The sequence below is a fragment of the Ictidomys tridecemlineatus genome, chromosome 13, assembly GCF_052094955.1.
Source record: "Ictidomys tridecemlineatus isolate mIctTri1 chromosome 13, mIctTri1.hap1, whole genome shotgun sequence".
Taxonomy (NCBI): domain Eukaryota; kingdom Metazoa; phylum Chordata; class Mammalia; order Rodentia; family Sciuridae; genus Ictidomys; species Ictidomys tridecemlineatus.
Genome location: NC_135489.1, coordinates 35835074 through 35950305, shown reverse-complemented (window position 1 = coordinate 35950305; position 115232 = coordinate 35835074). Strand labels below are relative to the sequence as shown.

General features: G+C 38.2%; 3 protein-coding genes and 2 long non-coding RNA genes across 10 annotated transcripts; 3 read left to right on the top strand and 2 right to left on the bottom strand.

Moving 5' to 3' along the window:
- Positions 1 to 31999: 31999 nt before the first annotated feature.
- Positions 32000 to 59021, bottom strand: LOC144369819 (uncharacterized). The gene is made up of 2 exons (XR_013429606.1): positions 58058 to 59021; positions 32000 to 32416 (listed from the first exon to the last, which is right to left on the bottom strand). It is a non-coding gene; the product is annotated as an uncharacterized LOC144369819 (long non-coding RNA).
- Positions 58052 to 66055, top strand: LOC101970246 (zinc finger protein 397). Its single transcript, XM_021726541.3, has 5 exons — positions 58052 to 58405; positions 58912 to 58970; positions 60072 to 60566; positions 60765 to 60906; positions 62471 to 66055. Exons 1-5 carry the CDS (start codon positions 58333 to 58335, stop codon positions 63517 to 63519), a joined length of 1818 nt encoding a protein of 605 aa, XP_021582216.3. The 5' UTR covers positions 58052 to 58332; the 3' UTR covers positions 63520 to 66055.
- A 1596-nt stretch (positions 66056 to 67651) lies between these two features.
- On the bottom strand, positions 67652 to 82825 carry Zscan30 (zinc finger and SCAN domain containing 30). 4 transcript variants are annotated; one of them, XM_040273835.2, is made up of 4 exons: positions 82625 to 82825; positions 76270 to 76780; positions 75868 to 76006; positions 67652 to 70619 (listed from the first exon to the last, which is right to left on the bottom strand). In XM_040273835.2, exons 2-4 carry the CDS (start codon positions 76675 to 76677, stop codon positions 69691 to 69693), a joined length of 1476 nt encoding a protein of 491 aa, XP_040129769.1. In that variant the 5' UTR covers positions 76678 to 76780; positions 82625 to 82825; the 3' UTR covers positions 67652 to 69690. The 4 variants fall into 4 exon arrangements, with proteins under 4 accessions (XP_040129769.1, XP_021582210.1, XP_021582211.1 ...); XM_021726535.3 differs by having other exon boundaries at positions 82556 to 82631; XM_021726536.3 differs by lacking the exon at positions 82625 to 82825 and adding an exon at positions 82556 to 82620 and having other exon boundaries at positions 76270 to 76710.
- On the top strand, positions 82671 to 84671 carry LOC144369818 (uncharacterized). Of its 2 annotated transcripts, XR_013429605.1 has the most exons (3): positions 82671 to 82794; positions 83571 to 84293; positions 84410 to 84671. It is a non-coding gene; the product is annotated as an uncharacterized LOC144369818 (long non-coding RNA). The 2 variants fall into 2 exon arrangements; XR_013429604.1 differs by having other exon boundaries at positions 82671 to 84293.
- An 11028-nt stretch (positions 84672 to 95699) lies between these two features.
- On the top strand, positions 95700 to 97184 carry LOC120885906 (uncharacterized). 2 transcript variants are annotated; one of them, XM_078030185.1, is made up of 2 exons: positions 95700 to 96697; positions 96783 to 97184. In XM_078030185.1, exons 1-2 carry the CDS (start codon positions 95790 to 95792, stop codon positions 97108 to 97110), a joined length of 1236 nt encoding a protein of 411 aa, XP_077886311.1. In that variant the 5' UTR covers positions 95700 to 95789; the 3' UTR covers positions 97111 to 97184. The 2 variants fall into 2 exon arrangements, with proteins under 2 accessions (XP_077886311.1, XP_077886312.1); XM_078030186.1 differs by having other exon boundaries at positions 95700 to 96715; positions 96801 to 97184.
- Positions 97185 to 115232: the final 18048 nt, after the last annotated feature.

The window sequence follows — 115232 nt, the reverse complement described above, 5'->3', positions numbered from 1 at the left end:
TTTTCATTTACTTCATCAACACTGGTACTTTAAACACTGGATCTTAGACTTTTGTGCACAAATAGTCAAAAATATACAGAGTTGAGCTTATTCCAAAGGTATGTTGGTAGACTCTAGGAAACCTGTCACTGTTGGTTCAAATGTGATAAAATAACATATGAGTGTTAGTTTTTCATCACTGTGACCGGAATACCTGATGAGAACAACTTAGAGGAGGAAAGAATCATTTTTGGCTCACTGTTTCAGAGGATTCAGTTCATGGCAGCTGGGCAACAGAACAAGATAGGGGGTTGGGATAGCTACAATTCCCCACATCATACCCCCAGTGACTTCCTCCAGCCTTCCCCAACCAGCCTATAGTTTTTACCACGTCCCAGTAGTCTTCACAGTATTCATGCATTAAATGGATTAATCCACTGATGCAGTCAGAGCCCTCATGATCCAGTCTTTTCACCTCTGATCAAGGCTGCATTGCCTAACACTTAAGTTTTGGAGGGTCGTTCTTGAACCAAACCATAACAACATGCTTGTTCCATTTGACTAAATCTGAGATCATCTCTAAAATGCTACTGATACTACGGGAAAGCTTCTAAGTCCAGAGACAAAATAAACAATTGTGGAATCCCACTGTTTGAATTATAAAATGCCAATTGGTTTTCTAAACACATACAACTTAGTGTGTTTCTTCCTTCTGACTGTGAGAACACAATTACTGTGATCGTGAAGGCTGCTACCACTCGTAAACATCACTGACCCATTTATTTTCTCAGCACTAAGGCAATTCTGCCCAATAGCACAAATGTTGGATCAGAGTATCTCCTTGGATGTCTAACAACCTGTTTCACTGAACTGTGAACTCATAAAGGATGTTCTTAAAAGAACTTTGACTTGATCTGATAAAGAGAAGCAAAGCCTAAAGAGAAAATTCACTGATTCCTGGAGAACCCTCATGTGGCAACAGGACTTGGGGGTCACAAGATTGCCCAAGGCCAGACCTCTGGGCTGTCTCTCAGACCCCATGTCTGTGTAGGTGAGTGTACATAGAAAGTGCACTGTGGAGGCTGAGTTTGCATCTGTGCTGTGTGTAAGGTGTATGAGCAGAATGGAAGGCCCAACTGAAGGTAATTTATTGGATTTTTTTTCTCTCCAATGAAAGAAAATGTTAAACATTCAGCTTGCCAACTTCTGATTTTTTGAACAGGTTTCTTGTGACCCCTTTATCAAAACTGGGTATAAATTCAGTGTTTTTAAAGGGTTATGACACATTAATGTTATTTTAAATTTTTTATTTTCAGTAGTAACTAATCCCAGGACCTCAATGTATTCTTTTCCAGAAAACAGAGTTACACACACACTTCCTTCTGAGCAGCAAATTCCCCTGATCTCTTTACCCTGTGGCATTTCTTTAGGTCTTGAAGGTTATCTGTACAAAATTAAAATTTTTTGAAGCTATGTTTCTCTTAGTCAGTAAAAGGTTTTGGTCAACACTAAAATCAATCTTTATTTAGAAAATAATCAAAAGTTCCCATAAATATGTTCAGAATTTTATTCTGACCCAAATTCATGGCTTACTAGGATGCTCTCTTCCAATCTGACATGGATGACCACCTACTACAGGAACAGCTTTTTAATAGCTTAAAAGATTTTTCAGAAAAAGACCCCAGAAAATGAGTTTATAACTTAATTCTTACAGGCTGAGTTGTGTCAAGATAAGCGCTGAGGTCTCCTTCTGTGGCAGACATAGAAGTTGTCATCACCTGAGCTTAGAAAGCAAATGTGAAGTGCACGCCTGTAATCCCAGCAGTTGGGAGGCTGAAGCAGGAGAATTGCAAGTTTAAAGCCAGCCTCAGCAACAGCGAGGCAGGAAGCAACTCAATGAGAACCTGTCTCTAAACAAAATAGAGCTGAGGATGTAGCTCAGTGGTTGAGTGCTCCTGAGTTCCATTCCCAGTACGCACCCACCCACCCACCCCCCAAAAAAAAAGAAATGTAAATTCTTCCTGGGAAATTTTTCAATTTTTCTTGAGACAGTGGTTTTGAAATCTCACAAGATGCTGCCCCATCATACCTAAGAGATCATCACAACATCCACAGTTTTGTTTAGTTTCACTTTTTCTACAAATTTGGATTCCACTAAGTTAGAATGAGAAGCATTCCTTTTAAACCAAAAATGTAACCAGCACAGAGTGGATGGCTATGTTTGTCACAGTCATGGTAAATATAAGTTGTCTTTTTTGAAAAAAACAATGATGGAAATCAAGAGGCAAATCAGTTACACAGTTATGGCTCCACAGTTTTTACTGAGCAAAAACTAAAGTTGTAGATGACGCCTAGTTAAAGCACATGATTTTGATTTCTAGTAGCCAGTTTACATTCAACTTGAAAACTACCTTGAACTGTAGTACTCGCAGTACATAGCAGTATGAGCTTCATCTGGCTGCTAAGAAGAGAATGGTGGTCACAACCTATCATGCTTCTGTTCAACACACTGCTTTCCAGGCTGCTATGAGTGTGTCTTGCATCATTTTCTTGTGTGTGTGTGTGTGCTCTATGCTGCATTCCACAAAGCAGGGGGTAAAAAAAATGAATCTATGCACAAAACCACCCCCAAATTAATGGGTGTTCTTGTAGCATTAAACTGATGACAAGGTTTTGGAAACCTAGAATGAGGCTCCTCCAGGATTGTACCTATCAAAGTTGGAGCTATGCTTGCAACTCTGCACAAGCTGCTCCTCTTCACTAGGAGTCCTGTTACGTAGTTTTCCTTCTGTAGGAAAGAAAGAAAGAAGATCCCTACATCCGTGAAGTCACTTGTTCCTGTTTCAAAAATAGCCTAGAGGAGACCCGATCATATCATTAGTCCCAGACATGGCCCAGTAAGGACAGCCCTTACATAATGAGGTTAGTGTGAGGCAGGAACTACTTGCTCCCTTTGTGGGACAGGCAAGGTGAGAGGCTAGGCCCCAGGGGAGGGGATGAGGCAGAGACTAGAGGGACCATTGCAGGATGACCACACCATCCACACAAGAGAGAGGCTCCAAGCATCTTCCCGTTGTGCAAGAGTATTTGGTCATTTGGCCTATTGCCATTACTTCTCTGGAGAAGTCATGCCCTGGAGACCAGAGAACAGACTGGCTGCTGCTTTACAGAAAGGTGTTCTTTCATGGTCCCTTCTTCACTGAAAAAGATGTTCAAGTGTCAAACTCAATTGGCTTCCCAAGAAAGAGGAGAGGGAAATTACCATATGCAGCCTTCCTTTATAACTAACATTTAGTAAAGCTGCTAATACTACTTAAGAAAGACCCCAACAAAAATTTAAGCTAAAAGCCCCAGTGGACGGGAAGAGTGAGTATTTTTTTTTAATTCTCCAATTTAGCTGTTTCTAAAAGCAGAGCACCAACTCAAGAACTCTTTCCCAGACATTATTACTGTATGTATGTATGTGACTATATGACCAAGGTGATTCTACAATATGTATACTCAGAAAAATGAGAAACTATATCCCATCTATGTATGGTAAAGTGTATAAGTGTATTCTACTGTCATGTATAACTAATTAAAACAAATAATAAGAAAAGAACTTTTTCCTCCTAAAATATATCACTATCCCTATCCTAATGGAACTCTAAAGAGACATTCTAGATCCATTAAGTTTAGGTTACCTGCTTTAGTCTAAAAAAGTAAACTAAAGCCATTTTTAGGCACTTAATTACACGTAAAGGAATCAGAACAAAGAAATTAGGAAGGAGGGAAAAGATAAAGACAGTAGCCTTACACAATCTTCTTGACTCTCCTAGGACTAAAGGGATCACAAAGTTACCTCTGAACTTCCTGGTAGCCAACATGGAGAGGAACAAAATCATGACTCAAGTTTAAATGCCTTCAGATAAAGACAAGTCATTTACATAGAGGTGCAAATACTTAGGCCTGGGAGAAATTTGTGCATGGCTCCTCCTAGGTAGAAACCAAATGAGGTAGGGAACCAACCTTAACAACATATCACAGCACATAGAGTGACAGTCTATTTGGCCCTCTTCCAACTATCCCTGGGGACATCATGCTCAGGTACAGTTCAGTAAAAGCAGTCTACCAGAGACCAAAGCTGTACAGGTAACAGCACCCAGGGCAAGGCTGCATCCTAGGATAAAGGTACAGTATAAGAGGGTGGTGGGAAGACAAGCTCTGCTTCTTTAGTATGGATTCAGGTGGACACTGACTGGCAGAGGGTGACCCTCTCCTGCCTGACCAATGAGTACTAGAGGGCAGATGCTGAATGTTGTTGACCAAGACTCAAGCTCGGTCAGCAAATCTAGGGTGGGGCTGCTCTCAGGTGACAGTGGGGATCCTTACCAGAAAGCACTGCCCCCTCATGGGGACCCAGAGGCCAGCCAGGAGCAGGGGCACAGCTTTCCCCAGAAGTATAGTAAGAGCAAGACTTAAGTGAATTTATTTTTGCTGGTTTGGTTTTTCATTTATCCTCGGCAGTTTACCAAGAGGAAAATTTTCAGTGAAGATTACAAAACTATTGGCTTTCCTTCCTGTCACCCTCAAAATTATCCTGGAGAAATTCCACCGACAATTGGTTTGTTTTTCAAGTCAAAACATAAGTCTGGAGAGGAAAAGGGGATAATATTTTAATAAAAGTTTTACTATATCTATAAAACCCTTTGGTCACAAAATGGTTTCACACATGATAATCATGTAGAGGAGAAAGAGAATAAGCTTTGAAAATTATCTGAACCAGATTCAAATCCCAGCTATTGTGACCTCTAGCTATGTGATATTAAATAAATTTCAAATCAGTTCTTAGCTTCCCTTGCCTCATCTGAATATATAGATCATACCTACCTTGCAAAAATTGTTTTGAAAAATAAATAGAAGTTATGTATATAGAATACCTTGCACATGGTAGAGAATTACTAAATGATGACTATTATTACTAATTTTGGTTTTAATAGCCGTCCTATGAGAAAGGTGATATTATTAACATTACTCTGATGTTAGACACTTCAATACTGCTCCTGCTCCCAGCACTTCTGCAGAAGGAGTGGCCCTAGTTATCATACATTACATGGTCCAGAGCAAGCCTCATTACCCAGAGGATGTCAGTATTTAGGTGTGTGCTCGGCCTCAGAGGATGCAGACAATGCAGAGAGAAGGGGACCACGAGGAAAGTTGATGGCATGCTGATGTTAAACATAAGCTGTTGCTCTGAAATAGAAAAAAAAAATGATGAAAGTACCCAATGAAATAGAGAGCAGACACTCAGGAAAGAACCAAGGAATATTTTAGCTAAGACTTTCTCAGATTCAGTTGCTTAGTTTTAAGAGGCCACATGTATGTGTAAGAGGTAACTTAAGCGGTAACTTAACTGCATCTCTCTTCCTTGCAATCCAAGACATTCTCATGAGATTAGGATCTTGAAAGGGAATAACTTGTCCAAGTTTATAGAACAGAAGGGATCTTCAGGACAGTTCAGTGCCAAGCCCAGCTGAGCTCCTGGCTGACAGCCAGCTTACCTACCAGCTTTGTATGAGAAGAAGCCGTCCTAGTTTTCACCTCCTTGAGTCTTCATAGGACTGTGAGCATTCATCCATCAGACAGCAGCCACAGCAGAGACCCCAGGAACTGTGCAGCTATTCCATAGGATCATGAGAGAGAGTAATAAATTGGCTTAAGTCACAAAGTTAAGGACAACATGTTACACTGCAATAGATAAGGGGGACAATATAGATGATGGACAGATTTTATCTTGTACAGGCATTATGCAAAAAAGAATGTAAACCGAGACACGTTTCTACTAGAGCAGTTGTAGAATAATTTGGACACATCTCTTTGGTAAATTTCATAAGATGTAAATGTAAAATGAGGGAATTTGACTAGGTGATTTCTCAGACCCCTTCGGAGTCTTACAAATTCTGATTCTCAATAAACTGCACTGAATTCTGATTCTTAATAAATTGCATAACAAAAAAATATGGACCCTAAGAGAGAGTTCCAGTGGATAGAGGTGGGGGGTGCATTCAAGTAAAACTATTGTTTGATCGATTCCCGCTTCCAAGCATATAGTAGATCTCAAAAAAAAAAAAAATGTCGTTTGAATTGAAATATCACTTTCATGGGTACTTCAATTTACTTTGTTTTTTTCAGTTATTTGATCTGAGGTCACTTCCTATGCAAATGATAGAAGAGGAGTCATAAACACTGATAGGCCCAAAGTGAATTTTCAACATGAATTTAAAAGGTGGGGAGGGACTTGGTTATATTTTGTTCCATCACTCTCCTTTTACACTTATACCCAAATCTCCAAAGCTTTCTAGCCAAAGGTTCCTTTTAACCAACCTGCCATCTCTTAGCCCTCCCAGAGCTGTTGAGCAGGGGGCAGCCACAGGTAAGTCATGTGTTACATAACACACTCACATTTTGCATTACCACTTTTCCACCAGAAGAACCTGTCTCCACAACATTTAGGTCCCCCTTTCTTTTTTTTTACTCACTCCCCACAAAAAAAATATATATATATATTTACCACACACACACTTGTCATAGCCATGGCACAGTTTTTGAAGCAGTAGATGGGACAAGTGTTAATTTGTTCAGCTTCTCCAAAGGTCCTGCAGTGGCAGGAAGACCACAGAGCCAGGAGAAACAGAGCCAATGAAAGAGCTCTGATGTCACTTATCTGGCCAACAACACTCTGCACTGATGGTCAAACCAACACATGTCCAGGTGACCAGGGAGGTGGTGTAGGCAAAAAGACTCATTTAAAGTCACCATTATCTATAAGCTTCCCTTTATTCCTGCCCTGACCTCTCCCCCAAACTTCCATCTCCTGAAAATGCCTTCTTTGTATTGAGTACTAGAAAACCTGGGCTCTTTCCAGAGGGGAAGTTATGGGAAATGCTTCCTTTGGACAGATTTCTTCTTTGCTTGTGATTTAAAAAACAGCTCAGGAGTAATTTAAAACACATATTTTACTGGACATACTGTTCACTTTCAACACAGAAATCAGACTACATTCTTTTCTCTGTATTACCAACTTCTGAATATCCAAGGAGGAAACCTAGCCATTGCCTCATTCATCAGGATAATGGCTCCCAATTGCCTGGTGAAACCTATAGCTCACTCTGTTTTAACCACCTTTGATGACAAGCAGTGGCAAAGATGATTATTTTTATGGTTTTAATGTGCCCCCCTCCCCAAAAGCATATGTTGTAAACTTAATCCCCAGTGCAAAAGTGTTGGGAGGTTGGACCAAATGAGAGGTGTTTAGGTCATGAGGGTGGAGCCCGCAAATGGATTCGTGCTGATTATAAAAGGCTTTGAAACTGCGAGTTTGATTTCTTGCTTTCTTATACCTATGTGAAGTCTTCTGCCATGGGATGACACAGCCAGATGCATGTCCCCTTAACCTTGGACTTCCCAGCCTCTGGAACTATAAGTAATAAATCTCTGATCTAAATTAATTACCCAGTCCCAAATATTCTGTTTTAGCAGACTAAGACAAAGACCCAGTAGGTGGTCAGTTCCCTAACACTTTTCACAGTGATTTTTCTCCTAGCACAGTTAGATAAATCCATCCTTGAAGCCTGGCAGATTATTGAGCTATTAATTGAAACTTATTCAGTTTCCTTCTCTGGAACAGAAATAATAACAGTTGCACAATTGTATGTCCACAATGTAGTATGTAAGAGACACTCATTAAGTAATAGTTATATACATGAGCATTCAGCATAATGTATGACTACCTATTACATATTTATTAGTGAAATTATTTGGCTAATTTCTAAACTTTTCACAACCAGATGCAATGCACCATAACCGAATAGACTGTTTGGCTCCCCATCCTAATCTAGACCTAGAACAATAACTGATACAATGAAGGTTCACTGTACACTTATTAATGAATTAAAAGTGTTTATATATAATGCAGTTATGAAGATTTAATAAAATAATTATGAAAGAGTTTAACAGTGTGCCTTGGTTTTGTCAGCTTTTATGTCTCTGTGACCAAAAGACCTGACAAGAACAATTAAAAGAGGAGAGGCTTATCTTGGCTCATTTCAGAAGTTCAGTCCAGGGTCAGCTGACTCCATAACTCCAGCCCAAGGTGAGGTGGAACATAGTGGCAGAATGGCACAGCATAAGAAAACACTCAGGACATGGCAACAAAGAAGCAGAGAGAGAGAGAGAGAGAGAGAGAGAGAGAGAGAGAGAAGAGAGAGAGGGAGCGAGCTCTGCTCACCAGGGACAACATACAAACCCCTGAGATTAGCTGTGGAGGGTGGATTTGATACTGTTTCTCTGAATCCATCCCTGAGACAAAGTGTGATGTGAAAGGGAGATACTTTGTACTTTCTAGAGAAAGAGACAGCCATTCAGAGATAGTGTCTACACATGTGCTCCTTTTTAGATCCCCACAACTACCATTTTCAATACTAATTGTAAATTCCTGCCTCCCCTCCTGACAGTTCACCCACCTGCCATACACTTAACTCTGCTGACTTAAGTGTATGAGCAAGGACTTCCACAATTAACTGATAGGTAATAAGCCTCCTGCTCAACCCTAAGCAAGAGAAATCTTTGGATCTACACATTCTATATTGTTTCTTTTGACAGAAATGGAACTGGAGATTGTAATTGATTCTTAGTCACAGAAGAGACCTGTGTTACAACAGGTTTTTCTTGAAGGCCATTATTTCTTAACACATTATATCATGATTACTGATGTTGAAGCCTGTGGTCACACTATGTTCTAATTTAGGGGTGAGACCATTTTCATTTATTCTTCCACATCCCCAGCATCTAGCAATGTTGAACACATGGCAAAACTCAGTTTACCAAATAAAAATAAAAGAAAGGAGGGAAAGATACAATGATAGAATTCAACATCAGAGTTATTTCCTATAGATCCCTTTTGCCCTCCTATAACACAGAGAATAAAAATTTAATTTTATATTAGAGAAAATTATAGTTCAGGAGATCAGAACGAGAGAGAGGAAAACAGACTTTGAGAAAAAAACAGAAATGTAACCTGAGTCTCATAAGAATAGAAACTTAACATCATGAGTTTTTAAAAAACTACCACTCTATCATATATTGAATTCCACCAATAATTATTAGATACTCATTATATAATAACAGTTCATTTTAAACTTTTCTTACACAAGCCTCAAAACCAAAACTAAAAGACTATGAACAATTTTTTAAAAAGTAGAGTTAGAAAAATAATTAAAAGGGCTAGAGATGTAGCTCAAGGATACAGCATTTGCCTAGAATGAATGAGGCCCTGGGTTCAATTCCCAGTACTGCCAAAAAATAAAAAAATTTAGAAACCTTCTGCACAAATGATTCTCAAAATGTGATCCCAAGACCTTGGGAATCCCCAGAAGCCTGTTACTGAGTCCTTGGAATCAAAACTGTCTTCATGATGACACTAAGATATTATTTGTTTTTTTCATTCTTATTCTTCCACTGGTATACAATGGATCTTTCCCAAGTTTACATGGGGTGTGGTATTGAGAAACTGATGTGACTCCATTTTTGAGAAACCAGCCTCTACCTCAGAGCAAAGCCTGTCCAAGGAAGGGGCCATGACCCTTGTCCTTAGAAAAAAACCCACAGAGCACTCCTAAGCACATACCTATCCTGCTAAGTTGTTTATCTACAAATAACAGGAGAGATCTGCAGCGCCAGGTGTCCCTGACTCAGTTAGGCTAGGTGAGGACCCATAGCAACCCTCTAGCAACCACCAATCAGCATGAGACAGGGAAAATACCTGGGATGCCAGATGATTCCCCCAGTAGTTTATGGTTGATAACATGTTGGGAAACCATGTAGTGCAGCATATACTCCCCTCGTGGTTTAAACCAATCAGTTCAAATGAATCCCCCTGTTGTACTAACCAATCACCCCTACTCAACTTGTTCTGGCCAGTAAATGTGCTAATCAATGTTAAGAGTTATTGTTTGATTTTCCCATGGTATGGAATGATTTGCTGTGTGATGTTGTGACACATAGAGTATCCCCCCAAAACCTATAAAATCTCACTGAACAAAGGATCAGGACTCACTCCCTGGGACCGTTGCATCAGAAATGGTTGTGAGTCCAGACTCGAGCTTGCAATAAAGACTCTTGTGTGATTGCATCGGATTTGGCTCCTGGAGATCTATTGGGGTCCCACGAATCTGGCATTACAGTATCACAGCAGACAGAATGCAGAAGTAGATACTATAGTCCAACTGGAAGGAGGCAGTGTTTCTGGTAATTACGAACAAGCAGGTTGAGATTGAGGAAGAGTTGAATGCTATTGGATGGCAGGTACTGAAAATGGAGATGTCCTGCAGACATTTGGAAATATGAATTGCAGTGGAGGTGAATGGTCAGAACAAATCACACAGATGTGAAGTTTAGCCCTCAGTAGCAACATGAAGCATCCCAAATGTGAGTAGATCCTCAAAAATAAGTGAATGTGGAACATGAAACTGTTTTTCCAACAAGAACCTGGGAGAAGGGATACCTTTTGGAGTGGGAGATGTTAGGAAAGGCCCACTCAGGAACCAGAATAATGCAGCCTGAAGAGTATCTTAGCATGACAAAGCCATTGTATGGGTGGAAGGTAGAAGGAAGAACAAAAGAGGGAAAGAAGAAAAAACAGAGGGATAGCTTTGAGGAGGATTGACTGGTCAACAACATCAAGTCCACAGAATAGTCAGAAGTGATAAATTCTGAAAAGTTAATGGATTTGACAAGAATTGGGTCGTTGTTTGCCTTAAAAGAGAATTTTTAGTAAAAAAAAAAATGCACGTAAAAAACAACACACAAAAACTTCATGGTGAAAAAATTCTCAAAGTCAAAGGAAGGAAATAAAAAGGATGAGAGAAAGAAAAGAAAAGAAAATTCAGCAACAATATCTATTTAAGCCAAGATCACCTATATACAGGCATGAAGGAAATTCTCAAAGTCCTCAAGAGCCACTGACAGTGAAGGCTGGTAGGTACCAGGACCACAGGTGCTGATCTTCAAACCACCCTGCCCCTAAGACTATTTCCTGGCCCATCAAAATGAAATCCTAAGGAATCTACATTAGAAAATATTAGGGTTATGAGGTAAAAGTTTAAGAGATATATTCTGATCAGATGTTATTTAAAAGGAAATACATAGATTTGAATAGACTTTCTTCTGGCTATGGAGTATAAATAACAAATCCAAGTAGCAGAATTTCATATAGGAAAAGGAATTGCTATGACAACTACAACTCAGCCTCCACAGAAAATATAAATAGGAACCAGAATGAGAAAATTATAGAGAAATGTGATTTTCTCTGATTTGGAAACAATTTCAACTATAATTCTTTAATTCTTTATTATTCTTGCTTGTTTGGCTCTGGAATGAGAACATGAAAATACCCCTCAATTTCAATAACTTTTTTTGTATTACAAACTAAAGAGCAGACCATCATTTATTAAAATCAATCTGAAAACCCAGACCATCTAGAGACAAGACTTGCTCCATTAAAATACCCTTCTTGCCTCCACTATTAACTTCTGATATTTAAAGAATCACACAACATTAAAGAATAGACTTCATTAGGCGCATTATATTGCAGGTCAAATAGTGAAGGCAACACAACAGGGAATGTAAAATCACTGCATCTTTCACTGCCAGATCATAAAGCTTCAAATCAGTTGTAAGGACCCAAGTTTTTATACCTCTTCCCTAGGATTTATGTTTAACTAAATTCCTGACTCCTTCTATTAGGTTGCTGTTTATTTAGTTAGTGAGTAAAGGTAGACCAGGGCAGGGTTCCGTATCCTCAGCTCCTCTTGGGATAACCAAGGTACTTTCTGGAGCCCAGTCTTCTAAAGCTAGAACAATGAGACCCACAAGCCCAGTTCAGTATCCAGTGATTTGATCTTATGCAGAGTGCATTTGCCTTAAGATATTTTCATTGCAAAGTAAGCAGGCTGGTTACATAGAGATCTGCAATTAGCTGGTTTTCAAAGCCTATCTAGGGCCCTTAAGAGTTCTGCTCCTTCCTGCCCTTGAATACTCACTAGCTCACTCCAGCATCCTCAGATACCTTGTGGTAACCTTATACCCAGCTTTTTTTTTCTCTGTGCTCCATCTTATTTCTCATCTGTCTGGCACCCCACTAGAGCTTCAGCCTGGATGCTGTCTTTAATCTGCCATGTCTCTGCTCTGCAGCCCAAAGGCCAAGCCAGCGCTGCCCTTCCCCTAAATCCATATCTACCTTCAGACATTGCAATCTTTTGGCATTCTGAGCAATGTCTTTGCAGGGCCAGGTGATCTGAACATGGAACAGATCTAACTACAGGTATTCTCTGACAGTACTGAGCTTCCTCCTGTTCCACTCAAATCCTTTTCCAGGAAAGTGACATTACTGAGATATTATGATCCCATTCACACTGGAGAAAGCAACACATAAAGGAATATAAATCTTCTAGGTTGCCAGCTAGAAAGTAAGGAGAGGAAACGAGAAGGTAGGAGACACCAAAGAGAACAAAACATCATAAAAATTATCTTTAAGGTCTTCTCCTGCTAGGCCTTACACGTACACACACACACACACACACACACACACACACACACACACACACTGCACAAACACACATAAAATGCCTATTAGAAGATTTTCTAGTGATTATGCTAACTCTAAGAAGTCCAATATTCTTTCATCTTTACTATACCGAAGTATTTGAGCTAAATGTTATCTTTTAAAAACATCAATATCCTGTTAAGCATACTCTGGTTTCCTTGCCTCTCAGCTGTTTCTCCTCCCACCTCTGATCTTCTACCACCCACTAAACAAGAGACAAGCCCATAACATAGATGAGAAACGAGGGTGCAAGAAGTTCTGGTGTTGCCTTTAATCTACTTCAGTGTTGTTTGTGCCCCAGGCCCAGCTGAGAACAGTGATCTCTCTTAGGAAAGATGTCTCTCTAGACACACGACCTTGGTCAAGGAGAATTTCACCATGTCCATTTCTTTTTCAAAAAAAAAAAAAATCTAAGAAATTGGAAACTGCCATAAAACTAGGGAGTTTCACAGTTGAACTGCAAATTCAGACTATTCTGAATCAATAGCCCTTACTCTTTCCTCTAGTACCTTCTATTTTACCTTTTTTGGGTTAACTTTACTTGTAAAGTCTGTGCATAGTCTGCATAAAGGCAAAAATGCATAAAGACTTATAATGGCAGCCTAAAGGGAAAAAACAGATATAAATAAAGATTTATTATGATTCCACAATGATAAGTTGTACTAAAGTAAAAATAATAGAAACATTGTACTGTCATATTATAAAGTTATATAGTTCTTTACCCCACATACATTAATTGTTGCCTGTACTGGTAGTAGAACCACTAAGATAAAAATTGGTGGTAGTGTTATTATAGTCCATATATATTATTTTAGAATGCCAGCTAGCACAGGTTGTTTGAGTTTTTTTAGACCAGATGCCCGGCATTTCTAATGAGCACATGATAGAAATTTTAAATTTCAAAGAAAATGTCAACGTCAAAACAATAAATGATTTTAAATATTCCTCCCACATAATGCTGATTCTATATGCCATGACCAAGTGTTCACATGCAATCATCAACAAGTTCACTGGCACACAGTGGACTTTAATGATGTGATAAATCCCAAATGACTAATTCAATAATCAAGCTCTTCAGGTAATGTCCATCCTTAAAGGACTGAATTAAATGCACTAATAGAGCAACTACTGCACTAATAGAGCATCTAGGAGTGACAAAAGGCTGTGGAAATCATATAGGACAATTTTCCATCCAGTGCATGAGTCTAAGATCCTCACCATGTAGTCACCTGGATGCATGCCAGAGTGATGCCAGTTACCTGGAAGTACTGACCAATAGCTCCCTACATCCCAGGAGTGGCCACCATTCCATCTTGGATAGCCCTGACTGTTTCATGACTAGTTATAACTGCCAGAGTAAACAAATCAGTGATTGATCTGAGGATACGATATGTGTTTATTTTCCTCAGTAACACAAATAAACAAGAATGTCTGCAATCAAGTAAAGCTAAAGGGCATACAAACATAATTTGTTTAGACTAGTTTAAGCAGATTAGGTCACAAGGCCAGCAAAGAAACAATGCATAAATCATATAAACAGGCACACATTTTGCATTCACACTGAGCTGTGTGTTTTCCCTTTAAATAAAACACAAGCACACACACACACACACACAGAGACACACACACACACACACACACACACACACACACCCTTTTTAGATGTGAATTCAGTACTGATAGGTTCATGGAGCATTTTGGCCAAAGGAGCTGGGTTACAGAGTCATGGATATACTGGATCCTCCTCCCACTAGCTGACCTAGAAAGAGGTATATTACAGTATGGAGCTGAAACTGAGCAATGTGAAAGTTGCTGCACTACTCAGATGATTTGTGAAATTCTCTGAAATAGTGCAAACAAAAGAGAGAACTAGCTTTTATGTAGAAAATAAATGCACTGTGAACTTAAAATGTGTTAATAGATGATATCTCACCCATGCTACAGACATTCAGGTAATGAAGTGACACTTATACTAGTCAAAACAAGGACAGTTAGGAAGGCTATTTTTTTAGCTTATAAATGACTAATTTTTCATCTTTCATATTTTTGTTTATTTTTCCACATCTTTTCTCAGAGGGAAGGTTTTTCCCTCAAACAGTGGAACAGATTAAGGGTTTGTAATCTAAGTAAATAACCTAAATATATCTTTTCTCCGTGTACATACACAAGATTACAACTTGTATGCTCTGAGTTTAATGAACACTACAGTTAGACTGTTTCCCATTAAAAGAGAAGGGGAGTAGGGCAGAAATTCAATAAATGTTCAAGTAAAATATAGCCATCCTAACATCTGTGTCATATTAGAGGAGACACAAGACAAAACATTGACTCTTGAGGTTAAATCTAAATTTCCTGCTGTAGTTCTGAAAGAGCTTGAGCGTCTAGATCAAAAAAGCAACAAAGAAAATGGAACCCAAAGGTATTAAAGCATGTTTCAAAAGCTATTAAATGCTGACAGTTCTTTCTTTCTTTTTTTAATATTTTTTTAGTTGTAGATAGACACAATACCTTTATTTATTTGTTTTTATTTTTATGTGATGCCTGGGATCAAACCCAGTGCCTCAAACATGCTCGGCAAGTACTCTACCACTGAGCCACAACCCTGGCCCCTGACAGTTATTTCTATCAAACGCCAAAATTCTATCATAGAATAAAGTCCAGATCTCCAAAAAAAAAAAAATCAGCAAGAATTCTGCACAGTGCTCAAGACTTTTTTGTTAAGTTAGGAAAGACACACCTGGGGTCTGTATGTCTTAGGAAGTAGCAAAGTACCTCTGACTTACTTCTCTATGGAATGTTACTGAATTTCCTCATCTTCCTCTCTAATAGTTTGTGGGGTTTTCTGTGTTTTTTGTTTGTTTGTTTGTTGTTTTGTTGCTTTGTTTTGTTTTGTTTTGTTGTTTTGTATGAGGATTGAACCCAGAAATGTTTTACCACTAAGCTATCTCCCCAGTTCTATTTATCTATTTACTTATTTTTAACTTTGAGGCAGGGTTTCTGAGTTTGGTCTTAAACTTGCAATCCTCCTGCCTCAGCCTCCTGAGTCATATTACAGGCATGTGTCACCATGACTGGCCTCTCTAGCATATTCTTACATCACTCTTAAATTTTAAAAGATAGTATTTCACTCTGTTTTTAGAATCAATCAGTCTTTAATTTCATAACCCACACTGCAAAAAGAAAACCCAAGCCTTTGATGGAATAAAGGGCAATAAGCAAGAAATCTCACAGAAAAAAAAATAACTAACAAAACATGTGGTCAGAACCAGGACTCAGGGGACTGTCCTCAAGTCTACAGTTGGGAGCCTGCAACCTCTTCCTTATCAAGCTTTTAAGGAAGTAAGGCTAATCTTCTTTGTGGGTATATGGAAGCTCATGTAAAATGCTGACATTGACCAAAAGTATACACACAAGTGTGTACACCAGCACACACAGATACACAGATGAAGAGTTGGTTATTTTGAACAACTTGGAATGAAAAATCCACTCTAACAAAATTCTATCATAGAATAAAGTCCAGATCTCCAAATCTTATACATTAGAAAAACTTTCTGAGAATCTCATAAAGATTCTGGTTGAATTAAAGAACAGAGATTAGGAAAGGTTTACGATAAAGTCATTTTAGACAAGCCTTACTATCAATTTATTATTTCAGTATCTAAGAAATCTAGATTCTATGTTTGATTTTCAAATTTTTATTAACCTTCTATTATAGTCCCCCTGTTATTCTTTAAACAACACTAGTTAATCCTACTCATCTCCTTGGTTGGCTTCTGCCCTTGATGTTGAAAGGTCTCTGGACTCAGCTCTTGGTTCCTTTCTCTGTCATGACTGGCTCCTTTGGAGAGCTCATCCAAGCTCCCAAATTTAGACTCTCTCCTAAATGCTAGACTGCTATCAACTGCCCATTTAATATCTCCAATTGTATATCTAATAGGCATCTCAAGGTTAACAGGTCCCAAATTGAACTCCTGATTTCTGTCTACTCCATCCCATAATGTCCCTACAGGCTTCCAGTTCTCAGCTGATGTCAACTCCATCTTCAAGTTGCTCAAGACAAAAACCTTAGTGTCACATTTGATTCTCATTCCACATTCAATCCACGGGGGGATGGGGGGGAACTATATTGGTATAAGAACATCATCAAGAAAATAGCATATCCAGAATCTAATCCATTCCCTATCACTTTCATAGCCATTATCCTAATGAAGGTTCATTATTTCTCACCTGGGTTACCCCAATGGCTTCCTAAATGGTCTCTCTTCTTTTATTTTTGCCTCCCGGAGATCCTCACTTTAAACACCAATGATACTATGCCATTCGTCTGCTTGAACTCTGCCGTGACTCCCCATTTCACTCAGATACAAACAAAAGTCTCACAATGGCCATATTTCCAACTTCTTCCCCTTGGTCAACTTGCTCCTATCAAAATGACCACCTGCCTGTTCCTACTGTGTAGGCACGTTCCTCCCTCAGACCCTCTGTATAGGTGTTTCTCTTTTCCCAGAATGCTTTTTCCGCAAAGCCACACACTACTCTCACCTCCTTTAAGTCTTTGCTTCACTGTCCCCTTCTTAGTGAGGCCTGTCATGAATACCCACTTAGAATTGCAACTGCCCTCCCTCTAGTGTTCCCATTCTGGTTTTCTCTCCTACCATACATTATCTTCCCCCTCAGAAGTATTTATCACCTTCTGACATACTGTCTCCTTTACTGATGTTCTGTCTCCTCCCAACACACACACACACACACACACACACACACACACAGAATGTAAGCTCCATGAGGGCAGTGATATTTGTGTTCGCTGATATATTCCAAGTGCCTATAAGATAGTCATAGAGTTGACATTTACATATTTATTGGTTAAAGTCTACCACCCCACCAGTTTGTCCAACCTATTGTCCTAAATTTTGTGTCATTATTTGCCTTTGAGGGACTTTTTTCCTTGCCCTCTCTTCTCTGAAGAGAGGCAATATAAGTACCTCTCCTCCTCCCTCCAAAACAAAATAACTCAACTCTTCCAACTATGTCTCCTCTGGACATTTATACACTTAATAAAGAATTTTGCCAGTGCTTTGTTTGTCAATTCTGTAAATGTAAATTCATACATACATAAAACTATACTTTCAATTCTTTATCCTGAAATAAATATCATTTTTAATAATTTGCTGCCTTTAAAATATTATACTATTATTTAAGTAAATGATACAGTAAGAATGTTTAGTTACTCCTCTCTGCATATGATGAAACAAACAAAATGCAGGAAGTACCATGTATCAAGGGCATTTTTAAACTTGGAAGAACTATGGTCATTGGAATTTTTGAATGTTTCATATCTTCAAGAGACGCATCTAGAGAATAATATCAGAGAGTTCCTTGGCTATAGGACAAATACTGAGAGGCTCATAAATATTCTTTTGTGAGAAGCTCAAACCCATTTTTATGGGTTGAATTGTGTCCCCCCAAAAAAGATATGTTGAAGTCCTAACTCCTACTGTCTCAGAATGTAACATTTTGATTTAAAAAGAGAGAGATAGTCAAGTTAATATAAGGTCATTGGGGTGGACCCATATCCAATAGGAGTAGTGTTTTTGGAAAAAGGGGTAATTTGGACATAGAAACAGACACATACACAGTGGAAAGATGATGTAAAGACACACAGAGAAGACCATGTGAGAACTGGATCTAAGGAGCGCCTCTGACTACCAGAAGCAAGGAGAGGGGCATAGAGCAGAAACTTCCTCAGCACCTTCAGAGGGAACATGGCCTTGCTGACACCTTGATTTCAGATTTCTGGGCTCCAAAACTATAGAGCAATGAATTTCTGTTGTTTTTAAGCCACACAGTTTATGTATCCTTATGACAGCTGCCCTAAGAAACTAATATACTCATTGTGTGTGCAGTCCATTGAGCTGAGCCTGGTTAGACACCAACATTTTGAAGTTATTCAGTTTGCAACAGGTTCCATGAAACTGAGGTTCTTTGACCAATTGTCTTTATCTGAAACGGCTTGGTAATTATTACTTTACAACCATTTCATTGATAAAATATATCATTGGGAACAAAAGAATTGTCTTTCCCAGATACTCCAAGAGAGTATCATTCAATGCCCTTTCATTTCTCCAGGCAGGCTAGCCTACAAAGCCGAAAGTCAGAAAATATTCTGTACTATCAATTGGCAAGAATATAATTGAACTGGATTTACATAAGGGGAGAAAATTTGGAAAAATCATTCAATGTTTCCAATTATGACTAAATTCAATCTACTTGGTTCAATTTTTAGAAAAAAAAAAGTCAAGTTTGAATTACCTGGACCAACAGCCTACAATCCCTTACTTTCTGGATCAATATACAATTAAATTGTATATTTGGCAACATGGTCCAAACCATATTCTAAAAGGGGAAAACACAGGAGCTATTGTTTTAAAGTTAATGCTTCTTTTTCCTCTACTGCAATGTTAATAGGTCTAAAAAAAAGAGAATAAAATGAAGTTTAAACATGTCTGTCAGATATTGGATATTTTCCAGTAAATGAAGAACCACAATTAGTAAACCAGATCACAAATGAATTATTAACACTGCAAATTTAAAAATAATTCTAACATCTATTAAGCCATTTTATTAAAATACCAGATGTTTTCTAGATAAAAATCTCTAATCATCATAAAAACTCTACAAGGAAGACTTTACCCTCCATTTTAGTAAGAGGAAAATGAAGTTCAACAAAGCTAAGTGGCAGAACATAAAATCTCCTCCTAATAGAAGAAAAAGTAGGCCCAAATATCTATCATATCAGCTTAGGACTTGATTTCCTTAACAAGATTCCTAAAGTGCAAGAAGTAAAATCAAGAATCAATAAATGGTATGGAATCAAACTAAAAAGCTCCTCCACAGCAAAGAAACAATCAATAACAAAATGAAGAGAGAGCCTACAGAATGGGAGAAAATCACATGCACTTCAGATAAAGTATTAATTTCCAGGATATAAAAACTCAAAAAAACTCAACACACACACACACACACACACACACACACAAACACACACACACACACACACACACACACACACACAAACAAATAGCCCAATCAATAAATGGGGTAAGGAATTGAACAGACACTTCTCAGAAGAAGAAATACATTTGATCAACAAATACATGAAAAAGTATTCAATATCTCTAGCAATTAGAGAAATGCAAATTAAAACTACACTGAGATTCCATCTTACTCCAGTCAGAAAGGCAATTATCAAGAATATAAGCAAAATAAATGTTGGCAAGAGGTAGGGGGAAAGGTATACTCATACATTGCTGGTAGGAATGCAAATTGGTGCAACCATTCTGGAAAGCAGTATGGAGATTCCTCGGAAAATTTGAAGTTTGCCCCAGTTATCCCATTTCTTGGTTTTTACCCAAAGGACTTAAAATCAGCATACTACAGTGATAAGGCCACATCAATGTTTACAGCAGGTCAATTCACAGTAGCTAAGCTATGGAACCAACCAGGTGCTCTTCAATAGATGAATGGATAAAGAAAATGTGGTATATATACACAATGGACTATTACTCAGCCTTAAAGAAGAATGAAATGACAGTATTTGCAGGTAACTGGAGAATATCATGCTAAGCAAAATAAGCCAGTCCCCAAAAAACAAAGCCCCAATGTTTTCTCTGATATGCACATGTTAATTCACAATAAGGAGGGGGCGCTAGGGAAGAATAGAGTTACTTTGGATTAGACAGAGGGGACTGAAGGAAGAGGAGGGGTAAGGAGGTAAGAAATATAGTAGAATGAATTGGACATTACTACCCTATATGTGTATATGATTACACAACCGATGTAACTCTACATCATGTACAACCAGAAGAATGAGAAGTTCATACACTTCATTTATGTATGATGTGCCAAAATGTATTCTACTGTCATGTATAACTAATTAGAACCAACGAGGGGTGGGGAGCTAAGAGGCAGAATCAGGATTTAAACCCAGACCCTCCAGGTTGCAAATTAAGCCACCCAACAGTTAGCATTACAAACAGCCATTCTCACTACTTTCCAGAACTTTATTTATATTCATCTTTCAATTTCTGAGTTTTATGAATTGGTATTGCTGTGATCCTGTGTCACATATGACAGAACAAGAGCTCAAAAATGATAAGGGACTTGCCAAGGTCTCACAGTTAGTGGACTACGGAACTGTAATCAAATTCCAAAGCTTTTCCTCTCAGTAATAGAAATAACTTCCCTCATTGAACACTGTTCCAAGCTATTTAGAACCATTAATAATCCATCCTAAAGGTGGAAATCCTTATCCTCATTTCCAATATAAGGAAAACGAACTTAAGAGAGAACTAAAATTTTTTGTGTCCCAGAGTTTTTGAGTAGCAGCGCTGGAATGCAAGCCAGGTCTGTGTATGACAAGCCTGCATGCCTTGTACTGCCCAGCCTGCCTTACCCAGGTCATTGACTCTCAAGACACGAGGCTCACCTTCAAGGACTTATTAGATCAAAGGAGAGCATTTGAGGTAGCATCAAAGATAAAGTAAAACAATTCATAACACATTAACAAGAGGAACCAATACAAGTCCAAGGTAGCAAAACCCAAGTTCACATCGCCATTGCACGGAGCAGCAAGCGTTCTCCGAGTTCCAAATAATTATAGTTTTAATTTGATTTATATTAGTTTAAATTAATTAATTTATGTATTTATTTATATAAATGGAAACCCCAGCAGGAGGAGGGACAAATACATTGCAAGGAATGAGCTAGGTTTTGAGTAAGAAAAACCAATATGGGGAATTTCTGTTGTATTCATTTTAGTTCATTTTCAGAGGCTCATCCCTCCCTGTAGCCCCACACACAATCCCCAGGTGTGAGAGAATTCCCCTACCACTAGCTGAAATGCTGACTTGACAGGAAAGGAAAAGGAGGTTCCTTTTAAATTCAAGCTATTAACCCACGATTTCTTCTCCCATGGATGAAAACTTGAAGTCCCTTTACCACAAAGGTAAAAAGGAAAATAAATTCACAGGACAATACAATTAAGCGTTACAAAGTGCTTCTGCCTGCATTTTCTCATTGGATCTTCACATCAGCTATGGGAGATAGATGAAGTCTACATGTAATCCTCATCTTATTGACAATAAAAGTAAAATCCAACTAAGTCACTTATTCAAGATGATAGAGCCAGTAAAATATAGACTATAATTCAGTCAGCTATCCTGTTGCTAAATTTCAGGTTCTCTTCACTCAGCACATGTTCTAAACTCCTTAAGAAGTACCAACTATCAGGCTGGGGATATAGCCTAGTTGGTAGGGTGCTTGCCTTGCATGTGCAAGGCCCTGGGTTCTAATCCCCAGCACCACAAAAAAAGAAAAACAAAGAAATACCCATCATTGTTTTATTGTTTGGGGAACTAATTTTACCTAGAGCTCCATCTGCTACCACTACATACGCCAGTCTCTCCTTCCCGTTACCCACCCCCTGCCCTTTGTTGTGGGCTTCCCAGTCCCTTTACTTCCATCCAAACCCTCAACAAGCATAATCATAATGCAAACAGGCAACTACTGTTGCTGTCATGGCATGGATCTAGGATGTCCCCCAAAGTCTCATATGTTCAGAGATGGGGATTTGGGGAAGTGATTGAACCATGAGGACTCTGACCTCATCAGTGGATTAATTCACTGATGGCTGAATGGACTATTGGGAGGTGAGACCTAGTTGAAGGGAGTGGGTCCCTGGATGTGTGTCCTTGAGGGTCTATATCTTGTCCCTGACCCTTCCTCTCAATCTCTCTGCTTCCTGGCTGCCATGAGCTGAGCAGCTCTACTCTGCCATAATATTCTGCCTCACTGGGGTCCAAAGCAATGGAGACCACTGACCATGGACTGAGCCCTTTGAAATCCTGAGCCAAAATAAATCTTCCCTCCTCTAAGCTATTCTTGTTAGGTATTTTGAATATCTTATTCAAGATCACAGGGTCAGTAAAATGTAGGCTACAATGAATTTCTGATTAACACAACTGATATATGACTATAGCAGCAAACTAATAAAAGTATTGATGCTACAAATGATAATAATCATTTATTGAGTTCTGGTTTATGTCAGGTATTTTAAGCATCTAACCCTCTCCAAAACCTTACAAAAAAGGCTACCACAATTCTGAAACACAAAAAGCTCTGAAACCCCAAATGTTATTCCCTAAGTATATAGCGAATTCTTTTTATAAAATATTTTTTGTTGTCAATATTTATTTATTTATTTATTTATAGTGCTGAGAATTAAACCCAGTGCCTCACACATGCTAGCTCCACCAAATTTTGTATGTTGAAACCATAGCAGAGTAACTAAAAAAAAAAAAAAAAAAAAAAAAATCTCCTAGACCATATGGCTTCACTAGCAGATTCTACCAAATATCTAAGGAAGAAAAAAACAATTCTATGTAAACTTTTCTGGAAAGTTGAAAATCCTTTCAAACTCATTCTATCAGATCATCATTATCCTAATGTGAAAACCAGACTGTGATGTTGGAATCAAGGAAAAATACAGAACGAATATCCCTCAAGAAAAGAGATGCAAAAATTCTTTAAAATTTTAGCAAATAAAAATTAACATATTAAAGGGATAAAATATATCATAACCAAGTAGGCATTCTCTCAGAATACAAGGTTGATTTAACTGTTAGATATAAATCAATATGGGCTGGGGTTGTAGCTCAGTGGCAGAGCTCTTGCCTTCTATGTGTGAGGTACTGGGTTCAATCCTCAGTACCACGTAAAAATAAATAAAATAAAGGTATTGTGTCCATCTACAACTAAAAAAATATTTTAAAATAAAATAAAATAATTAATAAATGTAAGCCAGGCATAGTGGTGCACACCTGTAATTCCAGCAGCTCAGGAGACTGAGTCAGGAGGATCACAAGTTCAAAGCCAGCTTCCCAGTAACATAGCGGGCCCTCAACAACTCAGTGAGACCCCGTCTCTAAATAAAATACAAACAAGAGCTGGGATGTGGCTCAGTGATGAAGTGCCCTTGAGTTCAATCCCCAGTACCAAAACTAAATACATAAATAAATAAACGTAATACACCACATCAATAAACCCAGCCACCAATGGGCAAATTTTGCAGCAGGTAGCAAATGGCTTTGATGCCTGGATGAGGTTTTGGTAGCCCTGTCCCTAGGCAGTCTTGTGCTTCCTCGAGACACTAAACATTCTGCTGTAGTTGCGTCAAATCACACAGAACCATCATTACAAGCTTATTTGTAATGAGCTCTCATTACCAACACTCCTACTAAGCTATATACTCTACAAGTTCCAATTATTGATTTTTTTTTTTCTCAATGCCTGGCGAGGTGTCTTTGGTGCCCAGGACTCAGCAGGTGCTCATGACAAGTGGATCTGAAGTGTGAGACTCCTTAATTTCCCCCAAAGACTTCAAACCTGGGCATAAGCTGTAGGAAGAGAACAAGTGGCAGGAATAGGAAGATCCATAGGTCTCCTATGTAGAAGAGCACCAGGCAGAGTTTCTGCTTTCCTGCTTCTAAGGTCATTCTGTTACAGAAGAGGGCTTCCTAGGAGTATGACACATTCTGTTCAAGCCCAGAAGTATCACACTGCCCCACAAGGCCTCTAGAGCCCAAACTTGGACCTCTTCTATCTGACTACCCACTCCAGACTCCCACGAGCATCAGACCCATCACCATCTCACAAACCACTGTGGTCTTCTTCGTTTCCTGACTCTGCACAGCAGAATCCCCTCCAGTCAGCTGGCTGAACCAGAACCAGGTCTTTCAGGACTCTTTACCTCATTCATTCCACTCTCAGTCATGTCCTTTAGGTTTCAATTCTGTCCTCACTCAGCACTGTCTACTCTGCCCAGAAACCCTTCCCTGACCCCTGGTGGACTGACACGCCCCTCTTCCTGCCTTCCCGAGACATACCTGGGTCATATCCAGTGTCCCACTGGACTTGAAGTCACCTTAGATCCTAGACCACATCTTAGTACACAGACTAAATGACAGTTGGTGTAGAAATGATTATTGAATCAATGAGAACAAATGATCCCACTGGCAGCCATTGCAAGCCCTGCCCCCAGCCAGTACTTCCTAACCCTTTCTTTTAACATACTGCCTTTTAACATAGTGTAAATTAACCTATTTCTTTTATTTAGTATCTCTTCTTCCTCAACACCCCCTTCAATGTAAACTCCAGGACAAAAGTTATTTTGATTGTAGGTTTACCCCCCTATACCAAATGTATAGACTAGCACCTAGCACTTAGTAGGCATTTACTAAACATGAACAATGAGCTTGCTGCTTAGCTAGGTTCAGGTGGCCATGGCATTTTCTCAGCCATGATTCTCCTAGGTCCCTAGCACTACAACCTCCTTCATTGCCATCTTCTCTCACACAGGACACACTTTCCTCATTTTCCTGGACAATAGTTTATTTTAGGGCAGCTGCTGCAACAGCTACCAAAGAAAACACTTCCCATTTTAACATCTGGAATACTCACTTAGAAAGCATTTGAACCCTTATGTGCCAGAAAAAATTACCTTTTAAATTTTTTATGGTCCAGTAGTAAAATCACCAGAAAATACTATTTTCAAAAGGCATATAATGAGGGATCAGTTGGTGCTTGAAAATTCAAATGCTTTCAAATTTTAATATTTAAAAAACTTAGTTTCAGGAAATATTAAACTTTGCGTTTTTTCCTAAACCAGTGATAGAAAAATCATCTTTGTTTTTATAATAACAAATCAAGGTTAGGAGCTACATATAGTCAACGAAATCATGACATCTTTTATGTTATCCTAATTATGTTCTGTTAAGTTTTTAAAATTCATGTGGAGTCTGAAAGTTCACACAAATGATTTATTCATGAAGTTCTACATGGAAGAGATAAAAAACTAGAGTGCTTTTAAGCACTTACCATGTGGCAGACACTTTAGCTATGTCCTGCTGTTTATTCTCATGACCTTGGGATATTGGCCTGACTAAACCCATTTCAGAGTTGGAAAAAACTCTAAATCAGATTAATTGAGTAATTCTTGAAATATTTAACCAAAACAAGGTCTGAAATTAATCTGGAAAATAATTAACAAGATTTGACAAAGCTAAATGATGGGTAAATGAATGTTCTGGTGATAAAGAAAGATGAGCCACCCCTAGGCAGCCAGGAAAAGGGTCTCTGAAAAGAGAGGAAGAGAGGATGGGGGGGAGTCAAACTTCTAACCCCAGCTGGTCCTAAGGATAGTTCCTTAACAGCCCCTAGACACAACCAACCACAAAAGTTACTTCCTCTTGCATCAACAGACCCTCACCCCTACCTTTGCATTAAAAATAAACACTTGGAAATGGCTTGTCTCAGATTTGCTGAAGAAGACAAGGAGGGATGAGGGGGATAGTTGATTCGCCCCCTTCTGAATCCTATATTTACATGTCATCCCACCCATCACCTACAGGGACAGATAAAGCCCATAAAACCCCCTGGACAACAGACACCCACTGGCAACTGTCTCTTGGGACCCTTCCCTTTCAGAGGCTATGCCTTCCTTCGATTAATAAATCCTGTTACTTTGCCCTCATCTTTTATGTTCATGAATTTCATTCTTTGCATTCACAAGACAAAGAATCCACCTATCCATGCTCCATGATATACTAGTATATAATTCTAGGTGAGTTTAAGATATTTAAGAATAAAATAATGATGGCAATAATTTGTCCATAATACAGTGCTAATTGGGGACAGGGCCCGGATTCAAATTCAAATCTGTCTGATAAGAAAATTCATATTTGTCCTACAATATTCTGCTGCCTCCTTAAAATGGAAACTTATATGTGCTTTAACCAGTATATAACCAAGTTAAAAGACCTGCAAGGTAAGTGTAACTCATCACCAAAGAGAATTATTATTAGCTGTACTAATAATACAAATGAAAAATACCTGTATTATATTTCATAAAATAGTTCATATACCACCTCCTCCCCATTGTTTTTGAGATGATTCAATAACCCTGGGCCAGGATATTTGTAAACTTACCCCCATTCCTAAAAAGCATTTTAGGATATAGCCTATAGGCTTAGAACAATCCTCTCTTTCTTGCAACCCAAGAGAATTAAACATAAGGAGCACTAAATTCAGGAAATATTATGAACAAAGAAGGGAAAGTAAGCAAACTGAAGAGAGTAGATGGGTAGGAGGTAACTGTGAGTGAGTTCTGGAAGAAGAATGGAAGAGAATTGTGAGACACCGGGGATAAGAACAGGAGAGAGTGGGAGAGAAATGGTTATATTTTAAAAGGAAGCACAAAAATAGGCAAGATATGGTTAAATTCTGGAGATGGAGAAAGACAAAAGAGGACATAAAAGGAATATAGAACAAGAAAAAATAAAATTAGAGGAAAAATAGAGACAAAGGAATAGATAAAATGAATGACATGAAAATAAAAATTAAAAATTAGAGAAAAAAATAGAGACAAAGAAGTAGGTGAAATGAATGACATGTAGGAAGGCAGACACCGCCTTCTCGTCATTTTATAAATTAGTTCCATGCCCTGCCTGGTGGGGTTTTCCCTCCCTTTCCTGACATTAACAGGATCAGCAACTTTGAGTGATACATTTTGCAATAGCAGCGTAATAAATTGAAAGCATCAGTGAGCAAACAGACCCCTCACAATGATAATTAAGCTCTGAGGAATGCAAATTGAATTCCCACATGACATAATACTCAGAAATGTGGCACATGGCACCGAAACATGATTTTGGTCTGGAACCATTTTCAGTGAGCCTCCAGACCGCAGGATGCTGTTACTGATTTTTTTTCTCCCATCCTTAGTCCACCAAGCTGAAGATTGGAATCCAACTCCATCTTTACTACTGAACAAGCAGGAGGAATCTTCATGAGCACACCCGTAACCCCACATGCACCCACCCCAGCAGCACTTATCCCCACAATGAGCTGAGTGTCACCTCTTATCGGCTGCAGCACATCAGCCTCAAGGTGCACTGTGCCAAAAGTGGTTTTCTCTCTGTGTTTCAGCGAATTTTAAAAATCACATTTATAATGTACGATGTCAGATCCTTATTAAACCTGCAGCTGAAATAGATTTTTTCTTCCACACTCAGTAGATTCCTTTCTTGTAAATAAATATTTCTTTCTAAAAAGGTGAAAGTAAAAATCCATAAAGCTTTTGAAGGAGATTTAGTAAAAGTATTATCTTCATTTGCCCAATTAAGTACTTGTTCTTCAAATGGGGATTAGTTAAAAATTAAAATAAAAAATAAAAAATACAGGAAAAAAAGGGAATTTTTTAGAAGTTTTAGATCAATTGAAGTTAGATTGATTCCATAAGGATTTAGGTTAAATCTTTAATGTGTGCCTACTTCTATCCGGGCTCTTTGGCCTATCTATACAGCGCTCTAATTAAAACTTCAACCACATACCACATGATCCACTAAGATAAAAATAACCTTTATGTATAGGTAGTGTTCCTAAAGAAAAGTGGCATGGACGTAGAAGAGTAAGCCCAACTCATCCACTCTGCCATTATTTCAACCTCCTATCACTGAAAACGACCAACTGCCAACTTCCCACCATGGCCCTGGGAACTACCTGAAGATGTACAATCAACAGAGTCCCTGATCTTCATTCCTCATCCCCTGTCCTCCCTCTCTGCAGCCCCAACAACACTGCAGCCTCCCTTGGCACGCCCCACCCCTCTCTACAACGGACTGAGAAGCCACCTGAATGGGACATGCTGGTGGGGAACCCTGAGGGCTGCACCCTACCAAGAGTCAGGGGAGGAGCAGATGCTGGCCTCCTATTACGGACTGGGAAGCACTGAATTTGAATTCCAATCCTCCAATTACTATTTATGTGGCTATGGACAATTTATTTAACCTCCTGAACCTTCAGTGTCCTTACTCTTAAAATGGGGACAAGATCTGCTTTACCCACAAGAAATAAAATCAAGAATTAATAGATGTGATAATAAATGATCCTTGGCCTGAAAGAGAGGAGATATGGACCCAGACATGGCTCTGCTAGAAAACCCTAAGCAAGTCTCTTGGCCTCTCTGATCCACCATACAATTAAGTGGTTTTATTAACTCAAAGATCTCTGAAGACCCTTCAACTACAAGTAAACCGTGAAACATTGTTCAATTGCACAGATGCTAAAAAAGCTTTAAGAAGCCCAACTGGGAACAGAACTGACATTATAACCTTGTTTATATGGAAAAATGAACTCTGAGCATTGACAACTGGCTTACAAGTGAACTTCTGGAACAAAATAAATTCACAATTTGAAAACTGAGTCACTATGATATATTTCCACAATAAAAAAAATTTTTTTGGTGAAGTTAGGAAATATCTCCCATGGTTTTCTAGAGTTGATTTTTTACAAGATTTGTGCCTGGACTCTGAATGAGGTATAGGTTGCTCTCCAGTTTTCAGCTAATCAAACCATCACCATTTCTAAAAGACAAAACTATTTCCCCTCTGACACAAAGGTGTGTATGTGTGTGTGTGTGTGTGCATTTGTATGACACAGTTTTATTTAAAATCTGATACCATATGTAATTCTTATATGTTATAAAAAGCATATTGAATTCTTAGAGAAAGACTTTGAAATAGCCAAACACTTTTATTGCTACTCTTTATTTCCTTTTTCACATCACTCTGGCAATAACTGTTTAAAGTAAAAAGGAAAGTGTGGTATAACCCTTACTCAGTTTTAATAAAGGCAATGAATAACTAACACTCTCCAAAATTAAACAATAAAATTAAGAGACAATACCCCTCCATTGTCCTCCCCAAAGCAGGGAATGCACGGATACACAAAGGTATCTTTGGGTAGTATAAGGGAGTGTAGAGAGCCCCTGGAGTTTTATTTCCATAAAAGTTTGGAATTTATACAAGAATTTATACTTATCAACCTCTTAATGGCGGATAGCTCAAATGAAGACAGAATAGCATCCCCAGGAACCTGATGTTAAAACCTCACATAGGGTAGCTCCCATCTAACTTCTGAACACCAGTTTGAATTCTACAGATAGGTTCTCTTTACTCAAGGAGATCTGACAAAAGAAGGCCCTCTTGTCACAAAGGCAAGTAAAGAGACCTCGATATTACTACACTGGGAAATCATTTATTGACACCATCGCCAATCCATGCCCTTCAACCTCAGCAAAAACTTCTACTCCACAGGACAAGTGCCCTGCATATTCATGACACTCCATCGTGGCCCAGTGGATCACAACTTACTGAGTGGCAGTGGCACCGAATTTATCATCAAAAAAGAAAAGGTTGTAATGGCTATACACGTAAATAAAAATGTAATGGTTTTAATACAAAGACTGTAAATGCTGCTTCCAATGAGACTTCATAGCTGTTTGTTTTTTAACCTAAAGTAATGTGATGTCAAAATTAAACTTAATTCTTTTCTTTTTAAAAAATTGTTTAGTTGTAGATGGACACAATACCTTTATTTTATTTGTTTATTTTTATGTGGTGCCAGGGATCGAACCCAGTGCCTCATGCATGCTAGGCAAGCGCTCTACCACTGAGCCACAACCCCAGCCCCATAAACTTAATTCTTAATTGTTCCAGAAACAGGAAACATTCTCCATAGAACACTACTTGAAGTAATGAAACCAATGCCTCACAGACACATAGAAATTCCAATATTCTTTTTATAATCTATAGTTTGTTTCTCTATACCAGATTTTTTCTTCTTTTTTTCTTTTTTTTTTCCCAGATTTTATTCCAGAAAGGATTTGTGATAATCACAATGCTTCATTATCATGAATAAAGACTCAGTTTGGTTTTTTTTTTTTTTCAAATGCCATGGAGTTTGCTCTTTAGGGTAAAACTACTCTGACACTGGCATTTCCTGACGTCTCTGACAGTAACTGAAGTCAGGCAAAGGTGTTAACAAACAAACCAGGGTTGGGAATCTCTGGATTGACTGCCTCTCCACCAATGATGCACAGGTAAAAATATGTCAATTATATTATTCCAAACCATAGGAAAGGAAGTATCAAATTCAATGGCTACATTGATCAAATTTCAGTGGGGGTCATTTTCTTATTAAAAGAAGGGAGGCTCAAACTAAAAAGAGACACAGGAAGGATCTGATGCTTCTAATGGAAAAATGGAAAGTATGTTCAATAAGGAGCTAAAATGCAGTGGTAGAGGGTAGATGATAAAAAAATAACCACAACACGGGAAATCACAATTATGAAGACATGTTACTTTAAGAAATTCTCTCACAATCTGCCTTCTCAGTGAATGAAGCTATTAACACTGTTAAGAAGTTAATGCTTCTCCCATTCAATAAAAATCACATGTTCTACTCATTTGTGTTTTATTATGAGGCATGCAGATGTTTTTTCAAAGGCTATTTTAAGAAACCACACTTATAAACAAAAGTAAAATGAGTTTTCCATAGGTAAGCTTCAGAAAAAAATTCTCACACAAGGGCTGAGGGTAGCTCAATAGTAGTACACTTGTCGGATCCCTACTACCTCAAAAAAAATTTCTTTTTAAAATATTTTAAAAATCACACAGTTTTTCAGAAACTATCTGAGGTTTCAGCCAGTTAATGTATTAAAGTATTTAGTGGCATTTTGTGTCTCATAGACTTTCTAGAAGTTATTATTATTAGATAAGAGATATTAACATTATCCTCTAACAACATGAGGTATTCATATAAAATTAAAATTTTTTTAAAGGTAAGTTGTATTTTGCAATGGGGTTTTTTTAATTGTTAGACATCTGTTAGGAATTAGATTGGGGCTTCTGAGATCAATATGACCAGGTACAATGCTGGGCCAAGTGACAGCACGAGTTGTTGCCTCCCCTCTGCAAGAGATCAAAACAGCCCCCAGAGGATCTTCATCTTCATCAAAAGATCTTTGCAAGATCAAGACCTGAGCAGGCATCCATTAAAAATATGGTTTTGGAGAATTAAATGATATGGTGATGATACTGATACCAATGAAATAGCTAGCACTTATTGATCATTCCTCTGAGTGAAGCATCATACTATGGCCTTCATGTAAACTGATTCATTTAATTCTCACAACAACCCTCTGGGATAGGATCATTAACGAATTTTACACATTAGGCAATAGGCTTATAATGAAAGAATAACTTTTCCCAGGTACGCAGCTGAGGAACAGCATTGCCCCGGGACACAAATTCAATAGGATCATTGTGCTAACCTCTTCCTTTGCCCCTCCATATAGGGAGCAACAGCCAGCATTTCATTAGGTGGGGGGGGGGTCCCTCTTCCTGCTGGGGAGGGTGAAGCCACCTGAGAACTTAAAGCATAAAATAATTAGTGAAGAACAAAAGACAAAAGAGTCAGAAGTGTATTTACAAAAGCAGAGCCTCTGGTAGAGCCAGTCCATATAAAAGCTGAACTAGACAAAGGGAAGATGGCTCTAGTGGTTTATTTAAGGGAGTACATCCAAGGCAGTGATAAGATTTCAAGAGCAGAGTCGTGCTTCCTGATGTCTTGCAGTCAGCAGGTTGATTGGCGTCTTGGCAGGTTACACCCATCTCAAGTGCTTGTGGGACATGGCAGAGCGGGATAGAAATTCACAATGTGTCAGGGCACATTAACCAGAGGAAAAGTCCACAGGTCATTCCAAGACACCAGATGTTCCTACCAACCAAGTTTGATGCATGCTGGCCCATACACAGTCCATGGTGGCTCACGACACCTCCAGATACCCAATTTGATAACAGCCGGTTAAGTCAAGCCTGTATGTCAACTGGAAAAGAACTGGTAGAGGGAAAATCTTCAAGTTAATTTAAAGGTATCAAGAAACATGCAGCCACTCAGCAATGTACTGATAATGTGCAGTTCATTCTCCCCACTAATCTCTGTGCCAGGTGCATCCTTGGGCATCCTTGCCTTCTAGATTCCAATTGTTTGGACCAACGGGAGCTGAGGCAGAAGATGAAGGAGGAATCAAAGAATGGGTGCTTAGTTCCTGGGCTTTGCTCCTGTAGTCACTTCAAGTTGTCCATGTTCCTCAACTGAAGATCACTGCTTTTCTCAGGATGGCATTCTCTACATAACTGTCCCCCTCAGAGTTCAGGGATCCAGTTCCCATCCTTTCATCCACTCAAGCCAGAGACAGTAACATTTATATTGTTGCTACCTCTGAGGTACTGAACTATCTGATATGATTTCTCTCTACTCTTATGATATACACTCCCTGTTTTACATCCCCATGAAGGACCTGATTCGAATATATCTGTTGATCCCTGCTGGGACCCTAACTAATATAGTCTGCTTCCAAAAATCATGCTTTCAACCACAAGGTTAAACTACCTCCAAAATTACTTGAGACTCTCAGGTTTTTACACTCTAGGGTAAATTTAACACAGTGTTACCTTATTCAACTCTGCAAGGTCTCCTGAAATCCAAGTTAAATTGTTTCCTTCACCCTCCCCCTTTAGTCCTTTCTATATCATGTTACATTCATATTATAGTTTAAAAATTAGTTTAAATATTAATAAATACTTATGAAATCAATCATTGCCAATGAAATTTGATCTCTCAAAAACTGCATGCTTGGGACTGGGGTTGTAGCTCAAAGGTAGAGTGCTTGTCTAGCGTGCATGAGGCATTGGGTTCAATCCTCAGCACCACATAAAAATAAAAAAAAATAAAGATATTGTGTCTACCTATAACTAAAAAGTAAATGTTAAAAAAAACTACATACTTTTGGGGTCTCAACTGTCTAGGACTTAGTTTTGTTTGTTTTATGAGAATCTGAGAAGTAGAATAAAGATTCCTATGCATATTTCCATTCAACACTTTTAAAACATTGACTGGCAAGGTATTCTCCAGTGCCTCTTTCTCTTCTTACAAGGACACTTATGACCACATTTAACCTTAATTACTTCTTTAAAGGTCCTAACTCCAAGTACCATGACATTCTAAGGTTTCAGGGGTGGAGAGGTTAGGATTTCAACAGATGAATTTTTGAGGATACAATTCAATCCATAACAGACATGTCATAGACTTTGTGGGTTTCACCTTTTTATTATTGTTACAATGATGCAACAACTATCCTCGTACATGTATCTTTATACATATGTGAGTATATCTGCAGAATAAACTCCTAGAATTATTGAGTCAAGAGAACATTTACATATCTATCACCAAATTGATCCCCAAAAGTTCTGTCAAATTTAAACTTCCACCAACAGTGTATGACAGCAGTCATTTCCTTTTATATTCAATACATGCCTTATCATTAAACTATTTTCATTTTTGCCAATCTGAAGATTTAAAAATGTCTTATTTCAATCTGCTTTTAATTATAGGTAAGATTGTTTTTACAGTATATATTTTCATAAGATGATTTTATTCTTTCTTCATACCTGCTATCACATTTAGTGATTAAAAGATTACACTCTATATGTTACTTCAAGGAATCAAAAATTTTAAATATCTTTGTTCGAATATTATAGGTAAGTATTAAAATCGTGGTTCCAATATATCTAAGCCAGTATAAAGAAGCATGACCTCACATGCTTTGCATAGAGATTGTTGTAAGTAAGTACTGCTGAATAAAACTGCTCACTGATTTGCAATCCATCATCAATACTAATAAAAACAAGCTTCTATTTATCCATATACTGTTGAGTGGCTGTGTGTCTCTTGATAACTTGAAATTAATGTAAAGACTTTTTCCTCTACTGATGCTTTTCCAGTTGACCTGGTAGGCATGACCTAGCCTGGTGTTTTCAAACTGTGTTGAAAGAAACAGTTGTTTTTCATTTTAAACTTACCTAGAAACATTTGGTAAATAAATCATATTTCCTTTATAATCTCAGACTAGTGTAGACTCAATGGGTCTTGTACATCACTGTATCTTTAGTGTGTCTGCAAGACATAGCCCCAGAGCAGCCTCCAGAGAGGAAATGGGCATGCAGTATGATCAAGGACAGGTTCAAGTGAAGAGGCAAGATGGGAAGAAATTACTATATTTGCTATGGAAGACAACATTTTTTAAAAAATATTTTTTAGTTGTCAATAGATTTATTTATTTATTTATTTATTTATTTATGCTGAGAATCAAACCCGGTGCCTCGCCTCACACATGCTGGGCAAATGCACTATCACTGAGCCACAGCCAACAGCCCCAAGAAAACAACATTATAAAAGAAAAATTTCCTTCAGGACTTTGGAATGAATGCATTTTCTAGGATGTGGGCCCCATAGTGAGGGAGAAAATCATTTTCATATTTAATAGAACTGTCTATGTTTCCCAAGTGCCTACTAATAGCAACAGTGATATTTATGAGTAAATACACCAGTCAATTCTGTCTTCCACATGTAAATCTGAAAGTGCACATTAAGATTGCCATGTTTCAGGATTTCATCATGTTTTTGGCAAGGATGTGCACACATAAGGAGACCTTTTGTTAAACCACATAACTCTGATCTTGTTTATGAGCTCTAAAATTAAATTATCTTACATAAATGCTCAGAAGGTAATTTTCATATTAGCCTGAATGGTCCATAGTACCACCACAAAAGATCCAGTCACAATTCATTCTGTGACATTGGGCAGCCTGTCAGCTTCATTGGTGGTACAATGTACTGCTTCGTGGGAGTTTCATGACCTACAGACTCTCACGCATTTTGGGAAGGAAAGAATAACTGGAAGCACTTTTGCCAGATTTGTGGCAAAAAGCATTTACTATTGACTAGAGGAAATTTATCAATGCAAAAGAACGAAGACTATAGTGCAGAGCCTGCAAACGTTTTCCATAAAGGGCCAAATAGTACATATTTGAGATTTTGCAGGCCATGTGGTCTAACTTTACAGCAACTACCAAACTGTGCTTCTGTATCATGAAAATGCCCATAGACAATGCATCAATGAATACTCATGGCTGTGTTCCAATAAAACTTTATTTACATAAAAGAGATGGCAGGCCAGATTTGGCCTGTGGGTCACGGTTTACCAACCCCTCCTCTAGATTATATTGATGCCTCTCATTTTCTGGGCATTTCTTTTATAAACATACATAATCCCTATGTGCCAGACCCTACTAGGCTTTTAAAAAATAGTGTTATTTGATCCTCAAAATCTCTCAGCTATTATTGTCTTCCCCCATTTTACAGATGAGAAAACAAAGACACAAGGAAGTTGAGTGAACTTTTCCAAGATTGTACAACTAATAAGGGTAGAGCTAGAGTTCAAACCCATGCAACTGTTATGAAAATTGTCATAATTCAGGTAGAATGAATGACTAACGAGATAAAAACATGAAAGTTTCCACTCTGTGAGGACACAGCTAGAAGGTACCAACTATGAACCAAAAAGTGGCTTTCTCTGGACACCAGATCTACTGCCACCTTGATCATGGACCTCCCAGTCTCCAGCACCACGAGATATAAATTGTTGTTGTTTACAAACTAAACAAAGAAAAAGAAAGAAAGAAAAATTTAACCCAAGGTTTTCTTATAACACAAAATTATGGGTCATCTGGATGAAAAGGGATGGTGTTTGTCCCTGTAAATAATGGAATACTATATGAGGTTTGGAATTATCTCTTTATAAGCCTGAGTAAAGCAAACAGATCCAGATTGTTGGTGTTCTGACAGTATTAAGGAGAGGACTTTAATTTTAAGTTGCTGCTTGCCTAACATTGTGCATGATGATTTTGTTTTTCCTCACTATGCATCCCATCATACCAGCTGGGTTTTTCTTTTGATCAAAACATACCTCTTTTCATAGGATTAAAACCATCACCATCCCATATAATTAAGGAAGAAAGTAAACTGAACATTCCCTTTTGGAACATGGAAACTCCCTGAAATTGCCAAAAAGAATTTGAAATGCTTTAAGATTGAGATTATATACTCACTCAAATCAGCTCTCTCAAATCAGCAATCATAAATTACTAGCTTTGTGCAAGGATTTAGATCATAAGTACAACTAGAAAAGAGGTTATTCTCTGAAAGAGCCCCTTGGAAAGGGAAGTGGGTGTTTTCACAATCTCATACAAGTCCATAAACTTTTGTATGGCCTTACTGCAGAGAAAAAGAAAACCTACTGTTTCTATTTGTTCAAATGCTTCAGCTTTCATGTCCTGTGAGAACAGAGAATGCTTGACCCTGGGCGGTGGGGTGCTCAAATCTTATGCAGGACATTTTGTGTTTAAAAAAACAACATATATTGTCATGCAACAGCGTCTTTTTACTTATTAGGAAACGCCCTATGGCATTGTGACCTGGATCTCTAATAAGCCCTAAAGTTTTGTTGATGGGAAAGATCTTAAAGGAGTAACATGGGAGCCCTACTGTATGCCAGACTCTGTGCTAGGAAATGTAATATAAATTATTACATTAAGAAATAGCTGGGCTGGGGTTGTGGGTCAGTGGTAGAGCAAGTTCGAGGCCCTGGGTTCAATCCTCAGCACCACCTAAAAATAAATAAATAAAATAAAGGCATTGTGTCCAACTACAACTAAAAAATAAATATAAAAAAAAGAAATAGCTAACTTACAATATTAGTTTCTGTCCTCAAGTATTGAAGACAGCATGCTGAGGATCATTTAAAATATTTTCTCCTTTAATTGCTGTTTCAAAAACTTTGGGAAAGTATTTCTTTCTTTTATACTAACAACTTCACTTAAAGCAGGCAAGAAATCTTTCTCCTGATTGAGGTCAAGTATTGGGCCTGCCCGTTTTACAGCTGCCTAAGAGCAGTAGAACCTCTGCAGCACTTTCAGTTATCCCTCCTTTCCATCTCCCAGTCCCCATTACCAAGTAATGGCTGTTTCAATATGAGGACTCTTGTGTGTTCATGACTGTGATAAATGAGGCGTGGCCGAAGTGGCTTTGCAAGCAGCCATAATATACCCTGGAGAAGTCATTTACATAATTAAATATTGCAGCATCTGAACATGGAACAGTGTGAGACCCACCCCTGCATCTGAGGTACCCCAAAACAGTGCCAGCCACTTCCTGGAGCTGCCCAGTTAGATGGCACCTCAAGCCTTGCTACTCTACCTTGCCCTCCCATCCACCTGGAGAGCTGCTTCAAACACAACGAGCTGCCCTCGCTTCACATTTCTCACCTTGATTTTGCTGAGAACTCACTTTTCTTGACTTAAACTAATTTAATCTTTTTGTTGTTTTTCTGTGTAATCTCAATCTCAATCTTAAAAAGATTGAGATTACACAGAAAACAGATTTCTCTGTTGACTTTGGCTGTCTTTGCTTACTGTTTTAAGTTTTGAACTAAACAATATGGTGGTTTGGGGGCTGGGAATATAACTCAGTTGGTAGAGTGCTTGCCTTGCATGCATAAGGCCCTGGGTTTGATCCCCAGCACCAAAAGAAAAAAAAAGAAGAAAGAAAGAAAGAAAAAGAAAAAGAAAGGAATTTTGACTATCATCATTTACTGAACAACTATTAGCCAAGTATCACACTGTTTGCTCTATTTAGAAAATTGTTATTTCCTTTACACAAATAATTCCATTTTCCTCATATAATCCTCATAGCTACCTCAAGAGATATATATTACTATCCCTATTGGACAGAAGAGGAATCTGAGTATTATCAATTCAGTTAGAAATGGGTAGGATAGTGATAATGACTCAAATCCAAGTTTTGACTCCCAAAACATACTGTTCTTACCCATTAAGCCATACTGCCCACTGGGTAGCCAACATAAAATGGTGCATAAATGTATCCTCATAAATTATCTCCAACTATATATTTAAATTATGTCTTTTTTAAAATCATTTTTTGAAAAGCTAAATTTAGGCTCTGTGGATGCCACAGAGAATTTAACAAATGCTCTGGATCCTCCACTCAGGGGAAAAAGCACACTCCATATATTTAACAGATCCGACAGCTGCCAACTTTAAGAGTGTCTTCCTGATAATTCCAACCCCTCAGTCACAGGCTAACGTTGCCAGTCACCTCTCTGCAGAGATTACTAGCAAGCCCTCGTTTCTGTACTTTTACTTTCTACTGAAGTGAAATGTAGCATTTCCATTACTGCATCCTGGCCATGATGCAGGAAAATGACTCACAATAGTCTCTCGTATTGCTGAATCCCCATGTCTTCAACAGTGACGTTAAAGGTGGTGTGACCTTTTAACCCCATCAACCTCAGAGTTGTGTGTTGTTTTGCTATTGCTGGTACATTTTCCCTCCTGTTGAAACAGCCTTGATTTGTATATTACAACATATTAACAAGGCACAATTCATTTTCCTAGCATAGTAACATTCAGAGAAAAGGGTTGGACCACAAGGCATAATCAAAATACTTAGGGGAATCGAGATATAAAAAGCAGTCTAGAATTGTATGGTAGTTAAGAGTCCAAGTTTTGGACTAAGGTGCTACAGCTTCAAGTCTGAGTTCTGTCACATACTTTCTGTGTACCTTGAATAATTTATCTTTCTCTGAGTTTCTTAATCTGAAAAATGGGGAATGATAGGATACCATACATCCTGCATGGTGTGAGTTGGTGTTAATGATATTAGATGAGAAACTCAGAAATCTTGATACTGGATAATGAGTACTATTTTATATTATTTTTAATATTTATTTTTTTAGGTGTAGATGGACACAACACAATGCCTTTATTTTTATGTGGTGCTGAGGATCAAACCCAGCTCCCGCCCGCACTAGGTGAGTGCTCTAGTGCTGAGCCACAATCCCAGCCCCTATTATTTTTAATAATTTTCAATGCACTGTTCTCTGGTATAATTTAACAAAAAGATATTTAGGCCAGTAGACAGTTTCTACACATATTTATCATTGGTAAGAACAACATGTAGAATTAAACTATGGACTTTTGCCCATACTTAAATGGAAATCCAATCAATTGAATTTCTGATTTTTAAGGAATTTGGGTAATAAAAATGCTTAAAGATGAAATTACATGACTTTAATAATTTGGAAAGATTTTTCTGTCCTTAGGAGTATACTGATATATCTTAATCATTATTATATAATAGACAAGCATATGTATAGGGTAAGAGGGGTTACCATTTGATAAAATACCATTTATTCTTTTACTATAGTAAAATATTCTCTGATGTATGCTTTTATTAAGATGTCATCTGGAAGATTTATTTTTAAGTGATATTGAGACTTTAATGGGTTCTCAACGGATGCTTACAGAATGAAAGTCCATGTAGAAAACAATAGATGGCAGCCAGTGCCTGAGCACCTTTATGCATTCTCTCTCGTTATTTCTCATAATTTCTAGCAGGATAAAGATTATATGTCTACTTTATGTTTGAATAACTACATGTTAGAAAATTTAATTTCTTTTTTATTTTTATTTTATTTTTTTTAGTTGTAGATAGACACAATACCTTTACTTTATTTATTTATTTTTACATGATGCTGAGGATCGAACCCAGTCCCTCACACGTTCGAGGCAAGCTGAGAAGCCCAGGCAGGAGGATCTCAAGTTCAAAACCAGCTTCAGCAACTTAGTGAGACTGTATGTCTAAATAAAATACAAAAAAGAACTGGGGATGTGGCTCAATGGTTGAGTGCTTCTCAGTTCAAACCCAAGTACCAAAAAAAAAAAAAAAAAGAACAGGTACACAGAACATGCTCTCTCTTGGAAAAAAAGGAGATTTAAAATTTAAAACATAGAAGGTAAAAATTTAATAGAACTCTGATCTAAGGTAGCCATTTAATTAAAAAATGCAACACATTTTCTGGCTTGTAATGTGGCTTGTAATGTAACTGCCAACCCAAACTAATTAAAACATCAGTTGCAAACATAACTTGGCAATTTACTTACTTACTAATTTGAATAAAGCATCACAGAGGGGACATGAAAATTTATGCATAAATCAAGAGAATTTCTCCAATTTTAATGAGTCATATTTTTTAGGAGATAAGCCATAGCTAAAAGTTAGTTTATATGCCAATTAAGGAAGCTATAGTCATAAACAATTTGCCTGTGCCTGGAATAAAATTTAATAAATCTAGGATGATTTTCGTTTCATCTGTGCAAAGAAAATAGTAGTAACTTATTTATGTAATTATTACCAAGAAATTTGGAGGAAAGTATTCAAATTTAAGAACTAGAGTGCAACTTTAGCATCAACTGGCACTCTAATATGAACTAAAAATTCAGGCACATATTGAATTAGTAGTAAGTACTACTAATGAGGAATAGGTGCCAATTTAGCCCTTGAAAATATCACCTCTAGAGCCAATAAGGCCAACGAAAGCTAAAGATTTATGGGTTTTGCAAAACCTCATAGAATAAAAAGAATAAATAAATTTAGTAAAACTCATTGATTTCATCACCTTTTATGTTAGTTAGCTTTTCATTGCTGTAACTAAAATACCTGACAAGAACTACTTGAAGGAGGAAAAGGTTATTTTGGTTCATGGTTTCAGAGATTTCGCCCACAGTCGCTGACTCCATTGCTCTGGGCCCCAGGTGAGGCTGCACATCATGGTGGAAAGGCGTGACAAAAGGAAACTGCTCAGAATACGGTGGTGGGAAACAGAGAGATGGAAGGGGAAGGGGCTGCAGGAAAATGAAGACTTCCAGGGCAATGTCCAGTGACCACCTCCTCCAGCCACACCCCACCAGCTTGCAGTTACTACCCATGGACTGATGAGGTCACAGCTCACGAACCTAATAATTTTACCTCTAAATATTCCTGCATTAACACAGGAACTTTGGGAGGACACCTCATATCCAAATCACAACATCTTTACAACCCAGGCTTCTCAAAATGGTGCCAGATCCCCTTTGTTGTGTAAGTAGCTGAACTTAATTTTTCTACTAGGATCAAATTGTTATCAAAACCCAGAAGTATAGGCACAAAAGGAAGTACAATGTCTAAAGTAAAAAAATATGCAAGTCTGTTATAAAAGCCAAAAATAGCACCTAAGTGCTTTCTTTTATTCATGAGACAGTGTCGGAAATTACTGACAGAAACGAACCAGTTAGGAAATCTCAGCCAAAGCCAAAGATTTCTCTAGAATTCAGTCTTCTCTCTTGAGTGTAACTTTATTATGCAGCCTAATAATGAAGTTCAGAAACCAAGTATTTTTTATAATTTTATGATAATGTACAGACCTAATCAATGCTATTAAAAATTGACCATGTTCATAGAAACAAAATCACAGTATTCTGCCCCTGAATATAACAGAGACAATGGAAACCTGTGTCCTGAGCAGTAGTGGTTAAGTAGCACCAGAATTCAACAACATAGGAAGAGATTATGAGAGCTCAAGAAACTTCTCATGGATGCTTAAGCATTCATTTTTTTCAATTCTTCATTTTTTTCCTTAAATGTCCTAAATTATAAATGCACTAAAGAAAATTTAAGAAATAAAAAAAATCACCATTATCTCTGCTACCTTAATTATCATTCATAATATTCCCAGATAGTCCTCTTTTTTCAGATATACAAAACTCCTTCAGTAGAATATATCACATGCAACAGGCATGTACAGACATAATCATTGCTACAAAAAATTTGCTTTTTTTCACCTAAAATGTTTCTTCAAGAGGATTTTATATTGTATGTAGACCTGTTTCATTCTTTCTAAGCTACATGGTATTTCAATGTGTGGATATAATATGATTAATTTACCCATTCCCTGCAGAATAACAATCATTTATAATTTTTGTTATTATAAATAATACTGCAACAAGCATTGTAGCACTTAAATCTTAATTTAAGTTAGGCAAAGTGGCTCATGCCTGAAATTCCAGCATCTGGGGAGGCTGAGGCAGGAGGATCATGAGTTCAAATCCAGCTTCAGCAACAGTGAGGCACTAAGTAACTAAGTGAGAACCTATCTCTAAATAAAATACAGAAAAGGCAGGGGGGTGGGGATGTGGCTCAGTTGTCAAGTGCCCCTGAGTTTGATCTCTGGTGGTACCCAAAAAAGAAAATTTGTAATTCAGATATGCATTTAGTTGAGGTTTTATGTAATTAAAGCGATAATGACCATTCAATTTTGCAGCCTGGATATTTTACATTCTGCACAGTAAACATTTTCCATGTTGCTATATATCCTCCAAGTTAAAAGTATTAATGGTTTACCATTTCTTATCCAAGTGATATACCTACCCTTTCCTCTGTTATTGGATAGTTTAACTGCTTCTTATCACTTGCTTCCATAATGAATGCAGGGACCATTCGTTCTCAGACCTTGGATCTTGCCCTAGGCCTTACTCGGACCCCTTTCACTGAATTACTCTTCACAGAGAAAAGTATCTTCATTCTAGAACATGCTTCATGTTCCTATGACTCTCAAATTTCCTAAATTGTCCAAAGTCCAGTTTCTAAACCTTTATGTCCTCTTCCCTTGGTGTCAAGGATGAAAACCTGGGGAGGGGTGGAGAGATACGGAGCTGAAGCTTCTCGCTGATTCTCCATATGCATACACATAAAGCCCTTGTCCCATAGAATTGAGCCAGGAGTGTCAGGAGAAGGAGAGAACAGTCCCTGAACCTCCATTTGTACTCTTACCCTAGGTCCTAGAAATGCTGGGTGGCTCTGCCATGTCACCCAATTACCTCCTTCTCCCAGACTCAACAGAGTTCCCTAAAATTGAACCACTGGGTTAAAAGTAAAACAAGCAAACAACAAAAAAATATTTTTTATTCTCCAAAATTATACATAACCTTACCTCTTTTGTACCTCAGCTTCATGTACTACCAAAAATTATCACTGTCAAATTTAAAGTCCTAAGGCATGAAAGGCAATTTGAAATTGCCAAAGAGCAGTGGATGGGAACAAGCCAAATTCACTTCTGATTCTACCCTAGCAAAACCTAGGAAAGCAGGGGGCAATGTACTTCTGGCTTTTCCATCTTCAGAAGCACCTCTTCTGGGGCTGGGGTTATGGCTCAGTGGTAGAGCACTCTACTTGCACATGCAAGGCCCTGGGTTCGATCCTCAGCACCACATATAAATAAATAACATAAAGTTAAAAAAAAAAAAGAAGCACCCCTCCTTATTCCCATATTCTATCCTGCCACATTCTAGAAGTATTCTCCTATAGCTTTGTTACATTTATATCTTTAGTATATCCCCCACATTTGTATTTGTACAAGCAAAGCAAAGAAATGCACACCAAACTGTTCACTGGTTATATAAATTTTGCCTTTATCAATGGATCCAGTATAATATATATGTATGCTACTTCTATGTTGCTTAATAAAAGGAAAAAAAGGAATACTGTCTTTCAAAAATAGTAAATGCAAACATGACCATATTTGCTGCCAAACTGAAAAAGGTAATAATATAAGTCATTTGGGAGTATTCAAATGTAATTAACAAAAGCCAAGTATCAATTCAGGTTCTAAATATCCGGTCCTCATAAACCTTAAAATAACAACAATGTTTTTCTTTTCTCTCAAATGGTTTAACCAAATGGAAGAACAAAAAACTCATATTCCTTTCAAGATAAAATTAAATTTAGTCTAATTAGTAAAAGAGGCCAGACCAGACAGTGATAACCAAAGGGAAAGCACACACACACACACACACACACACACACACACACACACACACACATACACACACAATTAAGCAAGCAGATGGTCACTTGCAATTCAATGAACAGACACTTTTTGATTTGAATTGATGGCACAGCTAGGAAGGTCTTTAGTTTAAGCTCTTCCCTTGAGAAGCCTTGATGGCTGGACTCCAATGATTAAAGCCCTTCTCTTCCCAGAATGAGCTTCCATAACTCATAAAAAGCCTCATACTTATATCAGGCAAGCACAGACCAGGGATGTCCTTCAGATGGCATGCTAACTTATTCTTGACTTTCCATCTTGTAAAGATCCTTTTTTAAAAACAAAAATAGAAGCAATCATACTTTGCTTAAATAATTTTCAATAAATGCCTAAGTCAATGCTAGCAAAAAATTTGTTAACAGCCATATGAAGATAGAATCAGGGCTCAGGACAAAACCCAGATGAAAATGAGTGAACTCAGGAAAGAAAAACAGAGCACTGATTAAAGAAGGTGACAAAAGCATGCTCCCATGTATTTCTCAATTTAGTTTAAAATGCACTCACCCTGTACCACTCATGATCATCTCTAAAAGGCCTTTCCTAGTGAAATGTCCATCCAATTCAAAAAGTGTCTATTTATTAAGTTTCAAATAGCTATTATATACAGAAAAAGATCTCAAATAAAACCATAGATGTTTCTGGCAAGATATAAGTAAAACACATACATCTTTATCTTTTCATAGAAACATCTACAAAAACAAGATGAAGAGACAGATTTGTATAGAGGGGATTATGACTCAGTCTAGCTATGAGTTTTTCAAGGAGCTAAAGCTCAAAAAGTATAAATAAAATAACAAAAACTGGTGGTATAAAATATCAGTCTCAGGTTACTGCCATAATCTCTTGGTTTGTGTTTTTGTTTTATGTTTTCTTTTTCTAGCTTAAAAAATTATATATATATATATATATATATATATATATATATATATATATATATATATATATATATCGTTCTTTGTATTAAGCCCCTTAAAATCCAGAGTTTCCCAAATACTATTTTCCTCACTCAATATCCCTTTCACTAGCAGAAAATTCTAAATTAAAGATTTACAAATTAAAATACAAACTTCTTTTTAACAAATAACTTTACAAACATGTTAAACAGGAAAAGGAAGTTAGAGTTAGAAATTGGGAGGATATAAGAATTTTTGCTTCTAAAGGATTGAATATGACTGCCAACAATTTCGTGGTTTTAGCTTCTTTCAAAAGGAAGAATGTGATAATAGCTCCTGGGTGGAATAATGTTGGCTGGACTTGATTAAATCTATGCTTAAAACTTATAGAGAACAGCTTGGACTACAGAGTGTGTGTGTGTGTGTGTGTGTGTGTGTGTGTGTGTGTGTGTGTGTGTGTGTGTTTAAAGAAATAGCATTGCATTTCATGTTACTGTAGCCTTGCCAGATTCAGGGCCTTTTGGGAGTCTGGCACTAGATTAGACACTAACAAAGCAAGCTGTAATACCCTGGGTAATATGAGTTACATAACTCCAATCGACTGCAATGAGTGTGTGTCTCACTAAAGCTTTGCACGTGAATTTTGAAAAGGAGTCCTAAATAACTGTAACTTCCTTTCCCTTCATAAAGGGCTATTTTATTCTGATCCCAGAAAGTAATCAGTTCAAAAATAAAAAGTAACAATGGATACATTCAGCTGGTATATTTGTATGTTTTCTATTGTCTTTTTATTTTGGTAAATAAATCATTTTACATTCTCTGGAAAAGCATTTAGATTTTGATTCCAGTATCTAAAAATTCACTTTTGATATTTTTCAAATGACTTCAGAACATATGATTTTAATACCACTGGAGATAAATCTAAAATACTTGAAACCAATCAACTGTATGTTGGAGAGCTCCTTGACTGTTATCCAAATCTGAATACACATACTACTAAATATTTACAATTATTCCATGGCTTTCTGATTCTAGAACAATACAGAGTAAACGCTTTCCTCCCGATTCGTCCTGTTATGTACAGCTAAAAATCCCTGTACCTTATATATAAAACACACAAAAATAATTTGTAAGAAGAAAGAAAAGGCCAACTGGCTTTGGACCTCCAGATCTAAGAAAGATTCAGTGACAAGTGCTTTGGATTTTCTTTTTGCTTCTTTATACAGACTTGGAGCTTAAAAAGCCAGCAACTCAAAAGCATCAGTAAGCACAAACAACAACAACAACAACATCTCTAAAGAAAAGCAAGCCTCCTCCAGTCAAAGGACCTAGAAAGACAGCTCAACAGGAGAGAAAGCTTTTGTCTAGAAATCACTACTTTACTCAAACTAAAAGGAAAATGGTGATCCCATCCTCATTAGCAATGCCACATTACATTGAAGAAATATAAAATATAAGATAGATAAAAATGTAGGAAGTTGGGCTGGGGATGTGGCTCAAGCCTGCGCGCTCGCCTGGCCTGCGTGCAGCCCAGGTTCAATCCCCAGCACACATACAAACAAAGATGTTGTGTCCGCCAAAAACTGAAAAATAAATACTGAAATTCTCTCTCTCTCTCTCTCTTAAAAAAAATGTAGGTAGTCTATTTGCAGTGGAGAAGTGGTGACTCTTGCAGTAGGTGATTAGTGGAAAAATAACAAACATCTACAGTTTATTACAGTAATAATCTAAAGTTTGTGAGAAAGATTCTAACAGCCTTTGTGTGCCTGTGTATATGTGTATTTGTCCATGTGTTAATTTGTTTTATTAATTTATGCATTCCATACTGGACACTTGCCCTCTCATTGTAAAGAAAATCAATTTAAAAATAGAAGGGGCAAGGCGCAGTGGCACACACTTGCAATCCCAGCAGCTTGGGAGGCTGAGATAGGAGGATCACGAGTTCAAAGTCAGCCTCAGCAAAAGCAAGGCACTAAGCAACTGAGTGAGATCCTGTCTCTAAATAAAATAAAAAATAGGGCTGGGGATGTGGCTCAGTGGTTGAGTCCCCCTGAGTTCAATCCTTGGTACAGAAAGAAAGAAGAAAGAAAGAAAGAAAGAAAGGAAGGAAGGAAAGAAGGAAGGAAGGAAGGAAGGAAGGAAGGAAGGAAGGAAGGAAGGAAGGAAGGAAGGAAGGAAGGAAGGAAGGAAGGAAGGAAGAAAGAAAGAAAGAGAAAGAAAAGCAGAAGGGAATCATATTCTCAAAACTTATAAACCTACAGAGATGAAAATCAGTTTACAGAACATTAACTTAAAGTATAATACAGCATTATCATATTATTGGCAAGTGATCATAAAAAGCAAAAGTAATCATTCCTAAGACACTGACTACTAAATCCAGAGAGATTATAAACATACACATTTTCATTGTGAAAGCTTTCTGTCCAAGCTTTAGTTATTAAATGATTTTCATCTTAACAATAGAAAGAACACAGTTTTATAATTTAATTATTTTTCCTTAAGGGAAGAAAGAGAAGAGAAATTTACAATGGATAACTTATATTGTATGTAGAAATCTGACAACAGAAAACTAGAATTTAAATTTTCATGAACTTTATAAATTTAAGTCTATATTTGTCAATTAAGAATCTAGTGTACCTATTAAAGAATATTAATATTAATTTACTTTGTCTTTTAATTTCCATAATCCATATTGGAGTTTAGAGTTCTTTCTCCATGTTCCCAAAGCATTCTCCATATACTGTACTTTTCTTCTTATGTTCTAGAACTCTGTTAATGAGCTCTTGTCTCATCCTCTACATGGATTTCCAGAGGGCAGGACCCTGTGTCTTTTATTTACAGAAATCATAGAACCTAGTAGAGTGCCTGGATCATTGGTGCTTAATAAATATTTTTAATTTAATTAAGTCTCAAAAATTAAGAGCTGGTGCTGGGGACATAGCTCAGTTGGTAGAGTGCTTGCCTCACATGCACAAGCCTCTGGTTCAATCCCAGCACCACAGAAAAAAAAATTAAGAGCTATAGCTCATATTTTACATATCAATGACCTTTTAAATATCCAACATTTTTATTTAGACCTAAGTCATATAGTTTCTATGTGTGCCATCACTTGAAAAGCAAATTTACAAGACTAAATAAGCATTAGAAAAATTGGATCTTAAGAAATTCACTATAAATTTCTAGCAAACAAATTCTCCAAGGCTAATTTCCTTTATCTGTTTGTATAACTGAAAAGTAGCTGTGATCAAGTTTAATCTTTCACAGTATCTTTGCATTCAAGTCATCTATAGAAGGTATTCAAGGGGCTAAGGTTGTGGCTCAGTATTAGAGCACTTGCATATGTGAGGCACTGGGTTCAATTCTCAGCACCGAATATAAATACATGAATAAAATAAAGATCTGTCAACAACTAAAAAATAAATTTAAAAAAGGAAAGCATTCGGGGGCTACCGCTGGGCCTAGTCGTAAAGTGCTTGCCTTGCATGTGTGAGGCACTGGGTTTGATCCTTAGAACCACATAAAATAAATTAACAAAATAAAGATAGTTTGTCCATCTAAAACTTAAATATATATATATATATATATATGTGTGTGTGTGTGTGTGTGTGTGTGTATACACACACATACGCATAGATACATAAATTATAAAAAAGAAAGTATTTGAGATTATCTGGTTCCTTGTGATGTTACATGACTTTTCTTTACAATTTAAATATTAATAAATTTTTTACACAGTGAATTCCTATTTTCCACATTCAAAAATGTGTTACTTGTTTAGAATGAAAAATTATACTGCAGCCTCCTTCAGGAACCTTTCAAACTGTCTTGCTTTATATGACCAGGTGGTGGCAGCAGATTCCATGGAAATGTTTCAAGATTCCTGTGACTTTCTTCAGAACAGTCACAGAATTCCTGGACTGTGGAATGTAGGGTTAAAAAAAAAAAAAAGATTTACTCTTTTGGCTCCAGCCAAACTGAATTTCTAGGACAGTAGAGGTTTCAACCACGTTACAAGGAGATCCAGTGTCATGACCATTGTTAATTACCATTTGCTTATTAATTTATAATAGGTATAATACAACACAAGACAACAAGGTCCCTGCCACACCAGAGAAAAGGGGTAGAAGAACCAGGGGGGCCCTTCAGAAAATGAGTAATTTAAAAATGCTTAAGTAATCTGAACACTTCCCATTTGCACAATTAATGACATTTCAAAGTAATAAACATGTAACAAAATGCAATATATTTTTGCTGTTTTAATACTGATTCTTCACATACAACTATTACTAACATAGAGACTAATAATTAAAATGCAATCAAGTACAAAAACTAACAATTATTTTTTTGGTCAACTAATTTGCTCATTCGTTGTATAAGTAAATTATTCAGTAAAAATGGAAAAATGTATCCAATGACATGTACTTCTATTTAGACTGACAGTCAACATTTTCATACAATTTATTATACCTGTAAGTGTATTCTTTGACAGACTAAAACATATTGATAAAATTTTGGACAACTTAAATAAACAATGTTGTTTATTTGGTTTGATTAGATTCAGTCATTAGCAGAATGCATTCATTTGTATATTTTCCTAATCCCTAATATTTGATTCTGCTAGGTTGTCATGCTTACATAAACAAACTGTTAGTTGATAGTGTAAGAGTCCTTCATTTTCAATCTCTGAGAGATCCTGATATGCTTTTTATTTAAAGGGTTGTTGGATTCTTACTTCTCATGTAGTTTCCTAGGAAACTGAGAAACCAGTTGCTATTTAAAAATAAAACTAAACTGACAAGTCTAGTCAGTTTTATTTATTCATTTTGGTACCATGGATTAAATCCAGGGAGTTTAACCACTGAGCCACGTTCTGAGCTCCTCCCCACTCCTCACCCCACTCTTTTTTAATCTGAAACAGGGTTTTACTAAGTTGTTCAGAGCCTCCCTAAGTTGCTGAGTCTGGCTTTGAACTTGCAAACCTCCTGCCTTTAATAGCTAAAAACAAAGAAGTTATTAAAGACAATATTCAGAGGGAAGTCAAGGAAATTAGAATAGAACAGGATAGAAGAATAGGTAAAGAGAGTGGGCCAACCAAGGAATCCTCACTAGTTTTTGTAGTTATTTGATTGTATTACAATTAATAGAATCTAGGTAAATAATTTAGTTATATGTAAAGGGTTAATATAATAAACAGTAAAAATACACTCATATTAATTATATTGCCAAATTGCAAATAATTTATTTGAAACTTATTTAAAATTATATAGGGCATTATTAACCACTAAACTTAGAAATGTGTCAAGGTTATGACTTCTTATTTCAAACAGAAGTTCATGACTGGTGGTATATCATCTTGCCATCTATAGTCAGCTAGTGTTCACTGAAGGCTTTATGGCAGCCCAGCACTAGAAGATGTACAGTCATTTAACATCTCTCCAACTCTACTATGTAGTTCACTTAGTGAGTGTGTTTGACCAATTATTAGATCTTTCTGTGCCTCAACTATATGTAAGCAGTCTGGAGATTTGTTCAACATTTGTCAAAATGACAATGTCATAATGATAATGATGATGCTGGCTTGGTTTTCTAAAGAAAAAAAAGAAAATTTATCAGATAAAGAACATTTCTGAAAAAAGTAATAACTATACTTTAAGGAATTTTTCTACAAACAAGTATTGTTAATTTTTAAATAAGTCAGAGGAGCAAATCATCAACAGCATTTCCTGGGCAGCTGAGAATGAGGAAGATTTCACAAGGAAAATAACATATAAGCTGGTCTTGAAAAATGCTGAAGATTTCAACCAAAAGCAAAAATGTTGTTAAAGACAATATTCAGAGTGAAGACAAGGAAGTTGGATAGAGCAGGATGAGAAAAAATAGTATATGAACTTTGGTGCTTGAGGATACAGAGTGGATAATAGCTGTGGGTCAGAAGGAGAAAGATGTTGGATGATTTGGTAAGTGTATTTGCCCTCTGTTCTGTGGACCCAGCAAGTCAGCTGTTTATTGTTTGGATATGAAATGTCCTCCAAAGCTCATGTGTGAAACAATGCCAGAAGGTTTAGAGGAGAAATGATTGAGTTATGAGAGCCTTAACCTCATCAGTGGATTAATCTCATGATGGGATTAACTGAGTGGCAACTAAAGGCATGTGGAGTGTGGCTGGAAGAGGTGGGTCATCCAGGGTGTGCCTCTGGGGCATATATTTTGTATCTGATAAGTAGAGTCAGTCTCTCTCTCTCTCTCTCTCTCTCTCTCTCTCTCTCTCTCTCTCTCTCTCTCTCTCCTGTCTGATCATCATGTGAGCCACTTCCCTCCACCACACTTTTTCACCAGGATGTTCTGCCTCACCTTGAACCCTGAGGAATGATTGAGCTAGCGGTCTATGGATCAAGAGCTCTGAAACCATGAGCCCCCAAATAAACTTTTCCTCATGTGAGGTCTTTTAGTCACAGCAACGGAAAAAGCTGACTAAAACAGCAGCAAAGATTTACAGCGTGATTACAAAATCAGATTCATGTTAAGACTCTGGCAGCAATCTGAGAGGTGTATTGGAATAAGAGGAGTGGTAAGTGGAAAGGTGACCAATTCAAAAGCTAATATGATAAAGATAATAAAGACCTGAACTGAAACAGTAGAAAGAAAAAGAAAAAAAATGAGCTATTTTAAATGATGCTTCAATAGAACCAGAGATAAACTTAATCAACAATTTTTTTCTAGTTCCTTACACTGGCTCTAAATTTTCTTCTTAGTCTTGACACTGCACAGCAAAAAGTCAATAAAGTAAGTTAATTGTTCTATTATAATAACTATATAATGATAATTATAATTCATGATTAATAATAAAATTTAACATGGATGAATGTATTCAAATTGGATTTGGCTGTGTGAATGTTGAGATGCTGTTGGACTATCCAAAAGACACATTTATACAAGTGAGAAATAAAGATCTGAGGCCAAGTAAACAAGTCAGGGATGGAAATATGTACACATAAAAGAGTGAATCACTCCTCCAGAGGAGAAATAGAGAGTATGGAGAAATAGACAAGCTTAGTAGAAATTTAGATAAAGCAATTAGGTAATAAAGAGGATCCAGCTATGAAGTAAAGATGTAGACAAAGAGGGAAAGAAAAAAATAGAAACAAAAACAGACAGCAGTGAAAAATGCTTGCATTCAAGAAGAATACAGACTGAAATGTCTGCGGCTGGGGTTGTAGATCAGCAGTAGAACATTAGCCTAGCATATGCAAGGCCCTGAGTTTGATCCTCAGCACCACATAAAAATAAATAAAATAAAGGTATGGCATTCAACTACAATGAAAAAATAAATATTAAAAAAGACTGAAATATTATTTTCAAAGGTTCCACTTCAGTTGAACGGTAAGAAGATACTAGATTGTATGAGGTTGAGCAGTAAATAAGTATCCTGATTCTAATATTTCTATAATTTCCAAAAGTCATGCCTCAGTGTAAGAATAAATTATAGCTTTAAAAGAATCCAATACACCCTTTCAAAAGTCTTGGAAATGTGTGAAACATTTAGAATGTGAAAAAATACGATTTTGGCTCTTATAGAGGTAAGCATCAGCTAGCTAAAATGTTACATACACACATACACACCTCATTTCCCTAACAGCAATGCCCAAATATATTCAATTTTTAATGTTTGTTTTTATACTGAACTTAATGCATAAACACAAACAATAGAGAACTCAGTAAACCACCACACCCAGTGTGAAATAAATCTAAGAATGTATCACATGAGCAAATTCAAGGGCATTCTTTGACATTGAAGCATAGAGAAACAATTCAGTAAACCAGGCCTTTGTTTACTGTCTTGGATCCTACAAATAAGCATTGTTTTATTCTGTTAATACATCTGTTATCTGTTTCTAAAAGATAAGAGTAAATTGGTAACATCATGATAACAGTAATAGATTACAGTATTATACTCAACTATTATTGATACTCTACAATTTTACAATTGAATATTTGAGATCTTGGAGTCAAGGGATCATACTAATGGCAAAGTCAAAGGATCATGCTAATGGCTCACTTAAGGTTGTTTGCAGATCCACTATTCCAATGTTTTTTCAGGAACTGGGAGTTTTTATTGTAGACCTCAAAACCAGCTTCAACAAGTGTGTTTTGCTTTCTGCCTATCAGGGGATATCTCCACTTAGCTACTTTCCATCCCTACAGTACTAAAAGCTTAATCCCCAGTTTCTTACTTTCCCTTCCCAATCCCCCTCTCTCCTTCTCCTCCTTATTCTTCTCCAAGAAAGGGGTCTTGTATGTTGTACCATGCCTCCCATCCTCTAAAAAATCATAATAAACTCTTCTTTCACAGGTATTTGTCTTTGGGTCTATATTGCTAAACTTGATTAAACAAATCCTGAGTGAGTTCATATTAAAATAGTCTTAGTATTAAAAATTGTCTTATATACTTGAAAGATTCTTTGAATCTTTCAAATACTTCTGCTCATTTTAGCACCAATTTTTTGTCTTATATATATGTATATGTGAATTCTTTCATTATTTTATCCAAATACCTATATAATACTAGGCTGCAGTGCTCAGATAACATTGGAAAACAAAATGTCTGCTCTCATGAAGTTTATACTCCAGAAATCACACTAGTAAGAGAGGTGAGGGAGAATATCTTTTATTTCATTTGAATCTCCACTTTTCTTCCTAGTTCCTCATATGTATACTAAGGCTCCACAATATTTGTTGAATGAAGAAATGATCATTTCCCTTACATGTGCAGAAGCCTTTCTCCATCCTTTATTATTGATAGCAGCTTTTAATCAAAATATTTTCAATGGGCTTATATCACCTGATGAAGACCATAAAAGCACTTTTGAATGATATAGTAATTCTCTCAAATGGATGTTACCAAATGAAGAGCCTTATTCACCAATCATCAGCAATGCCTAGGGCAGACTTTACCTAACAATTATCAAAACCCATCATTAAAAAACAGAAACAATTATTAAGACTATGTGAAGGGGAAAAAACAAAATAATATTTTTCTACCTTTAATTCAACAATTTATGAAACAAAAATTTTCACATTAAAACAGGCTATGTAAGATAAAGGGATGAAATGTTAAGGAACAATTTTTTTTTCCCACTGGGGATTAAACTCCGGAGTGCTTTTACCACTGAGTTACACCGCTGGTTATATATATATTTTATTTATATATTTATTTTTTAAATAAAAATATGTATATTTTATTTTGAGACATTCACAATAAGTTGCTGGGGCTAGTTTTGAACTTATGATCCTCTTGCCTTAGTCTCCTGAGTCATTGGGATTATAGGTATATGCCACCACACCTAGCAAGAAATGATTTTTGAGGGCACTGATGTAATTGAGAACACAGAAAGTTAAGCCACATAAGTGGAAAATTGCTGGCTAAGACTGCACATGGTATTCAGTTGCTATCCTCAAACAGAATATTAGCTCTGAATCTCCAGTCTAGATCTCTTGCAAATAAGTAATTGATTTATGTTTTAACTACATATACCATATTATAAGGAATGATTAGAATCTGAATTTTTCCTAGTGTCTCATTTATTACCTAAAGAGAATCAGATTAGCTGTCTTTCTTTTTTTAGAGAGAGAGAAAGAGAGAATTTTTAATATTTATTTTTTAGTTTTCGGCGGACACAACATCTTTGTTTTTGTATGTGGTGCTGAGGATCGGAGCCAGGCTGCATGCATGCCAGGCGAGCGCGCTACCGCTTGAGCCACATCCCCAGCCCCAGATTATCTCTTAAATAGATACTATCATTGCTTGCTCAACATTCATTGATTTATCCCCCTTTTCTACTATTGGGGCAAGCCCCAAATGGCTATTGTTAGGCTCCCTCACTGAATCTTCCAGTGGGCTGTTATGTTTTATGTTAAGTTTTTAGTATGCCAAGGCCATGAATCAGCTAAGTTATGGTTAATGTGTAGTCAAGGTCAGAAACATTCTGATTCAGTATACATGTACTCGAGGTCATAAACATTTGCTTGTGAGCATGTGTGCACTGATATAACCAGTTGGAGATGTTACTTCTTTGTTTGAACTGTATTGCAATAATAGGGCTAAATGGAACTGACTGGGGCAAAATGGAACTGGTTGGGGCTAAAGCTGAAGTTGAAGGAGACTGGAGGCTGTTACCATCTCTGACTAAAGCATGTCTAATATCCTAACTGCGTCTTGTATCTCTCCCACCTGCTGGGATCATGAATCTGTTTCCTGGGTCTAAGCCCTGGCATGACATCTACACTTTAATCATAATAAAATTTCACATACCCTCCCCCAAAAGTCTGTGCCCTTAAGGAGAGGCTGACTTGCTCCTTAGTTCTGCGATGTGATCTTAATTGGTCTAAGCCTATTATGGAGGCCTTACCCACCTTACCTAGGCCTAGGCAATTTAGCCAAAGAAATATGAGAGGAAAATCTGCTGTGGAAATATGGTTTCCTTAGTCTTAGAAGGGAGCAGAAGAAAAAGATGACCCTTTTTCTGCCTCAGCATCTTTAATCAGGAACTGAGAGAGCTACTTTAGTACCATAAAGGACACAAGACACATTTAAACCAACACACTTAAAGTTGGAAGAACAGGGTTGGGGATAGAACTCAGTTGGTAGAGTGTTTTCCTTTCCTTGCATGCACAAGGCCCTGGGTTCTAGTGCCCAGCACTACACACACACACACATACACACACACACACACACACAAAAAAAAAAAAGGCAGAACAAAAAGAAGGAACCTGGATCCTTGATACATTGTCAAGACACTGAATTAACCAACTCTAGGAATGGCCTTACCTCCACTACTTATGTAGAATTTTTTTAAAAGGTTAAACAATACAGATATTTAGTAGAGTTTCCATTATTTCAGCTGAAAGCATTTCAACTGATAAAACGCTCAATAATTTCATTCCTCAAGAGTAGCTTCTCAATATAACAAGGTATGGTACATTGGATGCTAAAATAAGTGCCACAATTTCTTCTTAAACTCAAGCTAACTGCTCCTCCCATTGAATGATGGACACTATTTCCTCTTTCCATGAATCTAGTCCTATCAAGGCAATACAGTGGTGGATTATAATTTGAGTTCCAGATCTAGTCTTTGAAACAAGTAGGATCTTCCCTTCCTCCTTGACTCTCTAGGAGGCCATCTTAGGCTAAGAAATCTTAAGCTAAACTCCTGAATAATGTATGACAGATTAGATACCTGTAGAGAAGCGCTGGGGAGAAGAATCAGGTAGCTCTAGCAAAAATGCAGCAACAAGATCCCAGCAACATAAGGTCCATCTTGGACCTTCCAGGCCCATTAAGCCACCATATCTTGACACCTCATAAAGCAGAGACTAGCAATCTCTACTAAACACTGCCTGAATTCCTGGCCACACATTGTGAGCAATAAAACATCTGCTATTCATAGTCTCTAATCTTGGAGTTGCATATAGATGTAGTGGCATATAGATAACTGAAACACAAACTAGCAGTATTTTCTTGCTTTTTAAAATAGCTGTTGTTGATACCGCCAGTTACTGGTGACAAGTTCTGCTTCCCCAAATGTTGAAGTTTGAACATTAGAAGAGCATGCCGAGGCAAGCAATGTAAAATATAAAGTAGGGTTTATTTAAAAAGGGGTAACACAGACTTTTCCCCTCCAGTGAGAGGGAAGAGGGCCATAGCTCTATCCTGGTATCCTAAGAAGCGAGGTTTTGAGCCCTTTTTTTATGTCCTAGGCTTCCTTTGTTCTCCTGCCCTCTTCCCCTTATCTGTATCCTGCCTGAAAATGTGACTAGGCTTGGGAATGCTCTGTGGGTTGGCCAAAATGTGGGAATCAGGTGGGCTGAAGGGGGAAGGGCAGGAAGGAGCTGCCAAGGACACATTAATTATAGCTTCCTACAGGGAGGCACAATTCCTGGGACCTCCAACCCTACCAACACGTTGGAGCAGAAGAAAGGGCTTGGAAGAAATTAACATTTCAATCCATCAGGGGACAGTCTCCAACTTGCCAGACTCAATCAAAATTGGCCTCCTGGATCCAACCTGACTCCATTTACCTATCTATACTGACTGCCTGTCTAATTCTGGCTTCAATTTCACAGTGATTGAAATTATTTATTAATTTAGCGCTGAATGCTAAAGAACGTTTGTTTCCAAATAGCTTTGGTTCAAGTGTGTTAGATCACAAAGGAGACTTAATTTTCTATGTATATATCACATTATTATTCTCCTTTTAACTAACATTTACAAATAATTACAAATAAGTAAAAAAAATTAACCAATGAATTAATAGTCTCAAAAACAATAATTCCCACAAATAGAGGAAAACACTAACACCTTAATTTCAAAAACAGGGAAAGTCATTTCTCTGAACCATAAACAAGAGAAGGAAATTTGGGGAGGGGGTGTTGGGGTGCACTGGGGATTGAACCCAGGAGCGCTTAACCACTGAACTATATCCTCAGCTCTTTCTATATTTTGAGACAGGGTCTCTCTAAGTTGCTTAGGGCCTCACTAAATTGCTGAAGCTGCTTTGCTCTTCCCATGTTGCTGCCTCAAACTCTTGAATCTCTGGGATTACAGGCGTGCACTACCCCACACGGTGAGAAGGACTAACCTCAAGCTCACAAAGTGAAGACATGAGGCATCATTTTTCACCTACTAAATTGCCTATTTTCTTTTTAATAGCAAGATTAATGCCAGCTTTAAAAAAAAGGGAGGGAAAGCCCGCACTAGAGACGGTAGCCTGAGACCTGAGTCTTTAAATTTTGGGGACTTGAGTGTAGCCCACAGAGCTGTTGCAAGGCTGGTATGATACGCACGCTTAAAGAGCAATATAAGTGATTGTTACTTTTTTTTCTGCTCATTCATCCATCCGTTTACTTTTGTCAGAGATCATGGAAAAGAAGTGGAAAAATCAGTTCTTTGCTACAGGAAAAACCGCATACCTTGCTAGAAAATTGGGAGTGAGACAAATCGGAAATGACGTCACACCCACTACAATCGGGGAGCGGGAAGACCGAGTTCAAGCAAGCAAAAGCAGCCTCAGAAAAAGAGGCCACCTACGGTCCGCTCAACCTCGTCGGCATCTCTGGTTCTGCCAGCCCAGCGAACCCTGAGCAAAGGCGGTGGGAAGAACAGAACCCGCGGCTCTGATTGGCTAACCTCGAGCAAGGGGCGGGGCGGACGGAAGCTCCCGAGGGCGAGCGAGCGGAAGGCCGAGATGCAGATTTCCGGTCTTTGTGGCTCCCCGCTCTGGGTCGAAGCTTGTGCCCTGGCGGCTCCTGGGCTTCGCGGTGAGGGACACGGGCCCCAAGGCGGAGGGAGGGTAGGGCTGGCGCCCTATTTGGGTGCTGGGGCAAGATGGAGGCGTTCCGCTCTTCGGCTTGCCCACCCCCGGGTCAGGGCAAAGATTCCTGGGGAGGCAGCAGAGGCCAGCACTGGAGCTCCTGCCTGCCAGCGGAAAGCACAGTTGTGCCTCCACCTCCGTGACTTCGCAAATGCTGTGGTTTAACATGGGATATAAAGAATAGGAGGGCTGAGTGCAGCCGGGCTGGTTGGTAAACCAGAGATTCGTAGTCTGCATAGTCTAATTAGTTTCTAAAGTTTCCGTAATATTGATAATTTTTACTGGTTCTTCTGAGTGAACGTAAAATAAAAAGCATACGCTTCTGTGGCTATCCTTCCCATCCGGAAATCAGATAGTGCTTGGTCTATATCTCAAAACTTGGTATATAATTGTTACTATGTTTCGTTTATTTTTAAATTTTTGCTCCCAGAATAACCTTAAGCTTTTTGACAGCTGAGCCTGATCTTTTTTGCATCTTTTGTGCCTATATCTGTCATGTTTTTGAACTCATGGTAAGCATTTTACAGTTCTATCTTTGTTGATTCCTCAATAGATTCATGAACTAAAACCTTTTTAACCCAGTGCCACCTCAGGACAGAGCCTGTAATAAGTGCTTCAGTGTTTGGTAAAGAAATTAAGTGAATAAATGTGATCAAATGGAAAATATCCTGTTTATATTTTTAAAATATTTATTTAGTTGTAAATGAACACACAGTATCTTTACTTATTTTTATGTGGTGCTGAGGATTGAACCCAGTGCCTCACACATTCGAGGCAAGCACTTAACCACTGAGCTACAGCCTTAGCCCCCTGTAATATTTTTATTTAAGTCAACTCATGTTTAATCTGAATTTTTTGAAAATGTGCTATTACTACCTTAAATGAAAATCAGCATTACCTGCTATAGATAGAAGCTAGCTAAAAATAAAAAGTCAGCATCACCAGCTGGGGTTGTGGCTCTGTGGTGGAGTGCTCACCTAGTGCCTGTGAGACACTGGGTTCAATCCTCAGAACCACATATAAATAAATAGAATAAAGGTATTATGTTCATCTACAAATAAATTTTTTAATTAAATTCTACCTAGATGTTATTACCCTTGGAAGTCAGTCTGAGGTCTATATTTTATTTTTAAAAGTAAGTTTTATATACATGTTAAAGACAAATTTCCCTCCTTTGTGTAATCATGATTGAGAGGGAATTGAAAAGGAAGTATTTATCTCACTGTGTGAGTCATGTTAATGTTTCATTCTTTTGCTTCTAAAAATTTTAACAGTATGGGCTGGAGTTGTGGTTCAGCAGTAGACTGCTGACCCAGCACATTCGGGGTGCTGGGTTCAATCCTCAGCACCACATAAAAATAAAATAAAGGTATTGCATCCAACTATAACTAAAACAAAATTTAAAAAAAAATTAACAGTAGTAGAAATTCTAGAGAGTAGGAGACACTGAGATGTAATGATTTTTTAATGATTTTTAATTGATCATTCTATTGTTGCTTATTAGACTCAAACCTGTTCCCTTTAAATGTTCTTTGAGTTATTGATCTATATTATTACAACTTCCTGAGACTTTTTTTCCTACCATAAGTTAACTGTGATTTTATATCCTTTAGGAAAGAAGAGATTACCCCCCAAATCTCTCACACACAGAACCTGGTTGTACTGAGGTTCTTGCTAAGCTGTTTCATTCCAGAATGGCTGTGGATTCCAGAGCAGTTTCAACTCAGATACCTCAGGATCATCAGGAACAAGAATTAATACTAGTGAAAATAGAAGATAACTTTTCTTGGGGTCAGAAATTTAAACAGAATGGGAGTATCCAATCCTGCCAAGAATTGTTTCGACAACAGTTCAGAAAGTTTTGTTACCATGAGACACCTGGGCCCCGGGAAGCTCTGGGCCGACTCCAGGAGCTTTGCTATCAGTGGCTAATGCCAGAATTGCACACAAAAGAGCAGATCTTAGAACTTCTGGTGCTGGAGCAGTTTCTGAGCATCCTACCTGAGGAGCTGCAAATCTGGGTTCAGCAACATAGTCCAAGAACTGGGGAGGAAGCTGTGACCCTGTTGGAAGATTTGGAAAGAGAATTTGATGATCCAGTGCAGCAGGTGGGAACAGACAGAAGTCATGTGCTGTGGGAAATGGAATTTACAGCCTGGAGCATGTAGTATCATAACAATAGGATAAAAAGTTACATATCTCTTGAACCATAACCCTGAAGTATATCAGAGCTATGCCTCTACTCTCACAAGGTCTGTTTTCCTAGAGATTTTGCCACAAAGCTAACCATATTTTACTAATTTCAGGTCCCAGCTAATCCACAGGGACCAACAGTGCCATGGAAGGATTTGACATGTCTAGCAGCATCCCAAGAGTCAACAAACATTCAGCTCCAACCTTTAAAGACACAACTGAAATCTTGGAAACCCTGCCTTTCCCCTAAACGTGGTGAGGAATAGGAACTTGTCTGGGAACTCATCAAACTTCCAACACATGAGCATCACTGCTGTTATTCTAAACCAGGAGCTTTGTATTCAGTAATGCACATGAATTTCAGTCAGCCCTCCTTGTGTCCATTTCCTTATCATTCATTCATTCATTCAAACTTTATAGAGAGCTGATATATGTTTAGTACTATGGTAGGTACTGAGTCTTACTTCCAAGGAGCTTTCAGGTCTAGGTGGGTGGTGGATGAACAAAAAGACATTTCTAGTATAGTAAGTTATGGACTAAAAGTAGGCACTGGGTACTATGGGAGCACCAAAAAAAAAAAAATGGCACCTAATCTTAAAGGTTCAAGGAACTCTTCCTGGAGAAAATCATCTAAGCTAAGATTTGAACTATGTGAGGAAGAAAGCCAGGCAAATAGGCAGAAGGATAAGTGTCCCAAGCAAAGGCCTCAGTCTTGAAGGTGAGAGAATAGAACTCATCCTAGAAAGAGTAGAATTCAGTTTGACTTGCGAAGAGAATTAACAAGGGAGGAGTATTGAGAAAAAATAGAGAAGAAAATGGGATTCACATATACAGTTTCTTAAATAGAGGGGTATAGTTGAAAGGTGTTGGAGGAAGGAGAGCCATGGTTGAATTTGTAATGTTGAATTTAGCTTTAGGGTAGAGAATGGATTTGAGGGAAGCAAGACTAGAGGCCTGTTAGAGTCTTCTAGTCCAAGTGGCTAAAGTAAATAAATCATCATGTGTTATGGTGAGGCATAGGGAAGACCAAAACTGAAAACTGTTCTTCAACACTAAAATTGCATTGCAGTTTCTGGTCATTGTTAAAAGCAGAGTATGAAAGAGGAGTTGAAGGTGTTTCAGTCTTGATTTACCTGGGTAATAGTGGTATTGTGTTTTAACTGGGAAAATAAGCAAATATATCTGATGATATACTTGGTTTGGAGCATTTGAATACTTAGGAAATAAGCACAAAATGGATTGGGATATGGGGACGCATTAACTTACAATATAAGTAGCAAATAGAGCCTAGGGGATAGAGAGCTTGTAGAGTAAGGATACATTAGAATCCAGGAAACAGAAAAAAAGAACTGAAAGAAGGAACACTGGTGTTTGAGTTATTAGCCTAGAATCTGAAAAGGAATAATCTGAGAACTCAGTCAAATATGACTGGAAGGAAATGTCTCTGAAAGGCAGATGTGGTCCTTAGTATCAATGCTACAGAGATGCTGACTAAATAAGACCCTAAAATTACCTATTGATTTATGTAGGTATCAAGTTTGTGACCTTGATGAGAATAGTGTCAGTGGAAGTGGAAGTGTCAGTGGAAGTATGAGCAATTAGGTAAGGCAGAAACTAGATTGCAAAATGGAGATGAGAACATGTCAAGAAAAATACTGTGAGTTAGAATGAGGTTGCTTGACAATGTAAGCAAGGAAGAGACATGGACAGTGACATCTTTGTAGGTAGACCCTTCAATTTTCTTTCATAGAAAATGAATATAGAGAGTGAATGGAAAACTTTAATGTGTTTTTTGTTTGTTTGCTGTTTATCATTTCAGATTGTGAGAACAAAGAAACAACAACACAGGACATTTCAGGAGAAAATTCACAGGGACTCTCTCAGGAACCTTCATTTGGAGTGGTTAGTGAGCGTGAAAGCAATTTAGACTGGCAACAAGGAAGTGCTATGGGGCAGAAATTAAGAAGATCCTCTCCACACGGGAGTAGTTTTAGGCAGGTGATTTTCACACACAAATCTTTAGGAAAGAGAGACCATCATGATGAGCCTCAAAGATGCTTGATTCTAAGTACAAACTCTATAACAAGTCAGAAAGTTCCTTCAGAAGAGAGACCTTATAGATGTGATGTGTGTGGGCACAGTTTCAAGCAGCATTCATCTCTAACACAACATCAGAGAATCCATACTGGAGAAAAGCCCTATAAATGTAACCAGTGTGGGAAGGCCTTTAGTTTAAGGTCATATCTGATTATTCATCAAAGAATTCATAGTGGTGAGAAAGCATATGAATGTAGTGAATGTGGAAAAGCCTTCAATCAAAGCTCAGCCCTCATTAGACACCGGAAAATTCACACTGGTGAGAAAGCTTGTAAATGTAATGAGTGTGGTAAAGCCTTCAGTCAAAGTTCATATCTTATTATACATCAAAGAATTCACACTGGTGAGAAGCCGTATGAGTGTAATGAGTGTGGGAAAACCTTTAGCCAGAGCTCCAAGCTTATTAGACATCAGCGAATTCATACAGGAGAGAGACCCTATGAGTGTAATGAATGTGGGAAAGCTTTCAGGCAGAGCTCAGAACTGATTACCCACCAGAGAATACATAGTGGGGAGAAACCCTATGAATGTAATGAATGTGGAAAAGCCTTCAGTCTGAGCTCAAACCTCATCAGACATCAGCGAATTCACAGTGGAGAGGAACCTTATCAGTGTAATGAATGTGGCAAAACCTTCAAAAGGAGCTCAGCCCTTGTTCAGCATCAGAAAATCCATTCTGGGGATGAAGCTTATATATGTAATGAATGTGGGAAGGCTTTCAGGCACAGATCAGTCCTTATTCGCCATCAGAGAGTCCACACTGTAAAGTAACTTGTGAATACAATGAATATTATAAATGCTTCAGTAAGATTTTTTATCTTTGTTAGAAGTATTTTTTCTTGGAGCAAAACTCCATAAAGGTTAACTACTAGGTCTTGAGTCATTCTAAGGCTTTATGCAACACTACACAGTGCTAGTGCAAATTGTTCCTTAAAAGCTTTTTCCTGTGACTAATGAAAGCAGAGGATGGAAGAATTATTACTTCCAGCTTTTCGCTTACTGTTAAAAATACTCAGGAAATATGAAAAGCAGGAATGTGACATTGAAACCTCATTTTCTATGAGAATGCCTTGAAAGGGGTTAGGGACCCAGGCTCAGTCACTGCATCTGATTGTCACTGTGCCCCTACTTTGGGAGAGAGTGGACAGTATAAGGGACTGTTTGTCTCAGGAAATCAAAATTTTTTATTAAATCAGAACTGACAGCAGAAAAAAAAAAGTAGGGAAAGTTTTATCAGTGTTGAGTCCAGGGCAGGTCAGAAATTAGATATGCATGAGAAGAAATAATACAAATTAATCTATCCAACAATTTATTTTGTTTTTGCGAATTTTCTTTGCACTTGAGACTTGAGATGCAATGGAAGATCAGGCATAATCTCTTGTCATGTAATAGGCAAGGCAGTCAATCATGTAGTAGCACCATGGTGTGGTCAGTGCTATGTGGCTCAAGGAGCTCTCAACTTTGAGTAAGGGAATAGGGGAAATGACATGAAAGATGAAAGGACTTAGCCAGGGGGGAGTGTTCATAGTAAAAGGAGCAACAGATAAAGGCCAATGAAGCATTTTCTGTTGAGCTCTTTTGAAGTGGAGTCATATCCATAAGAAGTGTGGGTAGAACCAGTCTCTGAAGCACAGTGCCTAATGCAATATATGAGCCAATCGAGAAATTTCTGTTTAAAAAGGAAAAATCCTAGAATACTTGGACAACAGAAGAGTGAGTAGCTTTGTCTTGGTTGATATGACCCAAGAGAAAGGGCTAATATGTGGTTTCCTTGCCCAACCTACAGGCTAGGGTAGAATTTCTATGGAGGAAGTGGAGGTTAAGAAAGAGCCTTGGTAAATGTTAAGATTCTGACTCCTTCTCCTAGGTATGAGGACACCTTTGTTACAGTATTGGAATTGTTGTCAGGTTAATCCCCAAGTCCCTGAGTTGGAATCTGCCAAATCCTTCATTTTCAAAGCTTTGTCCTTATAGTTCTAGTATATTTCCTTGGACTCGGGTGCTCAAAAAATATGTCAGTTGCTGGGTCTGTGACTTACTATCCAGACACCTCATGTGTGATATTTCATAGCTTTTGCAAAGGGAAATGACAACAAGTAACAACTGTGATCAGTTAAGACTTCCCCTCTTCTGAGGAACCTAGCACAAAGAAGCTGGTATTTACTATAAAGTGGAAAGTTGTACAGGTTAATCAGCAACATAAGTGTGGATTCTGCCCACACTTCTTATAGATATGACTCCATTCAAAAGACCTAACAGGATAAAGGAACAACATACCAAAAACAGATGTGTGTGGAAATCCTCTAGAATCTTGTGACTAGAAAAAGAATTCTAATGAGAAGCAAAGAGAATTAATGCTCCTATTGGAATATAAGTAGGCATGTGATAACTAGTAAGAATGACAGCACACCTAACGTCCATTTTTTAAAGAATATGAGAAAATGGAAGAATGATATGAGTTGGAAATATGGTAAGATGTAACAATACATGGTGAGAGCTGCTCAATTCATTTTCCTCTTTTTCCACAAAGAAATACTCAAACTGAGAAGGAAAAGACATTAAATAGGGATTGATATAGAGCAGAAGGAAAAAATACTCTAAAGAGCTCTTACATGTAAGAAATGTAATAGGTATTTGCTAAGGGCTCTGTATGTATACATTATTTATTTCTCATTATAGCCCATGTTTTAGGCAGATGAAGTGAAGGCTAAAGGTCATGTCTAGAAGGTAGAACTCATAACCCTACGTAAAATCACTGTGCTATCTTCCCATGAAAAACTTCTAGTTGAAAAACTAGCATTAAAATAGGAAAATAACAAAAGAGTAAGTGCCAAGGGTCAACACATGTATGTCAATCTCATAAAATGTTCATTGAAGTAATTGATATGGCACTTCCAAAATTGATAAGAGATTCAGGGAAATTGAGATTCTATTGCTGGTGTCATGTGAGTAGACAATATCTTAGCAATCACTACCGGAAGCCTTAAGCATTGCCTTTGGACTTTGAAATTCTATCTGAAAATATACTTCAGAAACCATCATGAATGTACAAAATCTTAAAAGCTGTTAAAATTTGTTGATTAATATTGAAATAAAGCAATCATGATAGATTGTTAAATATTACAATTGTACTGTATGACCCCATGTAAAAAATATATTTATGCATTGGGGCTGGGGATGTGGCTCAAGCGGGTAGCGCGCTCGCCTGGCATGCGTGCGGCCCGGGTTCGATCCTCAGCACCACATACCAACAAAGATGTTGTGTCCACCGAGAACTAAAAAATATTAAAAATTCTCTCTCTGTGTCCCCCTCTCTCTCTCTCACTCTCTCTTTTAAATATATATATATATATATATATATATATATATATATATATATATATATTTATGCATTAAAAATACTAGAAATGTGCAATTCCAGTGATTGTCTCTGGGTTGGTGAGGTTATAGGAAATTTAATGTTTTCTTGTGATTTTATATATTCAAATTTTTCTGCACTATTTAAGGCTAGAGGACAGGATAGGAGGGTGTAGCTCAGTGGTAGAACACATACTTATTAACATGCACAAGACACTGTTTGATCCCCAACACCAAAAAACTCAAAAGGAAAAAAATTAGGAAAACTCAAAAAGAAGTGCAGGATATTGGGGAAATATTACGAAAAAATACTTGCTTTCCACAGTATTTGTCCTTTCCAAATCTCAAGTTTGTTAGCAAAATTAACTTATCCTTGGTTTTATCATTGATTTTTTTTAAAATGGCAGACTTACCCATTTTACATTATATATATATATAAACAAGTCCTCTTAAAATTATAAATCCTGTACAAATAGAAGCCATTTCCTAAAGACTTACACTTGAAAAAGGGAGTAGCCAGCCAGGCTCAGTGGTACTCATTTGTAATCCCAGCAGTTTGGGAGGCTGAGACAGGAGAATTGCAAGTTCAAAGCCAGCCTCAGCAACTAAGCAACTCAGTGAGACCCTATCTACTACAAAATAGGGCTGGGGATGTGGTCTCAGTGGTCGTGTCCCCCTGAGTTCAATCATTGGTACCAAAAAATATATACATATAAAAAAGCAGTAGCCTTGTGGTCAAGACCTTTGGTTGTTGGTGTTAAAGGAGCTGAAGAAGATAATCCCACAGTTGAAGAAGCTTCAACATTTCTGTTTATTTAAAGAGGCACTGTTAATAAGCTATTAAAGGAAAAATTTTTTTCTTTCACTAGCCTTTTCTGGGAAAGAAAAATAATGTTCCCCCTGCTCATGGCTGTCTTGTTTCTCTTGCACTAGAAGCAGTCTGGAGGGGAAAATGTCTGCCTTAAATGAATTTTAAATAGATTAAAAATAGAAAATGTACAATTGAGGCAGAGTATATTAATATTGGTTTCCTGCCTTCCCTTTCTCCCTCAGTTTCATAGACAACAACTAATGGTTGTCTGGAAGGATTGGAAATTTGAACCTTGGCCATGGTCTCTCTAAACTTAGATTTCTATTGTAGACCTGCTGAGTGAGAAGAAGGACATGATAGTCTCCCAGGTCCTTGGTCCTACCCAGCAGTTAATGTTGAGGATTCTAACCTGGTGTGTATACCACCACCACCACCACCACCCCCAAGAAAAGGAAGAGTCTTAATTCTAATGGACTAGGAGATGCATGTGTTTAAAGAGATTCCCTAGTAGTCTCATTCTCATGGTCCTTCAACACCACCACCAGATGTCACCTCTTATGACTTTGCCAGTGAACTGCAATCATAGAGACCAGATAGTTTCCTGACACTTTTTGGCCCAGAATATAAAAATTGAGAATACCAATTCCATGAATTATTCCCACAACCCCTTTATCTCCTATCTTCCACTCCTGTTAGTGTTCTCCTATTTCTGAATGAATAATTTCAAAGCAAAACTTTAAAACTCAAATTTTATTACATCTTGCTTTACATTCTCATACTGAACAGTTAAAAGGTATACTCAACATATAAATGTTAAAATTAGTAACTTTTATTTACAATATTTTTGCCAAGAATGTTAGGATTGGAGAAGAAAACACAAAGTACTCTAAAATGTTAAGAGTTTCTATGGGTAAAGGGATTGTGGGTAATTTATATGTTCCGTATTATCAGCATTTACAATAAGGAAAAGCCATCAAATGCTGTTTAAAACATTAAATCATTTGATTGTCACCTATAGGAAAAGGCAACTCACTATCCCATGTGAAGGATCCCTTTAATCTTATGGTTGATCTCACTCAATGACAACTGCGTAAACTTTGGGCACAAAGATCCTTCCCAATTTCATCTATTACCCACAGTAACTATGAACATCAAGTCTTCAAAAATGTTTTTAAGGGCCGGGCATGGTGGCGCACACCTGTAATCCCAGTAGCTCAGTAGGCGGAGGCAGGAGGATTTCGAGTTCAAAGCCAGCAATTTAGCAAGAAGCTAAGCAACTCAGTGAAACGCTGTCTAATAAAATACAAAATAGGGCTAGGGATGTGGCTCAGTGGTCTACTGCCCCTGAGTTTAATCCTTAGTACCCAAAAAAGAAAAAAGTTCTTAAGTATTAATTGCCCTCAACAATTGTAGGTTAATTAAAACTGCCAAAGTAAAAATTAGGAAAATATAATTTTGAGGAATCTGGTTAATTTAACAAATATTTATTGCCCTCAAGTGGCTTAGAGTTTACAGAGCTGGTGCTGAGGGTAAGGGTAAGAGAATGAAGAATATAGGGTCTGGGAAGGCAAATTTCTCATTTCTGGGTCCCTGGAAGTTTCCCATTTCCTGAGATCCAGGGTCATAAAACACATACTCTAGACCTCACTGTCCCTATAGCCTCCAATGGATATTCTTTATTTGGTGTGCATCATGCCTGTTTCCATAAGATGTACCAGTCTTCTACTACCCTCATTCTGAGCACTTGAAAATGTAATAGGTTATAAGTTCTGTATAGTGATTATAAATAGAGAAAATCCAACACATATCTTCTAGACACATGTCCTGGCTTCTTAGCCACATGTCCTGCCAGACTATGACAACTAATTCCTGCTAAGTGAAGAGTCCTGATGTCTCCAGATTCTCTTCTTTTCATGCCTTATATGTCCTATAACCTCTGCTTTCTTCTGCCCTTGACCTGGCTAATTTCTACAGTTTAGGTCTCAACTGAGATGTTAGCACATCCAAGAAGTCTTTAGAGATCAGGTAAGGTAGCCCTGCCATGTACTCCAGAAACACACTGGATTTATCCTATCAAAGTACTTATTGCACTTTACTTACTTATTTAGTAAATATGTATATTCCATTAACCCTTAACTCTGGGACAGCAATGACCATATCTGTCCCAAATAGCTAAACACAGCAGGTGCTTAATTAAAAAGCAAACCTGAATTGGCCTTGTAGGAAGCATAGGGCTGTGGAGAGAAATGGGAAGTGGGAACAATGAACCACCATTCCTCAGATAATATTAAACTGCCTTGGATCTTGTTAAAACAAGCCAGGGCATAATTCAGCATTTCCCATACAAGTCAACATTTCAGGTAGTTGGATAATTCTTAGTACATTCCTTCACCTACCAAATGCACAAATGCTGAGCAGGGTTCTTATCCTTGCCATCATGTAAGGAGATCTTTTAGGTACATAATTCTGGACTTGAACGTGGCAGTTATAATTGGGTTGGTGAGGTAAAGGTGGTATTGATGAGAGACTTCATGCAGATAAAGCTAGGCATTTCTAGAGAATACCCACCATTCTTTTCAAAGACCTGATTTAAAAAAACAAATTCTTTCCACTTAACACTTAACAATCGTAACAATCATGTGGATCTCCTCTTACAGAACTGAACTGGGCTGGAAGGACAGGCACCCTACTCTCAGGAAAATTCTATCTTCTGTTGAGTCTCATCCTCAAAGTGAATTTTTTGCATTTCACAATTATACAACTCTTACTCAGACTTAAACTCTGGTGTGTGTCCTTTGATGCTGCATAAGACCTGATCTATGTCTAAATGTTTTCCTACATTCACTACATTCATAAGGTTTCTCCCCAGTGTGGATTCTCTGGTGCTGGGTAAGGGCTGAGCTCTGATTAAAGGATTTTCCACATTCATTACACTCATAAGGTTTCTCTCCAGTGTGAATTCTTTGATGCTCAATAAGGATAGAGTTCCTACCAAAAGCCTTACCACATTCAATACATTCATAGCCTTTATCACCAGTGTGAATTTTCTTATGCTGAATAAGGGCTGAGCTCCGGCTGAAAGCTTTCCCACATTCCCCACACTCATAAGGTTTCTCTCCTGTGTGAATTCTCCGATGCCTAATGAGCTCTGAGCTGCCCCTGAAAGCTTTTCCACATTCACAACATTCATATGGTTTTTCACCACTGTGTATTCTCTGATGTCTAACAAGGTCTGAGCTCAAACTGAAGGCTTTACCACATTCTTTACATGCATAAGGTCTCTCTCCAGTATGAATTCTCTGATGTCTAATCAGCTTTGAGCTCTGGCAAAAGGCTTTCCCACAGTCAAAGCACTCATAGAGCTTGTCCCCTGTGTGAATTCTCTGTGGTGTAATATCATTTGAGTTCAGATTGAGATTTCCTTCAATTTCATGACATTCAGGGAAACACTGCTCTGTGGGGATTTTCTTGTTGAACATTGCCAGGCTATACTGTCTTTCCTGGGAAGGGAGCTGACTCATTTTGTTCATTGTAGCACTTCCCCTTTGCTTCTCAGAGTTGTCCAGACCGTCCAAAGCTTCTTCAACTATCTGTACTGAAGCAATTTCCCCAAGAAGTCTTCCTGGAGATATAGCAGTTGAGGCTACACATTCAATAATTTCTTGCTTTGCTGTCAACATTTTGTCAGCTACCATCTTGCCATCTAAAAGTGTGAATAGAAAATGCAAGTGTCATTTACTCTCCATGTTGAAAGAAAGGAAATTATTGTAGTAAGAGCAGAAAATAAAACAAATGAAATAGGTATTATTAGGAGGAAAATTTCTTAAAACTAGCTTCCTAATCTAGGAAAATTCAGTGAAGTGGCCTGGAGTAGTGGGAGGTGACCCCCTGAAAGTCAAGTAGACAGATAAGGAGAGTTAATATTGAAGAGGAGTGACAATGAACTAGGAAAGCCCTTAGTTAGAGGTGATAAATAGGAGTATCAGTGAGAAATTATAAAGCTAGGAGATGATTCTGGAGTAGAGAAGAATGTATTTTAGGTAATGCAGAAAAGGAAAAGATATGATGCAGAATAATCAGGGTAAAGATGTCTGAGTCTTAAATCAATGGTACTTCTAGCAAAGTAAGAGAGCAGGAGATATGATTATAAAATGCTTAGGAGGTTAATATTGAACAAAGGTAGCTGGAAAAGAACTAGAAAGCATGAAGGCAATAGCAGATTCTAGCAGGTTTCAAATGGAACAAATAAAAAACAAGCAATATAATAAGATATACAAAGCATGAGAAAGGAATGTATGGGGGTTCCTGACTCACTCTGGGGTTAGGTGAGAGCCTTAGGGGTCCATCTTTTCAAGTGTAAGGGATCAAAGAAGGTCGATGGAAACAATTGGCAAATGTGACTGCCTGGATCCAAACCCAGTTCTCATACAACATGCTCCACCTTTTTTCTAGATTTCTTGTAACTTACAACAGAAACGGGTGATATCAATTGAATTATTTCTAGAACTCTGAAGTTGCTCTCATCCTCCCAAAGTCCTCTAAACTTATATACATTTTACAGATCAGGAAGCTGAGGCTCAGAAAGAGTATGAAAGGCTATAGAATTAATAATTGGTAGAGTGAGAATTCAAACAAATCTGCTTAAACTCAAAGTTTTCAGTTTTCTCTGAGTTATCTGCCTTCCCTTTGGAAAGAAGCAGGACTGTTGCTGAACTAAAAAATAATTTAAAACTCATTTTTTCTCTGGAAAAGTTATGTTTTTGTATGAAAACAAGTCTTTCGTTTTATATTCTTTGAGAAAAAAGTAATAGGTTTCTCTGTTAGAATAGCTCTTTCCTTTATCACACCTGCTACCCGTTCAGTGACATGTTTGGTATAAAATCCTTTTAACTAAGAATGTGACCTCTGATTGCTAAATGACAGATGCTTTTAGCCTTAATGTTCTTTAGATTATGTTGCACTGCCAATGCAGACTTCACTACTAGTTTGATGTCTCTTGCCCTTGGCTGCAGTGAGTGTTGGCTCCTCCTATGGTCTGAATATCCTTTTCCCCACAAAATTCATATGCTGAAATCCTAGCTCCCAAAGTGATGGTATTAGCAGGTAGAATCTTTTGGTAGATGATTAGGTCATGGAGGCAGAGCCCTCATAAATGTAACTAGTGCCCTTATACAACAGGTCCAACAAAGCTCATTGGCTCCTTCTACCATGTAAGTACACAGGTGTAATCTATGAGAGAATGGCTTTCCACCAAACACCAAATATGCCGGCACCTTGATCATAAACTTCCTAGCCTCTGGAACTGTGAAAAAAAATTTCTGCTGTTTATAAGCTACTCAGTTTATGACATTGTGGAACAGCAGCCAGAACTGACAACTCCAGCCAGGTGTGGTGGTGCATACCTCTAATCTCAACTATTGGGAGGCAGGAAAATGGCAAGCTTGGGCAACTTAGTAAGACCCTGACTCAAAATTAAACAAAAAGATTGGGAGAGTAGTTCAGAAGTAGGGCATTTACATGAGGGCTTGTGTTCAATTTCCAGTACTAATGAGAAAAACAAAGACAACTCCTAATCTTTCACAACGGCCCCCTTCTTTGCAGAATTGCCCTGGATGATGAAAGCCACTAGCCCAGGAAACTATTTCACCCTGACTGCCCCCACTGCATCAAAAGAGCAACTCTGCAATGCAATCATGCTCTTAAGGCTCCAGAACCTTTCCAAGGATTCAACCAAGATTAGGTTTTACCTGAGACTATATCATTCCTTGCTCAGTTCCCTTCCTAATTCTGTAAAACCTCTATTAAGATTTTTCCCAAAGAACATGTCCTTAATAAATTACCTGCATCCATATCTCCACCACCAATTCTTCTTCTAACAAGACATACTGTTAGGCTAGTAAAGAGCCTACAAGAAAATTATAACCCAAGGTTGTAAAAAAAAAAGGCATGGTGATTCTTATAATCATATCAAGGCAGATCCTTCCAGTAATATGAACTTTATAACTTAGGTGAAAATATGGATTATTCACATTAATTCTTCAGACATCAGCATAAAGTGATTTATCAGGAACCTAGTCAAGTCCATCCAAGACCACACACTTGGACACCAGGCATAAATGAGGATGAGAAATTTTGCTAAGTCCAAAAATGTCTAAAAGACAATCACTATTGCTGATAATGTGATTGAATCTATAACACAATGTCATTGTGAAGTGAAAAACAATGAAATAAAGTGTAACAGATAAGAGTTGGGGAGAAAACTCTACTTTAAATTTACATTTTAAAGTAATCAGATCCTCACTAAAATATTTTATTTTGTCTTTATCCCTGAACCTCAAGAGAATGTGGAGAATTTGAAACATGACCAGAGAAATGTGTCAAAATAAACAGAGACAAAGAACACAGGAGTCAGAGACAGTGAGAGGCTTAGTTAGACAAAGGTCAAAGGTCATTTTACTTATTCAAGTACAAGTGTTTTATGAAAGCTCTGCTAAACAAACAAAAGGAACCAAATTGAGGCTAGGAATATTTCATATAGACTTGGGAAATAACTTTAGTATTAGTATGCTAGACTTCTATAAAAAAAATACCACAAAAACAGGCTTAAAGAAGAGGAATTTATTTTCTTACAGTTCTAGAGGCTAGAAGTCCAAAATCAAGTATCAGAAGTTTTGGTTTCTTTCCAAGTCAGTCTCTCCTTAGCTTATAGATGGCCATCTTCTTGCTTATGCTCATGTGGTCATCTCAGTCTGTGTTGTTTGTGTACTGATTTCCTCTTATAAGGTCACCAGTTATATTGCATTAGAGCCCATTTAATAACCTCATTTAACCTCTTTAAAGGCCTTATCTCCAAAAAATACAATTATATCATAAGGTATTGGGACTCAGGGCTTCAATATATGAATTTTGGAAATATATAATTTGTCCCTTTAAAAATGCTAATAAGAAAAATCCCAAAAGCACTTAAGGAATTATAGTGGAGTCTCTGGCCCCTGAGACCTTAAATAATCTACCCTAAATGATTCAGACAATATATATTTTGAATACCTTTGGCCTCCAAGGGTTGATGTCTTGGGAGCTTGGTTCCCAGTGCCGTGATGCAGGAACTGATGGGATCTTTAAGAGATGGAGCTCAGTGGGTGGTCCCTAGAAGCCTGTCCTAGAAATGGATAAGGTATTTCTAATGGGACCCTGGTGAGTTCTTGTGAGAGGATAGAAAAGCCTGAGTCTGACCTTTGAGTCACTTTCACTGCTTCATGTGATCACTTGCTCCTGCATGCTCTCCTATCATGTCACTGCCATGATGCAACACAGCAGAACTGAGCCAATGCAGGTGACATGTACTTGAAGCTCCCAAACCGTGAGCTAAATAACTTCTTATCTTTATAAAGTTAGCTGTCCCATGTATTACATTATAGTGATGAAAAACCAATTATAATCCATTTAGCTGTTTAAGATAGGTGATTTGATCATTTTTTTAAAATGCATTTTAATGTAGCTCCTACTTGATGCAAAGGATACTTAAGAGGGTAGTATCAGGGTCTGATGCATGGGGGAAGGTTGAGAGGCAGTTTTCAAGGACACTTCATTGGATTAATAGAATTAATTACTTTGGTAAATTGCTAAGGTTCAGGATCTGACCTTGAAGTTTGTGTCATCACATGCCTCTCAATCAACACACTAGGTATGGATTTCCCTCTTGGAGTAGAATCTTATAAACCAAGTTCATGAAACCGAGCAATAAGGCCATTATGAAAATTACTATGTAATCATCATACAAAACAGAGTGAATTAATGCATTTTTATTATAGCTAAGTTTCATAGGAAGTTAATAAGATTGCTTGATGAAGATGAAATCAGAATGATAATGAAAGTCTAATGACAACAAAGTAATAAGCTGATGTAGCTGGTGCCCCTAGGGATGATGTTGCCTTAATCAAAGTCCTTTTTGTACTAATTCTCAGCACCCATGACATCTATCAATTTATTGCCTCCTAATTTAAAATCTACCCTTCATTGTACTATCTTCAATACTGGCATCAAGCTGACATGATATGGGTTTTAATAGTATACGGGCCTAGAGGGCCAGTAGAGGAGGAAGGAACTTTTCTTTTTTGATCTGGTGTGCTCTCTCGGTTTCTGCAGTGTGGGGGACAACCAGTAGTGCATACCCCAATGAGTTTCAGAGGCACTGCTCCCCTCAGCAGCTTCCTGCAAATTCTGTGCCATGTCACTTCCCCATTGGAGCTTCTAGCACCCATAGGGTAGCTCCTCAGTGAGTGTGACCAGCTGGGCACTTCATTGAACATCTCCAACTAGTGGGTCATGGCTGTTATCTCTCCAGAGAGATCTGGACTTTAGCCCTGGCAGATGGGGGAAAGACATAGCACCCTCTTGCAGATATGTTCCTTCCTTGGGCATTCTGCTTTAAGCCGAGAGTCCCCCGCCCCCCGGGCCAAATGCCTTACTCCTGACAATTTAGAGTTTTAGTATTTAGTTATACCACTTAATGGTTAATGCCAGTTACAGTCCATAATTCTTTTATTTATTTATTTATTTTAATTTAGTATATATTACAGCAGAATATATTCATTGTAAAACAGTTCATAATTCTTAATGTTAAACTTTCTGTGTTCAAGTTTCTGTTACTGATTCAGTATTCATCTTCATCTTAGAAATTGCCTTGTTAATGGGATTCAAGTATTATTTTAAGAACAGAATATTAGTCTTTGAACATTATGGTATTATAGAGAATTTATTAAAGACCTTTGTTTTTAACCCAAGTTAAAACAATAATGCAGAGCCAATGAAAGAGTATTTCAAGGCAAATGGGGGTTCTTTCCACAATACTTAGTGACAGCTGCAAGTTACTGTTATTAAGTAAAATGCACCATGGAACACTTGATCGCCCTTACCTCATCCTCAACCCCAAAAGGGTTAAAGATCCTCACCTCTCTCGTGGAAATCTTGGGGCTCCTGAGTCTCACTCTTGCATTGGCTCTCCAAAGACCGCAAAGAGTGACTTAGAGACTTCAGAACTCCTGTGCATGTTGTGTTCTTCCAGATCATTTTCTGGCCACGAGCAGAGTCCTAGAAGTAATCAAGTACTAGCACTGTGATTCTAAGGAAGCACAAGAGGAAACTCCCTAGAACAACAGGGCTAAACAGAAGGAATCAGAAACCTATTCAGATGATCAGTGAGAAAACAACAGGTCTAAAAATCCTAATGACATGAACCAATGAGTGAATAATTAATACGGTATAAAATAGAAATTGGATAATTCCATGAGGAGTCAATGCGACTCATAACAGCTTCAATAGTCAAGCAAACAAACAAAACACCTACTTCTTACCTGTTGCCTTGATTCATTGAGTTCTTTCTCCAACTCTTCCAGCAGAGTCACAGCTTCTTCTCCATTATCTGGCCCCTGCTCTCGCATCCAGGCCTGCAGTTCCTCAGGCAGGATGGCCAGAAACTGCTCCAGCACTAACAGCTCCAATATCTGTTCCTTAGAGTGTGCCTCCGGTTTCAGCCACCGAGAGCAAAGCTCCTTGAGCTGGCTCATAGCTTCTCTGGGCCCACTGGAGTCAGAATAACTAAACTGCCTGAAACGCAGGCGGAAGACCTCCTGGCTCTGGGAGTTCCTCTGAAGGCCAAAGTCCTGCCCCCAAACGTAATTTTCTTCTTCAACCTTCACAATTATAAGTCCTTCTTGTTCTTTTGGAGCATGGTAAGCCAATGCTGTGATCTCTTCTGACATTCTGGGAATAGACAGTCTGAAAAAGCTGTCCAGCTGAGGCAGAGAAGAGATGGAAACTTGTATCTGAGGAATTCCTTCTGAATTCCAACTCTTCAGGGAGGCCCTGAAGTGGATAGTGCTGGTGTTATACAAGCAAACCATATGCTTGGAATGTAAATACAGGTTTTTGAAGGCCAGTTGCCAGGGAATATAGCACTATAAAGAAAACTTACTAAAAGGGAGCTTCCATATAAATGATACATCTATAGATGATTCAAGAATTTTGGGGGATGTGAAACAAAACTTTAATATAGTCAAAACCAATTTGACCTTTGGTAATAATGTTATGCACAAAATTAGGGATAGTAAATAGTGTTATATAAAGATAATCCTAATTGTGGCCAATCTCCAAATTAGACTACTGAGAATCATAAGCTGACCAAAGGCATACAGCCAGTGAGCAGAGCACTGGGTTCTGCAATCAAAGTAGTTAACTCCCCAAAGAAAGGAACTCACACTTCATAAGTACCTACTATAGGCCAGGTAGTTTACAAATTCTATTTTATTGGGGCATGACAGTAACACTATATGATATTTTGATCCCCATGTTTTACAGATGATGAAAGCTTCTTGAAAGTTAATGAATTTTCCCAAGGTCCCAAACCAGTCAAGACATGACCTCAGGGTTGCCTGGCCTCAAGAACTTCTCCTTTTTATTCCAGAATTGGTTAATGCCCAGGACAACCTTGATTGTTACTATAAACTAGGAATAATGATGAAAAGATTAGAAAGGAGTTATGAAGAATGGCTATACATGTACAAACAAGGAAAAGTTATTCTTGAATTTGTCACAAGATTCTGAAACTGCACAAGGAAAAGAGAAAGAGATTCCTTCATCCATTTTTTCAACAAATACTTGAACATTAACTATGTGCTAGCAGGCATACTAAACAGGAGTCTCAAGATAATGAGTTCTGTCTGCAAGGACTCAGTTTATTTAGTATGTGAAATTGACAGGTAAATACAGATTGATAAATCTAAAGATGATAAGCACAAGAGAAAGACCACTAAGCCCAGGGAGAGGGGAGAAGTGTGAGAAGATGTGGCCTATTGAAGAAATGAAAATGGTTTAGGGAGGCCAGACTAATGGTTGTCACCTCTGGCTATGTCTTAGTATAGAGGCACCATGAGAGATTCATGGAGTCAGAATCTCCAGGGATGGGGCTTAAGTGAGTGTCCCCAAGTGCTTCTAATAGGTAGAAGCCTGGTTAAGAATAATGTGCCAGAGCCTGGGGTACAATTAAGGAGAAGAGATAACTATAGGGGAACAGCCAAGCCCTCCAGGGTCCAAGGGGTTGATCCCTCATGGCCACAGGAAGGGCTGGAGGATCTATGTGCCCACAAAGAGAGAGAAGAGATGAGTAAGGGTTTGTTGCAACTATTTAGACTATGGGAGTCAAAAAATATAAAGATAGGACACACTGAATAAGGGTTTGGAAGAAAGGGGAATCTAGAAAGACTCAGGTTTCTGGATATGCCTGGTGACTGGAGGTTGCTGGTGTCATTTGCTGAGCTATTCACTAAGAAAGTTATGTCTGAGGTACCAACAAAGCAGCATTTCCTAAACTATACTTTACCAGATATTAACAGGTGCTTCAAATACACCAAAACACAATAGAAACTTGGGGATGTTTTTTCTTAATTTTTTGCAGAAGAAAAATAATAAATATATTTTTTATTTCTTATTATGTGATAATTGTAATTTAAGAAATCATAAGGTTAAAAATAAACAAAAAGAATCACATGATGCTGCACTGTCAGACCTGTGTACATAGCATTTACCAAGGGCTGCATTACATCTATGTATCCTTTGTGACTATTAGTTTCTGTTATGTCTCTTGCCTTTTTTTCAATGTTTGTGGTATTATTCAATTTTATTATAAATATTATGCCTCACCAACTCATCTTCCATGGGTGTGTGGCTAAAGGAAGGATATAAACTCCTCCATCTCCTTCATAGGTCCACCCCCTCTAAATCAGAATTCTCTAAGATTAGTCCTAAATTCTCACCTTTTTTAACTCTCCACTTTCCTCCAAGGCTACCTAACCCTCACCTTTGTTTACCATCTTCTAGTATAGACCTCCTATCTGAGCTCCAGACCTATTTACCCACAGTTCTTCACTCCCACCATAACTCCTCTTGAATTTCTCAAATGCATATCAAATAGTACATTCATAAACAACTCATGATTTCTCCCATATCAAATCTGCTCTCTTCCATTGGTTCCCTTTCAGGTAACAGGAATATCTTACCTGGCTGTATAGCCAGAAATCATCCATAATAAAATTCTTTCTTTTACTTCCTTCCTTTATTTAATGCATATTAGCCTACTGATTTCATTGCCTGTCTGCCCATCCTAAACTCTGCCACCACCATATTCATCCTAAATGCCCCATCTGTCATACTTTACAATAACTTATCTACTGTCTTCCTCAATGCACTGTATCCCCATTACTCTATTAATCTACATTGTAACCAGAGTGATCTTTTCAAATTGCAGATCTGATCTGTTCTTATAACCAGTTTTGTTTTGTTTTTAATGATTTTAAACAAAAATAGACTAGTATTTCTCACAGTATTGTTTATTGATCAAGTTTAACTATTAGTTTCAACTTTTTAAAGAAAATTTTGTAGTTGTAGATGGACAGCCTGCCTTTATTTTATTTGTTTATTTTTATGTGATACTAAAGATTGAACCCAGTGCCTCACACATGCTAGGCAAGTGCTCTGCCACTGAACTACAGCCCCAGGCCCTAGTTTCAACTTTTGATCCCTAATGTGGTTGTGATCTTATCAGTTGGGCTGGAGATTTGAAGGTTCCAGTGGAGAAGGTTTCCAAGGGGTATTACTCACTGTCTAGCAACTGATTGTGGCTAATATCAGGAAGCTTGGCTGGGGTTATTAATAGGAATGCTTACACATTTTCTCTCCGTGTGCCCCTGACCAGTTTTTGTTGTTGTTGTTGTTTATTTGGTTTTTAATAAAAGCAATGTACTTTAAGTCAAGGTAAAGCTCTCTTTGACTGCACTCATTGAATTTATCTGGAATTCATTAAAGCATAATCAGAATCTCCTAGATGAGGTCCCAACAATTATACTTGTAATATATTCTGCAAGTGATTCTGATGTACAACCAGGGGTTAAGAACCCTGGCTTAGTCAAGGAGACACAGGAGACAAAGTTTAAAAACATTTCTTTCCCTCAAAGCACTTTTTTCACTTTGTCAGTGCATATACTTTAGTGGGATCATTTGGTTAATACCTGTTTATCTATGACTTCACTGTAAGGTACATCAACATTTTTGCTCACTATTGTATCTCCATCACTCAACCCAATGCATAACACCTTCTATCTATATAAAAGAATGAACTGGAAAATTCAAAGAGGTAGTGGTCAACATTGTCAAGTGCCTAATATGGACTGAAAATTGTTCCCACAGCATTTCTCATATCTACCATAGCAAAGTGATCTTGCTCACAGAAAGAGCACCAGTTTCAGGGATGATGGTATAGCTCAGTGGTAAAGTGCTTGCCTGGCATGTGTAAGGTCCTGGGTTCAGTACCCAGTATGAGCTGGAGACCAACTTTGAAGTCACACGACCCAATTTAGACTCATGATACAGTCTCTAACTAGTTGTCCAACATCATTCACCAAATGAATCCTTCTGAAATCCCATTTCCTCTCCTAAACATGGAATTAATAATGTAACATTGCAGAGCTATAGGAATTGGAAACAACAAAAAAGTACCTGAGTATGTGGGCTGGTGTATAAAACATGTCTTTTTATTATGATGCTTTGGCATCTGGGTATTTAATGATACTGGAGAGACTGTTCCTCCCAGGACTAGCCAATCCCTAGAGATAGTAAACAACTCACCTGTGAGCATACTTTCCAAATGAAACCAACAGTCCCAGAGCCCCACCACCTTATCTAAAGGGCTCTCGTACTTAAGGTCATCACTCCCCTCTACTCACATTTCAGGATCAAGTATCAAACAACTAGGAAGAACCCCTCTCCCGAGAGTTCACTAAAATTATCCAAATCAGCCAATCCTACCCTTGCTTACCCTGTCTTGATGGTTTCTTCCCATAGAACCCACAAAACAGGCTCTTGCCCATTTCCCCTCACTCCCTCTGCCTCTTGACCAATTGGCAGAGGAATTCCACATGTTTCCCTGTAAGGCATGCCCCCTTTTCTTGAAAACCATAACAAAGTACATTTTCAAAGGCAATCATCTTCTGATCTGTGGTCCTCACTAAACCTGAACAATAAAATATACATTTTAAAAAAAAACTGAGTAGGTACCCAAGACATCACAGATAAGGGTAAATTCCACATCACAAAGTATGGGTTACAGAATAGACTTTATTGGGGAAAATTTGCCAGCCAGCAGTTGGTAAAAGAAAGTATAGGTCCACTGAGTCTCCCATCATCCCACTGAGAGGAAGTTTGGAAAAAGGTGTTCTAGTGTTTCAGGGGACAGCTTCTGCTACCTTCTTATGGTGCAAATTTGAGAAAGCGGTCTTGTCAGTGGGGGTAGAACCCAACTGTTTCTCATCAGAATTCTGGGTTTAGGTAGCTGTCTAGCAAACCAGCTTTCTAGTACCTGGTGTGTGTGTGTGGGGGGGGGGGTGTTTGGTGGGTGGGTGGAGCCTTGGGGAGGTGGGAACACTGAGCTTGCCTATAGCCCCTTCCTCTGGAAGAAGGCATTTCCCTCCCTGGTCAGAGTATATCCAGGCAATCCTGCTTGCTGAGGCCTTCGGTTCTACAATGTATCTGCTTTCTAATGTAATGCATTACAATGAATCTATTTAATCACTTAATTGTAACAGAAAACACCAATTGAAACTTTATTAGACTCCAGCATTATCTATCTACCTTTTAAGTGTCTTAATTCATTTCATCTTCACAGCATTCTATGGTGTACATTCAACTGTTTGAAGAGCAACAGAACATATGAAATAATTTATCCTAGGCTATATGGCTTCTAAGTGATATGGTCTGATTGTTTTGAAACCAACTCATCTGACACCAGGGTACATCCTCTTGGATACCTACTCTGAGAAAGTACTGTTTCATAAATGCATTCTCCCACCAAATCAAAACGCCCTTTAGAAAAGGGCCTGCATTTTCCCACATACTTATTTAAAATATTTATCAAGGGGCTGGGGATGTGGCTTAGTGGTAGAGTACTTGTTTGAAATGCATGAGGCCCTGCCTGGATTCGATCCCTAGTACCACAAATCAATTAAGTATAAAAGTAGAAATATTTATTGAGTGCCTATCTGTGCACTGAGCAAAAAAGGTATCAAGACAGTGTATTTGCCATCACATAATTTAAAAATAGCGAGAGGCGCAAGTTAAACAGAAAGCACACTTAATTACCCAACTTAATTGTGATGAAAACTACGAAGGGGAAAGTGGAAGGTGTTTCGGAAGTGTCTGACAGGATCACACCCAGACTGGGAAGCCAGGACCCATGGCTGAGACCTAAAAGCTCGCTTTGGCCGCCGGAGAAGTGGCAGTAAGGAGCCCGAGAAGTGGCAGTAAGGAGCCCATCAGCGCCAAGTCCACCTCCTAAACCAGCAGCCGGGCACACAGGAGGCTCGGTAAGTGCTGGAGGAGTCAGTGACCGGTGAATGAACGGTGGAAAAGATGAAAGGATGCGCTGACCGACCGGCCAACTGACAGCTAACCTCGAGGGGCGGGCCCTGGTACAGCCGCCGGCTCTACGGAGGCAAGCCGCGGGAGCCCAGGTAAAGCGGCGGGGAGGACTGAGGCAGGACAGGGGCGGGTTGGGAAGCACCTGGGGCCACGCTGCCAGACCTCCCCACTCACCCTTCGCTCTGCCGGCTGCGGGCACCAACCCCAAGGAGGGAGAAAGAAGGCCTCCCGCTGCTTGCTTACCGGAAGTGCGAGCGGGCGCGCCCCTCTAGGAAGACGGGAGGACTGCACCTCCGTGGTCCACACGCCTCTCCGCGCAGGTCTAGTGTCCTGGGAAAAGGAGATGGTTTTGAACTCTTGATAAAAGTGTAATCAGAAGTTACAGTTGGAGCAAACCTTGAGGGTTGAATCAGGTTAGTGACTGGAAGAAAGCCGTAGGTTTTCAAGGCATGTTCTGTATTCGTAGTGTCCTAAACGGAAGTCATTAGCCACGTGAGGCTCTAACTTGAAATATGGCTGGTGAGACTGACAAATGAGTTTTCGTCTTATTTAATTGGAATTGAACACATTTAAATTACTGCATGTGATTACTGGCTACCATATGAGACAGCAAAATCCCAGTGAGTGAAATGGGATAAAAGATTTTTAATGAAGTAGATCAAATAAATAAGGAGTGTCAATAAAAGACTGTAAAATTGTCTTCCATTTTAAAAGTCCATTAAGTTTATACACAGAACATATTCAATTTGTTCATTCCCTTGAGGGAACTAGCAGTACATTTATTGGTCTATAAATACCTAATTTTGTCATGAAAGAAGAGATGTCTCCGCAGAAGGGTGTGAGGAGTTCCCAGAGAGAAGAGGGAACTTGACCCAGAACCAGTCTGGAGTTCTTGACCAACATGATGGGAAAGAATTTCAGCACATGCGGATCAAAGGCATAGACAGAGCTAGTAGATACATATGGAGGGTGGAGGATAAACTCAAAATAGAGATTCCTTTGGGGTAAAAGCAAGGAATATGAACTCAAGGGAGAATGCAGGCTATCTCCAGAGGGAGAGACAGCCACCTTTGGTGTGCGGTGCTAATAAGAGGGCCGGTGCTAGAGGGTGGATAAGAGGTGCAGGCAGAGTGGAACTCCACAATTTCATCAGTTTTTCCTTTACTTGCACGTTTACCTCATTTTATAGGGGCATGCCGCTCAACCTCAAGATTTACAAGTGTGCTCTCGGCATCTCAGTGGTTGTGGACACTCCCTTTAAGGATTCAGTATCTCTCTCTATGGAAAATCCCTATCTCATTTTCACCTTGGGTGGTGCTGAGGATTGAACCCATGGCCATGTGCATATGAGGCAAGCATTCTACCAACTGAGCTATATCCCCAGCCCTCATTTCCACCATTCTTTAATGAATAGATGAATACAAACATTATCCCCGGGAGAGGATAATGAAATATACCTAAGACAGTTAGTGAACTCATCAATAGTAAACAATTCTCTATCATTTGTTTATTTTCTTTTAAAAATGTTTTAACATTCTGATTAAACATTGACTTTAGTTAATAATAAAGCAACAAATTTATTAAATGTAACAAATATACCACACTTATGGAGAATGTTAATAAAAGGGGAACCTGAGGCTGGAGATACAGCTCAGTCGGTAGAGTGCTTGCCTCACATGCACAAGGACCTGGGTTCAATCCCCAGCTCCAAAAAAAGGGGGGAGGCAGGGTGTAATATGGGACTTCTGTGCTATGTTTGCAATAATTCTCTGAATCTAAAACTGTTCTATTTTAAAAAAATTATTTAGAGAAAGCCAATACATAAGTTAAAGATGAATTTTTATTTATTTGTTTGTTTGTTTGTTTATTTATGTGGTGCCAGGGATTGAACCCAGTACCTCATGTATGCTAGGTAAGCACTCTACCACTGAGTCACAACCCTGGCCCCCAAGATGAATTTTTAAATTGAAGGATACGGAAATAAGTCCAAAGACATTTTCTCTAAGCTTTTGTCATTGAAAATTCCAGGCCTCAGCCAGACCAAAGGAACACAAAAGGAACCCCCTCCAGACTGGCACTTGACCAGGACCCTGGTGAGTCACCTGAGGCCAATACTATAAGCCCAGGGAAACTCCCTATATTCACATTCCTGTTCCACCCTAAAAGAAGCCAAGTAACCCAGACCCTAGCTTCAGCCACCTGCCGTTTTCTGCCCTGGAAATGAGCCACGCCAGGGTTCTACCAACTGACTCTGATGCTAAATGCTGAATAAAGAAAGACCTGCTGATGAGGTTTGCTTCCTGTCTCTTGCCTTCGTCATGTGGGCATGTTATTTGTCCTAACAAAAATATTTTAATTGTAAAAAAGATGAAAATGGGAAACGAGGGACAGATGCTGTTTCTGTCCCCTTTCATTCCTGAGAGGTCCAATAAAATGCTAGACTTCCTCACTATAACCCTTGTGTGTCTTACCTGCTCTTTTTCTTTTGTTTCTCATCTACAACATTTTTTTGTGACTTATTTTATTTTTCAGATCTTTAATTCTTTCTTCAGTTACATATAATTTACTTTTAAACACATCCCTATTTCTGTTATGAATTGTTTTAAAAGTTTTTAAAGATTTTTTTTCAGTGGTTGATGGACACAGTACCTTTATTTTTATTTTATTTATTTATTTTTTTTTTTGTAGTGCTGAGGATCGAACCCAGTGCCTCACATATGCTAGGCAAGCACTCTACCATTGAACTACAACCCCAGCCCAGTTTCCTATATTATTTTTATATTGCTTTTTATGTCTATGAAAAAAAATGTGCATGGCTGCAAGTTCAAAGCCAGCCTCAGCAACTCAGTGAGGCTCTGAGCAAAAAAAAAACAGACTGGGGATGTGGCTCAGTACACTGGGTTCAATCCTTGTTACAAAAATAAATAAATAAAAGATTTCATCTCTATTCTGAAGTCATAAAGATACTTCTGCATATTTTCTTCTATAAATTTTATTAAATATTTGCTTTTCATTTATGTCTGTGATATACTTAATTTGTGTGCAATATGAGGAAGGGATCTAATTATCTCCAAATGAATAACCAAGTATCCAAGAGTCAATTATTGAGCTGTCCTTTACTTTCACACTGGTCTTCATGCCAGCTCATCTAACTAGATGATGATAATGATGATGATGATGATGATTTTGTTACTGGGGATTGAACCCAGGACCTGATACATGCTAAAAGGTGTTTTACACTCCCTACCTCTCAGCTAGATTATTTATTTTTGATTCCTCAAGTAGTGTGTGGTGGCAGTTTCTGTAGGCAATTTCACCCATCCACAAAGCTAGCAATTTAAGAATGACAAATAACATATCAAAACTACAAGTCACTCAATATTGCTTGCCAGTCTTACTGTTTTCTAGCTAGCTCAAACTTTGCACAAAGACTATTTCAAAGCATTTCCACTTAACTTTTCAGTTTCTATCTTCACCTTTATTCTTAAATGATGCATAACTCAACTTTTTTTTTTCCAGTGAGTTTAAAAGCTTTCAGCCTGGAACAATCTCAGTTTCCCACTAACCTTCCTGATCTTGCACCCATCTCTCCTGCAACTTTTCGATTAGCATGGAAGGAGGGTTCCTGGTATCTCAAAGACCTATTCCTCCATCTGTCCCAACCTCTTCTTCAGCTATGCCATCATCCATACTCCTTCTCTTCCTCCTCCATTTGTGGTTCTGGGGATTGAACACAGGAGCATTTTACCTCTGAGCTACATCCTCAAGTCCCCACCTCCCTCTTAAATTTATTTATAAATAGAATCTCATTAAGTTGCCAAGGTCCCTCAAACTTGTAGTCCTCCTGTCTGAGTCTCCTAATCCCTGAGCAGGCCACTGTATGTGGCTTCTTCTAGATACCTTCTAACCACTTTGTTCACTGTTTTAGTAAGCTTTTTCACTGCTGTGATTAAAGGATCTGACCAGCACAACTGTAAGAGAAGAAAAGTTTGTTTGAGAGCTCACAGTTTCAGAACTCTTAGTCCAGAGAAGGCCAGCTCCATTCCTCACGGCTTGAAGTGAGGCAGAACATCATGGCGGTCAAGAAGTAGAGAGAAGGGTTGGGGCTATAGCTCAGTAGCGCTTGCCTTACATGTGTGAGACACTACTCAAGACCACATAAAATAAGTAAATGCGTATTGTGTCCATCTACAATAAATATTTTCCATCAAAAAATTTTAAAATAATAAATAAGTAAATATTTATATTTACTGTTTATAGTAACATCCTATCACCTTTGCTGTATATAGAGATTTAGTCAAGGGAATTGATAGCTCATCATTTTAGTCATTTTCTGTTAACCAAAAATCACAGGTTTTGCTCACATTCAAGGGGAAGGGATCACACACAGGTATAACTAATTAGGGGTAACCATAGGGTATCTCCTACAAGTACTTCTTACATATCCCTACTACTCTCCATCTTCACTATTACCATTCTAATCCAAGCCACCACCATCACATGTTCACACTAAAGTCAAAGGTGTATGTCATGCCCTGTTAAGAACCTTTTAATGGTTCCCCAATTGTTCTTATGATCATATTCAAAGACCCATTCTGGCTGCTGCCAATCTCTCTAACCACACTTTTAGCTAGAAATGTTCATTTAACACATTAAGCCTCAAGTTTTCAATTCTGCAAATATAATAAATATTCAAATATTATTTCAAAATTACCATAAGTAGTATATTTGTTGTTCACTTTAAGATATTATAGGTGTTCCTACCTGGGATGATGGGGCAAAACAGGTTAACATGTTCTAGCCTTCTTTTTTTTTAAATTCAACTTTTTTTTAATTATTTATAGAACTTTATTTTTATTTATGTATATGTGGTGCTGAGAATCAAACCCAATGCCTCCCTCATGTTAGGCAAGCACTTTACCACTGAGCTACAACCCAAACCCCCTGTTCTAGCCTTCTTATTCCCTGACTTTGTCAACTCATTTTCAAAAAATATATTACATGGCTAAACAAGGACACCTGAGGAACTTCCTGTCCTAGAGCCTAAACATGGACGTGCACCTGAGGCACTTCCGGATCCAGGTGCCTAAATATGGATGTGCACCTTTGGAACTTCCGGATCTGGGGGGCCTAAACATGGAGGACTGAGGAACTTCCGGACCCGAGACCCCAAAGATGGATGTGCATCTGAGGAAATTCTGGATCCAGGGGTCTAAACATGGACACCTGAGGAACTTCTGGTCCTAGGGCCTAAACATGGACGTGCACCTCAGGCACTTCTGGATCCGGGTGCCTAAACATGGACGTGCACCTTTGGAAATTTCAGATCCGTATAGCATGCGGACAAAATATTTATACAGACACTTCACCAAAGGAAGATACACAGGTGGCATATAAGCAAATGAAACAATGCTACCTATCATTAGTTGTTATGGGAATGCAAATTAAAACCATGGTGAGATACACAGAGAGTTGGTAAGGATGTGGAGAAACTGGGACACTCATCCATAGCTGGTAGGAAAATCAAAACTACACAGCCATTCTGTAAAAACAGTGTGGCAATTTCTTGAAATGTTAAACATACACTTGGGGGAAGGGGGGAGCAGATGTCCATATAAACTGTTTTTTAAAAAGGACTCGTAATATTTTTATACCTTTATTTTATTTATTGATTTTTATGTGGTTCTGAGGATTGAACCCAGGGCCTCACACGTGCTAGGCAAGGCTCTACCGCTGAGCTACAACCCCAGCCCCTCCATATAAACTTGTACATGAATATTCATGGCAGCTTTATTTGTGATGGGGAAAAAAAATAGAAAACCCAAATGCCCATCAACTGGTGGGCTAATGGATAAACAAACTGTGATATATATACACACAATAAAATTTTATTCAGCAACAGTGAATTATTGATACAGCAATATAGATAAGGTCAGTATAATAATGCTCAGTGAAAGAAGTCTACCCCTCCCCCAAAAGTACATTCTAAATGATTCCATTTAAATAAATTTCTACATTTACAAAACTTAGAATCTAAAAAATCTATAGTAACAGAAAACTGATCATTACTGGTAGGAGATGAGAATGATAGCCTGCTGGCGGTGGGAAACTTCTGTAGTTGTCAGATGTGTCCACTGTTTTGATTGTGATGATGGTTTCACAGCCCTACACATATCAGAAATCATCTTTCTCTCTCTCCCTCGCTCCCTCTTTTTCTTTCTCCTCCTCTTCCACCTAGCCCTCCTCCCCTCTTTCTCTTTCTTACCTGGGGATTGAACTCAGGGGCACTCAACCATGGAGCCACATTCCCAGCCCTTTTTTTGGTATTTTATTTAGAGACAGAGCGTCACTGAGTTTCTTAGTGCCTCGTTAAATTGCTGAGGCTGGCTTTGAACTCGTGATCTTCCTGCCTCAGCCTCCCCAGCCCCTGGGATTACAGGTGTGCGCTAGGACGCCTGGTTCCTGACATTCCTTAACCTCATTTTTTTCCCCAGTTTTCCAGTCACTAAAGGATTTATTGCTGAGCTTCATTTATTTCTAAGGCAGCGGTTATCAAAGTGTGGTTTCAGGGCCAGCAGGATCACTTGAGAACACGGACTTCCATCCCAAACCGGAGTCACAATCTCTGGAAGTTGGGTCCAGAGATCAGTATTTTAAGGAGGCCTCCACGTGATTCTGCTTGCCCCTTTTCTGAGGCTGGAGGGTGGTGGGGGAGAGCACAGTAAGAAAGCTGAATGAACGCTCTACTGTGAATCTGATTACGTGAGAGAGGATGGGTTAAAAAGCGCGTCAGAAAACCTAGCCGGCCCCTGAGAGCTTTCCCGAAAGACAACGGATTCCGACATTCACCTTAAGAATCTACAGACGGGACAGCAAGGGATCGGTCGCTGTCAGACTACATAGCTAAGGATCTGCAGGTAGCAGCCCAGCGGATGTTCCTGGGTTAATTCCAGGGAATCCGACCGCCAACCCTCGGTTCCGCCCTGCGCACGCGCGGCCATGCGCCATAGAGCTGAGCAATCCTCCAGGATTCCTAGAGTGGACAGGGCGATGCCTGGCTCGCTGCGTGTGAGTCTGGATAGGCAGACAGGGAGATAGATGTTCGAGGTTCGCGTGAGGTCGGCCCACCCCAGGCCGAGGTGTCCCAGGTGATCTTGTCTGACAAGCGGTTTCCTGAGTCCATGGATAGTCAGAACCGCCAGGGTCGCTCCTGGGCACGGGAAGCTGTCGGTTTGGGCGTTGCGTTCAAATGAATGGACGCCAGAAAATTCGGAGAGCTGGTGGAATCACGTGCGTGGAGGAATCCTCGCGAACCAGCCGACCGACCCAGGAAAGGGCTGCCTGAATTTGTGTTAGAAGGCAAAGAAAGGAAAGCGGTCACGTTGATGATCAGTAGTGACCATTTTGTAAAGGCAGCAAATAACATATTCTTAACCACTGAGACAAATGCCAAAATTCTCTCCCCAGCGTTCTTTCCAGTTACCCCAATTTCGGTAGAATTAACCCCCGATTTTGTTTTACTAGCTCTAGACTTGGAATGGGGAATGTATGTCCGAGAGGGCTAATGCCAGATTCCCGGATAATGGGAAGGAAAATAAATGAATTCTAATAGAAAAGCATTTGGAAATTAAAATTTCGGTTTCTCCTTCCCTTCTTTTATATCTAGAGGCTGTGTCTGGTGGACTAGTCTCAGAAATTACATCTCTAGTTTGCACAATGATTCCCTTCTGAGCCCAGTGGTGCCAAGTTGCCTCCAGGTCTCAGACCCTTTTGTGGACAAGAAAATCTTACAGAAGAAATGATAATTCTCCAGTTGCTCCCTGAGGTGTCCATATTCAGTCCATGGAGATCCAGTTCAATTGTAATTTTCAACAACATCACCTTCTTTCAGGTGAGGAGCAACATAGTTTATCTTAGTGTCTTGAGGGGATAGAATATTGCCCCATGTTGGTTTCTTCAAATACTATTGGTATTCTTCACTACCTATGTCTACACTGTGCCAGGCAATACTATATCTTTTAGTGCTTCAAGCAAAGTCTTGCATCTTTATCAAATTCTCATGCAGTTCCCTTTTTTTTTTTTTTTTTAGGACCTGAGTCATCTATTTTTGCCTTTATGGTCTATCACCTTAGTACCAATCTGTCAATGTTTGGAATGTCCTCCTTATGATCTTTTCACATCATCTCTCTCATCTCCTTATAGGATCAAATTTGAACATTTGGAGTCTGCTGACATGGATCCAAATACTAGCTTTGTCACTGCCTCCAGTAATTTTACAGTTCTGTTTCCCCACTTTATAAGTGTATAATAGTTCATGTCTTGGGGGTTTTCTTGAGAATTGTGTCTATGTATTACTCCAAAATATAGGACCCCAAAACTTAATGACCTAAAACATCAGACATTTTTTAAGTTTTAAAAAATATTTTTAAAATATTGATGGCCCTTTATTTTATTTATTTATTTATATGTGGTGCTGAGAATCGAACCCAGTGCCTCACACATGCTAGGCAAGTGCTATCACTGAGCCACAACTCTAGCCCCAACATCACATTTTTAAACCATGTTATTTCTTATAGTTTGTAAGTAGCTAACTTGAGCTGGGTTCAGCTGGGCAGGTTTTTTTTTTTTTTTTCCTAATACTGTCTGGGGTCATTCAGGAAGTCATCTAGTGTCTCTGATAGGGCTGGATCTAAGATGGTATCAATCACATGTGTAACTGTTGCTGTTTGTTATGGCTTGGATCATACATCATCAGCAGGCTAGCCTAGACTTTTTCACAGTACTCATATTTCCAAACTCAAGGAAAGGGAAAGCTCTCTGATACAGAAGCACTTTTCATACCTATAAACATGTTACATTTGTTAATGTCTCATTGGCCAATGCCCAGTTCCAGAGTAGTTGTGGAAGGGAAGTACACAAAGGTATGGAGATATGATTCATTGGGTTCTGTTACTACTATATGAAATACCATACACCCTAAATGCGATCGTATGTGTAAAGGTTGGAACAGACCTAGTTCATAGTAAATCGTTTATAAATAGTGGCCACTGTTATTAGTAGTAAGATCATTTTGATCCTGACTTTGTTCAGAAGTGCTACAGGGTTCCACTTCTACTTCATGTTACTCTTTTTCATTTTGATTCTCTCATTGCTGTTGTTTGCTTGTGAAATTTACCTTGCATTGTCGTTGCTTTCATTCTAGATCTGGCCTCTTTTTAGTCTCAGAGCATCTTTATTATATTTTATTTTATTTAGTTTATTTCCTGAATTTAGAATTTGTCCTTCCCTAAAAATCTATTACATGGCACCTCATCCTTTCTGAGAATCAGCGTAGAATTGGGCCTCTTCCTTGAAATTTTATGTAAACATATTTATCCCATATGTTTATGTTTCTTAGAATGTGTAAAAAATAACACTGTTTTATTGTAGAGTTATACAATTATACTAGAGTCCTTTTGTGAAGTATAGAAAAACACAGAACAAAATTTAAACATAACCTACAACTCAACCATCTAGAAATAGTCATAGTTAACATCAATATATCCTTTATATCATTTAGCTAACTAATTCAACAAATATTTTCCATTGATAAATGTGTATTAATTAATAAAATCATAGCTTATTTTTTCTTGTCATGTAATTTTATTAGTTATTGAGATTTTATTTTGTGCAAGGCACTGTTCTAAGTTTGAGGGATATAGCAATGAATTGCTATATAGAAAAAGTCCATACCCTTATTAATCTTACATTCCAGTGGGGGAAAACAGAAAATAAATAAATGTACATTATGTTATCACATAATTATAGCAGTTACAGAGAAATTAAGCCAGGAGTATTAGGATTTTAGCAGGAAACATGGCTTATTCAGTTGAGTAATTAAGTTTTGTGAGAATGATGGCTAAGATTACAAAAATTATGGGGTTGAGAACAGCTTTGAGCATACAACAGTGGAAATCCATTATTACATTTAGGAAGGGGAGAGATTGATTACTGTATCCTGGAGGATAGAACCACTTGATATGAACTTTGCCTTTTCTTAAAGAAATACAAGTATAGTTGGCCCTCCTTACCCATGGATTCCACATCCACAGATTCAACCAACTGTGGATCAAAATATTTTGGGGAGGGCTGGGATTGTGGCTCAATGATAGAGTGCTTGCCTGGCATGTGTGGGGCACTGGGTTTGATCCTCAGCACTGCATAAAAATAAATAAATAATAAAGACATGTTGTCCATCTACAACTACAAAAAAAAATTTAAAAATTGAGGGGAGGGCTATGATTGTGGCTTAGTGATAGAGGGCTTGCCTGGCATGTGTGTAGCAGTGGGTTTGAAACTCAGCACCACAAATAAAGAATCAAAATAAAGTCCATTGACAACTTAAAAAAAATTAAAAATATTTTGGGAACAAACCATAAAAAATAATACAAATTAATGACTACATAGTACTTACATTGTATTAGGTATTATAAGTATCTAGAGTTGAATTAAAACATGGGAGAATGTATGTAGGTTATATGTGAATACTATGCCATTTTATATAATGGATTTTAGTATCTGAAGCTTTTGAAATCCAAGAGGGATCCTGGAAGCAATTCCCTGCAGATACTGAGAGAATGACTAGCTCAGCAAGAAAAAAATCAAGGATATAGGGTGGACAACTTACCTTTTGGCTTGGTATTTAGCACTAACAATCTCACATCCCAATAGTCCCTCAGTTTGGGCAAACTAGAACAATTGGTCTCTCAACTATTCTCCTACTCTTGTACAAATTTAATTGCAAGCCAGAGCATAGAACCACAGGTTTTGCAGTTTATCAGTATTAATCCCCAGAGCCACAAAGCAAATATGAAGTAGATCTGGAAGGGGCTGGGGCTGTGGTTCAGTGGCAGAGCACTTGCACACCTTCTTCATCTGTTGTTTGAATAGCATAAGGAACCCAAATGGCCAAGAGGCAGTCTTACCTTCAAATTTAACAAAAATCATTACTTTGCTTCATAGTAGAAGCACTTCTCCTTTGAGTACTGGAAAACTCAACAAATCCAAGATTATGAAGATATGAAACAAAATAATACAAATAGATTATTAGATATATGAGAGGAACCATTCTCTCTCCTTCTCTTTGGTTCCTATACCTCTTTATGTATTTTGGTCATGGAGAAAAAACTTTGTTGTCTTTAGTTTAGGAAATATATTGTGTCCTATAAGACATCACCCCAGATTTAGCCTTTAGCCATTATATCAATCCACATACTTCTGCATGATGGGGCATATAGATAGATTCATTAATTACACATATCTGAACTCACTGGTATACTTCTTTCCCTGTTAAGATGAGTTATTTGGAGGCAATACTGTATAGAATACCATAGTATTAAAAATATCATTCTCTTAAGTCAATACAAATTTGTATCTGAACTATGTATTTTGTTCTTTGAAAACAAATTGTTGCTGTCTATATGATATAAGTAGTCCAGAGTAAGGGATCTATCCTCTAAAGGCTAATTGGTTCTTCTCTAGGGAGTGGTACTTTTGGGCGGGAGGGGGGGTATAGTATTCACTTTGAATATTGGCTGTTTGGGCACATAGCAGTGGTAACAGGAATATCAGCCTTGGAGAGGGGAAGTCCATATTGTTGAAGCCATTTACAGCTTCCATTCCTGCTGCTATGACCACTCCGTACAAAAGTCCATTATATAAGCATTGGAAGAAGGCTGATTGACATTCATATTATGGATCATTATGCCTAATTGTTCTAGGGGCTTCTTTCTCTACAGTAGATGCCTTTTACTGAGGATTCACAAGGAACACAAATATTTTCACATTCTTTGCTCATTCTAGGAAGTCCATCCTCATATTTTGCTTCTATAATCCTCATTTCTGCTATTCCAATCTAATTCTTTTAAAGTAACTATATATTCTGATAACCCATTAGTAACTACCTAAAATCAATATAGGAATATTTCTTAGACTGTGCTGCCTTTCATGAAAAGTGGACAGATGTATATAACCACATGTATACCTGAAATTCTGCCAACTGGAAAGATTTGCCTTTATCAATGTTTTTGAGGCCATCACTAAGTAAGGGTATAAGTAAAAGTTTTGGGCTAGTGCTCACATGCTGCCAAACCCATCTGAAAACTGACTGTTTAATTTCCGCTTGTCTGTTAACTAGTAACAGGGAATTCCTATAAGGTCGTTGGGAGAGAAGTAACAAAACCATAGGAAAAAGTAATATGGAATCCAAATCCCTAGCCCCTGGAATTTACTGCTAGTTAATTTTACAATGGAATGCTGGGTTTTGCATCATTTTTTATAATCGGTAACAAGTACACAATGGCCGTTTGTAATATATAGCCATCTGGAACTCTGTGATCAAGCATTAAGTCTTACAGTGCCCAATAAATAATAAGTCAGGATTTGCTTCACATAGAAAACTCTTGTCAGAAGAAGGAATGGCTCTAAGCAACTTCATGAGACCCACTCTGTCTTTAAAAAAAAATGGAAAGGTTTTGATTTCCTTTTCTTTCTTTCTTTTCTTTTTTTTTTTAATTAATACCTTATTTTTTGGCCCAAATAGCCGCACAATGCTGGGTAGAGCCTAATCAACTTCTTTTCATTTTTCTTCACTCTTTTATACTGCTTACCTTAAATATGTGAATAAAATAAATTGCTTGTGTATTAGCTCTAATTTAGTCATACTTTCCTAATCAAAGTAAATAGGTTTCAGTATTCCCAGATGTCCTTTAATAATCATACAGAGCACATCTGGTAAGTCACTTCTATAAATGATTAATATGATCCATTACTATTGTTTCTTCCAGCAGCTTGTGAGGCTGAGGCAAAAAGACTGTGAGTTCAAAGCCAGCTTCAGCAAAAGTGAGGCACTAAGCAACTCACTGAGACCCTATTTCTAAATAAAAAATACAAAATAGAGCTGGGGATGTAGCTCAGTTGTCAGGTGCAATCCCTGGTACCAAAAAAAAAAAAAAAAAAGAAAAGGGTAATTTCAGCATTCCCATATTGTTATATTTGCAATCTGTTTCACCTGAACTTTCTTATAGCATGGAGAACACTTTCCATTTGGATTTTGTTTATTGTTCCAAATATTGAGACTAAGATCAAAATTGGACAACCAGCTTCAGAGTAAGAAATTACAGCAAAAATTGAAATGTTGACTGAAGGGTTTGGTAATCCCAAAGAGGATATTCTCCAGAACTCTGACGGCAGAGAATTCTGTGAATTTGGAGATAAATTGAATAAAAAGTATCAGACCCTTTTTAAAAGAAGACAATATAACTGTGAGGAATGTGGACAAAGCTTTGCTTGGAGTACAGGCCTTATTCAGCACCAGAGAAACCACTGGAAAAAACCCTATGAATGTGATAATTGTGGAAAGGTCTTTCGAATGAGCTCAGCTCTGGTTATGCATCAGAGAATTCATACTGGAGAGAAACCCTATCCTTGTAATTGGTGTATTAAAAGTTTCATTCGGAGTTCAGACCTTATTAAACATCAAAGAGTCCACACTGGTGAAAAACCTTATAAATGTGATGAATGTGGGAAAGCCTTTAGTCAGAGTTCAGATCTTATTATACATCAGAGAATCCATACAGGAGAGAAACCTTATCAATGCAGTCATTGTAATAAAAGTTTTAGGCAGCGCTCAGACCTAGTTAAACATCAGAGAATTCACACTGGAGAGAAGCCTTATACGTGTAATCAGTGTAACAAACAATTTAGTCAAAGTTCTGATGTTATAAAACATCAAAGAATCCACACTGGGGAGAAACCATATAAGTGTGATGTATGTGGGAAAGCCTTCATTCAGAGCTCAGACCTTATTCTGCATCAGAAAATCCACACTGGGGAGAAGCCATATCCATGTAATCAATGTAGCAAAAGTTTCAGTCAGAATTCAGACCTTATTAAACATCGAAGGATCCACACTGGAGAGAAGCCCTATAAATGTAATGAGTGTGGAAAGGCTTTTAATCAAAGCTCAGTTCTTATTCTGCATCAAAGAATTCACACGGGAGAAAAACCCTATTCATGTAATCAGTGCAGCAAAACTTTCAGTAGGCTTTCAGATCTTATTAATCATCAACGAATTCACACTGGAGAGAAGCCTTATCCATGTAATCAGTGCAATAAAATGTTTAGTAGAAGATCAGATCTTGTTAAACATCATAGAATTCATAAAGGTGAGAAACCCTATGAATGTGACGACGACTGTGGGAAAACCTTTAGTCAGAGCTCCAACCTTATTCTACATCAGAGAATCCACACTGGAGAGAAACCATATGCTTGTAATTTGTGCAATAAAAGTTTTTAGTCAAAGTTCAGACCTCACTAAACATCTGAGAGTGCACTCTGGTGAAAAGCCCTATCGTTGTGATAGTTGTGAGAAAACCTTCAGTCAGAGTTCTGACCTTATTCTTCATCAGCGAATTCACACTGGAGAAAAACCATATCCATGCACACAGTGCAGCCAAAGTTTCTGTCAGAACTCAGACCTCATAAGACACCAAAGAGTCCACACTGGGGAAAGACCTTATAAATGTAATGAGTGTGGGAAGGCTTTCAGTCAGTGCTCAGCTCTCATCCTGCATCAGAGAATCTACACTGGGGAGAAACCATATCCATGTGACCAATGTAGCAGAAGCTTTAGTCATCGCTCTGAACTCATTAATCATCAAAAAATCCACACAGGTGAAAAAATCATATAAATGTGATGCGTGTGGGAAAACCTTCACTATAGGAATAGATCTCACTGATCACCAGAAGATCCACACTGAGGACAAGATGTACCAGTGTGTTCAGTGCAGCATAAGTTTTAGCCAATTCTCTGATCTTATTAATCAAGAGAAACTCCATTCTGGGCAAGACAGTTTAAATATGATGAATGGGGAGAAACCCTTACTATATACACCAACTTTATTCAGTTCCAGAGACACTATACCAGAACAAAAATCTTATGAATGCTATTGATGACCATGAAAAAGGTATTAATCAATATTTAGCTCTTATGCTCAATTTAAAAACAAAACCCACTGGAGAGAAAACTAAATCAGTTTTTATAATGACAATTTAATTTGAAGCCCATACATTACTAAAATTAAGAAAAAAATCTGAGGAAGAGTTCTGAGATTTGTGGGAAACTCTTCAGTGTGAATAATTTTTTTTTTTACCAATTGTCTGTTAGCAACAATAGAAAGAAATTCTATCTTTGCTATAATGTAAGAAAAGCTGTCTTTTATTCAGACATATTCCACAAAAAAGGAGTTGTATCATTGTAAGAAATATATAATAACATTTAATGCAGAAGTTATCAAATATTTTAAAACTCAGTGTGTAGAGGTGTTTAATCAAAACTCAAAAGGAAATGTATTAGTTTTAGAATCTCAAATCTTTAGTGAGTCTATATTACCAATGGTATATAGGAATTATTTTAGAGAATGTGGAGAAAACAAATCTCTTTCATATCTAAGTTGGCATTTATATAGATGTCTGACAACTAGAGAGTCCTACCTTATGCTCACACTAGGTATCTATGTATTCATCGTGTGTGAACACACTATGCTATTGTGGTATTAAGCTTACTAACTAGATATCCCAAGTGCTCCCTTTTATCAAAAGTTATTTTGTTTTGGTTTGGTTTGGTTTTCCTAGTAAGCATGAGTTTGTGTGAGTTCCTGTACTATACACAACAAATGCTGATTTATTTCACTGTCAGTAATGCAGCCCATAAACTTTAAAATGTGAAATCACTTTCTCACTGCCATTTAATTACAGCTTTGAAATGTGGAACAGGATTTTTAAAAGCAAATTTCTTTGTCAAAATATGAAGATTTTTCTATTACTGCTTATCTTGTCATCTATTGAACAAAAATGATGGCTGTGATATTGTTATTTATAATAAGAAATACATACAGTATTTCCTCTGTATCCACAGGGTATACCCAGTGGAAGCCTGAAACTTTGGACAGCACTGAACTTTATAATGCAATGCCTTTTCCTTCTTAACTAAGCACTTTTCCTGCACTTTGGATATAACTTTTACAATTCGAGGTGCAACACCAAAGCGAGAATGCATTTTTTTCTATTCACAATTTCACGGGTAGAAGATTCATTCTTACCATAGATCTTAGCAACCTCTGCATACTATTTTTTTTCTTTCCATAAATAAAAATTTCACCTTTTTACTAAAGGAAGTGTCTTGGCTTCTCTTTGGTATATCCAAATTGCCAGCATTACCACTATTATGCATTGGGGCCATTATTTAGTAAAACAAAAGTTACTTGAACACAGTATGATATAAGTCAGTCTGTCTGAGACCAAAACAGCTACTAAGTGACTAATCTGGCCAATGATTTAGTCAACCACACCTACATTAATGAAGCCTTTATAAAAGCCCAAAAGGACAGGATTCAGAGAGCTTCCAGGTTGACACACTCAGAAGGTACTTGAAAGGTAGCCCACAGGGCATAGAAGTTCTGTGTCACTTCTCACAGAACCTTGCCCTATGCATCTCTTCCGGCTAGCTGATTCTGAGTTGCATTATTTTATAATAACCAGTAATCTAGTAAGTAAACTGTTTTCCTGAGTTCAATGAACCATTTTAGCAAAAAATCAGACCCATAGAGAGGGTTATAGGAACCTGTGATTTATAGTCAGTTAGAAGCACCAGTGAAAATATGAACATGTAATATGTGCCTAAAGTTGCTGACAGTCTTATGAAACTGTCTTTAGCCTGAGAAGTCTGAGAGAACTCCAGATAGATAGTGTCAGAATTGAATTATGTGATATCCCATTGCTGGAGTTCAAAAACCCACATATCTCTGGTAACAGACATGTGTAAGTATAGAGAAGATAGCAAATTTTTCCTCTACAGAAGCTAAAGTAATGACCTACATGATTAATTTGTATGGTATAATCTGTCTAAAAATAAAAAGAACTTTACTCTTGTTTTTCAAGTGGTAGCATTCATCAGACTTAAAAAAAACCTATGTATTGATAAAGGGAAACATACATGCAGAATTTTCAACTGAAAAATATAGTTTTTAAAAAGACAAGTATAAAAAATTATCCTTATCTTTTTGGTGTTAGCCATTTGATAAATTCTACTCTCACTTTCTTTGATTATCTCCCATAATTATCTAATTAAATATTTTAATTTAATAGATGTTGTTAAATTATGTAGTCAAGACTTTTGGGGGGTTATACTCTATGCAAAGAATATATGATATCTTCTAATAAAGCATGTATTGCTAGTGATTGAGAAAACACATGACTCAATGTAATCATAAGATGCTTATAAGAATTCAGAGTAGGGGGCTGGGGTTGTGGCTCAGCACTAGAGTGCTCATCTAGTATGTGCGAGGCCCTGGGTTTGATCCTCAGCACCACATAAAAATAAATAAATAAAATAAAGGTATTGTGTCCAACTACAACTAAAAAAAAACAAAGGAGGAAGAGTAGGAAGGATTCCATTTTGATCAGAAAGTAAAGGGAGCTTTGTGGAGCTCCTAAATTTGTCATCCTTTAAGGTGATCACCTGATCCAGACACTTTAATTTTTCATGCCTATAATTTGTGAATAAGTGTTGAATAAGAAATTACCAGATCTATTATCAGATCTATTAGAGTCAGAGACATCAATATTAACTTATGTATATATTGTATACATACGTAACTCAAAGAGAGAAAAGCAACTACAGGACATATTTCTATATATGAGTTAGTACACACACTACCCAGCTCTGTTCTCCAAGGTGACCTAGAAGAAATGATACTCCAGTAACAGCCTACCCAGTTCTTGGTTTCTAAGTATTATTCTCCGGAAAAGGAATCAGGGCTCTGCCGCAGTCTGGCTGGGCACAATTCAGGAGCCACTTGTCAAAAGAAACTAACTTTATTTTTAGAACCACACACGCCAAACAAAACAGCTCCTCAGGAAAAAACCCTCAGAGCCCAACTGCCACCACCGGCTTCCCACAAGCCTCTCACCCCAACACCAGCCTCCCCACCTCCCACAATCCTCCTGCTCTTGAGGCCAATTGGCTGGGTTGCATGGGTGGAGCCAAAGAAGTTCCCCAATGAGCAGCTCCGTGGTCTGAAAGGGCAGGGAAACAGCCCAATCACCGCAGAGGAGCCAATCAGCCGCTGGAAGCCAATCATCAGCCGGCAGCTGGAAGTTTGCTGGCAGCTGGAAGTGCCCCCAGCAAACTTCCAGCTGCCAGCAGGGCTCCTTTGAGAAATGGATGATTCTAGGGCTAGGACACGGAAAGTGTGAGATGAACTTGAATCATCCTGTAGTACAGAAAATAAACAAGAAATCTAATGACAAGAGGATAAAGGCATGTCAGAAGAGCACAAAGCCTTGGACTGGAGTTGTAACTCAGTGGTAAAGCACTTGCCTAGCATGTGTGAGGCATTGGTTCTGATCCTCGGCACTACATAAAGATAAAAAAATAATGATCCTGTCCATCTAAAACTAAAATACACACACATATGTGTGTGTGTGTGTGTTTTGTGTTGTTTTTTTAAAGAGCACAAAGCCAACCAGAAGGCGTTTACAAGGTGGAATATACATGAGTCCAATACTATAAGTAAACATGGAAGAGAGCTTCCTTATGGAAGAATTCCAAATGATATATTTAGATTCTAACCTCCTCCAGGATGTGGGGGACATATCTGAACCCCAGGCCCTCAGAGGAAACTGCAACTATTGACATGCTTCAAAGAAATGCAGTGTGTAAAGGGGAAAATACTAACTATAGTGGCAGAATCTGGCAAAAACTCTTTAACGTAGGGTTTCTCAACCTCACACTCTTGATATTATGGGCCAGATAATTCTTTGCTGTGGTGGACCTGACTTGTCAAATATAATGTTTACTACTATCCCTCTCCTTATCGACTAAATACCAGTAGCAACTCTTTCCTAATTATGACAATCAAAAATGTGTGTAAGGGCCGGGGATGTGGCTCAAGCGGTAGCGCGCTCGCCTGGCATGCATGCGGCCCGGGTTCGATCCTCAGCACCACATACAAAGATGTTGTGTCGGTGGAGAACTAAAAAATAAATATTAAAAAATTCTCTCTCTCTCTCTCAAAAAAAATGTGTGTGATACTGTCAAATTGCCCTTGAGAGGCTTCTCATCTGCCTGAGAAGCAATACCTAAAGATTATAATAACTATTATTTTTTGTAGATATCATGTACCACTTGGTATGATGCAACTAGAAGATCACTTCAGCTCTATAGTTGTTTTTAGCTTGTTTCTTTGTCTTGAACCCAGGGGTACTCTACCACTGAGCTATATTTGTGGTTCTTTTCTTTTTAGTTTTGAGAGAGGGTGTCACTAAGTCATTAAGTTACTGAGTCTGGGTTTGAACCTGTAATCCTCCTGCCTCAGCCTCCCAAATCACTAGGATTAGAGGAATGCACCACCATGCCCAGCTATAGTATTTAAAAAAATAATTTGTAGTCCCAAAATAACTAAAATCAGAAATGAAAGAGCATTTTACTGATAATACTACAAAAAAGGAATACAAGAGAGTAATAATTGTATACCAGCAAATTGGATAAACCAGATAAAAATGGAAAAATTTCTAGAAACAATTTAATAATTTTATAGAAAATATGAATATACCTATAACTGATAGGACTGAATTAGAATTTTTGTTTTTGCAGAAAAAAAAAAAAACACAAAAAGCCCAGGGCCAAATGGCTTCACTGACATTTAAAGAAGAAACACCAGTTGTGTTAGTCAGCTTTCTGTCACTGTAACAAATACTTGGTATAATCAACATATAAAGAGAAAAGTTTTATTTTGGCTCATAGTTTTAGAGTTCCAACCCATGATTGTCCTTGTTGCTTGTTGCTTTGACCAAAAGTAGTCAATGTCATGGATAGTCAGAAAGAAAAAAAAAAAAAGACCTTGGGTCTCATACTCCCCTTCAAGGGCATACCCCCAGTAACCTAAAGACTTCCCATTTCTAAAGGTTCTGCCACCTCCCAGTAATGCCATCCTGGGGACCAGACTTTAACACATGGGCATTTGGAAGACCATCAATAACCAAACCACAGCACCAAAATTTATTAAAATATTGCAGTACAGGGAATACTTCCAAACTCATTTTATGAGTTTGGAAGTTACCTATTACCAAGCCAGATGACTATTAAAACACACACACACACACACACACACACACACACACACACACACACCAATACCCTCTGTGAATACTGATGCAAAAATCTTTAACAAAATGCTACCAAAAAAAAAATCAACACACATTAAAGTAAATCAAGTGTATATTGTTAAATCAAGTGGGACTTAATTTTGAAGTAACATGAATAATCTAATAACAAAAAAATCAGTCAATATATCATAGAACTAAATGAAAGAAAGAAAAGATAAATCTTATTAGATGCTGGTACATAAATCTCATTAGATGCTGAAAGAACATTTTGACAAAATGCAACACTCTTTCATGATAGTACTCATACTGGAATAGAAGCAAACTATTTCAACATAATGAAGGCTGTATATTAAAAAAGAAAAAGAAAAAACCTAGAGTTGACTTCATATTCAATGGTGAAAATATGAAAGCTTTCCTCTAAGTCAAGGATGGCTGCTTTCATTACTTCAATATAGTACTAAAAATCCTAGCCAGATCAGTTAGACAAAAAACATCCAAATTAGAAAGGTAGAAGTAAAATTATCTCTTTTCAAATTACATAAATCTCTCTTTGCAGATGACATAATCTTGTATACAGGAAACACTTAAGATCTCTCTCTCTCTCTCTCTCTCTCTCTCTCTCTCTCTCTCTCTCACACACACACACACACACACACACACACACACACACATCTGTTAAAACTAATAAACTAATGAAACAAAGTTTCAGGATACTGCTGGGGATGTAGCTCAGTGGTAGAGCACTTGCCTAGCATGTGCAAGATCCTGGATTTGATCCCCAGCACCACAAAAAAGAAAAAAAAATACAAAATTAACATCCCCAAATAAGGGCTGGGGATGTGGCTCAAGCGGTAGCGCACTTGCCTGGCATGCGTGCGGCCCGGGTTCGATCCTCAGCACCACATACAAACAAAGATGCTGTGTCCGCCGAGAACTAAAAAATAAATATTAAAAAAATTCTCTCTCTCTCTCTCTCTCTCTCTCTCTCTCTCTCTCTCTCTCTCTCTCTGTCTCCCCCCCTCCCACTCTCTCTTTAAAAAAATCCCCAAATAAGTGATATTTCTACACACTATTAATGAACAATATACAATCATACAGTCTGAAAAGAAGGTGAAAAAAAAAACAGCTCTCTTTATAGTAGCACCCAAGGGAAAAAAAAACTTATGAATAAACTTAACCAAGGAGTCCTGAAAACAACAAAACACTGCTCAAAGACACTTGTTAGTAACTTTCCATTGCTAAGACAAAAACACCCGAGAAACAGCTTAAAGGAGGAAAGATTTATTTTGGCTCATGGTTTCAAAGGTTTCAGTCATGGTCAGTTGGCTCCATTGTCTGTGTCCCTCATTAGGCATCTCGTAACAGTGGAAGGCTGTGGGGAAGCACAGCTGCTTACTTCATGGCAGCTTGGAAGCTGAGAGAAGGTTTAAGGGGCTAGGGACAAAATATACCCTTCAAAGGCACACCCCCAGTGACCCACCTCTTCCAACTAGGTGCCACCTCCTAAAGTCTCCACCACCTGCCAATAGTGTCATTGGCTGGGGACTAACTCTTTAACACATGAGTCTTTGGAGAACATTTTAAGGTTCAAACTATAATAACATTAAAGAAGAAAACACATATAAGTGGAAAGATAGGTACAATTCCTATCAAAGTCCCAATGACAAGTTTGCATAAATAGAAAAAACAGAGTTTCTCACTCGGGATGCCAGCTGCCAGGAACCTAGCATTTGGCCTGGCCAGAGCCTCACCTCACCCCCACCCCCGTCCCCAGCCAGCCTGGCCCCTCAGATGAGAGCTGTGACTAGGCCAGTAACCAGCAGCAGCCTCACCATCTGCAGTTGGCTCACCTGCTGTTGCACCCCAGAAGCCAATTCTGATGGACTAAGGTGGCAACCACTGCAGCTGGTGTGGCTTTGGGCTCTGCTGTCTGGCATATGCTGGGCCATGACATCACTGGGAGCTTCAGTCAAGGAAGTAATGCTGAGCCCTCAATATAAGTGATATCACTTACCAAGAGCCTTAGGGAAGGCAGCTAGCAGCAGCTTGGTGGCCTCTGCTTTTATGAGAAAACAATTTTTGAACTGTGCCAAGAACCAGAGTGATATTAAGCTCTGTAAGGTTTTCAGTGAGGTGCTAAACAGTGCAGAACTGCAAATGTGTTAGTCTAATCAAGAAGTTCAAGTTGAAGAAATGGAAAATCAACTCTGATGACCAGGTTACTTTAGCATAAAACTTTAATTGATAGTGAAACTATGAAATGTAAAACCTCTATAGCTTCAGTTATTCTGAATGGCAGTAAGTATTCTAACTGTATAGAAGTTCACTGTGTTGGTACTGAGCTTTGATTTAATATTTTCACTAAATTTCATTTGATCTGCTTATTAAAAGGCAATTGCCTGGGACTAGTGGAACTCTCATACTGCCTGCCTATAGGTCTAGGGGGCCCACAGGAAGCTTCACAGGAGCTCCTTCCCTATAAACCATGTTGTAGAGGAAAAAGTGTCCATTTGCAAAATCAAGGATCTGCACACTGCAGGAAAAGTTAGATGGCCACCTGCTTTTATAAGAAATAGAACACAACCACAGCCTATTGTGTATTGTCTAAATCTTCTTTCTGCTGCAATGGCAGAGTTGGGTATGTGCAACAGAAACTTACCCACAAAGCTGTAAATATTTATTATCTGTCCCTTTAAAGAAAACAGTAGCCAACCTCTGATTTAAATGAGAATTTTCTTTTTACAAAATTTTATTGATTTATAATAATAAAATAAAATTTTTCCCTATTGTTCTATCATAACATATTACCTATCCATAAGCATAGCTTTACATCATCACTTTAAATTATGTCTATAGTGGATATTTGTAATTACTTTCTCAGCCCCCCACCCCCCACAGCCCTACTCTAAGCTTTCTCATCTAATTTTCCTTGAGATAAGTTACTTTCCTTCTGGACCACTAGCTTTTTGAACTTTAAATTTTGACATAATATCAAACCTACAGAAAAATTTAAAAATAATGTGAAAAATTCCAACATACTTTAAAAACCAGATTTATCAAATGTTAACATTTTGCCATATTTGCTTTATAATTCTCTACTTATGAATCTATTTATTCTGACATATATACACACATATACTGTGTGTATTGCCATATGTGTATTGAAGTTTTGCCTGTATTGTAGAGTGAGTTCCAGGCACAATTCCTTAGACCTTTATTTTATATTCAATAGATATTTATTTATTTATTTATTTATTTATTTATGGATGCTACAGAAGATTCCAGGTACCATAGTCCAGCCTCTTGGGAATGTAACCCTGTCTTCCATATGCTTGTAGTCTTACAATTTGGCTTCTCTTATCTGTTCCTGTGCCTTTTTATCCATTTTCTTCTTTCATTCTTTCACTGTAAAAACAAGTATTCCAATCACCAAATGGGCAAAGGAACTGAACAGGCACATCACAGAAGAAATGCAAGTGGCCAACAAATATATGAAATAAATGTTCAACATCACTGAGGCTCTCCTCTGGGATCCACAATGTCCAACAGGAGCACAGTGGTGAGTGCCAGGCTGCCTTTGTGGGAGGCCCCACATCCTCACCAGGAACCTCAAAGTGGAAAGGACAGATGGGACATCATCCCAGAGGATGACAAAGCTTCTTGGCCAGGAGCCGAGCAGGCCAGGCAGCCTTCCAAAGATAGGACTTCACCTACTTGAAGACACGTGCATCTCCACCATCTGCCTGAAACTTCTATTTTATTTATTTATATGTGGTTCTGAGAACCGAACCCAGGGCCTCACACATGCTAGGTAAGTGCTCTGCCACTGAGCCACAATACCAGCCCCACAATTCCTTTTTGATATTTAACTAAAGTAGGATGAAAGAGGGTTTGGGACAGTGGTATGGTATGGTCTGATTTTCATGTGTTTTGCACTCCTGCCTAATTAGTCACTGTGCCAAACCAAGCTTATAAGCCTCTACTTATTTGTAAGGCCAAAGTTTTCTGCTGCTTGTTACTGATGCAGATTGCTTGGTGCCATCCACCCCCAAGGCTGCTGACTCCTGATCACTGCCTGCCTCTCATCCTATGCTGTTTCTTGGAGCCTGACTTCTTCAGGGGTTGCTGCTGGAGGGACTGAATGGTGGGAACTGGAAGTGTGAAGGAATTGATGCTCTGTTAGTGTAAGGTCAACTGGAGGAGGAGGGGAGTCTGCCAAAAAGTCTTCTCTCTCCTGCTTACCACATAGTGAGAGGAAATGGAGTTCATACTGCCTGCACTCTCAAGTTGTTCAGTGAGAGTAAGTGTGGGAGACCATCCTTGCACGTGACTGAGTTTCCTCCCCAGCTGGGTGTGAGGCGCTCAGACACTTTTTGTGTTAGAGTTTTCCCCACCCTTCTTGGGTTTGAGAGCTTGTCCGTGTGGAGGCGAGTCTCACCACTGCCCTCGAAGATCCAGTCATCTCACCTGACCTTGGAACACTGCTCCCCTTGACATTCATTGGATGGCATTTTCCCCAGAATTCTTTGTTCCCCAATAAAAGCTCTCTCCCTAGAGTGCTCTCTCTCTCTCTCTCTCTCTCTCTCTCTCTCTCTCTCTCTCTCTCTCTCTCTCTCTCTCGCCTCTTCAGTAAACCTCACTACTTCCCGGGGTAGCTTGAGACTGGGGGTTCCAGGAGCTGTCCTGGAGCTGGTTTAAAGGTAATTGGAATCTATGTCTTTAAACTCCCTGAGGATTTTCTCACGTGACCAAACTGTTCACACCATCTGCACTGGCTGCAGACTAAATGTGGCGCCCAATGTGGGGCATGAACCTTGAGATTAAGAGTCTCATGCTCTACTGACTGAGCTAGCCGGGCCAATATCTGAACACAAGCGAATGAATTCTGAAACAGTTCCTTTTTTCCTATGGGGTCTCAGAACATCCTGACAAAGTTTATTTGCATTTACAAATGCTAACTACTTAATAATAAATTCACAAGCACCTGGATCTCTGATTGATCTGTTAGCTGTTTGATAAAGTCTATCTACAAAGTACAAGTACAGCTCGTCTGTGCTCTGTTTAACCTTAGTCAGAACTAAACTAGACTGGTTCCGAGAGTTAATTTGGTGCCATGCATTTAGCACATGCAGTTATCTGATAGTAGACTTCAGATTCGTAATTCAACTGTCTTTCCAAGTCCACAAATTCACCCATCCCTAAAAACATGTCCACAGGGGTTTCAATATCCTGCCTTCGATTTCTTTCTGCTTGCTATGAACAATAATTGGTCCAATAGGACCTCCAAAGCAAAAAAATCTCCACCGCTTAAACAAGAGCACGCGATAGACACTCAGTCACTGGGAGGAAGTGGCTGATGGCAAATTGTTTTGAGTAAGCTTTGCACAAATGGCGAATTAGGACCATATACATCACAAGCATTTTTTAACTCCTTAATAGTTTTAAATGGTATTACTGCATGGACACGAACACGCTGATCTTGGTCGTTAACCTATTCAAAAACTGGGAAAAACTAAAATCCACTAATGTCCTCCCTGGCTTCCTGAGCCTTCCTGAATCCGCATTGTAACTGTGTGAGAAAAGTCATTGCTCGCTCAGAGTACCTGTTAAAATTTATCCTCCTAACTGGAAGTGGCCAGATCTGAATGGCTGGAGCAGGTCCTGCTAGACATAATCTGTTAAAATTTCCTGGTAATTCCTGGATTTCACTGTCTGGCTCATCTCCCTCAGTCTGAGACTCATCCGTGTGTCCTTTCTCGCCACTGAACCATTCACACCTCTGTGCTGGCCGCCGACTAAAAGTAAGCAAACACCTGTGCCTCTTTACAAGCTGCATGTCTCAATAACACCTACTCATATTTGCTCTTCCTTGCCTCACCTTTCATCTGCCCTCAGTCATGCTTTTCTGGAATTGCATCATTCTGACAATGTGTTAGCAATAAGGTTTTTGCCATAGGCTGTGTTCTTTCAGGAATCCAGAGTAAGGCAGGCATCAAAGCGCACATAACTGGTAGGCAAAGAGATGTGAATCTGGAATTCACGAAGAGGTTGAGGCTGGGGATGTAGATTTTGGAGTTGTAGATAGTATTTAAAGATATAAGACCAACTGAGATCAACTAGGAGTGAATAGATAAAGAAAAGAGTTCTGAACAGTGTGCCCTCTAGCATTCCAACATATAAAAACAAGACCAGAGAGATGAGGAAGCAAAGAACATTGTTCTGGAAACCAAATAAAAATATGTCAATTTTGCAAAATACTATGGATAACTAAGCAATTTAAGTCTAAGAAACGAGAATTGTTATCAATAACAGGGATTTTAGCAAACTTTGCTAGAACTCTTTATGTGGAAAAGAATTTGTATAAAATATATGGTAATTGTACCCTTCTACTGCCTAGTACAGATGTGTATCTTCTTTTTTTCTGATCCTTCAGGCTAGAAGTGTATTGATTTCATTAATTTTTTTCACAAGAAGGCCTTTGGTGTAAATAGAAGAAATTTATATTTTTTTCTTTTCTATTTTATTGATTTCTAAACTGTTATTTTCTTTGAGTTTAATTCATTGTTTTTCTATGTTCTTAAGGTAGAGGCTGAAGTAATCGAATTGAGAACCTTTTTTTCTAATATAGGTGTTGTATTGATACAAATTTTCCTCTTAGTACTACTTTAGCTATTATCTCATTAGTTATTAATGGTATTATTTTAATAGACTATTTAAAAATCTGTCACAAAGCATTCAAGTCAGAATATCCTCTAGGCAGTTGTAAATATGATTCTGGGTAGAGGTAAAATCTGTGGTAGATCTGGTTGTTAAAAATTGATGCCTTACAAGTGGATCAGATCATCCAGAGGTTATTGAAATAAAGAAGAGGAGGAGAAGGATTAGGGGAGGAATTAAGGGAGGGCAGATTGATCCAAGTACGAACTACTTAACAAACATATAAGAGCTCATCACCATAAATCCTGTTATTTTGTACAATTGACATGACAAATAGTTGGGGTCAATGGTGAGGTCCTATAATCCCAGTCATTCTGGAACCTGAGGCATGAGGATCTCAGGTTGGAGGCAATTTAGTGAGATCCTGTCCCAAAATAAAAAATAAAAAATTCTGGGAGTATAACTCTGTGGTAGAACCAGTGGAAACCCCACTGATTTCAACCCTGAATACTACCAAACAAGTCATCAAAAAACAAAAACTAACAATAAGGAGAGGAGTGTAGGTGAGGAGGTAGAGAGAGAAGGGGAGAAAGTGGGAGAGAGTGCGCCAAGCTCAGGAAACCACAGCATGGTTTAGGCACTGAGCAGGGTGGTGATTCTGTGAGGAGGCAATAGACTTTTTTAGGAGTGGTTTTGGGCTTTCAGCAAAATTGAACAGAAGGTCATGGATTTCCCATATACTCTATACTCCTACACATGCATAGCCTCCCTCATTATCACTATTCCCTACCAAGGTGATATCATTATTACAATTAATGAGCCTACCTTGACACATCACCCAAGCCTGTATTTTACATTAGGATTACTTTCAGTGTGGTACATTCTGTGGGTTTGGAGATTATATATATATATATAAATAAAACATTATATATAACATTATATGTATATAATACTATACTATACTATTGTAGAATCATAGAGAGTAGTTTCATTGCCTCAAAAATTCTCAGTGCTCTACCCATTCATCCCCTGACTCCAGTGATCACTGATTTTTTTAGGTGTCTCCATAGTTTTGTTTTGTATAGTGTTATATAGTAGGAATTACATGGTATGTAACCTCTTCAGATTAACTTCGTTCACTTAATAATATGTATTTGAGTTTTTATCAGGTCTTCTCATGCTTTGATAGCTCATTTATTTTTAGTACTGAATAAAACTTCAACATCTGGAATTACCACGTTAATCCATTCACTTATTGGAGGACATTTTGGTTGCTTCCAAATGTAGGCAATTATTTTAAAAAGCTACTATAACATCTTTATGGAGGTTATGTGTGAATATAAGTTTTCAACTCCTTTGAGTAAAAACCAAGAGCTACAGTTGTTCAATTGTATAGTAAGACTGCATTTAGCTTTGTGAACTGCCAAATTGTCTTCTGCAGTGGCTTTATTGTTTTACATTCCCAGCAGTCGTGTGGAGAATACCACTTGGTCTACTTCCTTATTAGCACTTGGTGTTGACAGTGTTCCAGATTTTGGCCATTCTAGTAGTTGTGTAGTAATATATTATTCTTGCTTTAATTTGCATTACCCTGATGATATGATGTGGAACATCATTTCAAGTGCTTATTTGCCATCAATATATTTTCTGTGGTGGGGTGTCTCTTAAGGACTTTGATTCATTTTTAAATCAGGTTTTTGTTTTCTTGTTGAGTTTTAAGAGTTCTTTGTGTATTTTGAAAATATACTTTGTATAGTGTTATATAGTAGGAATCACATGGTATGTTAGTAACCTCTTGTTCAGTGTTATATAGTAGGAATCACACAATTTGTAACTTCTTCAGATTAACTTCAGTATAGAGTATATGGGAAATACATGACCTTCTTTGTACAGTGTTATATAGTGTATTTTATTAAGTATTTTTTTGTAAATATTTTCTTCCAGTTTGTGAGTTCACCCCTGCATGTGCTGTCTCCCTTTCCATCTCTCCCCCACTGTCTCTCTCTCTGTCTCATTCTGGGTGCTGAGGATGGAACCCAGGAGTAGTCTGCCGCTAAGCTACATCCTCAGTCCTTTTTATTTTTCATTTTGAAACTCAGGTCTCACTAAGTTGCTGAGGCTGGGCTTGAACTTGCAATCCTCCTGCCTCACCCTCCTGAGTTGCAGGGATTGTAGGTGTGTGCCACCATTCTCAGCTGGCTTTGCCTTTTATTTTCATGATTATGTCTTCCACAAAGCAAAATTTTTAATTTTAATGAAGACCAGCTTATCAATTCTTTCCTTCATAGATCATGCCTTTGGTGTTGTATCTAAAAAGTCACTGGTTGGTGTAAGCACAAATAACTGGAAATGGAAGCAGACCTCAAATGGATCAGCAAACTTTTGTTTATTCAGCAGTGGAGTCAATCAGTCAGGCATCCGAGAGGCTCATTTTTGGAGTGGAAAATGGCCTCCAGTTACGAAGGATTCTGAGTTTTACAGGTTACAGTGTGATTGGTTAATTATCAGAGGCTCAGGCAAAACATGGCGGGCTGGGCAAAGTTGTAAAGATTCGAAACTCATTGTTACTGGGGATAGATGAAAGCTCAGAGTTCGGGCCCCCACTGCTTATTTTCTTCCTCTGGGGTCCACTGTTACCCAGAGCTTCACTGTTTACCCTCTCCTTCCTGGACTCATGGACAATGGGAAAGGGTGAAAGTCCAGGACCCAGCATTTCAGTATCCACCTCCTGCCTTCAGGACCCTTGGTTGTTGGGAAGGGATGAGTGTTTGCTTTTGGTGGAGATGCTGGGGATTGAACCTGGAAAGGGATGAGTATTGCTTATTTTCCTCGGGGTCCATTGTTTCTTGGAAAAGACTTACTGGGAGAGGATTAATAATTGTTTTCCACCACCCTCTTCCTCCTCCTTCAGGTCAGACATTTTTGGGGGGTTGTCATTTCCCTGTCCTGGGGGTTATGGTAAACCCATATCCTTCATTTAGTCCCGAAGTATCTGATTTTCTGTGGTTTTTTAGTTTTGCAATTTATATTTAGGTTTATGATCCATTTTGATTTAATTTTTGTGAAAGATATAAGATCTGTCTTGATTCTTATTTTTAATTTTTTGTACTGAGGATTGAGCCCAGAGTCGCTTTACCACTGAGCCACATCACCAGCTCTTTTTATTTTTTATTTTGATACAGGTTCTCACTAAATTAGTTAGGAACTTGCTAAGTTGCTGAGGCTGGGCTTCAACTTGCAGTTCTCTTGTCTCAGCCTCCCTAGCTGTGGGGATTATAGGTGTGTCCTACTCCACCCAGCTGTTCCAGTATTATCTGTTGGAAAGACAATCTTTTTTTTTTTTTTTTGAGAAAGAGAGAGAGAGAGAGAGAGAGAGAGAGAGAGAGAGAATTTTAATATTTATTTTTTAGTTTTTGGCGGACACAACATCTTTGTTTTTGTATGTGGTGCTGAGGATCGAACCCGGGCCGCTTGAGCCACATCCCCAGCCCCAAGACAATCTTTTAACTCCATTGTATTGCCCTTGTTACTTTGTCAAAGATCAGTTGACTACATTTATGTAGGTCTATTTTGAGGTCTCCATTCTGTCTCCTGGATCTACTTGACAATTCTTTCACCAAGACTATTGTTATTGTAGCTTTATAGTAAGTTTTGAAATTGGATATTGCCTGTCCTCAGCTTTGCTATTCTTCAGTATTGTGTTAGCTGTTATGGGCATTTTGCCTCTCCATGTAAACTTTAGAATCAGTTTGTCAGTATTCACAAATTAGCTTTGATTTTATTGGGATTGCATTAAATCTAGAGAAGTTGAGTACTGACATCTTGATATTAAGCTTCCTATCCATAAATGTGAATGTCTCCATTTTATTTAGTTTTTTTTCAATCTAAGTTTTGTAGCTTTCCTCATATAGATCTTGTGAAATTTTTGTTAGATTTATATCCATTTTTTTAGAGGGACTGGTATTGTTTTTAACATCAAGCTTCATATGTTCATTGTTGGTATACAGTTAAATCTTTGTATGACTTTTTTCATTAGATGACAGGCATTGTATATTTTGTGCTTTGTTGGGTGCTGCATATTTCAAAATTCATCCATATATACATATATATACCCTGTATATATTATAATATATATCATGATATATTACCCATGTACATATTAATGTATATATATATATTACATTCAGGGATGTTTAGGTCATTATTTTGCCTTGTAGGATGATTAGCAACATATCTCAAGCCTCTACCCACTAGATGCCAATAGACCATCTCTCCTGGCGTAACAGCTTAAAACATCTTCAGACATTGCTGAATGTTTCCTGGGGCATAGTTGCTCTTCTTTGAGAACCACTGCTCTACCCCATGTCCGGTGGATTACAAAGTTTCCTACTCTGGCTCTTTGTGATTTCTAGTGATTTTTCTCCTCTAATCTCTTTGTTCTTTCCCCAAACTCAATTGTGCTTTTAAGTACTCAACTGAATACTAAAGGAGGAATCCTCTACAAAATTCATGTCTTCTTTCTGTGCACTTATCTCCTCTCTGGTACTCTGACCTGCAAAAGTCAGCTACAATGGCCTCCTGGGACCCCTTGCTCCATTTTCTCCACTTAATTCCAAGCTAGGTCTGGTTTCCTGGTCCCTGTGTTGTGGCCTGGTATTAAACTGGGGCAATTTAAGTTTACATCACTGGTTTCTTGTGGAGATTTCATGTTTCCCATTCTTTGCCTCTGTGTGATATATTTTGTCCCTCTACTTGGTCAGGCAGGTTAGATCTGGTCCCTGTACCCCATCTGACATGAAAGGTTGTTTTCTTCTTGGTACTGGGGGATTGAACCCAGGGGCACTTAGCCACTGAGCCACATTCCAGACTTTTTTTTTTTTTTTTTTTTTTTTTTTTTTTTTTTAGTGATACAGGGTCTCAGTAAATTGCTGAGACTAGCCTCAAACTGTCCGCATCCTACCTCAGCTTCCCCAGTCACTGGGATCACAGGTATGCTCCACCATGTACCTCTGGCTTTGGAAGTGTTTTCAGTGACAAAAACAGTATAACTATTTGTTAATTAGAAAAACCCAGAAGGTGATTTGATGTGAGGCTAAGGATTACTGGAATGTTGAGTTATGTGAAAGGACTTGGATCCAGTGAGAGGTTAGCCTTACATAGAAGCAGTGGTCTAAAATTGAGAAGGAAGAAAGATACAAGATTAACTAGTCAACCTGTGATAATCGTAAGTGGTTTCCTGTTTTCTAATAAATACATTTTAGGTACATACGTATTGAGGAAAGGTAATGCAATTTAGACAGGTTGGTCAGGGAAGTTTGCACAAAGCAAACTTTAAGGAAATCAACCATGAGACTCCGGAGGAAGGCTATTCCAGGCATGGGAACAGAATTACAAAGAACTTGATGTGGAAGCCATGTTTGATTAGCAAGGGGGATAATGTGGCTGGAGAGAATGAACATGGGGAAAAGGTAAGGCCAGAGAGATAAAGGGGGTGAGGGGAGCAGGCAGTCAGTGAAGACCTGGTTGGCCACTGGCAGAACTGACTTTTCCTTTGAACGAGATGATAGACCACTAGAAGTTTTGGGCAAAGGAATATGACAGGATGCTGAGAACAGTTGAACAAAACAAAATCACCATCTGGTTTTAAATTCTTAAAATGTTTCTTTATGTATTTTATGAAGGTAATGTAATAGTAAGTTTAGAAATAAAAATCACCCAGTCATGTATAGTTCTAGTAACACTCCACTAACATTTTGTTCTCTATACATTCATATGGATGTTCTTTAAAGACCTGTCCCCGTTTCTAAGTATTAAACCAGTATTATTAAACCAAACGTATTAATTTATTGCGCAGGTCTTGAGCATCTACAAATCCACAGGTCTGATAACCTCAAAGAACCATGTTGTTGTTGGTGGTGGGGTGGATATCAAGTCATAGGGAGTGTTCTAAGTGCAGCATTAGAAAGTAGGTGCAATACAGACCCAACAG

Bases quoted from the DNA above. Each gene is read 5' to 3' on its own strand.
- LOC101970246 (XM_021726541.3), top strand. From the start codon at position 58,333: ATGCAGATTTCCGGTCTTTGTGGCTCCCCGCTCTGGGTCGAAGCTTGT. The intron at 60,567-60,764 runs GTGGGAACAGAC...TACTAATTTCAG, and splicing joins TTGATGATCCAGTGCAGCAG to GTCCCAGCTAATCCACAGGG. The intron at 60,907-62,470 runs GTGAGGAATAGG...TTATCATTTCAG, and splicing joins CTGCCTTTCCCCTAAACGTG to ATTGTGAGAACAAAGAAACA.
- Zscan30 (XM_040273835.2), bottom strand. From the start codon at position 76,677: ATGTCAGAAGAGATCACAGCATTGGCTTACCATGCTCCAAAAGAACAA. The intron at 76,007-76,269 runs GTAAGAAGTAGG...GATTACTTCTAG, and splicing joins TCAATGAATCAAGGCAACAG to GACTCTGCTCGTGGCCAGAA. The intron at 70,620-75,867 runs GTGAGGATCTTT...TCACACTTTTAG, and splicing joins CCAAGATTTCCACGAGAGAG to ATGGCAAGATGGTAGCTGAC.
- LOC120885906 (XM_078030185.1), top strand. From the start codon at position 95,790: ATGAGCTCAGCTCTGGTTATGCATCAGAGAATTCATACTGGAGAGAAA. The intron at 96,698-96,782 runs GTGCAATAAAAG...TCGTTGTGATAG, and splicing joins AAACCATATGCTTGTAATTT to TTGTGAGAAAACCTTCAGTC.